Source organism: Gavia stellata, chromosome 13 (genome assembly GCF_030936135.1).
Source record: "Gavia stellata isolate bGavSte3 chromosome 13, bGavSte3.hap2, whole genome shotgun sequence".
NCBI lineage: Eukaryota > Metazoa > Chordata > Aves > Gaviiformes > Gaviidae > Gavia > Gavia stellata.
Genome location: NC_082606.1, coordinates 9,750,758 through 9,882,512, shown reverse-complemented (window position 1 = coordinate 9,882,512; position 131,755 = coordinate 9,750,758). Strand labels below are relative to the sequence as shown.

General features: G+C 40.3%; 2 protein-coding genes across 2 annotated transcripts; both read right to left on the bottom strand.

The window, feature by feature from the left end:
• Window positions 1-8,703: 8,703 nt before the first annotated feature.
• Window positions 8,704-16,704, bottom strand: PYGO1 (pygopus family PHD finger 1). Its single transcript, XM_059823903.1, has 3 exons — window positions 16,650-16,704; window positions 12,099-12,184; window positions 8,704-10,351 (listed from the first exon to the last, which is right to left on the bottom strand). The coding sequence occupies exons 1-3, from the start codon at window positions 16,696-16,698 to the stop codon at window positions 9,230-9,232; spliced, it is 1,257 nt and encodes a 418-aa protein (XP_059679886.1). The 5' UTR covers window positions 16,699-16,704; the 3' UTR covers window positions 8,704-9,229.
• Window positions 16,705-35,265: 18,561 nt separating this feature from the next.
• On the bottom strand, window positions 35,266-122,500 carry PRTG (protogenin). The gene is given in 20 exon segments (XM_059824156.1): window positions 35,266-35,655; window positions 36,766-36,870; window positions 37,791-37,956; window positions 38,881-39,001; window positions 40,201-40,383; window positions 44,006-44,176; window positions 44,942-45,069; window positions 46,797-46,983; window positions 47,533-47,628; window positions 74,708-74,896; window positions 76,100-76,405; window positions 77,439-77,603; window positions 81,531-81,778; window positions 82,413-82,572; window positions 83,179-83,337; window positions 84,503-84,640; window positions 84,960-85,093; window positions 86,083-86,227; window positions 121,106-121,408; window positions 122,413-122,500. Coding segments are annotated over 20 exon segments (3,582 nt in total).
• Window positions 122,501-131,755: the final 9,255 nt, after the last annotated feature.

Here is a 131,755-nt window from a genome sequence, read left to right as displayed (position 1 = left end):
GCCCAGCGCGCAGCCAGGGCTCCCCAGCCCGCCGCGCCGCCCGAGATGGGCGAGAAGGGCGGGGTGCGGGCCCCCTGCGAACGGCGGAGCGGGGCAGGCCACCCAAGCCAGCGAGTGACGTGCTCTTCCTGCGAGCCCTCTGCACAGTTTAAACCAACAAAACCTGTCCCCGGGGCTCAAAGTAACAGTGCGGGAAGTTGGGTGAACGTATAGGACTTTTGACTTCCTAACGCTTAGCGAGATCAGCTGATGGAAAGGCTACTGTGGGTGCTGGCCCGCTGACTTACCGAGAGAGAGCAACCGCAAGGCAATGTTCTGGTTTTCATCACTCACACCTCAGCAGAGCAGGAAGGAATGCAGCTCCTATTATCCAAATACATTTCCATAAAGAGACAAACTGCTGTTAGCTTGAGAATTTCTGGTAAAAAATATTAAAAGCTGAGAACTGATTTAGCAATACACTGAAACTTCCAGATGTCCTCTAAAAATAATTTGGTCATACTGGCAGCTCCATGCTATTGCCTCGCAATATTGTCTGTTTTGCTGTCTTTGCCAAAAACTCAGGAGGTTTGCACATTGTTGCTCAACTTTCTTCAAACAAACAGTAACACCGTATCTGCCAAAATAAAGTCTAGTATATAGAAAGCAACTGCTCTTTGGGGAATATGGGTTGAACAGCAAGCCAAACACATTTGGATAAACATTCAGATATGTTTAACTTCCTCAAAAGTGTACAATTACTTAGAACTATTTGGAGAAAATCCAGAACCAAAGTCTAGTTTTACCCCTTTTCTTTCTTTCAAAATATGACCAAGAAAAATGTAGTTTAACATTGCACACATTAGCTAAGATTTCTGATGTGTATCACTGGAGATTGAATTTTTATGTTCTATTATCTATATTCCAGAGCAATGTTCAAATCATAGTGGTTACTATTAAGTAATGTGTCTATGTGTGTGTGTGTGTATATATATATGTGTATATATATATAAAAAAACAGGTATCACAGAGGTTTAAAACTTTTTCAGAACAAGAAATCCATTGTAATTGATATGATATCTCCACCCTCACTCACCCACATCACTATCATCTGGATGAATGCTTGCATGGACTGGAATCTGAGAACTGAATTAAATTCCTCAATCCAAGAGCATTCAAAAGTACAAGAGGAAAGAGATTTAACTGAAAGTCAAAATGCTTTAGGTATTTTTGGCACATGACTTTTTTTTTTTTTTTTTTAAACCTTGCACGATACGTGTTTCCAGACTTACGGTAGGATCTGCAGCATAGTGTAAGAGCCTTGCTGTCAGCTGCAGCAGCAAAAGATGACACTTCTGTGGTTTATAGTTCTGAACCTAGACTTAAACCATGATGTCTCCATAAACAGACTGTTATCAGTCTAAGGAACTGTAAGAGAAAAATAAATAAGTAAATAAAAGCTGAGAAAAGATTTTCCCTGGGAGAACAAAACTCATCCTGTTTATTTTAAACCTGGTCTTGTGTTACCTTTATTTAATATCTCTTAGTTGTCTGTACTGCAAGACAAACATCAGGCAAGTGCAGACAAGGATGAAACAAGGAAGTTCTAAACATCCCTTCTGTGCCATTCAGTTTTTTATAGACCTTTCTCCACCCTAAGAGATGTTCTTTTTTCCTAGAAAGACTCTTAGCTTACTTACATTTCTTTTACATAGCTTTATCTTCCTTTCCAACCTCCAAAGCTTTGCCAGTTCTACTATACTGAAAATGGAGAGGCCAAAACTGCACACAGTAGTCAAAATCCCACTTGCCTGCTTCCTAGATGAAGTAATGGAAGAGTTGGGGGTTGGAGGGATTAGTGTTTTGTTTTGTTTTAAATCAGGGTGTTCCAATAGCAGCATTGGCTAGAACGATTATAATTTAACAGTAACTCAAAATCTCCTACCACTCCAGAATGCAGCTGTAGCCATCCAGAATGCATCCTTCCGTTTTAGAGAGTTCATTCACGGACAATAAAAGTCTTAGATTTGTTGAGTGCCGGTCTTCTGCCTTGGTCATCCAAGTGTCATTTTTAGTTTAATCACAAAGAACATACTGAAATGATGCAGCTTATTATTTATTCCTGCCAGAAAGAACACACTATGTATACACACTTTACAAGACAGGACATAGTTATGGTTACCTCTATGTCGTGTTCTCAAGTTACACAAAATAGCTCCAATACATTAACAAAAAAGTCTATTTACTTAAAAGCTAGATGTCCAATGCAAAGCTATGTATTTGACTCAAAAACACAGTAAATGTCACCAATGCATTTTTAAGTCAAAGTAGCAGATGTAGCTGCTAAAAGACACAAAGGGGCTGAGCAAGGTCTTGGATCAACCTTAAGTCTTGTATTGTTGTGAATCTGCAGAAATACCACCTATGTCATGAACATTCCACATTGCTAGCTTACTTGGACAAATGACTGAGCTCTTGCTACGACACTTTTGCTAAGCAAACCTAAAGAGAGGTCCATCCAGGATCTTTCTTCTGTTGGCGCTAACTTATCAGTCAGAAGTGCAAGAAATTTTGTAATGAAAGGAGTTAAAATTTTCCCTGGAAAACTTTACTTTTAAATTTCCGCCTCCTGTGCTACGAAAGATGGCGATTTATATTGCAGTCAAATCTTAATAATATTACTAATACTCTGGACCTTCCAGTTGCCAATACATACATACATCTCTTATTTCACTTCTAATAGCTTCAAAGGCTTTAATATGGGGGGGGGGGTGTGTTTACATTTTATCTTTAATTTCTTAAATAACCCTTTTTTCCTCCCATCCTTTCAAAATTCTCTCTTATTTCTCTCATCCCTCCATATTTTTGTAAGAACAGGAACATTTTATGAGATGCTATTTATTCCAATGAACTGTTTTGCTTGTGTGGCTTGGGATCACCCATACCAGTTGCTTTTGAAAATTATTGGTAAGGTACTGATTTAGTATGTGTTAGTTCTGGCATTTCAACAATCAGGAATAGCTTAGTAATAATTTTATAAATTAGAATAAATAATTCTTTGCATAATCTCTTCCCAAGTACAGAAAGCTCTAAAAAAATAAAATAAAATAAAAATCTATTTAGCCAAATGATGCCTGAGCCTTCCCTCCCATCCTGTAAGAAAGAAATGGGGCTTGCAATGCAAGACCTCTTCTGATTTGCTTTGAAGTTACTTCAGATTAATGCCTTTACAGAACAGCAGACCTCTCTCCAAGAGAGGCAGGAGCTGTCTTTTCTGATCAATACGACCTCATAATGTTTCTTGCAGGATTATGCTTGATCTAAATGCATTCTCACAGGCAAAATGTTAGAAGAGTTAATCTAGGCATTACATCATCTTCATAAAAATCAACAGGCAACTTCCCCGCAAAAATTATCTTTATTTTAAAAGAAACTGAAACCAGAAAACAGAAAGCAACAAAGTTACATACAGTGCTGGACAAAATTTATCATATACATTTTCCAAGAACGCTTGAATCAGATTCTGATATATGTTCTTCTAAAAGGTAAAATACCACATAATTATTAACAAAAAAATTAAATGTCAGCAATCTTCATCAGCTTATATTTTGCACTGTTTGGATGGCAGTAGATTGGTAACTTGCCTTTTTGAACTTATCTTTAACACTGAAAGGAGAATGTGGACAAAAACTTTCCAAGTCTGAAGGCCCTAAAAACCAGTATCTTCTCTAAAGACCATATACAAAAGCTTGAAGGAGAGACTGTCTTTTAAAGTAAAAATCCCTCAACAACTCTGTATTATTTCACATTTCAGAAAAAAAAAAAAAAAAAAATCAAGAAAGGCAAAAAAAAAAAGATTAAATATATTAAAAGTTTGCCCTCCTTAAGTTCAGATTTAGAACATCCTTTAGAAGATGAGATGAGTGTCTAGGAATAGACACAACATCTCTCATGACTCCAATCCCAAACTGTCTCCAATACAGCAATTCCTGAATTACAGTGCACAAGCCTCCGAGTAAAAAGGTGGGGTTGGATCAAAAATTATTTTGAGACAGTCAGTTTGTTTGAACATGAAAAGGAAAATTAATCATGTGTGGCAAACAATACAAAAATAGGTATTCCCTATGATGTTGGGATAAGCCATTTCTGAACGCAGACACTAAGGGCAACATCGAATACTTTAAGCGATAGGCAGCACCTCTAAGGGGCTGAACACCATTCAGAATTAATTACCTCAGAACTGATGACACACAACACTAGGGCACTAAAGGGACCCTTTATTTCCATATAAACCGCAAGCCAACAAGAGATCAGAGGAGTTCCATACAAAGAAGTGAATGTGCATAACTCAAGATGTAGTGTAGGATAGTTATATTGCCTTAAGAGTTCTGCTAAGTACACTTAATTTTCCAATTTTAAGGAAGAGTCTACTCTAATATAAAAAGCTTCAGACAAAACTTGGTAATTGCAGAATAACTTTAAAATACATCCAGTTCTACATCCTCCTGCATGTATCTAATCACATCCAATAAATAGAAAAATTACATGTTTTGTAAACCAACTAAAGAGTGTTAGAATAGAATTTTCACACCCATGAGCTTATTACCAAATGTTCACCCATTTGTCAGCGGATAACATTAAGAAATTCATCCTAACAGTTATGGCAACAAGATGACAATGCACATAAGTGCTGGGTGTTCTGAAAGGTAGGCAGTTTTAATTACCATGAACTGCTACCATCTATCATACCTCATTCTATGCAAGATACCATGCCGGCTACCAATCCATAAACAATAATGTTTCACATACTTCATAGAGTAGCTTAAAACACATCGTGATATGAAGTAATTTGTATTACATAGTAATTTAATCCCTGGCCACAGGGTTAATGTTGGACAAAGTCTGGAAACTTTCTTCCAATTTGAATTACATACATAAACTTTGCCACACACCACAGCACTAATGCATGTATTAATTCAGACATGCTCTAATTTAAAATCGAAACAAAACAGTTGTTGCAAAAATACATGTCACCAATGTGGAACACATTCAAGATTGTATAAAAAGTACTGAACTGATATCCCAAAACAGGTATATTTAAGCAGTACATAAGGAAAGATTAGTTTTAATATGAAACAGTCATTTAAGTCACATACAACATGATAAGAAGCATGACTTCCTTTTTTAAAAATGTTACACCGATACTTTTACTGCCAGGCAATGTTTATTTATAAAATGAAAGGGATATATTTAATGCAGATGTGTTATCTTATTAAGTTGGAATAAAGACAAATGTTAAAAAGGTGCTACATTTGAACACCATTGATTTTGTAAAAATCTCAAACCATAAAAAGCATTTCACTTGCAAATATGATAGGCCCCGAACTGCAAACACTTAGAAACGTTCTTGACTGTGTGCATGCAGTTCCACTGACTTTGTTAATTCTCACGAGCTTGAAGTTAAGCCTGAAAAATGCGATTACAAAACTGGTTCTTAGATGAAAAACTTCAGAGGTCATGAAATATTCTTCTTTGAGCAGCCCCCAAAATTATATTTTTGTTTTAAATAGAGCAAACTTTATTACTTTTCTCTAGTCTCTTTCATCTGAAGATCTCAAATAATAACTAGGCCTCTGAACACCCTCAGGAAGTGTTAGTCTGATCTTCTGAAAGAAGAGGTTGAGGCACAAACAGTTAACCTGCTTGTCTCAAGTTGTAGAAGGGATCAGTGAAACAGCCAGAAACAGGATTTTTGATACCTACCCTCTAGCCTACATGCAGCAGTGTCACCTACCCTGACACCAATAAAACAAGTATTTTAAAGAACAAATTACATATTTTCTCATTTACAACTGGTCTCTGGCAAAAACCTTAAGTATTAAGGACGGTTCAATCTAGTTTATACCTACTTATTGCAGCCTAGGGGAAAAAAAAAAGAAAAGAAAAAAAAAAGAGAACATTTTGGGCAATACAGGCTGCACTTCTGACCATGACAAGGAGCTATTTAAAAAGGACACAGGCATTTCCCACAAAAATGTTAAGGTTTGTAAGATTTACAAAATCTTTGCAATATTTTTGGTGTGCAGCACCAGTACAGTCTGAATCACTAGTAATGAAAGAAGCACATGATAGTTCAATACAAATTGTTTCATGTAGAGTATTACAAAAAACCTCACCTATTCTAATCAACCCTCCCTCCCACCCACCCTTCTATAACTAATTTCTAATTCTAACCAGCTGACATTTTCCTAGTACCTTACTAACAAAACATGACCGTTGTTTTTCCTGTGCATACTTGAACTACTACTAGTCAATACATGCAGAGAAAAACAAAGTATAACCTCTCTCTCTAGATACAGAGTCCACGTATGCCAAGAGCCTATCAGTAGGGCAAGCATATTGGCTGGATGACTTTTGGAGATCCTAATCAGCCATATCTCTATGATCAGTGTGATAACAAGTTTGGTTTTGTTGTTCTTCTGGTTTTGTTTGATATAATTGTCATTTGCTAATGCCTTGAACTTCTAGGTTAATAAATGCAGAAAATTTATTGGGTTACAAACCCAACACAGTACCAGTTTAGAAAAAACGGAAATAAATTGTTAGATCAAGTTTCACAAATACACAATTTAAGGCCTTATAAAATGATACTCCAGTTGATTTTAAGTTTGTAAGAACACTGTATTTAAATTCTTATGTCTTGCTAGCTAATACAGAAAACACTTGCCTAACTTCATGTAGGGTTGAGGAAGAGATTAAGAAATACATGGTTATTTTAAATACAGTATCTGCTCCAAAATGTTAAAACATTAAACGGACTTCTGAGAACAAATGCCCCAAACATCTTCTCACAAAAGCAATGGGTTGTAGGAGTTGGAAAGGTATTGTGAACGGCACACTTGGGTAACAATATCAACATTGGAGCTTTTGTTTAATTTTCACTAAGCAAAATTTTTTATTTCATTTACATTGCTGTAAGTCTGAACCAGCTCCACTACCTTCACAGTGCAAATTGTTGCAGAGATTAAACTAATTCCCAGAGGAACAAATCTATCTGACTAGATTTGGTTTAATTTCTATTTTAGATACCAAAAGCAAATTCTAACAGTCACTCAGTCATTAGGAAAACTACTGAAGAATAAATCTGTGTAACAGAGTTTGTTGCTTAGTTGGTTTTTTTGCTGTTTGCTTTTAAATATCACACCTCTAACAAAACAAGATTAAGTTTAGTCTCTGTACTAAATAAAGCAAATAATGATGAAAACAGAAGCCCTCGATCTGCCTTACACTTTCTTTACATCTCCATACAGGAAATGCTCAAGATATGAATTGTGTCATTTACACTTTAGACATTATTTCCTTTTTCCTGATGAGAGGCAAGACAGAAGAGGAGGGCAATACTGCACACTTCTCCGGTAAAAATCCGAGTATAAAAAAACTTTCCACTTTTAAAATAAAACCAGGACAATGATGTAGATCTGCACAGTATCTTCCAGGAAAATACCACAATAGAGCCCATTAAAAAAATCAAACACAATGGTCAACTAGCAAACAGGCCTTACTTTTCACTCATTAGCATAGCTTACCATAAAAACTACCTCTTTATATAGATAACTGTATTCTATATAGGCTCCTACATCACTCATCACCACAGACCTGAAAAATTTATCACATTAAGGAACATGACTAGTACCTGTAATGCTTGACATACGATTGTTTAAAAACTAACAGTTCCTAGTACAGTGGTGAGTATTACAGAGTCTTGTTATTACACTACCACCTTTTATTAAGTTAAAACAACACTTCTCTCTACAGAAACACTCATTTTCAGTTGCATATGCAACTTTATCACACTGCTAAGGCTGAAGTCTTCAAGGCAAGATGTTTCCCCATGTTAAAAAAAAAGGGGGTTATTTTTCAGATCAAGAATAAGATCAAATTACCCATATTAAAATAGAATTCTTAGCATCACACATGAAGCTGTAGTGCCTTTCATACTTGTCAGTAGGATAGCAAGTTTAGCAAAGAAGCTAAACTTCTAATTTCGCTAAACTCACCTGATGTGAAAGCTGTATTTTTCTTCACCCTAGATTTCCCACACCCTCACTGCAAGACTGACTGAGAGAGTGGTGGGAATTCAGTTTTAAGACTCTGCTGGCCAAATTATCTTGCAATTCAGAGCCTGTGCTGAGCACACTCCATTGCCTCGCACCCTCCTTCATGCCAAGTGGACTGTGTAAGCTCAGGATGACTGAGCAGGCTCCAGCTGAACGCCCTAGAAGATGGGGAGGACTTGCCTTGCACTAGTTCATTCACAATTCTCAGGCAGCACTGCAGCAGGAGACTAGAACCATCGATGAGAAAGGATGAGAGAGGTGTGCATGATTGCACAACCGTGACAGATGCAGAGACTGTATCCTAATGTACGTGCTTAAGATAAATGAATTAAGGTTACATATGCAACCCTAGTTTTGGTATTCTCTAGATTTAAAGCACTGGACTTCATAAACTTGATGTGTTCTTTTTCCAATTTAATCATACTTTGTAACTATTTCCAAATACTGCAAGCCCTGGCAAGAGTCTTCAGCAACTATTTGCTGAGGCATCAAAAGATATCATTACCTTTTCAAGGAAATATAAACGTGTAAGGGTTAGCAGGTTTCACTGCATTACTAAGCATGAAGTCATTGCTTTTTTGAATAGTGTGTTAATGCTTTACTTCAAAAATAGGAAAAAGCACATACGGAATTCTCTGTATTTACCCTAAAATAAAAACTATCAGTACTGCACATTCCTCCATGTCATCTCCACCATATTCAAAGGATAGCAAGAACATCAGTAATGGACACTCACCCCCCAAAAAAATAATTTAATGAGTACTTGCAAATACAGTACCATTAAAACCAAGCACTAAATGCTGGTGTCAGTTAACACATTAACACTAGCAAATTAGTGGCTATTCATACAGGCACATATTTGCCTTCAGTAAAATTGCCAATGCACATCCTACTTCTGATCAGTTGTCAGTTATGTTTTACAGTTAATCAGAAACAAAAAATATTCCATCCTGTAAAACATTTGCACACATAAAACTAAGAGTACAAAAACTGAGATGGAAGTTTATGAATTAAAAGAGATTAGGGAAAAAAAGATGACAGCAATGAAACGCAACTGATTGTCTGCAGAACATGAAGTACCCAATTTGTAACCAAATCTGCATCACAAGTATTTCAACCACTACCACACATTGTTAGCCATCCGTATTCAATGCAGGTGGTCCTGCAGTCTCTCTTGTACGCATTAACTGGACATCCTTGTCAGCCATGCAAGTATCACAACCCCATACTGCTGACGCTTCTGCTGTAAGAAGGCCATAAGCTGACTCAGTCATGCCTGTACAGATCCGATGAAACCATTTTTGACAAGAAGCTTCACACAGGATGGCATCCTGGTCATCGTTAACTTCATGTGTACAAATTCCACATGGATAGACGGGTTCAGAGGACGAGTGACCATGACGACTGGGATGAAGGGGTGTTTTGCTGCTCTTTTCAGAGTTGCATCCTTCAGTAGTACCTCGAGGCTGGCGGGACTTACTCTGAGTCCCATTTGAATGACCAGCATTAGTGTTATCAGCACTATTAGAATGGCTATTTTCCTGATTTACCACATTGTTTCGAGTAACACTTTTTAGGTCGCTGTTACCTTGACTTACAATGTCCTCTGACCTGTGATGATGCTGATGAGCAGCAGTGTTCTGGCTGGATGCTTTGCTTGCACCTTGACTAAAGTCTTGCTTTTGTGCAGATGATTTTGTCTGGTTGTACGTGTTTGGTGGAGGAACAAAAGAATGGTTTGACTCTAGCTGAGAATTTGGGAAACTTGGATTGTTTCCAGGACCAAAGTTAGATGGCACATCAGGGTGAGGTATCTGACCAGAATGGCCAAAGTTCTCACCAGGATTTGGTCTGAAATGCTGACCAGGCATATTGACGTTTTGATTTATATGACCACTACTATAAGGTGGTTGATTCCCAAAACTTGGGTTATCATGCGGACCAAAGCTGAAAGAGTGGGGTCGGCTAAAACCCATTCCCACAGGGTTTTGAGGAAGGGGATGTGGCTGGTTTCTGAGGGAGTAAGAACCACCATAGGGCGAGGACACTCTGGGCAGCATGTGAGGTGGCATTCTGAAAGTGTTATAGCCTCCAAAGCCAGGATAACCAGGATTACTAAAATATGGATTTCCTGAAGGAAGTGGTTTATAAGACACAGTATTATAGTTGTCATCAAATGGATTTGCAGCTACAAGGTGGTCAGAGCTTGGATTCGGCGGTGGAGCATATTCAGATGGAGGAGGAAATGATGATCCCTAAAAATATTTTAAATACAACATTTAAATTAGTTTTAGTATTTCCCTGCAAGACAGGCCAACCACAAAGGTCCTGGATTAGCAGCGCTACTGTGTAAAGCTCACCTACTGTACCCTGCTAGGCTGTCTGAAATTTCAGTACAAAGGCAAGAGAGGAGTTTGGGCTCCAAATAACATGGTGATTTATATAGTTATCTCAGTGTTTTAAAAATTGTGCAGTTGCATAACCATGCTTCTGAAAAACACTACTTGATGCTTGACTTCTATTTCTTAATCTTTTACATAAGAAAAGCAACAATACAGAAAGCCACGTGTCACATAAACACATGCACAAAATGTTTCCAAATGTTGAAGGGCAGTTTTGAAGCATTTCCTTAGTTTCATTGTGGGTTCATTTTACTGAATATACATCTCTTAAGACACCCCGCTTCTACGAGGATATACAAACTTAATGTTACTATAACCCTAAAAAAAGATATCTAGAATATAGGAGTCTGCATATAGGAATTTTCTATATTCTGCGTACCAAACAGAGGTGCCCCTTATGAGCATTCAGTGATTGCGGACAGTCTGCAAAGCATAGTCAGTAGGTATAAAATACAAGGATTTCTGGTTACAGAGCATAATCAAGTGTTTAATGGAGCCCAGAGGCTGTTTAAATGTCAGAGTGGCTATACAATTGAATTTCATTCTAGACTAGCCTGTGGGGAACATCTAGCTGGTTCACCCTCATGCTAACTGTGCTCACAGAAAACATTTCCTCTTAAATACTAATAAACTAAGACTGAACATTATTTTTTTCCCAGAAAGATTTCTGCTGTGCTGCGAATTTTGAAGCTGGTAAAAGAAGAGAGGATACTAATCTGCATGTCCTCTACAGTTACAACCATTCCAGAACACAAGAAAAGCTCCACCCAAGAAAGAGGTCTGAAACCCTTAAATTAACTAAGTATTTCTCAGAGCAGGTTTCACCATGACTACTTTAAAACAAAACAAAAATTAAGAAAACAGATCCACATCTCAATGGAATCTGGATAGGCCTAACAGAAAGTGATTGTTTGACCTACAGAAATAAAATTACTCTCACTGGGCAATACCAAATTAACAGATACTCTCACTCAAAGCTGAATGAACACACAAATGAAAATTCTGCACTAGAGAAATCTAATTGCTTTAAATGTTTTGTATTCAGGCTTCCTTTTCTGGAAACAGAAACCGTATAGAAATGCCAAATTGCAGGGATTCACTGGAAAGGAGCCGAACCTGCCTCACAGCTTTTGCTTGAAAATCACTTGGGGAATATGCCAAGAGTTTGGTCAAAGCATTAACAAACGGTACTGATCCATTAGCCCACAAACCTACACAGAGAGGAATAAAACTAAGAAGAAAAGTGGTCTCATGGCAGCTACTCATGCTGTACAGATTTCTACCAATGGCTACAAAGTCATTAAAAGAAAGTCTGTCTCAGAATCAAATCCATATGGTAAAATACAAGTTGTTGCAGTCCCACTACGCTCCTCTCTTTATAGGTCTTTGGCAACCTACAGAGATTAAAATAACTTCAGTGAGAATAACTAGTATTATGAAGATTTCAGCTTCACAGTACAACTGAAATATTTTGTATGTAACCACTATTTGTGAGAATAGACTGATATTCTGGACTGGTATTTGCAAGACAGTCGTACCAGCAAACAACATCTGAGTGCACTATTTATGAAAAAAATCAAAAGAACCAAAGGGAATTTACCTGCGTATTTGCTTTGCGCTTTTTCTTATCAGGGCTTCCAAGCTGTACTCCTGGTCCTCCTAACCCATCCAATCCACTGTCACCACCTACAAAATTTCAATCAGTGCAATACTGAATTAGTTTTCTTACAGACTGTATTTTAAGTTTGACTCTGTCATAGCAACAGATCTCTCTTACAAATACTGAACTTGCATTAATTCTGGTGCCTTAAATTGCAAGTCCTTAAGGAGCAAACATCTGGAGGCAAAAGTTAGCATACCTCGTATACAGCTATCTTACTCTATTACCACTTTAATGTCCAATTCATGCTCATTACAGTTGGAATAAACATTTCCATTTATTTTATGTTTATCTGTCCCTTGGTTCTTAACATCTTCACCAGTTAGACGTATTTCTTGTTTGCATAATGCATAAAACTTTCAAAAGTCCTGCTTAAAACCATGACTAAGATTCACCTCCTATTTAACTTACACAGACATAGCATTCATCAAGCTCACTGTACCAATACACAACCGTACGTTAAAATATGCCATGAAGGAAAAAGCAAACAGTAGTAGATCCATGAATGAAAACCAATAAAAACCTGCCGTGTTGTTTAGACAGATCTCCAGTTTATCAGATCTAAATCTTGCTAAATGCAAGACTTGATCAAACAAAAAGACACCTGCCAAAAATGAGAGGGGCTCTAAGCGAACCTGCCCTACTCTGCAGAAACCTCATAGAGTAATTGAGCATGGCTGCTCTGGCACAAAAAGAAGTAAAGAATGTTCATTTTATTGCTCACTCAATCAGACTTGACTCTGAGCAATACAAAGAGATATCTGTACTTCACCTGGGATTCTTCACCTTTCGTAACAGCGGGACAAGCTCTCAGTTGTATAAATCGCGGCTTTCATTTTTAAAACTCTAGTTAGACCATAGACCAAAAAAAAAAAAAAAAATTCTAGCACATTCCTTATCATGCCATTTGGTCTGCCCTCATGGGGCTCAAGTGGATTTGCTATCATATGGGAATGCGAAGAAAACCCTGAGCTGAAGTATGAAAAAAATCACTTTCAGGTGATAGGAGAGCAACATATGTTAATATACTGACATCATTACATTAAGAAACTGTATGTTAATTCATTTTTTCCCAAGCCCATTAAGATAATAGCTTATTTGCTCTTTAAAAAAAAACCCCAACAGTATAGAACAGTAAGAAGTGGGCAATCCAACCTAAAAATTTTACTGTGATTTGTTTAAAACTCATATTCAGAATACAAGTCAAACTTTATCAAGATGCAAGCATACAGCTGAACATATGGGTTTGTCTTTATTACCAAAGGCAACTTGAAGAGAACTGTGAATTATCATAGTATTACACAAAGAAGCATAAAGTATGACATTACTCTGCTCTACGTTAGACAAGTATTCCCAGCAGACACCTAAAGCAGCTTTAGAACTATTCAGTAAAGTAACACAGAATCTCTTCTCACAGGGAAGAAGTAGACCTACTGTATACAAGCTAAAATATCCAACAGTTACTTCAAATACTCCTGATCAAAGGAGGCCTGACAAATTTTCACTCCTAGCACTTCCTTCCTCCCCTTTTTGAAGTTTCAGGGAATTTACCAGTCCTACCTCAAATAAGAATCCAGTTCTGCCTCTGCTTTGAAATGGCTTTGGCCGTCACTGTTGAAATTTAATTTCATTTTTCATTATACATAAGGAAGATACATGGACAACCCAAATAATCACCTATCAAATTTTAAGTCTGAATTTCAAGGACTAGGGCATGAAGTCACGACCATGTTATCAAAATAAACTCGTGCTTGAGCATAACATAGCCCAGTATAACCTACCATCAGAGTAACTAGGGAGTACTCTTTAAAAAACAGTCCTTTTTGCCTTGATTTAGAATATAAAATCCTGCATATACTTAGCGTGCTATGAAGTATCTACAGTTAATGCAGCGGAGTGCTAAGTAATCATTGCATAAAGTTTTACATAAAGAATGATGACAAATCTCCCTTAAATTCCAACTCTGTAAATAATCTTCTTGATAAACTATTTGCTCAAAACTGTCCCTGCAATTTCCATTAGCTTCTTCTCCAGCATTCCTATATGTTTTTCATAAATTCAGTGGGAGATTGTACTGTGAACACCGTTCCTGACAACTGCATAAAATACACTCCTGTTCATGGTCCTGTACTCTTAACACATAAACAACGTTAACCACTGATAGCACAATATTACAAATATTCAGATTTCTTTTAATAAATTCCAACAACCAGCAGCACAGACATTAGTAAATCTATGATCAAGTAGAATACTGAGGATCATATGCAAATGCTGTTTTACAGTAGCATAAGTCAAAACTTTTATAAAATTACGTATAAATTCCCTCTCTGGGATCACAGTCTTCAAAAATATAAGCATATGACTATTACAATTCCAGTGATGAGTTCCACTGATTTCTACATGAATTACTTCCACGGGTGAAGCCATTCATATGCCTAGGTTTGCAAGACAGAGTCCTGCGTCTGGAAAGGTATAAAGCTTTTGTATTTTCAGTTCTCGCTGTGTGAGGCCAATGATTTGATTTAGCCCTACGAATTTATATTTTCCCTGTGGATTTTATAATGATTTAATTTATACATGAAAGGAAACAGAATGTTAGTCCTAGCATACCTCCAAAAAAGAGTGAATAAGGGTCATTTTCATGCAGCCAAAACAAACTTTCCAGAAAGTCACTTTTGGTACCTACCACACAGACTTTCATTAAAAGGTGTACCGAGCATTTTGGAACGTTGCATTAAGGATGCAAAAAATTATTTCATCGTCTGAGACTAATTTTCCAGGACAAAATACAATCCTTTTGACTGGGACATCATATATGTAATGGATCTAGAGATATACATATCTGATAACTATTCCCTTATTAAAAAAACAGAGAAAATGTATTTCAGCCATTTACAATTGGGAAAAGGAGAAGAGGGAAGTCCCGTATTCTTTTTTTACTTCATACATACACAAGATAGACATTTTCAGTGTTAGTCAGGAGAACTACAACTTGTAGCTTTGTTTACACATTAAGAGATTCTGACTTTGCATGTCATTTATGCCATACTCAACATACTGCAAATACACTATGAAGTCTTTTCATACTCCCTGACAAATCTCTGTCTAGGTTTTTACAGAATGGATGCCGGAGTCTTTTTAAACAGCGCTTTATCTCAGTAAGAACGTTTTCTCAAGAAACATAAATGGCCGAATAAACTTTTCATTATAGACAGAAAACTAAAAAGAGTCTAATTTCAACCAGATTTGGTGAGCCTATTCTGTGGCCCCGATCCTGTAAACAGTTTTGGTATTACATGGTAATTGCATGTAACTCGGTGGGTAACTCAGGCATGTGAAACTGTATGTGCTCAAATATCTGCAGAATCAGGGCTTGAGAGTGAAGGAGTCTAATGAATCCCAGTCTCCTTTGTAACACTGCTGCATATTTTCATTCCCTCATTCTCAAGGTTGCAATCCAGCTGTTACTAGAACAGTTTTAGAAAAGCAAACTATAAATCAATGACAACATGCATAGCAGAATCCACACCTTTCCCCACTTACCCAACTATAAAAAAAGCTTAAAACATCAAGAACAATAGAATTCCAGGGGCAAAAGAGAAGGAGAGGAAAAGAGAAGCAATAAATTGCAGATCTCACAATTTTGCCATCATTTTCACCCAATTCAGTCACCCTACTGGCTTTCATTATTTCATTCAGAAATGTATTTCTGTTTTTAAGGACTGTAAGGACACAACAAACGCTACATTGATGTGCTACTGCCGTTAAAGTCAGCTGCACAGCCGAAGTCGGAAGGGATACCGTATTTCTACCCTTCTCCTTACGCGTTTCAAAGAAACGCATACTTCAAACCTCACTAGAGCCATGCTATATGCTATTAATAAAGAATAGTATTTCGGTAAATTTTTCGTTCCCCGACAAGAGAAAACCAACCCCCCAACTAGAATCAAGTGCAAGAGCGAGACCAGGGGGAGAAGAGCGAACACTCAAGTGTAATTTATGGGCTCTGCATCAACACTAACTCGGACATGTGGCACTGCCGACGTATTCCCTTGCACCAACAGTATGCACGCTGCATACTAATGGGCAGCACGTCCAGAAAAACACAAGAGACATAACCACGCACCCGCACGCCTCCACTCGCGGGTCACATCCGCGCGCAGAGCGAGCCCCGAGTTTCGCATTTCAAGGCCCGCAAGCTGCGGGAGCCCACGGGGCCCGGCCGGGCCCCGCCGTGCAAACTTAGCGCGGCTCCCGCGCCGCCCGGCCCCGCCGCCGCCACCAGCCGCAGGGAGGGACCGCGGCGGGGGGCGGGGGGGGGGGGGGGCGCGGGCGGCCCGGCCCGGGCTGCGCGGCGGCCGGCCCGGAGCCCGGCGGGCAGCGGCGGTGGGGTCCGGCCGCTGCGCGCACCCCGCGGCACCAGCGGCTCTCCTCGCGGGAGTTAGGCCCCAGCAGCGGCCACCCCCCAGCCCGGCCCAGCTCCCCCCGTACCTCGGGATCTCTTCAGCGCGATGGGGTCCTTCTCCTGTTCCGCTGACATTACAGACAGCAGCGCATGGCTCCCAGGGCGGCAGGAATCGGGGCTCTTTGATGCTGCTGCCGCCGCCGCCGCCGCCGCCGGCCCGCACCCCGCCCCCTCCGCCCCCGCCTCCTCCGCCGCCGCCCCCGCCCGCTGCTGCCGTAGCCGCCGCCGCCGCCGCCCCAGTAGCGGAGCTGCCAGACTTTGCAAAGTTTGGGCGCGGGAGGGCTCTACGGCGGCCCGCGGCGGGGGCCGGGCGAGGCGGGCGCCGGCGAGCGGAGAGCCGCTGCCCGGGAGCTGCGCGGGGGTCCACGGAGCGCCGAGTCGCGCCGGGCAGGGCCCCCGCGGGCTGCGGGCGCCCGCCTCGCTCGGCGCCCGCCGCCGGGGCTGCCAGGCCCCGCGGCCCCGCACAGCGCCCCCGCCGGCCACCAGCGCCGCTCACCGCGCCGTGCCCCGGCCGCCGTTGCCAGCCGGCTCCCGGGCCCCCTGCGGCGGCGGCGGCGGCGGCAGGGCGCTCCGCCGGGCTCCCCGCGCTCCCGCCATGCGCGCGGCGGGACGCGGCCCTTCCCGCGGGGCTGCCGGCCCCGGCCGCGCCCCCGGCCCGCGCCCCCGCTCGGAACAAAGACGCCGCGCTGGGGCGGGCTCCGCTGGCGCCGCCACCCGCCGCTCGGCCGCCGCGGGCCTGCGGCCGCCGGGACGCGCGGGGCGAGGCGCCGGCCGCGGGGACAGCCCCGGGGCGGGCTCGAGCCGGCCGTGCGCGGTGGCTGAGGGGCGGCGAGGCCCGCGCCCGGCGCGCGGCCGTTAGGACCGTTAGCGCGCGTGAGGGCGGGGGCCGGGGCACGAGCAGGCTGTACCCTGAGCGGAGGCGGCAGGGGCAGGCGGCGCGAGGGCCGGGGCCAAGGCGCGGGCTCCTGCTGGCGACTTCTTGGCCACAGGCATCCACGTCAGGCGCCGCAGCGGGAACCGCTTCTCAGACGCCGGTCGGGGCTGCGCTCCCCGGGTCGCGAGTGGCTTCACCGCGTACCTCGCAGGCGACACGTGCTTAGCGCGTTCTTCTCCCCCCCGGGCTGCAGCTCCAGTGCCTCCCAGCCCACGCGGGCGTTTATCTGAAGCGCTGAAGCACCGTGCGCCGGCGGCTGGCTGGCGGGGAGGTCCACGGCGGCGGGAGGACCCTCTCCGAGGAGGGGCTCCCTCCGTCCAGGTATCGCCCTCCAGTCTGGTCTCTGGCCTGAGGGTAGTACAGAGGAGGCACAACCCACGGGGCCCAACCGGTGGCCCTCATAGTGTCGGTAAACCCTTAAGAAAGGCAGGATGAGCGGTAAAGCACTGCCGGTGTCACTGTAATTTTGTGGGAACATACATTCCGCCCGTTCCCTGTCTTCTGCAATGGCTGCATTTCAGAGGTGTTACGGTGGAGTCCTCTTACTTCATCAAAACTGTTAATCAACTGTATCAAAAACAATTATCTTTTTAATAAGGATTTGTCCTCCCTTAACTGGGATGAAGCTGTCCAGCCGTAAAGTAAGGGGTTTGCTCACAGACCTTGTTTCACAATACCTAGCAGTGCTATTTCTTTACGTACCTTCTTGTTAGATGGGTAGTTGGTACTTTTCTATATTTGGAACACTTTTTCCCCCCTCAGAAGTTATGCTTCTGTAAAGGTTAAGGGATTGGTATTACTATGTTTTTGCTTTTACATTTTGCATGTCTAACTAAATAAAATGGAGAAAGTAATTCAGTTTTTTTAATGTCGATTTCTGTCCTTCCCTCGACATCATTTTTAATTGTCCACAGTCTCTTCCTTTGCAGAAATCCCAGAATGGATGTACCTCAAAGTATAGCATATTGCCAATATTCTTGTGGGATCTGCTGGTTAATTTTGTGTAATCTTGCTGAGGAGAAGGGTATTAGCAAGGTGGGTGTGAGCTATTCTATACTTGGAGGAAGATGTGTCTTATCTGTGAAGAGATTTGCATTTCCTGTGGTGGAGCTCGCTGTAGGCCTAGATGATTCTCCCAGGACTGCATGAGCTTTTTGTGCGAGGCTGCCTTGTAATACCGTGTAGACTGTAATTATGGATGCGCAGACTGATGTCACTGAGTCTGTAAAGGTTCCTAGGGGGAGACTGACTGCATCAGAAATGTGAGCAGGGAATTCAGATTTAACCCAGTGCTCCAGTGGCAAAAAATGACGTCTGTTTTGCTGTTCATCCAAATTCAGCTTGAACTTGTACTCAGGTCGTTAGTGAGCAGTCCGTGAGAATCCTGTTGGACCAACTTTACACTTCTAAAGCTACATTGGAAATAGCTGACGCAGCGTCTGAAGGGAAGTAACTTGCTCAGGTGCCTACACCAGCATCTCAAATATTCCCAAAAAGTCTATGAATATTCTCGTTATCAAACACTGTTCACCACCTGATAGCCTTGCTGCTCACTGGTTGTCCTTAAAATTACTCGAACATTTCTTCCCCTCAAAAGTTGGCATTAATTAAGAAAGCTTAGGGGTACCTAATAGCAACCTTCCAACGCCTAAGTGGAGGTTACCAAGAAGAGAGAGGCTCTTTACTGAAGTGCATAACAGGAAAGCGAGACTCAGTGGTCATAATTTGAAATGAGGTCCCAACTGGCTGGGGGGGGGGGGGGGGGGGGGGCGCGTGCGTATGGGGGGATTGTTTTGAGGCTAAGCAAACGGTGGGACAAAAAACTAAAATTGTAGAATCTCCATCCTGGGAGGTTTTCAAGACCCAACTGGGCAAAGCCCAGAACAGCCTGGCCCAAGGTCAGCATTATCCTTGCTTTGTGCAAGGTTGACTCAAAGTCAAGACCTCCCAAGCTCCCTTCAAACTGTAATGATTCTGTGATTCTGAAATAATTTTCTTTTTAACAATAACCAACCACACAGGAAGCTCTTGCTCCCTGCCAGAGTACTCAGTTGTGAACAAATACTATTTAAGTTTAATACTTCATAACTCACACTGACTGTTGAAAAGGGTAGCTTTGTTGAGGTAACAGTAACTTCAATCACATCTGACATATCAGGCCTAAAAATGTTATTAAGTATAGAAGAGCTGGTTTTGGTCATTTCTAGGTTCCTTTCCTTCTGAATTCAGGTTAAAAAGAAGGCTACTAAAAGAGCCTTTCTGGACAAACCACCAGTAGGTAAAGGAAGTTCTCTTACTAATTGTTGTCATAGTGTCTGAACATTCAACGCTACATTGCATTATCAGGAGAGAAATACCCATGAGACATGGATCCACAATGCAGTATTAACATTTAAAGGGGGTTTACTGCATCTTTTCACGTGCATCTACTGCACATCTCAGGGGCAGAGAGTAGCATAGAAGTCCATTTTGACGATGTGTGAAGGTATGCAAATGGGCTAATGGAAAAAATACAAACACCTCAGAGAAATTTACTGACATTTAAGGGATTCAAAAAAGGAAAAAGTGAAAGATTTGTCCTGTTTGATTTTATGGTGGCCAAGATTTCATCCCAGAGGAATGAAATTAGGAAAGAAAGAAGGCGGCATGACATCAGAAGGAAAAAAGCTGGAAGCTGGCTGAACTGTGCAACTGCCACTTCCAGTACCAGGGGAAGTTTTCCTCTCATGTAAGCTATGTATGTTCTGAAATAAAGCACACATGGCTTTAACCTGTCAAGATACTGTGATTTATCAGCTCATCACAGAAGATTTCTTACACAGCGAGACAGAAATGGACCCCTGTGCAATGGACGTGGACCTGGGAGTCCAGCAGGCTCATGCAGAAGAGCAGCACGTCCAGCCTGCGTGGGCAGTGTCAAGGTATGCACATGCACGGCAAGATCTGGCAGCACCTGCGCAGGTTTCTGGCGTGTGGACACAGAAGCCAAGCAGCCAGTAGTCTCTCTCCTACCTGGCCAGGAAGTGTTGAGCTAGAGAAAAGGGACACATTTAAGGAAATATGGATTGTGATAGCTTCAGCTCATAACAGTCTTCCAGCATCAGTAGATTTGATTCCCCCACCTGCTATGCAGGAAAAAATAAAATCACTAATTCATTTTTCTGAAAGGCCCTTTTCCATGTTATACCAATTAAAGTGCTAGTTCTACAAACTTGTACATGTTTCACAATACTACAGTGATAAATAGGGCTATTTATCAAGGCTGGAGGGAGTTTCTGTCAGGCCTGAGACAACACTAAAAATCTGTTTTTGTTGTTACGCTAGAGCTACACCTCTTCCTCCAGACTCATTTGTTCTCCTCCTCCGCATCTCCCTTTTTCAGGGGAGTAAAACTAAACACGTGCTAAGTTACACAGAGATGTGCTTTTTATGCCTTTTTAGTCTAGCTGGTTATGTAGCTGGTATTGCTTGGGAAAAATGTGTTAACCAGGTCCCTTCCAGGTCTATCAGATGTAGAGCAACTCTCTGCCAATTTCAGGGATTGTAACTGTAACTGAAGCAGTTTGAGCACAAGTCATGGAAGGCATTTTAGTGCAAATTGCTCACCTACTGGTGAACGCTACATCTGTTACGGTGATTTAAACCAGGTCTCACAAGCCCATGCCTGTTTCGTTTCTGCTTTTAATCAAAAATTAAGACTGTCTAAACTTCTGCATTAACGAGTCATCCACATAATGTAAAGTACAACCCAAAATCTAATTAATTGTCTGTTCATGTTTCAACTTTAATCTGAAACGAATACGAAACTGTTTGTAGGAAAAAAATGCAGAACAGATTGCTTTACAAGTTAGTCCATGAAAGAATGTAAGATTTTTTCTGTAGTCCATTGCGTTAGTTTTCTTCCATATGAGGCATGGTATACCTTGAAATCAATTAAAAAGCCTGAGAATGATCATGCCTTTGTCTAATCACATAGTACATCATTGGCTGATGAAACACATTTTTCTAAGCTTTGTAAGACAAGTTATTAGTGGACTGATGAAAAAATGTCTCAGAAATGTGTACAAAGGGCACTCTAGTGTCATATATATAGGAACAAAATTTTTCAAGTTCAAAGCAAGCTCTTAGACAGTTCTGAAACTCAGCGAGACTAATTGATTTCTTTTTTTGAGTGCACACTTACCTTTTCAACTTACAGTTAAAATATAGCCATGCTCAAGTATTTCAGAAAAAAAAAAACAACTTCAATGCAGTCAGATACTTTTGCCAACAACACATATGACTTACAAGGTTAAAACCTACAATTTACCAAGTTTTAAACTATAAAATTTTATAGCCAATATATAAAAATACGTATAGTACCTAGACATTTAAAATATGAAGACAGACATTGATTATCTAGGAACTTAAGTTTCATTATTGTATTTATTTATATACCAAAGTTTTGACAAGAAATCCAGTGTGTGTGTGTGTATATATATGCATTTATAAACCCTCATTTGATCTTCAAGTTACCAAGGAACATAAACTTTCTTTCCCCTTTACCTCTAGGATAAGTAAAAGGGAGCTTTCAGTTTGCCATGTTATCACGTATTATCAATATAATAAATTTTAAAAAGGGACAAATACATGTTTAACAGACCTTTGTGGGCTCCTCTGCAAAATGGACTACTAGCTACTCAAAGAAGTGGTTGCCTGTTGAGCAATGAATAGTGAAATGGGGACACTCGGTGGGGAAATGAAAGAAATGCAAGTTCTTGCGCTTTCTGGATTATCATCTTTAATCCTTTACGTTTTCCTGTTTATCAGGATTTGATGAAAAGAGAGGCAAGCATTTAATTCCTGCACTGACTCAGTTTTCTGAAGAGCCCTTTCTAGTTTCTGCAAAGGCCACGCTGATCTTTGCAATAATTGGTTATGAATCTGCTCTTGGATCCAGACTCTGTTGATGACTTTGCTGAGAGTCAAAGTTATAAAGTCTGTGTGCTGTAAAAACCCGAGGAAGCCTTGTCCCAGGCTGTGCTGTGCATCAGTGCATTTGTAAGTAAGTAATTAAATTTAGGCAAAGAGTCTTCCGGGATTTGCATTGCAGAATTGCCAAAGTGAAATCTTTGCCATAAAGCTAAAGGAGTGGTAACACTAACTCCGGAGACAGCAGAGCCTCTTGCAGAAAAAGCTCTCCCGACTTAGCATAGTTGTGTGGGTATTCTGTTATCTCAGCCCTCTGCCTCAGCAAGAGCCCTGGACAAGCACAGACCTTCCTGATCCGTGTGTACCTGTCTGCTTGCACTAGAGGGAATCTTCCTGCATACACTGCCTCTTTTCTCTTACACACCACCACCAACTTCTTTACAAAGTTTTGCAAGTCATAGTCATTTGACAAGATCGATACATTACAGAAACTTCCACAAAAATGCATTTGTTTTGTTTTATGGTCTGCTTTTTATGGTTTTGGAGAGTGCAGGTCACAGGACACTGCCTCTGGGATGGATCAAACCCATTGAACATTGCTGACTGAAGTACTTGAATTTCAAGCACTAGGAATGCTTGTCCAGTCAGAGTTAAGTACATGTGGAAACTGCAGCTCAGAGAATCAGGCAGAGTCACTGAGAGAATAGCAGAGCCTCCCTCAGTCTGCAGACTTCTGGATTATGTGATACCGCTATATGCAACTTCTAGCCACACCACAGTTGCTCTAACCCTAGTTACAGATAGGTAAACAACAGCTTTCTGCACTAAGGAAGAGAATCAGTACCTCATTGCTATAGTCAAAGAGCACACGAAGGGATAGATTTAATCCATGCATTTGTAATTCACTGTCTTCAGTTAAAACCAACATGTAGTAGTAGGGAGATAAAATATCGATGCTCAACTCATGGTTACAAAACTCCAAGTCAGATTTAGAGGCCAGCTGGTTTTGATGTTACTGTACTAGTTTCTCTTTGGAGGATTCTGTATTGGGGTTTATGGGGTACATTTGACTATGCATATCCTTTCTAGAGAGATCAGGAATGGGAACAGATTTTAGCAAGAACATGTCTGTCAAGAGGAACAATTAATTTTACAGCCACCTCAGCCAAATTATATCACTTGCCCTTCCCTCCATCCAGATCAGTAGTTGAGTTTCTCTGAAATTAAAAGCAGAATGCTCAGAAGCCAGCTCTATATTAAACAGCAAACAGGACCAAAATCTTAGTACAAAAATATCATTGTTTGTATTGGGTGTAGGTGGCATGGTTTTCGTAGCAGGGGGGCTGCAGGGGTGGCCTTTGGGAGTACAGACCAGGAACAATAAATTAATCTTCCCCAAGTCAAGTCCATTTTGCCTGGGATGGTAATTGGTAAGTGATCTCCCTGTCTTCATCTTGACCCATGAGCTTTTTCATTTTATTTTCTCTTCATTCCGCTGAGGAGTGGGAGTGAGAGAGCAGGTTGGTGGGCATCTGGCAGCCAACCAAGGTTAACCCACCATAATGTTACAGGTCTTCTTACAGTGAGACCTCATGTATTTGCAGTAATCACCAAGCGTTTCCACAATTAGCAAGTAACAAGGGAATGTAGTTAGTAGACAATCAGGGGGACTGCTACATGACAGTATGTGCTGTGTCTGGGGTTTTGGGGGTTTTTTTTGGCAACTATAGCTTAAGTCTTAATTTTTAAGGAAAATATTTACTGGAATGCAGTAACAAAACCTCTGTTTTGAATAAGAAGCTATGTCTGAGTAATAGGAGATCTGCTGTGAAGCAGGAATCAACTAGTGTCTGGATGTGGGGGTTTGTAGACTATGAAAGGAAAATGCAGCTAAAGAAGCAGCAAAAAAAGAATCAAAATGAAAGAAAAGCTATCACAAACATACCATTGTTAGAAAATGCAGTAAAAAAACACTACTACGAAATCTCAGAATTCTGCCATCCTTTAAGAGGAGGTAGCGAATCAAACTTAGTTACCTCTTTTGTTTATTGTGCAACCAAAGTAGAGAAGAACACAAGAATAGATAAGTAAATATGCCTAAGTACAATGTGACCTAGTTACATAGGTGCTGCACTCATCCATTACATCTGAGAGCAGCTTCCCTAATCCCCAGGCTAAAATGCACATGAAATCCAGGATTTCAAGAAAAGAATGTGGAACTAATTATTTAAAATATATGCAGTATCTGTCCGCAAACACCAAACTAGATTGAATTGCTTGACATGTATTATGCCTAGTGGGTACGATTCAAAATCTGAAATTTACAGACAGACGTTTTAGGGTGCTATACATCTGTTCCTACGGGAATCCTGTCATTTAGTTATCTGCAACTGCAGGGCTGGGCTGTAAGTTTTGGCCCAGCTGAGCTACAGAAGAGAAACATCATCACAAACTCTTAATACCTGGTTGAACGCTAAACCAAGTTGTGGAGTGCTCCTATTAAAAGGCTGTTTCCAGTCAACCCAACTACAAATGGCAACCTCGTCACTCAGGCTGAGACTTCTAAATTGTAGGATATGATGCAAGCCAGCACACTCTGCTGGGTGCCAGGGTGCTTATCCCATCTCTAGCCAGTGCTCAAAAGCTAAGCATGGAGGTAGTCCAGGCTCACGTAAATCTCTGAGCCTTTACAGTGGCAGAAGTGGACTCTTGGGTATTGACTCTGATTCTAGGCTGTGCTACAGTGACTTCTAATATGCAGACCTTCTTCACTGATTTTATCTTGCCATATGTACCTCACAAAGCTAGAGATGCAGTATATGAAAAATAAGAGGGTGTTTTTCTCTTTAATATAGTAATTTTTCTGTGAAGTGTTGTAAAAGTCAGTATTAGAATTCTTTCCTATTATGAACTAGAGGTTGTCTTGCTTTTGATTTTGCAGAAGAATGTTAACTGAAATACTTAGAACTCAAGCTTGGAGTTAACTTACCCTTTGAAGTTGGAGATCTTGATCTCAAGGGATTCATTCTGCCTTGACTGTGGGTTTTGTGTAAAGAAAAGCCAGATTGTTTTATCTGGTAGACACTGAGCAAGCTGTTACTGACTTTTAAATATTCAGGATCTATTATTGTTGCTAACATGAATGATGTAATTTCTAATGGAAATTAATTTTTTTAAAATTTTACAGTCTGTGCTGTAAACTATCTTACTTCCAACTTCAGTTGCATGACCTAATGTAGGGAAGGCTATGAGCAAGTAGTTCACTGGGATTCTTTTAAGCTAATATGACTGTAAACTGCAAAAAGTGAGGAGGCAGCATATATTAAGCTCTGCCACTCATCGCCTGGTGATAGCTTTCAGCAAACCAGAGGGGTTAATTTCCTAGACCAGCACACCAAAATGCAAATTGTTAAAGGCTGTGTGAGCTGTAGTGTGAGCAACACTTTTCCTGCTTTCATGTGGTGCAACCGCCTGGCAGCCTAGCCAGAAATCTGGTGCTTTACTCATGAAAATCTTTTTTTTCTCTAGTGTATTGCCACGCAGATAAAAAGAAATTCAAAACCATTCTATTAACATGACCTCTGGGGAGTCCCCAGTTGATTTCCAGCTAAAGCAGAATCCAGTGTTTTGGGCACTGATTTAAAACTTCCCATGGACCAGTGTAATAGGAAACATACCTTCAGTCACCCACAGAAATTCACTGTCATTCTTCAAAACTGTGGATGATTACAGTATCCAGCATCCCCTGGACCCACCTGGAATTTTGGTCAACTTCCAGTGACGCTTGAGCCATCTCTCCAGAGAAACTTTGAGGAACCCGGACCACTTCGCAGCACTGCCAGAAAACCATCTCAGCTGGTTCTTGCAGGCCAAACAGGGATTCATGCCTGACAGTAAGGGCAGAGGTCCCTCACAGAGCAGCTAGCACCCAAACGTTTGCCAGCCCCCAGGCCTCTATTGCCAGCCAAGGGAGATCCTACGGACTAGGGATAGCCATGCCTGGTACCTCTTTCAGTGAGGCACAGCTAGATTCTGAATTACTTGCATTTTCTGTATGTCTTAATGGTGCATTCCTGTGTAAAGAGGATTTAAATTATGGGATTTAGATAAAGCTTACACTCCACTTCCAGGTAGAAACAATATGGTAACTCTTTGTCAAATCTGAGCTTGTTTACCTGGGGCTTTACATGCAGGTATGTGCAGCGAGGAGGGTTCCAATCCCATCCTCTTCACTGCATAGAGAGGAAAAGGTGAAGCCAAGTCTTAATACATTACTTACAGAAAGAGTAGGACACTGCAACATGGGACAGCAACAGCATTAGCACCTACAGCTTCTCTCTTACTGACAGAGGATACGCCCTACTGTCCAGTACCAATCCTGAGACCATAATTGCAGATCAAGGAAAAAGGGGAAACAGACTGGGCTGCACAGTGCTAACATGTATTAGAAATAAGATACGGCATAGGTTAGACCTACCACTAACAAATGCTTATGCATCCCCAAACAGAAAACCCAACTGGATTTACTTGTAAATATTCAGAGAAATAACTTAAGGAAGAAATTAAAGGGAAGCAGATGTCTTTTTTCATATACAAAAAAAATGCAAAATCTGGCTTTAGGTGCAAAGGAGATTCCAAATCTGCAGTCACCAGAGCTCCAGATTCGGTGGAGAACTGCGCTGGTTTTCAAGATGTATGTACCCAGTTTAAACCTTGGGGCAGCCAGTTCCATTAACGCGTGGTGCTCTGCACAGCATTAGCAGCCAAATACAGGTACAGACTCTGCTTCGTAACAGAGATGCCAATTTTACCAGATGAGTGAAAGGATGAGGACAGAGAGAGGAATTAACCCATAAAGAACTGCTGCTCACCTGTTGTAGTGCAAGGGATGTTTCACATACTGCAATCCTGATGTGTTGCCACAACTGGAGGTAGAGTCCTTTCCCTCCCTACTCCCTGCTTTCCTGCTTGCTGGGGGCTGAGCGACCTGCAAAGCATGGCAGAAAGCTGACCTTCGTATTCCGAGGTATTGGTCCTTTTATCCAAAAAACAGATAAGCAAAGGCTGTCGATTGATGTCACTGAAACTAAACAAAGAAACAACAATGCTGTCATTTCAATCAATGTGGCTGTTCAATGTCAGTGGCCCACAGAGCTCACCTGTCTGAAGCTCAGCCATTCAGGTTGGTGGCAGACTGCTGGCAGGTAGCACAGCATGAGGTCACAAACCAGGGCTGTTTTAAAGTTTTCTTTTGCAATAACAACTCCTTGAAAGATGGGGCTTCACTATTTCTTTATTGCTATTGAGAATGAGGATTCTGGACTGTAAAATGCACCTGTACTAACCAGCAGTAACATAATCGGGAACTGCAGTTAGTTCCTGTTCTCGCCTAGAGAAAGAACAGCATCTCTGGTGGACTACACTGGTAGAGCTTTTGTATCACTGGACAGTCCAAGACTGACTGCTCCTTAGATATCTGAAAATCTTTGTTATCTTTTTAAATTTAATTTACTTACTATATTTAAGATTTATTCATTTTTTACAAATACTCTGTTAAATTACCGTATTATTTTTTCAGCATTGGTCTAATTTTCTCAATTACCTCTGAATAACAATATTGCAGTGTTCCTACATTTGAACATAAGGAATAAAGGATTTTGGATTAGAGCTTGTTTTATAGTCACCACAGCTGGTGCTCTAATACTCCCAGGGATAAATGTCATATAAGCTACCCAACTACGCACAACTGTTCTATAAGCAGACTGCAGGTAAGAACAGCTGTGATTCATAAAGAAGCATGATGCGGCTTTTCGAATTTCCTTTGTCTTTTGAGAATTCAAAAGGAAAGAAAGACACACTGAAGAATCCAGGCAGTCCAACTCATCAGCACGAGATGCTGCCAAGAGCAGTAAGGCTCTGTCTCCTAGGGGCGCACACAGCACGCACTCTCTCGTAGGGGCGCCCATAAGTGACAGGGCGCATGCCTCTTGGAGATGGTCAAAATAAGAAGTAAAAATAAATGTGTTCAGAAGCAGTCATTTCCTGGACATAGAAGAAAGTTAGTGAACATTTATTTCAAATCTTCAATTCCCGATACTGTGATTTCAAAGCTTTGAAATACCTGTGAAATATCTTTTCTTTCCCATTAAGTCTATTCAGTGCCAGTGAAGAGTTCCAGTCTTTTAGGGTACAATATAGATGAAAAAACAAAGTCAAACCTACCTAAGTATTGCAAGAGTTCAGATACCATTGCTGCTTTGTTTTTATTCTCCCTAGAGACCCTGTAAACAACAGCAGTAATTACTGTGGTTTCATTTCCAGTCGTGTAAGATTTGCACGGGCACCACTACTCTAAATCCAACTGTACCTAACTCTCTAAACCACCTGGCCAAATTTTCAGTTGCTTTCAAGTGGCAATCAGTAATCAGCCTGCTAGCAATAGAAACCTTTTAATCCCTTTAGAACATAATTTCCTCACTAATTTAACTTGACTGACTTTCATCTAGAATGTAGTGCTTTGTAAAAATAGTCATTTACCTTTTGACCAACAGCAACTGCATTTGCATAGTCTTGTCATATGTTGAAATGCCAGGTTAACAGTTAGCAGGTGTGAAAATGCTGGGAAAAACTCAGTAATGCAGCTTTGTCACCAGCTTTCCAGACTTCTGAGAAAAACTGTGCTGAGAACCCCATCTTCCACAGCCAATGAAAATAAACCAAAACAGAGATCTTGCACGGGTGTGTGACAGTAGTGGGACACAGAGGGAATTTTTAGGTGGGAAATCATTCCAGGTACATAAATTATATATGAGTACATGTTTGGGAAAGTTCTCTGAATTTTGATGATAAGGCACGTGCAATTTACGGTCTACCTCTTTTTATGACTTTAAGTGTTAACATCTCCCTAGCTGCTCAGCCGAAAATGAGGCACTGTATTTCTATCTTCCTTCTTTTGAGCCACTCGTCAGAGACACTGAAAATAAAATATTTATCAAGTAGCACTTTTACTAAGGAAAACTTTTATTTCAACTGTGCAATCAATCAGTATTTAGACAGCAGTTTCATAAACATTTGGCATTTAAACTTCTATTACTTTTTGGCATGACCTTGGGGTAGTATATAAACAACCCTGGAGGGGAAAAATGAACCAACACACTAGGTAACATTTACTAGAATGCTAGAAAAACAAATCCACATTATCAAACAAAATAGTTTTTAAAAGACATTAAAAAGTTACATTCAAATCAGGGCAAACATTAGCTTCCCTCATGCAATGGAATTCACAGAGCTGATCCCCTGAGACAAATGGAAAATTAATACAATTCAGCTCCATCCTCCATTAGCCAGTCAGCCATTGCTGCCCTTAGAAGAAAATGGCACACGGAGTGAAAGGATCCAGAACACCACAATATGAGATACATACCTGGCTCCCACACTAGCAATTCATTCACAACTTTAAAAAAACCCAAAAGCCAAACAATCAAAAAGCAACATTTGTATAAGTCAGTTTTTCATATACAGTCAGTCTTTACTGAAAACACCCCAGGCAGATGCAATGTGGGTATAGGCAACCATGAATAGCTGAAAACTTCCAGGAGCACAGCTCACAATGGAACCAGAGGGCCCAACACAGCCAAATGGTAAGCATGTGTTTACATCCTTTTTGAGTCAATTAGGACCAGTCTCAGTGTAAATCTAGAGGAATTCCAAAGAAATAAACTTGCTCGCGTTTGAGCCAAATTGAATTTGTGTTCTTTCCATATGGGCCTCTATTAACAGAAAGCGATTTGGTTTTGGACTTATATTGAAGAATAGTATTTTTTGAAACACATGTTCCAAATTATACAGTTACATAAATAATATATTATAAACTTACGTTATTATAGAAAGGCGCTCAATATTTCCTGCAGACAGTCAAATTCCTCTGCTTTAGAAACTGCTTGCTATTAGCAGAGCTGCAGTTGCAGCAACTAGTAAGTGTGTAACAATTGTTCAAGTTGAGGACTACCTCTTTAGCAATTACTAGGTGTAATTCTGCTTTCAATTTTACCAGAATAACTTCAGTAAATTGATTTCTGTGAAATACCACCAGAGCTACACCTGTGCAGCTCTCATTTCAGTTGGTGTGAATGAGATTTTCGGCTAAACATGGAGTGCCCTACAAAATCTACCAACATTCCCCATGTTAGGAGATGGACTTTTCCCTGCATGAACTTCATTCTGTAATGAATAAAATGAGCAAGAGCTCCCGGTCTTAAGGCTTACAAGTTTGCTCAGAGTAACATGTTACTGAGACCCAGCAGTCCATGGTAACTACGCTTGTATACACTCAGGTTGCAGCAAATGGTAAGTCATTCAAGTTGACTTAGTTTGCAATGAAAACGAGGTGAACCAACTTGAAATACTCAGTATTTACTACAGGCTAAGACTGCATGCATGGAGAGTTACAGCAGACCTCTGATGCATGGTAACTTGTTATCTTACAAAAATCCATTTGCCAATGAGAGTTTCAACCACGTAAGAATTCTGTCCTTTAAAAATACTGTGAAGATTTAAAAAAACAAACAAAAAGCTGATTTTGTCTGTCCAGACCATGCAAACTGAAATAAAAATTAATTCTCCCATTGACTTAAAAAGAAACAGAATGAGGACCCTGACTTGAATAAGGCTAACAAGATTTAGCTCATAGTCTAAAGCAAGGGAATAAAACCAAAGAGGGAATGAACTATGAATAATAATTAAAAACAGGTAAAGAAATCTCTCAATACTCTTTTCTGTTAAAATCTCATAAGTTGTACAGAAAATGCACAGTTATTATAGGATATTATTAAAAGTGATATGGAAATTTTTCAAGTTTCTCTTACAAAAGCAGAGCTCTTAAAAAAAAAAATTCAACTGATAGGCCCTGTTCTACACAGCATACACATTCCCAATTCTCCTATATAACTCCTGAAAGATAAGAATACTTTTTATTTGTTAAATATGAAGAAAGTACACAAGTGTAACTGTGGGCAGACTGAGTGTTTGGTTTTGGATCCAGGTCCTGCAGAAGAGGCAATTGAAGGGCAGAGTCCTCCCTTGGAAACACAGTTAGCATGGTAAGCCAGTTTCAAGATTTCCTCTATAAGTTATGATGCTTTTCAAGTCACATCAACTGTAACATTTTTGCTTTCTTTTTAAAGTACAAGGGTTGCATATACACTCATTACACCAGCCATGGCTCCTTAGTTCTTAATACACTTAAACAAAATCAATTCACATAGTGTAACACTAAATTCCACATTTATGTTCATCTTCCAGAACATATTTAGTAAAATTAATAATTAAAAAATGGTATTTTTTTTCCTCCAGAACCCAGTTTCTACAGACATAACCAAGAATAAAATACTGGGAAACCAGAAACCATTCTGCCTGCTGTGTTCTGCCAGCTCTTTCTAGGCAAATAGAATAAACAAAGTTTACATATGAAAAACTGATTTCCTCAGACAGCCACAAGTATAAAGAAAATTAGTATCTGTAGTATCATATCTATAATTACATGTGTTTGCTTCAAGCATATGAAGCATTTAAACTTTGAGCCCAATTTTGCACTGTTACAATCACAAAGGATTAATTCTGCTGCTGAGTTCAATAGAGAAAGTATCCATTTCTACACAATTTTTCTGGAGATACCTTTGCTTACACTGGTGGAGTTTTCAATCATAAGACAAATTTTCTCTCGCAAAATCTTGTGATATATTAGTAATAGGCCATGAATTTTGAGGAGAACGTATTTTTTGTTCTGTCATAATCATGACTATGTGACAAAGTAAAGGGAAGCACATGAATGTAGACTGGGTTCTGGAGAAACATGTTATATTTGGTTAACATAAAAATAAAGAAAAAGACAGAATAATTAATGTCTAACTAAGCTTGCCTATATGCTGAGGTAACCTTAAATATCTTTGGTTTTCTTTATTTGCTGATAAAAAGTACCTTAATAAAACATTAAGCGATGAATAGAGTTCTGGATGCACTGCTCTCACACGCTGAATATTTCCAATTCTTTGGCTATTGAAGTTAGAGCATCTATATTAGATTGGCAAATTTTATATGAAGTCTGTTTCTCTCAAATTACCCATGGGTTAAACTACAGAGTGGGCCTCTGCAAGAAAAAAGTTTAGGATTTGAAGTATTTACCTGTAATGAAGGTCATCAAATTACATCCGATTATCAGTACTTACAGCAAACAAGTCTTTGGAGAAGCAGTTACCATTTGCATATCAGCTCTTTCTGAATGAAACTAATAAAAGAAGCTACTCTGAAAGATGAAGTGTGAAACTTCATGCTACAGTTACACATTCTTAATCTAGTTTTGATTAACTCACACTTTACCTAACTAGAAACAGTACTCTGCTGTACACTAAACATTCTGCCTGATGAGACCAAAAATAAATCTTTGGTGAAAAGGTTTTCTTTTTCTTCAGCAAGTAGATAAAAAACTATTCAAAAATATTTTTTTTAATACTGTATTGTTGATCAACTACATGCTGGAGAAAAAAATTACACTTGGAAGTCTTTGGAGATATCTGCTGGTATTATTATAACTTTCTTTAAAGGCTCTTGTAACAACAAGGTAGTTAAAATTGAAGGAGTATACAACTCATCTATGCCATCAACTACTACAATCAAGAAGCCCTATTGTTTTTTGTTAGTAACTACTTATACAATAAAATGTATTCAACTCTTCAAACCTATAGCTTTTAACTAGTTCAATTATTTTTGGACAATATGTGGCTTCCTTCTCTTCTACAGAAAAGTCTTTGGTACAAGATTATCTTTAAAGCGTTTGAATCAACAGTGTTATGAAAAGGTGAATGTGTACTGTCTGGTTCAGAACTAGCAAACAGTTACAAGGTCAAGAACTACAGTAACTAGAGGCCGATTTATCAACACAAAACAGACAGAACAGTAGGGCTTATTGACGACTTCTGACCACCTTTTGATACATGAGGAATAATACAAAAGTCAGCCTGGCCTACCTTAAGGGTGACATCTTGGCCCCAGTAAGGTCAATGGGAGTTCTGACAGACTTAAATAAAGCCAGGAGTTCCTATGGTTGCTTTCTCACAATGTTACATTTTAAACTTTTTTTTTTTTTAAAGTAAAAACATATGCCTAATGTTTTTTTCTTTTCTTTCTTTCTTTTTTTCTTCTTTAAAGTAAAACAGGGAAAGAGGAGGAGCAGAGAAGAGGGCTGGATATAGACACAGGCAAGTTTATAACATTGAATGATTCCAACCTCCTCCCTCTCTCTCCCTCTCTCTTATTAAAAAAAACACGATACCCTGTCAGTTTGCTCCACGTTTCCGTGAGGCAGCTCAAAAATAACAAACTGTTCCCTGAGTACAGGAAGAAACAACAACAACAACAAAAAAAACCCCAAAAAACCACTAGAATAACTTTTAAAGGAGGTAGTATAAGACAGGAATTGCATGGGTTCAAGGCAGTAGCAGTACTCACCTCTTTCAACAGACTCTTCAACAAAAGCTCTGGCTTTTTTGTATCTCATGGTAGCCTAATCAGAGTTTTAGATTGGCATGTGGGTAAAGTCACTCCCTGAGCTAAAATTCCTGGACAACAGCACACTAGGTGAAGGCAAGGAGCAAGGTTGCATCCTAACAAAAGCTCTGAGACATACTATAATTCTAGCAGTGCTTATCAGCACTTAAATCTGGGTAAAAACTATAACTCATGATACAGTTTACTTAAAACATCTAAGAAGTATTTAAGGCATCTTTCTGTACTCCAGAGCAACTTTATGAATACTAAAAAGACATAAGGCAAATCAGTCATTTCATAATATATAATGCAAGGCACCATTGCTAAGAAGTACTGCGATACTGGAATACTCAGCATTATTGTCCATTCCATGACTCTCAGGCAGAGCCAAACTGTTTGGAAATGCTGAATACTTCTTCATTTTGCCATGCTTTTTAGCATTAACTGTCAATAAAGGGGCAACATTTGTCACTGTGGGGAACCCAACATGTCCCAGAGCCCTAAGAATATAGCATACATCCTGTTAGCAGTTGCTGGCACAAGTTTCTGGGGGAAAGGCACTGTCCTAGGCTTACTGGGGTTATGAGAAATCAAGAGGTGCAGAAGATTTCATGTGGCTGTGTATGTGGAAGCACCAACTCCAGTCTTCCCAGTTTTTAACATCCTCTATGTCAACCACATTAAATCATTACATTTTATACTCTGAGGCTTCCTTCTTTTTAAAGACAGAGCTTCAGCTAAACAATCTTGTTCACGTACCTATACAACTCCCTGATCACTGAGGGCGCACACATGCGCGCACACACACACACACATATTCTACACACAACTGAAAACAAAGAAAAAAAAAAAGAAACCCAAAATAAAACAACACTACTAGGAAGTATCATCAGTTCCATAGCTGAGACCAACTAGAACACAAATGAGGTAAAGCAGTCATCATTCAGAGTTCACCTCTCGGCAAACTGAGGTAGATAGTTAGCAAAAGGGCCAACAGCCTTCCCTTTGCTCCAGTGACATATTTTTAACTTTAGTCAGAAATCTTCACTGTCCTTTCACATTTGTTGACCACTGAACATTCAAAATGAGTGAGTTTGAAAAACCAAACAAAACAAAAAATAAAAAACAACATTCAACAGAAATATGCGATCACCTGCTAGGTTAGTCAGGCTTTCCACAATAAAACTTTGGCTCCCTGTTCATTGTCCTTCGAACAGACATACACTGCAAGAATGTCTTGTGTGGCCCTAATGATGTCAGTTTTGCACCACAGAGTGTGTCTGATGAGGTGAGGTAGGAGTCTGGTCAGTAGTGAATGGCAGAGGAGACTCTGTGCAGTTACTTATGGCAGAGCTCATCATGTTCGTGCCCAAGTCACTGCTTACAAAGGGACTGGTAGTGGGAGGGGTGGCACTTGTCACAGAGGAGAGGTGCATGTCATCACTGGACTCATGAGAAAATCTTCCGGAGTCGCCAGTCTCGTGACTTCCTTCACTGTTGGCCGAATGCTCTGTATCGGTAACAATACTGAACGGCACCTGGAAATTAGACTGCTGGCCGGGAGAGCTGGGGGAGTCATCCTCACCGATCAGCACAGTGGTGCCTGGCTGATACAGACACACCGCCTGGACAAATCTTCTCTGAGGCTACATAAAAAGCAGAGAGAAAAAGGTTGTTCAGCCTCTGAAAAGCTGAGCCATAATTTGAATTTTTACTGCATTTCCTATCTCCTATTTCACCAGAGTGCCTCTAACAGCATTGGCTCGGAACAATCTGGGCTTTCCTACAGGAGGTTAAAAAGAATCAAACTCAAGTCTTGCTCATACTTTTCTCTTCGATAATAGATGAAATAATCCCATCTAGCTAAGCATGGCTACTCAAGAATGATTTCACTGGAGAGACCTGAATGGTATTTTAAAAACACACTTGGTAGAGCTCTCTCCCATCCCTTCATGCATATTCTTTAAGCATTACTCCTTGGCTGGTAGCAAATATTTTGCTTATAGGGGCATCAGAAATATGCAGCTGCTTCTGGAAGTACGTTAGAATATGAATTTGCAACATGGATATCGAGAATTTCTATTCCTTAAACATACAAGAGCACAATACAAGTTACAATTCAATAAACATTAGTTAGATGCCTCATAGATGTGAATTTGCATGATAATGTTCAGGATTTGGTTTAACACTTCAGTTTTAAACTGTTATTTTTCTCATCCAAATTGCAAATGTGTCCAGAGCAACAATTTCAGAAGCCAGACAGTTCTACTCAGACTCTCAATTTCTTCAGTACATTGGGTAAATCATTTAATTCCCCTCTTTTGGTTTCTCTTCAGCAAACAAAGTTTTAGCTGTCAGGGTAGGAGAGGATTCTTTATATTGTTATATTATTTATAAATACATATTTAATTTGTATTTATATTTGTACAAAGTCTCTGCAGATGTAGTACTGTAGATGCTATGCATAGACCCAGTACACAGAAACCCTTTTGCTCACAGATAAAAGGGCACAGGCAAGAAAGTAATCAGCTAACTGTAAAGAGTTACAATATCTGACAACTTGGGACAGAAAATGAAACTTCCATAAGACTGCAATACGAGGTAGAACACCATCAACCTTAACACAACTGAAACTATCCAATTAAAACTTAGACCACTAATTATGCTTTTCCATAAATAGAAAACTACGTATCTTCCTTTGCAAACACAGGGTATTACAGAAAAGATTGTGCATCTCTACCCATTAGACCAATTACCTCCTCAGTCTTCACCTTCCTAGTATCTTGGAAGAACAGCCACCTTTTCTTGCAGTTAGCCTTTGTGACAGGCCCATAGCTGTTAATAATCAGATCAGATCCCCCCTACAATAGAGGGAGACACACAGACATTTATTTTAACAAACTAAATTTCTAAGATATTTGAAAATATTTTTCTATTCCTACCTATTGGCTCCATACTGAAAAGGAAGACAAATGAAATGCTCAGTCACGTTTTCGTGGTCTGGTATTCACCTACTGCTTGAGACAAGTCAAGACCAGATCCATTAAATCTGGCAAGCCCACAGACCAGACCCAACAGCTATAATACTGCAAACACACAGCAAAATATTCCAGCCACTGCTCTTGCTCTACTACTTTGAACGTGAGCATTCACAGGCATAGTGTCTGTGCCTGTACTGGGGTCCATTTCCATTTCCCAGCTCTTGCATATATCCTCAGGGAGCAGCTCCATTCAAGTTTGCAGTGTGTACAGTGTAAGCCTTCAATCAGTATGCCTGCACTGATACATCCTGCCATCTAGACTAATTTATAATTTGACCAAATATGAGTTTATAAAATGTAACATTGTCTTACCAGTAAATATACAGAAAAATAATATTTAATACCTGCTTAGTGTCATACTTCACTAGATCATGCATCAGCACTTACTGAACTAGGCGCTGACAAGGACTCTCTCACCTATCTCCTTGGACTAGCAGAGGCCACCTAGCAGCCCTAAGTCTATGAAGCTTTTACCCTTCGATGCTGTGCCAGAGCCAAGCTCAGCAATCTGCAAGGTACAGTGTAAGACAAGTTTATTGAATCAGATCTCTAGCTGAACTTTAGGATAAGTCTTGAAAATTTGACTCTGGATTGCCAAACTTGTGTTCGTCCCATTAAAAAAAAAAAAACTCCTGTGGATTTGTAGTGTACCTATTTTACTTTTGATAAGGACTCCGATGTTATAGCAATGAATTCTAAAGAAAGATTTCTGTTTTGGGAGAGAGTAAAGCTCACAGTACCTTAGCATCGATGAAGCTGTTTCCCACTATCATTGGCAATAAGGATTCTTCATTCTCTGCAATTCCTTCAATACTCTTCTCTACCTCATTAGCGCTGGCTAATGAGATGCTGGTATGTGACAGCTGGTCAGTGCTTTGCTGCACAGGTTTAGGAGCAGATGTTTTCCTACACAATGGTAAGCAGAAATAAAACTGACCCACAGGAAGAAAATATAAAAAAATCAAGAATAAACTTCAAAGCTATTATTCATCAAGTAATATTGGTATATTCTTGACATTTACATTTTGTTATATGATACTCCTAACTCTCATGGACTTTAAATGTTATTGCTTGTGATAAAAATAACATCTGCTTCCAGTTAATCATACACCATAGGCTACAAGCTTCTGTGCAGACAGGAATTGTCATGATTAGTAATATTACTTGGAGAAAGTAACCACTAATGATATTAAGACCTTTCTACCACGCTACACAGAGATTGTCTCCCAATACATATTTTTTCCTGCATGTATGCTAAAAAGCCCTTGTTACTAAAATATACTTTCAGACAGTTTTTTAATTTATTTCAAGTAACTTATATTTGTTCTGATCCCAAAGTTATGGGCAGAGTCACTGAGCCAGTTTATGCCCCATAGCAGCTGATGACAAGACAGACAGATGGTGGCTTGCCTCACTGCAAAGAAACTGCATCATGGAACTGCTTTACATCAGAGTTCCTCTTGTCCAGCAACACCAGAGGGTTAAAGCCTTGCAAACCAGGTCTGGGCAGGCTGGAGGGTTAAGCAGGAGGAGCAGACGATGTAAAGCAGCATGCCTCTCTGACTCAAAAGGATTTTTTTATTTGGAAACATGCCTCATAACTTAGTTGTCAAAGCACCACTGACTCACTCTGTGGGTTCTTCCTTCTTTTCATTGGAGAAGGGGCCCAGGTAGAGTAAGAAGAGCCAACAAAGTGCTGTGTTTCCACTGCTGGTAGGAATAGGTGAAGAGACAGAGTACTTCAGAGAACTTAGCACCCTTGGAGAAGAAGGCACGTCCCAACAATCAGTGCATTGAGAAAAAGCTCAATCTTGACGAACGAAAGCATACCTGGCTTTACTGCGATAAATTAAGATCAGGATGCAGATAAGGATGCAGGTCAAGGCTATGCAAACCCCCACAACAATGCCAGTCATTGATTTCTGGTCCAGATGGTAATAGTCAGAATAAGCTATAGCAAAAAAGAACACAGAAAGGCTCAGTAAATAAGAAGAGTTACCCCCTGCTCCCTGTCAGGAAATTAATAGGGTTACAGTCACAACCACAGAGACAAATGCTTCCTTTTAATGAGATTTCCAGACCTTCTCTGTCATACACTTTGACACTTTTGAAAATAAAACTTGTAGACCAAACAGAGGAGTGTATGCAGTCCTGGTGTGGGAGGGGAAGAAGGGACTGCCCCACACCACAGCCTCTTCAGTGACCTACAACATGGAGCAGAAGAGCTCTCTCCAACCCCTTCCTTACAGGGTGCTACTAGACAACAAAGGAAAAAGGCTTGGAGAGTTACAGCCATTGTCACCTAGGAGGGTTCACTTTGGTTTATGCTTTGACATCATATGTCTATTAACCTAATCCTGAGGGCATGACTATTTGCTTATTCAAGCCTAAAATATAACTGAATTCCAGGAAGGGAGAAAACCTGAGCAAGAAAAATCCCTGTTTTAACCACAATTCAATGTGCAGCAACAAGGAAAGGTTAGAAGGTTCATGTACCTGAGTAATTACTAGCTCTTGTCTCCCTAAATAGCTTTAAAATCTGTAACAAGTCACCAAGATGAATCCCGTTCTATGTCGCACAAAGACAATGTGTTCTTCCATTCCTATATGGAGAAACCCCTGCTGTTACCTTAATTTCCACAAGGTAACACATAGTTTTCCCCAAAGAGCTGCAGGTGGGGCTCACTTCTTTGGTGAAAATATATGCTGGTATACCACTGACTGGCAGGTTGATTTGGGTTGCTGGAATACCAGGAACCAGCAAATTTCAACAGATTTATCTGTCAGCTCTGCTGGGCTGTCTGGTTCTAACTGACCCAGTGCTACTGGTATCTCAAGCCAAATAAAAGACTTAAAGGAAGTGCCTTAGAAGAGTGGCTGCAAAGTTGATATTGATGTAAAATTCAAAACAGTTATGTATTCTCATTTGAAAGGCAAACTTCCAACTTCTGAGCAAAAGAATTAAACCATTTCTAACTTGAACTGCAATAAAAATTCAAAAATGGTTTCGTTTAGAAGAAAATGCTACACTATTAGGACTGCCTCACATAAAACAGAATGGTTTACCCAGAAAGCAGTTAAAAGCTAAAACAAACAGGGATCTTTTTTCCTGGTACTTGTGACAGCAGTAATCAAAACATTGCTACTGACTTGTGGAATCTACCGAATCCAAGCGTTTAGGTCTCTGATTAGACTCTGATGTCTCCTTTGGCAGGACAGCAAGTTCTACCGCATTTGAGAAGGGTCCTTCTCCCACTTCATTGGAGGCTGCTATTTTGACCAAGTAGACATTTCCTGCTACAAGGTTTTCCAGCAAAGCCATGGTCATTGCTCCTATGAAAAGATTTGATAAACAGTTCCAGTTAGACAAAATCCATGGGAACAGACTGAGATTTAGACACTGGGGCCTACACGTTCTTTCCAATACCACCTCCAAATCTTGTTTGAGGACTGTGATCACTTTTGTATGTTCTAACCTGCATATACAGGGTGCAGAATGAACACTGGCGTTGCCTGCTTGTCCCTTCTGTCCTTTCTCTCTGTAGTGCTTAAACACAGCACACGCTGTGAAGTACCAGTATAGTTCAAAACCAAGAGTCAAGTTTTGGCTATGATAGACAGCATACTAATCCTAAATCTTGCACTAGCTGCATTTCAGTGTGACAGCGTTTATGTCGTGATTGTATCTGTGAGGAGATGCTCCAAGCATTAACCAGACTTTCAGGCAGAGAAAGCAGAGTATTAGACCTCTCTCATATAGTAATCTATGTGCCTCTCCTAGATCCACTGTACCATGAATGTGAATGAAAATTGTCATAACAAAATAATTCAGGTTCAGTTTATCAAATTTCAGGTCTAGTTGGTAAAATGAACAGGACAGATTTGGAAGAATACATTATACCATGCTTCTAAAATAAAATTAAATCCTATTTACACCTGTGTAGGCTTCCTTGATTACTGTGCATCTAAGCTGCTCAACTAAAAATATTACAGAAAATGTCTCTCTCACATGCTAAGGATTCATCTCCTAAAGTCCCTGAAGGCAGGAAAAACAGATTAAGAACATAAATAGGATTCACTTGCATTGTCCTTAGACAGGCAAAACTCATATCAAAGTCAATGAGAGCTTTGCCTGTCCAGGGACTGCAGACTGCTGCTTAAAATTCCAATTCCTTTCTAAAATGCCTGTGTTTCTTCCTACCACAGAAATATATTGCTTTTCTTTCCCTAAATAGTGGCAGTTACAGGACCAAATCTATTCCTTGTTCTCTTTCACATATTCCATTCACTTTCTCAGACTTAAGCCTAATTTTCAACCTTTCAAATCAGTTTTAGAAGTCAGAATTTATAGTATCATGGGAGCGTATAAAATATAAGGTTTTGTTGACAGAAACTATTATACATTTGGCAAAAGGGAAGCTACTTCAAAAGCTATTTCAGCTCTTCCATAAAAAACATCCGTTAACTGAAAGCATTTGAAGTAAAATGTGAGGTATCTGTAACCAAAGGAGCTGTAATATTTAGCACCAGCAAGGGCGAAAGGTCACGTTTCAATATTACAGGCTCTTTCCCACCAGCTCCTTTCAAATCTGTTGCATTGCTAAAGCAAGCAAGCACTTTGTACTGATTTACTGCACACCAAGTGTGTAAAGGCTGTAACTTCTGATGCACTTGAAGAGAAGTAGGGAAAAGGGGGGAGGTGGCTGGAAGATAACTCACATCACGAATGAGCAACTGCAGTTATATTTTCTAATTCTGCCATGCCTAACACAAGCTCAGTCAAATTAGAGGGTTTTGTTTTTTAAGTTGGTGGATTGGTAGCAATTTTCATGCGTAAACTAAAGCCCATACTAGGACTTTTATAGGTGATAGGGTTGGTTTGCGGTTTTTTGTTTTGGTTTGGTGGGTTTTTAAATTTTTTTATTGGGGGGATGTCTTTGGAGGAACAGGAAAGGAATGGGGTTAAGATTTCACAAATCTTCTGCAGAACAAGTTTAGTGTCAAGACAAAACAATGCTTTTATTGCATAGAGTTAGCTAATCTTATCATAATAAATCAAATAACTCTTAGCATAATAAATAAAAAAACCCAAACCCTGCTTCTACCTCAAATTATCTATGAAAGGACTGTCACAGGACTATCACAGTATTTGCCCAATTTTACCTCTACATACTGATTTTCTTCCACAGACTTTTTCATCTGTACTGTAACTAAGAGTGTTACAGATTGTCCTAATGTGTCAAGATACCCGAATTCCATGCCATGCCTCAAACCCTAATATATCTGTCAAAACACAAAATCGGTGACTCTAACATTGATGGACACAGTAATACATGGAGATTTACAGCTCTCCATTTGCTCATTCCCTCCAACACTTTCAGTATGGAAACACATGAAAATGTTTACTGTTATTGCCATCCCCTCATCCAAAATATCAATAGTAAAATACTATTTGAGATGCTGTTCAGTTTCACACCCATGACTGAGCTGAAGTATATACCTGAAAGCAAGTCAGCCACTTTGCTGCATACAACAAATGCAGTGTATCATCGCCAGAATGACAAGATTTATTCTTCAAATATAAGCTCTCTGTGAATTTAAATCTGCTGGGTTTTTTAGTGAGTAAAAATTAATATTAAATTGGTCCTTTAATATGACAACTTTACATCCCTGTTTCTTTCAACAATTTAATGGGACAACTTTCTATCACTGTTTCTTTGAACAATTTTAATAGTGAAAAACCATGGGCTCAATCTTGCCCCTATAGTTAGACCTCATTGATATTTCAGAGACTAATTATTTTTCACAAATTTTGCTTAAGATTAATAGTCATTTTACTGGTATTCTTCACAGCTGACCATTCTATTTGAGGCCAGCCCAACAAATACCACTATGCTCCAGCAAAGACAAAGCGGCACTGCCACATTTCAAAATGGCTGTTGGTCCTTCGTCCCCTCTTCAGGAGCAGCACCAAGAACAACCACCGTCTTTGAACTAAAACAGGAGTTTAGTTAGAAATGCATTGTCCTCTGTGAGTGCATACTCATGAAGTTTTATGGATTTTCTCCGCAGAAAATTTAAAGCCTCACTCTCTGCTGACAACTAAGCCTTCAGCCATAAAACAACACAGAACAACAAAATAGTAACTCTTCCTGGGCAATCCTCCTAAATAAGCACATGACTTTACTCGGTTACACTGAGCTCCCCTCTCTGGTTTAATACATTATTAGAACATTATCTATTCCGAATGGCCTCTGTCTATTTTGAATACCAACCGAACAGTAAATGCCTTTTTCTTTTTTTCTGGCTATAGTAGAAATCTGTTCTTGATGCAGCTCTTCAAATCGCAGTATTATTCTGGAAAGTGCCTATAAATATTTAGGTTGTATCTACATCTAATCACAAAGATGTGACTGTAGTTCATATCACCATACCTGAGTTACTGTTAGATTAGCTAGCTGGGCCTCAGCAGTAGGATAGAGTCATAGAGTTAAAGAGAATTTGCAGAGCAATTTACTGGGATTAGGGGAAAGTTCATTAAGCAAACTGAGCTAACTGGATTGGCAGTGATCGGAAGAACCCACGCAGCCACATTTATAGATTTATTTCTGGAGAGTGAGGCATCTCAGAGACTTCAGATTTGAAAGAGTGTAGTTACAAAATGAAGCCATCACAATCATGGTTACAACAGAACTAAGATGGATGTAATTGGATTTATGGGACATTTTGGTTCACATGCACACACTGAACTCCAAAGCAGCACAGACAGCCCCTCTCCCCTCACCTTCCAAGTATTAATTGATTTTTAATACATTTTCTAAACTAATTCTAACTTTTATGTGAACGTTTATATGAATGTCTGTCTTACTGTAGTCCAAGGGAGCTGAAAGTAACAAAGCATCTTATAAGTAGCATCATTGTTTGTCCAGTTCATAGGTGTATGATTTTAGTTTACCTTCTCTGTGCAACACTTGCCATTCCCCAGCAATCCAAGACTTCCTGGATGCATAGAGGATAGTGTATCGTGTAACAACTGTTTCAGGACCATCAGGTGGCTTCCAGGAAACCAAAGCAGTATCATCCTCTATCAAAGTCACCTTCACTCCTACTGGAGGGCCAGATGGTGCTGTAAGAACAGTAACACAATGCTATTAGGCTAACCTAATTTACATGCAATTAAATTGCTCAGAAAGAAACTGATGTGCAGACCTAATGGCTACTGCTACATCCCAGATAAACAACATATAAACAAACACATACTGCTCCTCAGGAGAAGCTCTCCTGTTAACTCTGATCTGGTCAATAGCTTAGGATTTTGTAAAAGCAAATTTCGTATTTTTCCTTCAACTCCAGAAGGAAACTGTTACTGACAAAAAACCCACATTATTACCCTGTGAACAGGTAAATCCCAAACATTGCAATGCTGAGAACGTGAAACTGAGGTTTTTGATTTTCGCTGACCAAGCTGACAGAAAAGCAAACGAACAGCTAGGGCAGTAGATATGTAATATTCTTGCAGTTTCTAAAACCTCTGGTTTTTAAAATATGTTTTGGTAATGCCTATGAATCAGCCGTGCCTCCTCAATACATACTTAAAATTTTTATTCAAGTTTTTTCCAGTCAGTGGTTGCTAATGTTGTAAGTATATCACATTTTATATAAAAATCCTTGCTGATTTTAGGCAGATTTTGAAAAAGAATTTTGCAGTTCCAAAACAAGTGTCTTCCGGACAGCATTTTTCTATCTCTCACCGTGAAGAGCAATATCTGTATCTCAAAGGAAAGTATTTCTCTCTCCTACAGACAGCTTAAAATTAATAAGCACTTTTTCAGGCCATTTGGTTTACAGAGCTTTCTTTTTAGTACCATGTGGTCCTCTCCTAGTGCCTTACCTTCTGGGAGGGTAGTATGGTAGACTACTGGACTCCAGGGACTGGAGAGCTGGTCCACATGCAGCCGAACTGCAAATTCGTACATGGTTTTTGGCTCAAGACCTTGAACTAACATGTGAGTCTCTGACCTATACAGATGAAGGAATAAAATAAATTTAACAGCAGCAGTTGACTTGAAGATCCCAAAATCAAATGGTATCTCTTAGTCACTGTGAGTAGATTCTCACTGTCAGTTCAACACAAGACAAATCGGTTCAAGTCCAGACACGAGGTCCATCTGCGCTGTCTACCTGAAAATGTAATTGTACTAACCCTGGAGCTCTCTGGAGGATATTATGTCTGCTGTCAGTTGACTTGAGCTCAAGTTTTTATAAAGGTTGTTTGGGCAGCTGATGCACAAGCAAGTCCAAGAATATTATCACCCAGATCACCAGTAGGTATCCCAAACTCAGCTCTTTCCACATCTGTCCATAGGACAGTATGCTTCAAGCTGGAGTAACACTTAAACTACAACCAGCACCACAGCTGAAAAGGCACATGCTGTTGGCTTCATCAGCTATTCCTGGATCTGCTTCTCAGTTCACAGAACAGACATAGGTTATGTGTGCAACTTCCCCTTCCACTTACGGCCTCTATCAGCTCAAGTTTAGGGGATCTCTGTAGAATATGAATGTTCCCTATTCATCTTGTAGTCGTATTTGGTAATTTATTACTTGTAAAATTGATTGTATTAATTGTAATATTGCAGTTTACTATTTGATCACAAAATCAGTTGTAAACATTCTGCTTTATTCTGATTCTAGGGGCAGGGGGAAATCTTTCATATACACCAGGGTTAATTCCTGATGATAATACCCAAGTCGAGATTAAATCTCAATTTAAAATTATGTCACTCTACACATACTGCTTTATTAAATTTCATTTATTATTTTCATCTTCCATACTGCAAAGGCAGTCACCACTATTTGCAATAGTCTCATCCTATCACAAAAAGCAGCATTCATTGCTATGCTCCATATTGCACACTAAGAATTTTACATGGTGATTATACTGTGTCTAATCATTAAGTCAGGAATTATACAGCAGGGAATGTGTTCTTTGAAGAGAAAACCATCAATATTAGGATGGAAACTCTCTTTTAAGACAGCATTTTCCTTACTTAGAAGGCTTGAGTAAACCGAAGTATGGAGGGAGCTACACACATATGGATTCCCTCAACAGGACCACGGCTCCCAGCATAGGCTGTCACAATGGAGAAAAATCTTCTGCTCCCATACCACCTGGGCAGAGAGTTGAACACCAAGCATAGGCAAAGTTTCTTCCCTGTTCTGCCATTCTGTGGCTCATGCATTGCTTCTCTGAAAAAGCAAGCTGTAGTTCCTACTCAGCTTTCTCCTGGCAGGGTGCCACACACTCAGGAATATGGTATTCCCACAATAACATGCTCAATTCCTCAAAACTCAAAAATTCTTGTTTCCAGTCTTAAAACCAGACACTGGACTAAGTCCCATTGTGCCCAGACAAGCTACCTATAAATTAGGTATTCTCTTTTGTTTGGTTGAAGAGGAGCTTAAAATTAAATTCAACTTAGACAGCTAAAACGCTATTAAAAATTCAGGAGCTCATCCAGGGATCCAACACAAGGATCACTGGTAGAGAATTAAGCTGTTCTAAGAACACATCTTAAATAACCCAAGAAACAGAACTAGCAGCCACTGGGCAAAACACACAGTCCTCTAAGGGAGATAAAAGTTGTTACAGTAAAAGGCAATTAAGAGGGGGCAGGAAGAGTAGAAACTGAGTGGGAAGGATCTCGAAATGGGGAACCAAGACTCATTAGTAGCACTGCACTTACGTTTGAAGGTAGAGAACCAAAGAAGCATTCTGCAGCCCCACTGGGTTGCAGCGGATTGTGTAGTTAATGACTTGTGCAGATGTAAAGGCAGGCTTTCCCCAGTGAAGGTAGATAGAAGATGAAGTGTTAGCTTTGGCATAGAGGTGGTGAGGAGGTGGTGGCGGTGGCACCATGCGATCACGGACAGCTGTTGAAAACAAAAAAGGAGCATGAATTATTTAATGGACTGCATACAGTTACTGGTAAAATTAAAAGACAGGTCTGAGCCCACAGAGTTTGATTCCAATCAGCCCTTCCCCAGCACTACCTGGTATTCAGACCCAGGAATCTGGTTGAAGCTATTAAAGATCCCTCCTAACCCAATACACGTCACATATTACTTCTGTAGTCCCACTTGTTTAGTCAAAAACAAAGTCAAAACTATAAACAGAGACGGGGGAGAGAGATAAATCTCTCATAAGATACATGATACATCACTGGTTAAATGATGCAGACAATCCAATAGGGGAGGAAAATGTGCTTGGTAGCTATCTTGTTTCCTCAGCTGCAGTTCATGAACACAGCAGACTGTCTCAGTTGCAGGATGACTAGGATAGTATTTGTCACAGAGATGATCTTTCTGGTTCTCTGTTTTACACTGAATTAATTGATTATTTATAGGTTAAAAACACAGGGCTGCTGGGACCTCGAAACAGGTCAGCTCTTAATAAATTCTTCATGCACCTACAACACTTACAGACACATCCTGGAGTGCTGACTGTTTGGTCTGCCTGATAACCTTCTTCCATACTGTTATATGCCAGCAGCCTTACATGATACTTTCTTCTAGGATCTGCACAAAGAGAAAAGGAACAATTAGACTCAAGTAAAAAAATAAGGATTTTCAGACTTCTACAGATAGTGAGATCACTTGATTCTCCTGCAAGTTTGGTTCAAAACTTGTCCGCTACGATCAACGGACTGATGAATGGGCTGGATGCCTGGAAGCCTGTCTTTTCTCCAGCCCTGCGAATTTCCCTGAATCTTTGTCCAGAATCAGTCACATACCTCCCAGTCTTGCTTCCAATAACCTGAAACAAGTTTGTAACAGAAATCAGTGGGAGTAGGATAAATATCACATTTCTATCTGTAACAAAATCACACCTTCCCAGCTACAGAGCTAGATTTAATAGTATGATTCAGCATATTTAAAGTGCTTTCAGTCTATAATAAAGATTTGTTAAAACAAACAGCATGAGGTCCAGAGTAAGCAGGCTGTAATGAAGCATGGCAATAATGAAGCATGGCAATCAAAGCAAAGGCAGGAAGACAGGACCCAGCAAAGAAATGGGAAATGTTTTGGTTCCAGGTTCGACAGGAGATACACCATGAAAACAACAGTGATTGTTAATAAATGCCTTTGACTCACAACTTCCACTTCCATATGTTTTCTTGAAAGTTCTGGCATTCTTAGGGGGTCACTGTTCCTAGCTTGAAGGGTCTCCCTACTTCCCTTTCTCTGCCCATGTCTTTGGGTACCCATATTACTGTTTGCTGCTTCTCTCAGTTCTGTTAATGATACACTAGCCTTGATCCAAGTGAAAAATTGCTACAGAGAAGTGAGTTAGCAAGGGGCCTTGAGCTTTCTGTAAGTGGCGATGGCGTGGGGTAGCCACAGGTGGTTAGGAGTGCCAGCCACCAGGATGGCTGCACTACTTCTCTGCAGCCTACTCCCTTGTGATGGTCTTTGCAACAAATCCCTTCCATACAGTGATGACTGGCAAGGTGGTAGCGTTTGCTACTAGTACATACAAGCTCTTCTGGATTCAGCTAAACTTCACCCTAGTACTAGGACATTCTCCTATTGTCATGAACCTATTTTCTTTCTATTAAGATTTTCAGAAGGTTCAGATGTTATATAACTGTGCTAGTCTTGCTTATTTCTTTTTTCCTTGCCCCGAAATACCATAATATCATCCCTTCTCAAAATAAGCTCTCTTCTTTCTCACTTTAACTGAGACTTGACATGGCCTCTCTCATGAAATAAACAAGAACACAAATCCCTGACATTTCTTCACCACAAACAGGACTGTTGTTTACATCAGATCGTTGGCTCCCTCTGCAGTCTCTGCACCAGCAATACAATCTTAACAACTCTTGATTTGATGTTTCCATAAAGACATCATAGTCATTTCATAATAATGCATTTTGAAAAATCTTTTCATATTTATTTTGAAACAGACAATCTTTTTGTGCTATAGTTACCAACATCAGCTTTAAATGAGATATCGCTAGGTAGAGTTTATGTCTTTACATATGTTTATTTTTAAAAGACTATTTTACCAAAATCTAAATGTAGGTGTAAAAGAAAAGGGGCTCTTAAATCTGGATTAAAGTATTTCTTTGATGTGTTTAATACTAATGGTAGAATAGGCAAAAGGAGCCCATCCCCATTTTTCAAACAGACCTTAACATCGTAAGTAGACAATATAAATAACAAAATGTCAAAAAATGAGGGGTTTTTTTTTAAACTACAGTAAAATTCTCATTTGCTTTGAAGGTTTTTTTCACTTTACAATATCACTTCAACAACAGATGACATCAGTTGTTCCTAGCCAACAAATTACAATCAGAGAAAAGGAGCAGATGGACACAAGCACACAGAATAACCTTAAGCATGTGATAAAAGAAAGCATTGAATTTTAATATTGAAAATTTAGAAAGATAGTAAGATAGTATCTGTAAGTCACTGCAATCTCCCAAAAATTTGTAAAAAACCAAAAGACCTGTGAAGGGAAGGTGCATTTAAAAACACTGAGCCCAACCAAAAACATAACTGCACTTCAAAAGTACCAAGTGATTTGAATACACCAAAATCAAGTTATGGTAACTTATTGAGGCAAATTACAGCATGCATCTCAGAAAAGCAGAAATATATACCTCCCCAGGCTTCTTAACTTGTGGTAGGAATACATATATTTAGCACATAACTGAAATATTCAAAAACAAATCCAAAATTTAAAAAAGAGGCCAGCAAGACATCTTTAAGATCTCATTAGGATTATGCTTTGGAGGTTGTTATAATAATCAATTCTCCCATCCATTCTTAGAAAAAACTTGGAATTCGGGTACTATTTAGCAGAGCCTTGAACAGATTCCACATAAACAGGCGGCATCCAGACGGCCAAGTGTCACAGTCCATCTTTTTCTTTACAAGTTCCTGCAGAAGAGACCCCTGCTGCATTTCCGCAAGACACAGGATGACAGACACGACAATTTATCATCCTGCCGAGCACCTTCAAAAACTCTGTGCCCTTTGAAAGTGGTCACCCAGAACTGATCATCTTCACTGTGAAATGAAGAATAGCTAAGGTCTAGTGCCCTGCTGAGCTTGAATGAGGAGCCTGTGAGGTCTGTTTATCCTCATTGCCTTTTTTTTTTTTTTTAAAACCTGAATTCCTCATTAACACTTGATTGGGGAGGAGAGGAAGAATAATGGGATGTGGAAGAAAGGCAAAAATGTAACTCCCACAAAAAAAAAATTCAAATGTCTTTGAGAAAAACACATATTTTTTTAACCTTATTTTTAAGTGTCTTTAACACTCTACGTTTAGAAAAAGCACAATGTTGAATACCATTCATCTTACTCTTGTATAATGCAAGAAGTTTAAAAAAATTATCTTTATATAGAAGAACCTGTTTAAACTTAAAGTCTCTCAACTAGTCTCTACCATCTAAAAAAACAGGATATTTCCACTTCAGGACATCATGGTTCAACTGGTAGCAAGACTAGTTTTAATCCAAAAGCGATGTCAGAATTTTTAAGCTGTCACACATTACTGCTTCTATGGCTGAAAAACCATCTGCTGGTATCTGTAATTGAAACAGCAACTGGGGAGGGCTGCATTATGTGCTGGCCTAGAAAAGCCTAAATGTTATACTAATTTAAAAAGGAGAATATAAAAGAATTTTAAAGCCAGTGTACTGGCAGCTAAAGAAATTGATGTGAAACTTGCTTCACAGATTACCAAAGCGAATTAACGAAGATCAATTCTAAGTACCTGCCGAGATGCTGTTCCATGTTGATCATAACTTCACCATATGCAAAACAAGATAACCAATAGCCAAAGATCTGCCTCCAGTTCCAACAGATACTCACACACTATTTGTTTTATGAACTGGTGGAAAATATTGTTTTGTCTGAAGTAGCCTTTGTTTAGAATATTTTTAACAATTGTTAGTTTCGTTTACAGGCTTATGATATGATTTACCCCTCAATGGCAATCCCAGTACAAACTTGGCATAAAGACCTTCATCTAGCAGTTCACCAGCTGGAACAAACATTCAGAGCCAGACATATCCTTAGAGAGAAAACAAACTTCAGGAGTTTCTTATCTTTAACCAGCATAGGTATCCTGAATAGTTTACACATAAATCATTGATAAAAGATTGGGGATAGCATGGCCACCTGGGGGACTGACAGTCTCAAATTCAGTGTATGCCATCCATGCACATTATACAGCAACAGGAGGCTTGAGAGGCTCAGAAAACAGGGAAGCGAGTATTGAGGCCATCAGTCATGCACATAACACACCCAGGAGTAACACATCGTTCCACAGAAGATCACTGCTATTCAGAAACAAATTACGTGCAGTGATTTACTCAACCCATTCAACACATAAATTCAGTTTACCTAAAAAACCCTCACATCAGGATGTCACCTCTGCATTTTCAAGATTTCTCTGAACAGCTGGTAACACTGAGACATTTCAGTTAATTCTCTTGCAATTGCAATTGCCAGCATTTGTGTAATGGCTGAAGGGCTGTTGATTTATTACTTAAATCAGTTGGTAGAAAGGATGCAAAAACTACAGTTTGTACAAATCAAAAGGGCAGCACTGATGTTGATATAAACATGCTAGAGCTAATTCATAAATTTTATTACAAGAGTGCCTCTGGAGTACAGACAGACCGTCTTAAAATACATTATAGGCTGGAAGTGATAAACTGGCATAGCTTCACACAGTTCAATGGATCTGCCTCACACACCCTTTTTATGTAAACAAAACCTGTCAGTATTAAAAACACATGAATAATAGTTCAACCAGAGGCACAAATTTCACCTCTGGTAATAATACTCCTATAAAATAAGAGTACCTTATATTGATTAATTTCAAATTATCAGAATACTGTCCCAAAAATCACTGTTTTACAATTTATGCAGGATCAGCCTCATTTTCCTATGCCACTTTTTGTAGGTAGGTCACTGCTCCCTGCTGATACTCCTCTGGAATTCCATATCCTGTCATTCATGCTCCCATAAAAATCTGCAGTAAGCCCTGCAGATTCAACCCTGATAGGTCTTGAGGCAGCAAGACACATGGGGGAGCCTTCTCTTTCCTTTGCGAATCTGTGAATAGGTTCTATGCCTTATAGTAAAACTACAGCAAAGCTAAATACTGCAAGTATGAGCAAAAAAATTAAGTTGAACTATCATTTAAAACCTGGATTATAGCTTGGGAAAAACATTAAACATTACAGTAGCTGAAGCTTGGTAAGAGTTCAGATGACAATGATTTACTTGTGTATTTTACTGTCTTACTACATCCCTGAGACACAGTCTTAGAGATTATAGAATCATAGAATGGTTTGGATTGGAAGGGACTTCAAAGATCATCTAGTTCCAAACCCCCTGCCAGACGCCTTCCACTAGACCAGGTTGCTAAAAGCCCTGTCCAACCTGGCCTCGAACACTTCCAGGGTTGGGGCATGGGGCATCCGCAACTTCTCTGGGCAACCTGTTCCAGTGCCTCACCACCCTCATGGTGAAGACTTTCTTCCTAGTATCTAATCTAAATCTACCCTCTTCCAGTTTAAAGCCATTACCCCTGGTTCTGTCACTACATGCCCTTCTAAAAAGTCCCTCTCCAGCTTTCTTGTAGGCCCCCTTCAGGTACTGGAAGGCTGCTCTAAGGTCTCCCTGGAGCCTTCTCTTCTCCAGGCTGAACAACCCCACCTCTCTCAGCCTGTCCTCATAGGAGAGGTGCTCCAGCCCCCTGATCATCTTCGTGGCCCTCCTCTGGACTCGCTCCAACAGGGCCATGTCCTTCTTATGTTGGGGGCCCCAGAGCTGAACGCAGTACTCCAGGTGGGGTCTCACGAGAGCAGAGTGGAGGGGGAGAATCACCTCCCTCGACCTGCTTCTTTTGATGCGGCCCAGGATACGGTTGGCTTTCTAGGCTGCAAGCACACATTGCCGGGTCATGTTGAGCTTCTCATCTACCGACACCCCCAAGTCCTTCTCCTCAGGGCTGCTCCCAATCCATTCTCCGCCCAGCCTATATTTGTGTTTGGGATTGCCCCGACCCATGTGCATGACCTTGCAGTTGGCCTTGTTGAACTTCATGAGGTTCTCACGGGCCCACCTCTCGAGCCTGTGAAGGTCCCTCTGGATGGCATCCCTCCCCTCCAGCGTGTCAACTGCACCACACAGCTTGGTGTTACTAGCAAACTTGCTGAGGGTGCACTCAATCCCACTGTCCATGTGGATAACAAAGATGTTAAAACAGTGCCAGTCCCAATGCCAACCCCTGAGGAACGCCACTCGTCACTGGTCTCCACTTGGACGTTGAGCCATTGACCGCAACTCTTTGAGTGTGGCCATCCAGCCAAATCCTTATCGACCAAGTGATCCATCTGTCAAATCTGTCTCTCCAGTTTAGAGACAAGGATGTCATGCGGGATGGTGTCAAATGCTTTGCATAAGTCCAGGTAGACGACGTCAGTTGCTCTTCCCTTATCCACCAACGCTGTAACCCTGTCATAGAAAGCCACCAAATTTGTCAGGCACGATTTGCTCTTAGTGAAGCCATGTTGGCTGTCACCAATCACCTCCTTATTTTCCATGTGCCTTACCACAGTTTCCAGGAGGATCTGCTCCATGATCTTGCTAGGCACAGAGGTGAGCCTGACCGGCCTGTAGTTCCGCAGGTCTTCCTTTTTTCTCTTTTAAAAAATGGGGGTTATGTTTCCCCTTTTCCAGTCAGTGGGAACTTCACCGGACTGCTGTGACTTCTCAAATGATGGATAGAGACTCAGCAACTTCACCTGCCCGTTCCCTCAGGACCCGCGGATGCATCTCATCAGGTCCCATGGAGTTGTGCACCTTCCGGTTCCTTAGATGGTCTCGATCTTCTCCTACAGTGGGTGGTTCTTCATTCTCCTCCCAGTTCCTGCCTTTGCCTTCTGAGACTTGGGTGGTGTGGCTTGAGCACTTGCCAGTGAAGACTGAGGCAAAAAAGTCATTGTGTACCTCAGTCTTCTCCATATCCCGGGTAACCAGGTCTTCCGTTTCCTTCCAGAGAGTGCCCACATTTTCCCTAGTCTTCCTTTTATCACCGACATACCTACAGAAGCTTTTCGTGTTGCCCTTGACGTCCCTGGCCAGATTTAATTCTATCAGGGCTTTAGCTTTCCTAACCTGATCACTGGCTGCTTGGACAATTTCTCTGTATTCCTCCCAGGCTACTTATCCTTGCTTCCAGCCTCTGTAGGCTTCCTCTTTGTGTTTGAACACAAAACTTCTCAGCTTCTCAGAAAGCCGATGAGAAGGTCATAGCAGTTACTGGTGTTAATGCTGTAAAAACAGATTCTTCAAGAAAAATACTACAGTGCACTCAGATGTTCCAACCCTGTTTTTATGACAAGTCATTTTATTTCCCAACATGGAGGGAGAACCACAGCTGCTTATCTGTCTGGATGCAAGAAACAGAGAAACTGCAAAAGTATCATGAAGAATTGAGACTTGATTTATTAGCAGCTCTATTGCTCTACAGTTCATTGGAACATCCACGTTTTATTGCACCAGCTCAAAGTTATTAAGTATTTTTTACTACTGCCATCAGCCTTGCTTCTACACAAATCTTCCATTTCTCTTTCTGTAAGGGGAGAAGTTGCTACTACAAAGCAGCTGTCAGTCAGAAATACTCGTATTTAGATTTTCCCATTTTCTTTTCCAAAATTTAAGATTTTAATATGTTCAAATTATATATATTTATTAAACATGGATTAAATATACAGAGCCCAGTTTTCAAAGCTTAAGAAAATATAGATGGTCTAGTAAATACATACACAGTGGTAGGCAAAAGCAACTACAGAGTTGATATCTTCTCATGCCAAAACTAGTTTTAGCGTATGTTGGTGTATTCCACGGAATTCCATTGAGTTACTGTCTCAAACTTAGTTCTTCAGTTCTTCTAAAACATTGGGACAAATACACAAAAACGTATAAAACAATCTGGCGTTGTTCCACTATAGAATAAATAGTGTTTCTGTTGAACCTTACTGGCCTCTAAAATATATCCACTGAAAACCTAGGCTTTGTTGGGATGACTGCTGTAGCAGCTACCATTATTTGGAGGAAGGGGAAGAAAGGAAGAAAAAAAAAAAAGGTCCTCTGTTTTGAAGACATTTCCCTAGTGATAAAGGTGACATGGGGAGAGGAAGGAACATCTCTCCAACCAACGTGGGTTAGTTCCATCTGGTAGAGTTATACCTCATTACTGCCAGATGGTGTCCTCATGCACTTCCAAGGAACACAGCTGGAAAAACTAGAGGCATCAAAGATTAAATGCCTGTATTAGCAGTTAAACAACTAAAACAAAAAATGTGCTTCTAATCACTTTGCAGCTGGTGAAGTACTTTTTAATGCAACTACCTCATTCTTAAATTACCAAGATTGCACAGACTCAACTTTTAGGAAAAGTTACTACGAACAGTAATGTCACTTCCATATTCACAATGGAACAAAAATTCCATTTTCAATACATTATATTACATAATTAAAACCCTCTAAGCTTAAAGCAGCATGACACTAACAACACAACCAATGAAAAAATCCTAATCCGTACATAATTCCAGCCTCCCTTCTCAGAAGCATACATGGAAATGCAAATGTCCTGATTGCATTTTAACAGTATCTTCAAATCCGTTTTCTGCAAAAGACTGAACTGCATTTATCCCATTCAGATTTTGATAATTTGACTCGTCTTCATACGAGTCTCCTATTCCAGGTAAATTTATAGCATTAAAGATAAGTATAAAACCTGTAACAGCATGTTCCACGACCACATTGTACACACAAGACACACTCTGGGTAACTGTTCATTCAGCTGAAGCTTATGTTGAATACAAAATGAAGAGTCCTAAATCAAGAGTGTTACAGAGCTGTGTTTGCGGACATCCACACAGCCAAAATTTTGGCTTTCTGGCAAATGCTTCATAGAAAGCATCTGTTTACAGGCTACTTAGCCAAGGTTACAAAAGAGTGTAATATTGCAGCCCCTAAACGCCCTGTCATTGTTTCCTTCAGCTGCTGCATGTTTGGAAAGCTCCGAAGGCCTTGAAAGGAGCCAGAGCAGAGCCAACAGGTCAGGGCTAGATAAAATTAAGAAAGAATCCGAGGTCAGACCATGAAAGAACTTTTTTTTTTCTCTACCCCTCCAGAACAGTGAGTCCACCTCCAGCAGCCTTTCATTCAGTCCTGATAAGAAGAGACAGCACTCCACAATCTGGATTTCAGACTTCTTAAGTTCTCTTTGGGGAGAGGAAAAGATAAGGAAGCCCAAAGAAAATGGATGTTTTACTATCATTTACTGTTGAGTCATTAAGTCTGGATACTGAACATACTTTCATACCTGTTTTGAATATCCCTGTTCTCAGCACTTTAAAAGGAAAATATTGATAGAAATAAAAGTTGGGGGGGTGGGGGGGTGGTGTTTCTTGTTTCTAAAAGAATTAGGATTGCACAGAATTTCTAGAGAAAAAAACCAAAAAAATTCAGTGGCTTGATGTTCTGAGTCGAGTTCCACAACTAGAAACCTAGAAATAACTTCTTAAGCTACATCCAATATAGCGATTCTAACAGTCAGGGAAGGAGATAAGAAAAATATTTCAGTTTTATTCTAGCTTACATACAAAATTTTAAAAAACCACTTTTTTCCTTTCCATTAAAGATATCAAAACGACACTACACTCAGAAGGGTGAAAAAATGGTTGTTCTAAGGACAAAACTTCTGTGGCCAAATGTCCATTTTTAATTTAATCTTTTGTGCTGCTGGATTTTTTTGTGTAACCTACAGGTCCATTGTTGGGTAGTGGTCCGGCCGGATAGCTCATTGGTCTGGTTTGCCAGGATGACTGCGCTGCCCCCAAGCCCGTCCCTTCAACACAATAAACTCCAGATAATTATTCAAAGAAGAGGCCAGCAGCATGGGCTGCTTTGACATCGGGTCATGGCCTTTGACATCGAATCTGGGGCTAGCCAAAGTCTGCTCCAAGCAACAGAGGTCCAGGGGAATTATTAAGGGGGAAGGGTGGGAAAGGAAGAGCACTGAGAAATACTATCCTTAAAAATGTACTTTTGAAGCAAAGTAATGTAAATACAGCAGAAACTTATTAGGAAAATAAGCAAATACATTTCAAATATACTAGACAAAATGGACAGAGAGAAGCGCATCAAGCCAAACACTAACACAAAGATGGGAAGCAGAAGGATAATAAAGATTCAGGTCTGTTTCTCGCAAAAGCAGGTATTCCCTCTCAGATTTTCAGTACTGGATTTTATTTCTCTTTTCCAAAACATGCCCTTTTATCTTGCTCGAGTTCATATGATTAAGAAAATAAACAGTTTAGCAACCCTGTTATATTATGTTTTTTAAAATCTTGTCAAGGCTCTGGGTATGTAATTTCTAAGCATTATTACTAGCTTCAGATAATATTTAATTACTTCTATTTCTAAAGGAGTTGGATTTTCAATTGATTGTGCATTTTAAATAACAACTTTTTAATATCAGATTAAAATACTTAGAGAGTTTACAAATCCCCGCCATTTTACGTCTCATGGTTTCTTTTTCAATTTAAAGGTAACCTTAAACAGTTAGATGGAACAAAGACTGTCTGTGATACTCATGTTTTCCTTTGCAAACCAAATAACTGAAGCAGAAACTAAGCAATTTGTTCTTTGTACAACATTGTTAAAGTTTATTTTGGTAGAAACTAGAACATATGACATATGTGAATTGATCCAGCTAAACAGTCTGGCTTTCCACGGCTTTGGATGGCTCTCGCTTATTTGTCTAAATCTGAAAAGGGTCTGTATCCCTTTTGCAGCTTTGCACTATTCCCTTAGAGGGCCCCAGGACAAACAACACCTCACACCCCCTTGCAGTAAAAACATCACCTCTCCTACTGCCCACCATCAGCAATAGCAGCTTTATACAAAAAAAAAAGCGTGGGGGGAGGGCTAGCGGGGCAGGATGAATTCCCAGCATACAGCATTTTGGCCTTTCGGAGACTACGGAAACAAGAGAACTATCTAAAGGTCTCTAATCTTTTTGAAAGAAGTGAAGCAAATCTCAAGGATTTTAAGTTTGCTCCATTTCCTTATGGGCGTAGAACATAACCACTACGCCTGCAACGTTTTCAGTCAGTCCCTATGTTTCTCTTGCACTTTGGAGAACTGTTAAATTGCACAAGCGAAAAGCTCTCTTACAATATTATTCTAACAACACACTCTACAGCTAGCAGACGCCCTTATGTTAACTAGCCTGGCTCACCGTTTTCAAAGTGAGCCCTCAAAAGCTAACTTGAAAGCAATACCAGAGGCCTGGACAAACACCTAATTTTGATCTTTTGTGCTCGTCTTTTCTTCTGAGAGACCTTTTCTTTTGTTGCTGCCCAGTGGAAAGCACATAGCTCATTGGTCCTGCTTTGAAAGATGAGAGCACTGCCCCTCAGTCCACCCCTCAGAGCACAATCACTTTAATGGAATTATGTAGAGAGGCCATCTCTGGAAGAAGAAAGGGAGGGGAAGGGGGGAGGGAAAGAGTGTCCGAAGGAGCCAGCAGAGCCTTAATTACCCCCAGTTACTAACACAGATATGTCCACCGAGAATTCACACAGTGGTCCAAATAGGATGTGCCACCCCATGCAACAGGTTCCCTTACAGCAACTGACCCATGCACAAGTGACAGAAAACAGTTAGGGAATCAAACATTACAGTAGAGGGTCGGGAAAAAAAAAAAAAGGGAAAAAACCCCACACAAATGCTGCTACGAGCATGCCTCGAAACAGGAGTGTGCTATAAAAGGTTCTTTTCCATGGAAGAGACTGAAAAGATCATCTCCCCAGTGAAGACCAACATTTCTGGGTTGCAGATAGGAAGGAAGTTTAGACAACTTGCCTGACCTTCATGCTAAGAGGAAACTGCTTCCAGAAAATGCATCTAAACACAACACAATAAGCACTCTACCAAGTTTGGGTTAACATCTGTTTAGGTACCAAGCTCCATCATACATATGCACTGACTGCCTGACATCCAGCATCACCTTACAAACAACACATTTTTACACAATGACAAAGGCAATCTGTTCACAGCACCCAAACTTTCCCCTGAAGCTATGAAATAAATTTTCTTTCAGAACCAACATTTTCTGCTGGTCTGTCATGGACTCCCCATGCCATTTTGACCCTTTTGTGCAGCAAAATGAAAACACTATCTATCATTACTTGCACCGCAGCGACTTTCTAGGAGGTGCACAGTTTCATTGCAAAAACAGCTGTGGTCTGGTGACTCTTCTCAGAGCTCAAGCTTTAGGTGTTACGCTGTTGCAAGCATGACTGCAAGATGCAAAAATTTCAGGTAGGGCAACTATCAATCAGTCTGTCTCTCTCCTCCTTGAGAGGGCAGCAAGGAACTGCATAAAACACATTCAAATTACTAGAGGTAAAACAAGTCAGTCATGACAGGAAAGCAAACAAAATACATCCAAGTAGAAACCATCACTATAGTTTTTCTTAAGGCAAATACTGGCTGCATAGCCTATATCCAGCTGCATCTATAATTAGGGCCCCAACTTCAGTGGGACCTTCTGTTATTGCAGGTGTCAAGGGCCATGTCTGCTCCCGCTCACACAGCACGCCCTTTTATTTGTCAGACACCAGGTTTGGTGGTGCACCTACCAGACAGAGAGATACCTAATCTATATTCTGTGTCCATGGGCTTGCTGGCATGCACAGCTGTGTGAGCACAGAACTATTATTATACAGACACTTTGCAGATGTAAATAAAGCAACTGCTTAATGAAGCTGAAAATTTGGCACTCATTTCTTGAATACAGGGTGGAGGGGTAACTTACCCTAGAAGGCTGGCAAGTTTTATAGTGAATTTGTTAAGTGATACATTTGTCAGTCTGCTAGTTAGTCTGATACACATTTACCGCTTCTAACTCGACAACTCTCATACTTCATTTGCTGAAGTTAAATCCAGATGCATTAAAAAGACTTAAAATAAAAGGCTGTCATCAAGCTTCCTTTGTACACCGCTTTTAATGCAAAGTATTAATTGAAAACTCAGCATATAATGCTAAACATTTTCCAATTACACAGGTTAATAAACCAGGAAGCAGGGAAGGCAGCTAATAGCACTTGTAAAGAGTTCAACTCAAATGCCTTATCTCAGCAGGTAATTTCACCTGAAGTGTGGTGGCACAAGGACACAGGTCTCTGTTTCCTCAGCCATGAAATGCATTGCAGTATCTCTCACCACACATGAACATGTCTGTTACTTTTCCCTCACTATCTTCTTAGATGCGTCATTCTCTACCGCCTCTCTGACTGGTTGCGTATCTTTGACATTTAGCAAGGGTATTCCTTTTAATTACATTTAGATTATGCTGAACAATCTCCCTAGTGGTTTGGCACAGCAGTGTTATTTTTAGCCTTTACATTTTCATACAGCACATCCCAGACTTCTAAAACACGCCCTGAAGAAAATTTCCACTTGTAATTGTAATAAAAGTATCCAGGACCCTACAACGTCCTTGGCTCTAATATGCACCGCTGTTATATTCAGTGGCACACTGGCATGAGCAATAGCTCATAGTTTTGTGGTAGGAATTTGCCCAGAAAAGTTTATTAAAAGAACACAGTAAGTGACAGCTTGTCACCAGGTGATGAAGCCTGATATACTACATGCTTATATTCCTTCTTGAATGCTTTCAGTAAGCTTAAATTTGGTATAAATACCCATCTAGAAGGCCAAGAGAATTTACTTCTCTGTAGAAGTTATAACAACTTTTCACCTCCACACTGATTCCACCTAAAACCATATTTCAATGGCATCTTGTGTTCAGCTCTTTCCAGGCCACGACTCTGCTCTTCTAAGATAATTCACCAGAAGGATTACGCAGTCTGTATTAGTGGCAGCAGCTGTACAAGTTAATGTTGTTGTTGCTTTTAGTTAAATAGATGTTAATGGTTTATTTGAAGACTATTTAATTAAGACCAAATTTCTGGAACAGTTTTCTTTAAAGCACTGTAGACAGATCTTGCAGGTGGTGTAAAAGGGTCAACATACACAATCTGAATTTGGAATCAATATTCTCAGGAGCTCAAATCCTTTACTCAAATTCTCTGAACTGTGGTCTGAGTACTAATACCCTTCTACAAAAATATTGTTTAATGTCCATACAAAGAAGCATCTAAACAAGAAGAGTAGCGTGAAAGATTTCAAGGCTTCCTGAAACTTCTGAAAATCTTTTGCTCTGCTGGCCGACAACACAGGACCTACTATTTCTTTTACACTTTGTGGTGTTTTGTAAAGACAAAAGTGTATTTTTCCCCCACTTGGAAATGGATTACAACATGTTTTTAATGTAAATACTACTTACTACAGGTAAACACTACTGTAACTTTAAAGGATGCTCAGAATAGCACAGAATAGCAGTAACAACATGGAAAAGTAAATTACAACTTTGCAGAATCTGGAATAGAACTTCACAGATTGTGTCCCTTTTTCCAAGAATGCTTTTTAGGCGTGTAAAGTATTTTCCATAATTGTATGCACGGGAATTTGGTGTGGCTTAATTTTTTTCCTTCAAAATGTTTTTCTTTAACTTCATTTTTTATAAACAAATCACTTCTCATGGGAAGCAATGCTGTTGCCATCAAAATGTTTGACCACAGACCAGCTGTAATTTAAAACTTTTGCCATACCTGCTGTATTTTTTTAATTAGTTAGTTTTGTGAAGAACAAGCACTGCATACATGTCAAACGTATTAACAAACTGAAAGGTACAGAATAAAAGGCTAGGAGACTACTCATAATCAAGGTTATTTTTGTTATCTTTCCTAATGCATTCAAGACTTAAATCCAAGCTATATTACTATCTTGATTGAAAAAGGGAGAACAAAATTATCTTGATGTAATTCCTCTGCATATGAAGTTTATACAACACTTGGAAAATGGAAAGCAGTCTGACTGATTGATTACTTAAGTAAAATAAACACACAGCTACTTAACTCTTAGCTAGCTATCTTCCTTTGTACAATTAAAAGGGTTTCCCATCATTAATTCAGTTTCACAAATGCTAAGTTGAGCCTGTAGTTTGACGAGCATTTTAAACCAGCATTAGCCAACACTGCTGCTGAAAGAAGCCAGACTGCTTCCCCTCACCCTTCAGCCACTCATTGCTGCCACAATCTTCATTTGTTGAGTTATTTTTCATTCAGGCCAACTTCCCACCCTGTTCCTGTGCAACCACACAAGTGTTAATGCAAGCACAAAGAGGAGCAGCACAAATTAGCACAGACAGGTACACAAGGAACATGGGGTGTTTTTTTCCAAAAGTGCCAGCTTTTGCTACTTTATTGTGCTCCAAGTTGCACTTCGATGAACTCTGAGAACTAAGCGGCATCCCAAGGCAACAGAGCGAGCCACTGGCAGAACCACCTTGCTATTCCCAGCTGTGGCCAGCTGGCTAGGACACAACACAGCCACAATGAGCCTGTTTCGTCTTACGTAGCCTGGTGAAATTGTGAATCTCAAACCTACCCACAAAAAAACTCCTATGATAGAATAGCCATGTTATGAATTTATTAATAAAAGACGTTTCCCTCAAGGGGGAGCTGTTTTCTAATAAACTGAATGCAAAGCTAGAAATCTGGAAATTTACAGCTTAGTACTGTCACTGATTTTGGGGATATCATATCACACTCAGTTTAAACCATCAGCACACAAGCAACTCCATGAAAACCGCCCTTCTCTTCCTTGTGTTTCAGATACCCAGTTTGTAAGATGCAGCAGTGAACACTCATCCACCTGTGAAACTCATTGGAATGGTTACAAAGTGCTGGAAGAACACAGCATGTGTTATTAGCAGAAATAACAAAGAAAAGTGAAAATATGCATAACTACCTAAAGTGGATTTTTGTCATGTCACTCCAGGCAGCATGCTTGCACGGGGGCACAAGGGACAACACAGGCTCTGGACTCCCACAGGTGAGACTCCTCCTGGCTTCAACAAGGGGGAAGATGACCCTTCAGAAGCAGGTTTCCAACAGGGAAGCTCAAGCAAAGAAGGGAGGTGTAGGCACTGCTGGGCCAGCCAGAGTACCCTGGACTTGGGCCCCCACTCTGAATCATGCTAAGCAATTCACTTTTCTGTCCTACAACTTGACTGTTCTTTAGTGCTTTTCTTCGGGTATTTTATTGGGATGATGGGAAGCATGATCTGGCTGTCATTTCTGAAGGAGAGGGGTGATTATCACTGCATATATGACAGGGCTCTTCCAATCGCAGCCCGTGCATACCTGTCTACTCTGCTTGGATAACATACAAAGACTTCACACATCCAAGCTGCCCCTGAGCAAAGTTTTCCAGCACAAATAACTGGTAGGGAGTGCTGCAGATACGGGTTTTCTAAGGTAAGTGGTTGTCACCGAGGCAAAAAGGACTGATGGGAAACTAAGAGAAATTAGATAAAGGCAGATGAGAAGCAGTAAGAAGGAGGCCGAAAGACATGAATAGAGAAAAAAGGCTAGGTTAGGCCAACATTAACAATTATCATGAAAATAAAAATTAATACAAAGGACCAATATAGTTAAGAGGTATGCTTCGGATGGAGAAGTGCTGGACTAGACTAAGACAAAGAGGATCAGGAAGCCAGAAGATACCCTATTTTTCTCCCAACAGTTTCTATATACACATGCAAACATAGACACACAGATACAGAGCTAGGCAACAGGCTGTGAGCACATCCCTCCCTGCGTCTTAAATATACAAAGGAGAAAGTGGGGAATTGATGGGTAAATGGACACAAGGCACAGTAGTGCAACACCTACCCATCTGCCTCTCTTCCCCCTATACACCATCCTACCCTACTGCTTCTAAACATCTCCAGTTCAACTGCCTTAAAAAAAGCCCTGAGATCTGATATGCAGATCACATTTTCAAGCTGTATTTGCACACAATATTTTATGTCTTCTCCTTTGTCTGAATATACAAATGTTATCAGTTGTACAAAGAGCCACAGCATGCACAACTGGATGCACACAAGAGGCAGAAAACTCAACTCTTTAACTGATCTACCAAACAGGATCAAGAATGTATTTCCCTGTCCCAGCTTCTACAAACATGTGCAGTAACAAGTATTTTTGTTTTGTAATGACAACCAGCTTGAGTCAGGGTACAATATTCAGCTATGATAATGGTAAAAACACTGTGTGAGTATAAATGCTGAAATACACTTTTTATGCAAAACTTATTTCTACTAAACTTTTTTCCTAGATGAAAAAAAAAAAATCACAGGTTTGGAAGAGAAGTTTCACAGCAAGAGCTGTTTCTTCCAACACAAGATTGTTTTTTTTCCCCAGTTCCCGCATACCCTCCCTTCATTTGCCACAAAAGTGTGACTCCAGGCAGCCTGAAAAAAAACCACAAACATTGGCTTTTCCACAGTTGCATCTTTTCCCAAAACAGAAAAATGCTTCTGTTAGCAATAATGCCTTCATGGCAAATATATAACCAAGGTGTTACTCAAGGCAGGAAAGCTGCCAGAAAACGTATTAGCTTAGCTTTACAAGTGCATTTACTTATTACTAAAACAGAATTTGCAAAGAGCCCCTACTACTACCTTTCCCATACAACTATCACAAGTGGTAACATGACCCCAAAAAAGTTAATGGAAAAAAACCTCAGGATAAATTAAGTTAACATTTGATCACAACATCTGGATTGTTGTTAAACAAAGGAAGAAAATAATAAAAAAAAAGGGGGGGAAAAATTAAGAAATGCAACTAGCCCTGTACAGCAAATGTTTTCTTCTGTCCACTCTGAAGTCTCTTTCATGTGCTAATGGTGGCATTTTTTTAAACTCTTCCCCTTTGACTTACTCAGACCTTTAAGGACCTCACACATCTAATGGTTCCTCACATTCACCAAGAACAATCAAGAGAGGTCTGGGGGTTGACATGCAGTATGATTAATGGACAATGTTGATTTAATTTCCTATAACAGGAGTTTTCTCTAAGCTTTCTCCAAGGAGCAGTTCCTTTGCAATCCAGGACTTAAGTATTTTACTAATGAAGTCCAATAAATAGCAAATTAAATAATGCTGTCTCCCAGAGACAAATCCTCCCATTTCAGGGGAAAAAAAAAAAAAAAACAACAAAAAAACCCACAAAACACCAAAACCCACACCACCATATTTAAAGTTCTATTTAAATCTAAAAAAGGTTGCATAGCAGGAATGTACATAGTTGTTGGGGATTTTTTTGTTTGGTTTGGTTTATTTTGTTGTTTTGTTTAGGAAACTTGAGCAATTATCTGGTCATTCCTGCCATTGTTAACTGTTTGCTCTTTTTTCTCTTTAAACAGGGGTACACGTTTAACTTAATTTCCACTTCCAAGAAACCAGTCTTTATTTATTGGTCACTTTTACATTATAGCTATTAAAACGTATATTATTACATATTCATTGTAATACGTACAAACATTTCAAAAGCAACTTTGAGGGGTTTTATTTAAAATAATTTACAACTTTCTTGATGTAAAGAGTGATCAACATGCCCTTTTCATGAAGCAAATTTCAACCTTCAGCTCCAGCAAACAAACAATGAAACACTATTTGCATACATCCTAACTGTTACTCAATCAACATGACACAATTTCCCAACTGAATTCCCACATAGGTTTAACTTTAAATGGTGGAATTTCTACCCCAAGAACGCAGAGCAGCAGACAGCATTTCCTGCAAGATTCTAATCGCGTTCCCACCACTGAAAATTTTACCTTTAAATACTTTGAAGATGACATATTTCGCTTTATTATAGGCTGGCGAGTTATCTTGCCAGAGCGCAAAAAACCTCCCCCTCCTATTTCCAAGGCTTTGCAGCACCCTTGATTCCAGTTCTCTGAGTTGTGACACGATTAGTCTGAAGTCCTGAGAGAAACAACTGCATCCGACTCAGTTATGGGGACAGTTGATAAAGAGACAGAAAGTCTCCCGAAAACAGGCAACAACCCTCCATGCTACTGGAGTGGACCCGTGGAACATAATCTCTCCTGTGGCCTTAGTAAAGCCTGTATCTTTACATTGTTACCTTTAAAATTGCTACAAGGCATTGTCCCATGAAATAATGAAACTGCCCTCATCCTGACAGCTCCCACTATCTCTTTAGAGAGCCAGGCTTAACTTGTCTTAGCACTCTATTTTGTTTTTTGAAGTACAGTACATTCAATTTTTATTCTGCACCTGGGTATCTCCTCCCTCAAAATGTCCTTCTCCTTTAAAGAGCCACTAGCTTGGGAAGTTAGAATGAATTACTGCAAAAGTCAAGGTATGTTTAAATGAGGATGTCAGGACTATTTTCCCAGATAAATGGGTTCAAACTGGAACAATTCAGAGAGTATGTTCAAGAAGGTTACATTAAAATATATTAGGCAATCCTTCCAACACACAATCTACCTGCTTCTGAAAGATCTTAACTGTCTAGTTAAGACAGAGAACTTTCTGACCCAAGATTAAGTGCTTAGCATGTAGACAAATTAATAATTTTCCATGAGTTTTAGAGCCATTTCATGACTGCAGTTAATTCAAAGAAAGCCTAGAGATTCCTCTTAGTGTCTGTCATATGTAACATTTTAATCAACATCAAAATCAGTTATGCTGCTAATGCAGATATTACAGATTTCAGTATTCCAGTGCCTACTGAAATTGATTACTGGCTAAATCAGTAACCTATTGAGAGGCTTGATGGTGTCATTTAAAATTGACAAATACAATAAACATTAATTAAAGCTTTCTATTACAAATTAACTGTATGAAAAGAACATTTACTTTCAAAAAAACAAAAACATGGGCAGAAGTAACTGTGATGTGATTTTAAAAAAAGAATTGATAAATCAAATTTCTTTAATAGAGGCAAACTTCAATGCTGTCAGAAAGAATACACGACAAAGTAATTTTTTTAAGAACAAAAATTAAAGTGAAAATATGTAATTACAATACAAATCTGCAATAGCGCACAGTGCAAGAGAAATAATTGCAGAACTACAGAGGAAGGAAGGCACTACATTTTTACAGATGTGGCACTTGAACTGCATAATAAGTATGCAGCATTAGCAGCTGATAGTTAACTGGCCTCTCCTGAGCAAATCTGCTTAGAACAAGCTGATATTTATCTAGGATTCCCACTCAGTCGTGTCTAAGAGTGCTTAAATAAAGCTGAACCAAAGACACAGTTGTTGTAATGGATGCCATGCCAATAAGCTCCAACAAAGGGCCACATAGTTAAACACGAGCTTCAGTTTTGCTCAGTAAGAATTCAATTTACAACCTCAGTGAATCAATTTTTCATCTGACCAGAGCAGTTTAGTATTTTTCTTCCATAAGAGAGGCATGAACCAAGTGGGCGAGTCTGCAAATCAGTTTGTCTGGTCACCTCATCTCAGCATATTTGCACTGTACAACATCCTGATACTCCCTGCTCGCTTTTCCTGGCACACCTCAAGCTACACATGGACCAAAAAGTACATAATCAGAAACATTGCACAAGACATCCTTCCCTGCCTCTGCTACCCAACCTAGTTCTTGAATCTAAAAGGAACTCTCTGCTACAAACATATCTAGAGAAATTACTAGCACTGACATACATTTGAAACAAAACATGATGCAACAGTTTGTAAATTCCAACAACAAAACAGAACAAAAAAAAAGTTTGGTCTCTATTTATACTTACAGTCTATAAAATACAGTATGGTTCCTTATATAAAAGAGGTAAAAGCTTAGCAAAGCAGCATTTGCTTTGGTATTTTGCAGGTAAAAAAAAAAAAATCACAGGGTAATAAAGCCCCCTCCCTTCTCTCTTTTAATCTGTAAGGGTTTCTCCCCCTCCCCTTTTAAACTCTGAAAGAAAAAAAAACAAGGAAAAAAATTATATGCAGATATGCCACGTCTGCATTTGGAAGACAGGCTCATTTAGAGTGGTGACAGGTCTGCCTTTCATGATTATGAAGTAAGGAATGTGTGTCTCTTGTTTATTGAAGTGTAGTAGAAGCACACTATCATACCAGGACTAGGCAAGAGCTCGGGTTTGTTAAGTACAAATACACATAAACTGTCATGTCTGCAGAAGAGAAAGAGGTCACAGTTAGCTGAGGAAGAGGTTGCTTTTAAACATGCCCAGTCTACTTCTAGGTTTTATTACTGTGCAATACAACCAATTCCTCCTCCCCTTTCTCAGCAAATCCCTTATGTTTTAGCTGATAAGTAGTAGTAGCAAGCCTGTTACACATAATCAGGAGAATTGACAGATAAGAGGTTTAGTTTAAGGATGTAATCAGCATGAGTAAACACTAGACTGACCCAGCTGTAAACAGTGGAAATAAATGATAGTATTTGTCCTGGTCACCTACTGAGCTATTAGACACTTTTCACTATGTAACAATGTAAATATAATGGCTACAGTATACACAGCATACAGTCCTATCATCTGGTTTTCCAAGCAAGAAAACTGAGCTTTTAGTTGATCTTTATTAAGAACGAAAGTAATTTCTGATTTTTTTTTAAACAGAGCTGTAGTTTGTTCAAATCAACATTTCATTAACTGTGAATGTCTGATCTGATATAAAATACCTCAAGCAGACATAAAGTATATCTGTAATACCAGATTATATTTTATTGAACAGCATTTGAGAACAGTTAACTATGAAATAAAAAATAAATTGAGTGTTGAGGGAGAAAAGCTGTGTTTCTTTCACATCATTGCAGGAAACTGTAGGAATGCCTGGCTCCTTGAATTTCTATGGCAATCCCAAGCTAAATTTCAATAGTAACTTATAACCAAAAAGCAGTATCAACTCCCACATACACAATGTAGGATATCCCAGAATTTTCAGATACAAGTATGTAAGACTACATTTTGACATCAACAAAACCTGGGATAAAACTGAAATAATAGCCCTAGCTATCAGAAATTAGCACATGTAATGCTCTTACAGTATTCCTTCTCAATATTACAGTGTTTGCGGTTCTTAATGAGAAAGATGCCACCAAAGATGTCAAAGATGTCGGTTTTAAAATTTACATTTTTCTAGCACATCCACTTGCAATATAGTGCAAACAAAACCACTATGTCATATCAGACCGTCGTATCAACTGCTTTACGAAACTTCATAAGCACTTTTACAGAATTATTACAAGAGACACTTGGGTGACATGCATCAGGCAGTTTAATTGGAGAAATTCTTTGCATTAACTCTTCTTACACACCTTTACTCAATTTCTATAGACTGTAGATTCACCTTGCCATTTTTGCTGCCCTGGACTAAAGCTTAGCTATAATCATGGTTGTAACGCAATATAAATAGATTCAGGGGAAATTAAACAACTGAAGGCCAAGCCTCTGGGGGAATGCTAAGTGTAGTAGGTAGTTGGCTAATTCTTAAGCACAAGCCCCCTTTTCAGAGGAGAGTGCCATGCAGGGTCACAAAATGTGTCTTTGTGTCATTTAGACTATGCCAAATTCTTCACTTGGAAATTTTGTCCAAGCTGGGGGGGAGGGGGGGGGGGGGAGGGGGGCGGGGGGCAGGGCAGCAAAATGCACTTTCCTTATTTCTCCTCTCTGCAACTGGAAAGAAGTAGGACATAGAAGAGCTTTCAGGCAGGGAAGTTTTTCTGATAAAGACCAAACTTTTTGGAGTAAACTGCACAAATGAGTCTGACAGAATCTAATTATTTTTCCAAAAGAACTAGATTGGGGCAGGGGAAAATGCCACCGGGTAAGTAAAACTGGAGTACCAAGAGAAGCAGCAAGGGGTTGTGATGCCCCCCACATTAAACAGCTTAGATAAGCCCAGTCAGCATAGAAGCAGCTTTCCCAGAGAGAGCGCCTGCAGCCTCTCCAAGCCTCAGAGGAATCACCAACCAATTTTTTTTTTTTTTTTAAAGCAGATAGACTCCATTTCATGGCCATCAAATCACTTGGCAGTTTCTGCCCAGTGCCCTGCAGCCTGCAAGTGCCCCAAGCCCTGGGGAGTCAGCAGTGCCCCTGGGGGCTGCAGCTCCCAGTGCAGGACACTCCACTCCGCAGGCTCTCCTGGGCAGGGGCCTTCACCAGGGAAAGGCCAAGGCATGTGGGCTCCCACCCTCAAGGCGTTTTCACCAAAGCTAACAGACCAGTTTTTCCATCCCCTAAGGTGTCTACCTGGAAACGGTTATTTACTGCGATATCATCTTGTATGCAACAGAAACAAAAGAGCACCTAAGGTGCACACATCTCTGCCACAACCTGCTTGCCTCAGGGTTTCGTGTGCATTTAGTGAGACCCTACGTTAGCCTTGTCACCCAAGTGCAACTTTCTGAAATCCTCACTGTAACTACCATCACTCAAGGTGTACCGCTCCCAGACAGCGACTACAAAGGATGAATTAGCAGAGCGAATACTTGCTTTCCTCCCTCCCTTCAAGCATACAAGGCATTAACGGCACAAGAACATGTTACATTCCCCCATCACCAGTGGCATTCATTTAATTAATTACTAGCATGGTAAGAACTGAAAAATAAAAAAAGCTCAGAGAGGAAGACTTTCAGGCAGCTTGAAGAACAGCGTTCTTGTGTTACAACATCAGAATTAATCATGCTTTCTTGAGTTTGTTAACCAAGAAGCTGAATTTGATTTTATTCTCCCTAGATGTAGGTTCCAGGATAAGATTCCTATCAGCATTACAACCCAGTTATGAAGAGTTCCTGGCTCAAATAAAGCAGATAAGCTTAAAATGGGTTCTTCTGAGTCGCTGCCCTTCTTGTACAGGTTCTACCTTCCCATCAGTCGTATAGCTGCAAACACAGTGAGCTGTGACAGGCAAACAGTCCACCTAGAACAGTAGTGAGTACGAACAACATTGAGGCAGAGATGCTTATGCACATGCTTAAAATACTCTTTGAAAAAAAATAATTTTAAGACATTTAAAGGGGGAGATGAACTTCTCTGGACACTCCCTTTGTTTTAACTTCCAAGCTTTGCCAATCCCTCTCCTGTTGCACAGCAAGAAGGTTCCCAAACAAACTCTTCCACCCACAAAACTCACTTCAACTTCTGAACACATGTAGTCTGAAACATTACAGAAACAGAACCTGTACCAGCAGACTCATCAAGTCTCGCAATGAAAGACTTTCTGTTAGGGAAAGCTTTCTAGAGCAGGAGGAAGCAAAGGAAGAATTAAAAATAGAGGCAAAAATGCATGGTATGCACCCAAGGGTCTGCTCCTGTGGCAAATTCAAGTGATAATGGAATTTTACACTGAACTAGGAAACAGTCTGCTATTGAAAAATAAATGCCAAGACCTTTAACACAAACAAATGTCTATGTGTAACTGTGGATATTTATTTTGAGAATGGCAGCCCTGACTCTGATCAGATCATTTAATCCTATTTACATGGTGACTATCGTGCTAAATAATCCAGTTTAAAAATACACAGAAGTAACTGGGTACTCCTACACTGAAGTAAGAGAGGTCAGTTCTCAAAAAACAAGGTAGGAACCAACAAGAGATTAAAACATACAACATAATATTCATATTACTATATTTCATGTTCAATCACTGTAACCTATTTTACACTAGCATTGCTGATTCTGCTTTACCTATCACACTTATCTCTCCATCAAGAGTCCTGTAGACATTTGCAAATCATTTACAGTAGTTGTATCAATGCAATCAACAGTGCTTATAATATCAATGCTAATGTTCCTTTGATTAGAGAATATTATGAATTCTGATTTTGTGAGGCACTTCAATTGCCACAGAGTAAGTGAACCGTCTTCTTCAAATACACAGATTTTGCACAATTGGCAGTTGCACCAATATCTGCAGAAAGTTCCATGGAGAGACATATTGACATGCTCCAAATGTCACTAGAAGTCTATCTGCAGTTTATTAACTACGCAAGAGAACAGCGAATGGTAGAGCAGCCTTAGGTCACGACAAACTAAGACATGAAGAGGGAGTGTTTGGAAGCCACCTATCTTCAGTGGCGACAGATAATGCATGAGAAACTACTCCATCTTTGCCACTAGGAAGCACCTAAAACTACTAGCATATTCTTCCAAATTAGGAATAACTTTTTCTTTTGACCATGTTATCCAACATATATGAAACCAAGAACCTTAAAATACACTTTTCCCCTTCGGTTTTCATACTTGCAGTATTCTACTAATTCCTGTAGCTCATAATGAAGACATTTATTTTAAAGAGGCTGTCAATAAATCAGTAGTTTAGCGTCCTCAGGAGAGGCAAATGGATGACAGAACATTATTCCTCAAAGCCTCTGTACAGTTCATGAAGATTCAGTTTACCATAGTCACAAAACCTACAGTGTTGGCTTGCCTTGTTTTATCTCAAATTCTACCAGGTAGGACCACTTCCTAATAAGTAGTATTTTAAATTTGAAATGCATAAATAAAATAACCTGGTCCAAATGATTTAGATTATTCACAAGAAATAAAAAGAAAAGCAAATCAGTCCCTTCTTAATGCGTAGATGTTGCTACAGTCTTTGTGGGTTTATATATTGCATACAATTTTACCTGCTATATTCACATATGCAGCTGCCACAGGCAGAAGGTTGGCCGAGTACTGTTTTCTAAGAAATAATTTAGCGTGCACAAGTATTTCAAAAAGGCAGCTTCTCAATGGGCAAATACAGTAGTCAGACAGGCACTATCACTATGAGAAGTCTATGTGAACTTTCCAGGCTTCAACCTATGTAATCATCTCAGCAGTGGAAAATCATGACGTAATGAAATTTCCTGTGCCAAGTGAGTCATTTGTAGCTGTAGCAACGAATACCTTTTTCTGTAAATGCTACAAAGCAAACAAAAATAAGAAACCGGCAAAGAGACATGCACAGGAAAACTCCACGTATTTGATATACACTTCAAATAACTCAATACATCCCATTAAAAATAAAAAAAACCCCCGATTACTTCTACTGAAATTATTTGAAAAAAATACTCTTCAGTGGCTCTAACCTATGGCAGCATAAACTACACCTATGTGAAAAATATACATGATGCCAATCAGATTATACGGAATGTATCATGGTCACCATATTTAGATACTTAGAATTATGATAAGGAATAAACACTCAGCATATCACGTGCAACATGACCAAATGGTTAACTCCAGCACATGAATTTTTCCATGCCCACACTTCTTGTAATTCAGTTAACAATGTGATCATGTGAAAGTTGTAGTTTCCCAAACTCACTTTGCTTGTTTTCTCCTCTGTCTACATGCTTACTGGAAAGAAAAACCAATAAAAGCACAAAGATAATATACATTCTAACATAATTCTGTAAAGTAATATTTTAATCTGAAGAGGATTAGTGTACTGAGAAAATCCATATGATGTAGATCACAGAGTTAGGAAGTTTGCATGTGTCTGAAATTACTGTTTGTAACTGCATAATGAGAAGACAAAAAAATGCATTTATGTCCTAGGATACACAGACACATCCTTTCAACCCACTGCTCTTTTGTTTCACAGCTCTGTTAAACAGTCAGCTGCTGCCAGATGCTCTGGGTAATAATGGTCACAGATGGTCAGTTGTCCAGTTAACAGACTAGAATGCTCTCTTCACATCTCCCCTAAAATAGTATCTCAACTGTATGCAGCAGATGAGAATATCTGAGCATGGTCAAGAGGCCATGTGACCTAGTTAAGACTGCAGGTCATTTTTGATAATTTAGTGAAGATAAATTCTCCTCACTACTCCCCAAGTAAACTATCTCAACACACTTCAAAAACTAAGTGTCAAGTCCTATATTACTTTTGCTGATTACATTATAGAACACATCTTTTTATGAAAGAAATTCTCAGTCACATATGTAAACAGAAGCACCTTCTACCTAGGGATAATACTAACACATCTGTACTAATATACATCGCAAGAGCTACAGGAGGAAACAGAAAGTCAGATGATCAATGGCAATGGAAAGACTCCAGTGGGACTCAGCAAGCTCTATGCCCTAATCTTCATGCTCAGTCCTGCAAATATTTACCAGTACTCCTAAAAAATATTAACAGCGTAACAACATGCACAAGGGCTGCTTGCTACTACAGTGAGCAAGCAGTGCTTGTTCTGCAGTATAGCTGTGACAAAGGAGACAAATAACAGAAATAGGCTAGAAATACCAGAGAAGAATCTTTAGTATTTTGTATTAATCTTTCACTGTTACTAGATCAGGTGTAAATACACAAAAGCTGAACAAACCAAATGTTGAACTAAATATTAAAAAGACATGTCATTTACTAGCAGTATTTACTAACTATAAGTTCTGTATCTTGTGATGAGTAGTGGGGTGTCCTTCTTCCAACTTACAGAAGATTTACAAGATCTGGTTATCCAAGTATTATGGAGCACATATTTTGGGAGAGGATTATTCCATCAGCAGCATAACTCAAGCCTGCAAAGCTTATTGCTTATTGCTGGGAAAATAGGTGGCCAAACCTAACATTGTTGCCTTACAAGTCTCAAGACTTAAGCTCTCTAAGCTGTCTTCCAGAACAGTTAAGAAATATTTTATATACTCACCTAAACCACTGACAGTATACTCAAGATCACTGGCATCCAACAGAATTGGTCCATTCTCCTGTTGGCCTTCTTCCTTGTAATACAGCTTGTACCCTTGAATAGTTGCAGTGTCCTCAGAGTCCTGCTGCCACTGTACTGTAATGGTTGTGCAGTTCATTGGCTCCAAACGCAACTCAGGAGACTTTGGCGCTAGTTTTAGAGAAATATATATAATATTCTTATATTCTAGAAACAACTAATTTTCACACAAAAATCTGGATGCCCATCAGTCCAAAGTTCACTCAAGACTTTGATTCTAGCTCATCTGCGTAGTCACATAATTATTTCTTTACTATGATGTCTGACTCCCTATAAGCTAATCTAACAATTTAGGATAAATCAGAATAAAAACGTTTCTTAATAATGCATCTCAATAAATAAATTAACTAAATTTCTAAGCTAGTTATTTTCAAAGCAAAATGAAAACACTCCAAAGATAGTTACAAAATTACCTCCTGTTTTAAAGTGAGACAGAGCAAATGTGATTAACAATAACCTCACAGTTCATCAAGTGCTAATAATTTTCCACAGTCGTCAAAACTCAATGAAATCCAAAGTGGATGGATGTGGATTACAGCTAAGAAATAAAGTTACAATTCAAATCTACATCTTTTTCAAGCCATTCATGCAAAGTTGAATGTTCTTCTGCATGACATTACTAAATAATAATGTAATCCAAAGCTCAATTACAACAACTTAATTAGACTTCAAATATCAAGTTGATTTGCATATTCAAAACGTATGTGCATTCTGTTTGTCATACAGACATACATGCATCAGCTCAGATCTTTTAAGTACCTGTACACACTGCTAATGTGTAACACCCCAATTTGCATAAAGGTATTTTACACTGAACAGCAATGGGCTTTGGGGTTGTTGGATATTTTAATTCAAATTGTACAGAACAGAAGAGAACTGTGTTATCATTGGAAACGAGTCTACAAGCTAAAACATTTGAGCAGCTCACAAACATGAATTAAAGATTCCCGCCACCATGTCAAATATGTGAACATCAACATGTGGAAACCATCAAAGATTGACACCAAAATAATGTATCACCTTTTCCTTCTCCTGTCACATGTAAGGCCTTTCATAAGACAGATGAGCTCCTTTTCAACTTTTGATCCTGAAACTATGTATTAACTGCATTTATTTTATTAAAGCAATTGGAAGTTTTTGCAGATTATGCACAGAATCTTGGTTAGAACACTATGTTCTAGATCACCAGAACAAGAACATGTAATAGGAAAACCTGTTTCACACCCTTACACTACCTGTCAGAAAAATTTGCAGCCTTCATGTGAAGCCAGCAATTGACCCCATCTCTAGGCTGCTGGTAACGTGAAGAATTACCTTTCACACTTGTAGCTTTGGGAGTCCGGTGGGAAGTCCACAAAGATGCCTCTCCCCAGCCAATCCTTGTTGCAGCAGTGATACGAACCAAGTAGACACTGTCAGGCCTCAGGCCCTCAAGGAGATACTCATCTGAAGTGCCTGGAAGCTCCAAGACTTGGATTTTGGTCTCTGTGCTGAGGCGGAAAGACAGACGGTACAGGACCACCTGACCTCTCCTGTATTTTGCAGGAATTGGCAGCCAAGAGATGAGAATATCCGTAGGACTCCTGCTTGTCAAACTAATTTCAGGAGCTCTCAAGGGAACTAAAAAGAAAAAGACAGAGCTTTTGAGCTCAGGGAAAAGGGAGATGGAAAACTCTCATCTGACACCTTAGCCTATGATGAGGTGCCAGCAATGTAAGAGTAAATAATCCAAGAAGTTTTGTAGATTCTTGTTTCTTTTAAGGATAACTTAACACTGCTCATACTTCTCACCTTCTGCATACAGTATAGACGTAGCAAGCTCTCTCTGTAAGGCCCTCAACATTTTCTTCTCTTATTGCTGCCAGCAGTAATCAAAGGCAATCAGCACCTTACTATTCTGACAAACTGACTGTCAAGGTTAGATGCAGCAGCTTAAACTGAGAGTCTAGACAACAACCTGTACTGCTGAAGACTCGGTGCATGTCCGCTTCCGCCAACCATGTAATGAGGGTAGTAACTCCTGGCAGAGGCAGGCAGACAACTGGAACTGGCAATGTTCCATGCTGCCGAAGGTTAACCCTGTCAGAATTTATTAATCAGTTCTAATGAACTGTACTAAACAGTTTGTTGTTGCCATGATGTTCAGATTAGTTAAATCACTGCACAGAAATAAGTCAGGAGGGTCTTTTATGAAATTCTGATTATACTAACAAGCACATAAACAAAAAAGTTTGGGTTTTATAGCAAATTTTTATTCCAATTTTTCCTTCAAAATTTGCAAAAGCTGCAGTGGGTGTGCAGTTTGATTCACGTTTCAGATGCCCAAGAGAGTCATAGAGACTAAATCCTAGGCTATCATCAAATTCTCAACATTGAGGGAGTTCTTTAAGATCTGAAATAGTTATTTACATGATTTAATGAAATGTCTTTCAACATAGAAAAAGACACCGTGTAACATACAATGTTGCCCTGTCAGAATGTTATTTTATTCTCATTCCTTTCCTTAGCTGGCTCAGTCTTACACTGCACATATCCAGAAGTTTCACTGACATCAAGAGAAAGTTGGGATCCTCAAGAGCTGTTAACACTGGATTGCACGTTTTTATTCAGTGCAAATAAAAATGTTCACCTAAATCAGTGGTATTTGTCTTACCATCTTCAAGGGTGTGCTGAGTCACATGATCTGACATCTGACTGGCTCCCAGGGGCATATAAGCTACAATATAGAAGGTGTAGTTGCTGGCTGGTTCCAAATCATCAATAATGTAATGGGTTGTATCATTTCCAATGACCACTTGATACTCTTCATTATTTAAACCTGGCATAAAACAAGGGTTAGACAAACAAAAACTCCTGACAATCCCTAAACATCACAGTATCTCGGCTTTAAGATCTTACAAAGTTATTTCATGTTCTTCCCCAGCCTACCTCTATTTTTTCAACCCTACTTAGTAAAAGCTCTTTTGTGCGCAGGAGTAACTGTGTCTTGCTGTGGTGTAGATTATGGTGTTTCAGGATTTTCCTGAATAAGGGATGCTGAATGCGATTCTAAACCCTATTTAGAATTAGTCATAACAAACTGTGCCCAATGTACAGTAACACAACAGACAAGCTCTAATAGCCTTATAATTCATACCAAGCTTCTAAATCTATTTGTTTAGAGTCAGGGACGTTTTTTTCAAAACCTATTTACAGAGCCTTTCTATAAGCAGACTGCAAGGAATGCGAGGACTCCACTCCATCAGAAACAAAACAAACACCACCCCCACCCCCCAAAAAAAAGAAACAAACAGAAAGAATTTATTCAGCAAAAGGATCTCATTTTAGCCCTGCGAATTCTATTACATTTGATTGACATGGTTTTTTCTTTAATTTGGAGAAAGGCCAATAAGAACAGACCAGAATGAGCTTCAAAAATGTTTGGCTCCTTAGTGAGTTGTTAAAAAAAAAAAAAGAAAAAATTTCTCAGCAATTCACATTAAAATATGCATAGCAAGGCATGCAGCAGTCCTTGTCTTTGTTGGGCTTTATTCCTATAGAGGAAGGCTATAAAGTGGAAGAAGTGTGGTGAAAGCTGCTGTGTTAATGAACAATTCACACCAAGTGCATGTCAACTTAATCAAAACTCTCTAAGAGCCAGCTCCTCCTCTTCACAACTGAATTTATAAACAAAACGAAAGGCAAATTCCACCATTAAGTTTTCCCACATTTATGAATTAACTTGATAGCATTTTAATTAGACAAGATTACGAGCATCTCACAACAGACTAGTTAATGGCTTGTTAATTAGGAATTGCAAGGCACGATTTCTGACCTGCTAAACAAGATCCTTGAGCTCAAATTAAAAGGACTTGTTCTCTCATTGAATGGATTGCTAGGCCTCATGCAGAGGCCCTAATGAAACAGCCATAATAGAGAACAAGGCTCGCCTTCCACCACAATCAGTGTTCCCTTTGTGCCTTTTCTAAATCACTAACAAGGAATTAACACACTCCAACATGCACGCTCATCAGACCCTTATTCTTCTTGCTACTATGACCCCGATTTGAATGTAAAACATTCTGCTTAAAGAAACAAAAAACAAAAACACAAAAAAACACCTGTTAGTTTCTTCAACTAACTTCATTAAAACACTAACTTTTTTTTTTTAAATAAGGAAGAGGACCTGAACCTGTTTTTACAGTGAAACATCAGAATACTCGAGTTGTGAAATTACATGATGAGTGATGGTATCTTTTCTATTCAAAGCACCTACCACGTTGCAAAGTCTACAGAAAAAAACTCTACAGAACTGAATATGATTAGTGTATTACCCAGTTTTACTTTCTGTTTAAAGTTTATGGAATCATAAGCATCAGCACAACTTAGGAGACTCAGCGAGCACTGTTTTTCTTTTGCAGTAAGATGTTCTTTACTCACACTGACAAATGTGGTTCCTAAGTAAAACAAGTGAGCAATATATGAACATAAATGTATAAAGTAAAAATTTACATGAGAAGCTTTACGCAAGAAAGATATACTCTAGTTAAGTCACATACATCTAAGATAATTTTAAATCATCGGGGTCTGAAACAGGGTGTGAGGGCAGACTGGGGAAAGACAGGCTGAAAGGAATAAGGAAAGCAATATATTCATACAAACCATTTACATTAATAAATAATTATCCACAATTCTTACATAGTAAATAAGGTGTTGATAATGTCAACAGTCTATGTTAGCACCTCTATGGCTTGGTATGGTGTGAATGTCATAAAGGATTTTCCTTAACATTTAATTTGCATTCCTTTTAATATAGTTGCTTCTAAATTTACATTAGAGAGATGGCTGATGTGATACTTTCTCACAAAGGCATTTTCTAGGTTTTTAATAATGCCTCTGATATATGGGCAACATCCTCAGAAAGGTTTACAGACCATTATTTAGAAAGCAATTATTTTTAGAGAAGTACAGTCCACTAGCCCTAGAAGCTCAACGTTTTTTCTATGAAATGAGACAAAAGTGGTTTTATGTCCTGATGCAGATCTTCTGGTACTACCCAATCTTGTTACCAAAGAAAAAAGATGCATGCAGATCACCTACATTTTGATTCCCACCAATGTAATTACCCCTCTTAACACAGCCCTCCCCACTCTCCCTGTGTGGGTTTCTTTACTAATGTGAAAGGATGCACAACAGCATTATATTAAATAAAGTAAATATCACAAGACAGACTGGTAAGATGAAAAAATGGGTATTTGAGAAAGCAAGTTCAAATAAATCAGAGGGTTTTGGTTGCTTGCTTGCTTTTGTTTGGTGTTTACTTTGTTTTTTAAACCAAGACAAGCTACAATCTCATTTCACAAAATACAACCTTTGGATAAGCAAGTAAATGAAGCAGGGATTGCAAAATGATTTTGTAGAAAACACATTTCAGAAGATACATCTTTTCACTACTGTGCAAAAGTATTTCCTGCACAAATACACACTTCTCTAAGGCCAGTTTTCCTTGAAGTTACCCAGTCTCTGCTCTCCACACTGGCACCAGCCATACAATTACTGAGATAACTTATCTAGTGTGACTTTATTCATACTAGCTTTAAGAAGGGGTTGTGAGCACAATACCTCAGTGACTGAAAGTGTAGGGGGTAATTTCACGCACCTCTTGTCCTCATTATCTTTTAAAACTCTTTCCTCCCTTCCTTCAGACAAAATTCTCTTGTGTCCTGAAATACCACACTTGCAAAAGCAAAGGCAGCTATTCCTGCATCAGTATTAGAGTAATTAAGCTGTCCTTCCTGTCCTCTGCTTAGCAGATGGCAGACTGGTATTCCACACAGAGCTGAGCATCTGCAGTCCTGTCCTTGAATAAATCGCTTACTGAACAGAAATGGAAAGGGAAATCACTCCTAGAAAACAGAGCTACATTGCAGCTTAGTTTAAGCCATGCACCTAACAAATTTTCAAGTCATTTGGCAATCGCTTCTCCTGCTTATGAAAAATGCCTGTTTTCTATCACCTTAAAGATTGCCTTAACCTAAAGCAATTACATAATACTAAGTGGTTTTAAAATGTCTAGTTACTAATTTTTATTCTAACACTCCATTCCCTTTTATATAGGAATTTATATATCATTTCAGAGACTAGGATAAACTGTTCATGGCTATTTCAGCATATTTTAGAGTTTGAGTATACTTTTCTCATTATAGGAGACCATGGGGTCAAAGGAAAGTGGATTTTACCATTCAGCCAATATTCGTTCTAAGAGAAGACAGTTAAGCCAATACAGTATCAATTATTCTACTCCAAAATATATGAAACCCAGTAAAGTCACTAGAATTTGGGGATCTAGATAGAAGAGCTGTCTCTGGCAAAAAGTTCAAATCTACAAGGCTCCAGGATTCTATTGTATGCTTCCCTGCCAAGCACACACTCGAAAGAGTAGACAGAAGCTTCTGCTGAGGACAGAGGGAAGCCCACACAGTAGTATGGAGTCCCCAGGTTTTAAAGCCTGTTCCTAACTTCCAAATCTGTTCACTGGAGCAATCGGACAAGGGTGAGTTGGAAGAACGCTGAGTCCCACTAATGAGATGATGTGGCAAAAGCATTTTTCCCCAAGCATGCCTGTTGATTACAATATGCAGTTATATGCTGGTATGCTTTGATGCAGCCCTGGTTATGAACCAATCAAATTTGACAGTCTTTGCAAGAACATTCAATTTCTTACCACATACAAGTAGTTGAATAGTATTTAAATCAAACTGCTTACCTTCTGCTTTCATGTAATGCACGGAGTATGCAATCACTTTGTCTGAATTATACAGTGGCCTCTCCCATGCTAGCAGGATCGCTGAGCTTGACATCGTTTCAGCATGCACATTGTAAGGTGCACTGGGTCTGTCTTCTGACATAACTACAGTAAGCCTGGCCCTGGAGAGAATAGATCCCTGGCTATTCTCAGCCATGCACTGATAAATGGCATCATCTTCAGGAATGATCTGGTTAATCACCAATTTACTGAATTCAAAGGGAAGAAAAAGGGGGAAAAAAGCTCACATCGTGGATAAACTTAGCTCTACGTAATGCAATAATAGTTATGTTTGCCTCTCTTCATGAGTTTAGTATAATTGACTTATGCGCCACAAACCCTTCTATTAGGATATGCAGCTGTGAAATTTAGCAACTTGAAATGTTCCTCAAAACCTGCCATGTTTATGTTTATGCCTGCAAACCAGGCATAGTGAAAACAAACCTGTAAATCTATTCCTCACCTGCAAAAAGCACAACCTTAGGTTTGACATTTCTTAACCAACTCTTTAATACAAGCAGCTCACTATAGAGAAGTCGTGAAATGGAGCCTCAAACAACTAGCAAGATCCTGGTCTCTGCTACACTACTGTAAATCTAGAGCAACTCTGTCGTGAAATCACTTCCGTTTCCCCACCAGGTGAGGCAGCGATCACAAAAGCTTTGCTGAGGATTTTAGGTATTGACTAACCTGCATTCCTTCTGCCAAGGAAATGTTCATAACTACATGTCCAATTTCATGTTTACTTGAGTTATATCTTGCTTGGTTGTATTTAGCTACTGGAATTTCATCCTTTGGTAGCACATTACTAGCACAGCTCTCATACAGCAATTGTAATCTTACCTGTTGTACATTTTTATTCTACCATTGGAGTGTATTCGCCTTCCATTTTTTAACCATGAAATTTTGGGGGCAGGATTTCCTTCTGCCTGACAAGCAAAACGAGCAGTACCAGCTCTAGGTCTTGTTAAACTTTCCGGCCATTCCACAAATGAAGGTGGAGCTACAGATAAGTAACAAGGGGGGGGAGAAAAAAAAAAGCAAATCAAGCCCCCACAAATGCAAGGACAGTCAGAATAATAATTTATTTTCCACACACAAACCTCTCTCCTCAGGCCACTCAAATACACATATTCCCATGCAGAAAGCATGTTCCATGTAAACAAAGCACATTTGATTAAAGATACCTACTATCTGCACAGATAGCAACACTTCTACACATTTTCGTTCATGCATTTATGAATACAAACAAACCAAACTCCAGCCTACGACATACTGTTCACAAAGCATACATATATATTATGTATTTCTACTTTGTTACTGGATACTTTTCTGTGTTGAAAGCCTGTCTTTCCAGAGCAAACATTGCACCTGGGTTATCTACAAGTGCAAATGAACTGCTAGTTTATAACTCAAACGCTGAATATCTGACACTTCTCATTTAAGTCAACAGACAGAAGAAGGCAGCCACAGTTCTGCAATTTGTTTCATCTCTGCAGTCTCCCTACAGCCCTTGGTGCGCTACGTTTGAGATAAAAATTCGTACATAGCACAGCTCAAGACAGACACAAGTTGTTAAAACACACTGTGGAAGTCAAAGCAGGCTCACCCAGCACAGTAAGAGTTGCCATTGCTACCGTGAAGTTTCGTGTGCCTGGAATAGTGGCTCGACAGACATACACGCCTGCATGCTGCACCTTTACATCAGAGATCATGAGGTTCCCATTTCCAAGGACACGGGTATTGAAGACGTCAATGGACTTATGGTCTATTTGAGAGAGTGGGAGAAGTGTGGTTAGAAGGCTGTTCAATGTATCTAAATAACTTCTCTAAAAAGGTTTGCCTAGGCAGTAATGGCATAGATTAGAGTTTAAAAATTGAAAGATGCAAAGGGAAATCACAGATGAGCTTTCACAGGTTTCCATTTTGCATTTGCTTTGCTCTTCACTCTAGTCATCTGACCATTCAGATGGCTGGGTCTCACCACTTGGTAGGTGGTTTATACCTGAAATTCACCATCACAGCTAAAAAACTAACGCCATTTTCCCAATTATCCTCCCCAATTGCCTTGCACTATGATTCAGTTCATCACTACCAACATCCACATCATCTTGACAAACAGGCATCATCTATCTCCTTCTGAATTATGCTGGGGATAAAATGAGTATATTTGATTACCATGTATTTTCTTCTATTTTCACATCAAATGCTCTATGATTGTTAGGTAACATTCTTCTTACTTGTTTATCTGTAAGAGCCACTGAATTAACCAGTAAACATGTTTATTTCTCCCACTTTTAGAAATAAAAATGTAGGAAAACTTTTCATGCTTCTACAGGTACAGTTCTGACTTTTACATTTAGGTACATGTCAGAATAAAAACAGAGGTAGTTTTCATGGAAAAATGTGACGCGCTGATGAATATTATTACTACCATTGCATTCCCTCTCTTCTCCCCTTCCAGGCAGACTACTCAGGGTTTGACTATACCTATCCATAGTCCAAATGGCCCATTAACACAAGGTCCAAATCACATTCACATACTACTTCTAAGAAGAAGGGGAGAAACATTTACAGGATTGTTTCATAGGATGCAACCACTCCAACCTGCCCTAACTCACCATTGATTCTACTCCGAGACACAGATCCCTGGAGGTCACCACCCTACCCAGCACTTTGCCCACACTGCACTGGGGACAGTGTGGAACTGAAAGCAAAAGTAGGGAGTCCAAAGCCTCAGAAAACCTCAGGGCTTCTTAACAGCAGCATGGAAGTACTCAACCAGAAGTGTTTCACTTACCCTACCCTAACCTACTAATCGTTACCTACTACATGAAGCCTCAGAACAGTAACCTAATTGCTGAAATCCTTTCTTTCCAGTTTCACTTCCTCTCCACAGGCTGAAGGTCATATGCTGTAATTTTAAGACCTACCTAACCGGCTCCATGAGATGATTGGCTTTGGATTCCCTGTGGCTACACACTCCAGTATGACAGTTTGATGAAGAGATGCCGTAATGTTTTGCGGACCAGCTATTATAGATGGCTTGTGAAAAGGCTTCAAGTCTGAGGCTTTGGAGAGGAGAAGGGGGGCGGGGGGGAAATCAAAGGAAGTGAGAACAATTAAACAAAAACTCAATTAAATATGAAATAAAACATTACTTTTTTTTTTTAAGAATGCTTAAAATTAAATTTACACCAAAGCCTTATTTCAGTAATTGTGGAAACTTAAGCTGAACAATATTTTAGCCACAAGATACAAGCAAGCAAAATTATTATTTGGGCAACTGGTTCAGAGGACAGTTACAGCTCTTCCAGTGCATGTAAGTGTTTTTGCTATAATGTAAAAAAGAATATAATGCCACTGAAAAAAATCTCACGTGCCGACTACCTGGAATAACACTCAGCACTGCCTCAGTGCTTTTACGTCTATTGGCTATCGTTGTGGCAACACATCGGTAATTCCCAGCATCCTTCTGTTCAACACCATAGATCTGAAGAACTCCTGTAGGTAGAGTGGTTATCCTGTCACAGAAACAAAAAAAGAAATGTAGATAAACGTTCAGACAGTGAACACCACCATGGAATTAACTACTTGATTTACAAACAGCCATTGCTACACTGACCTGGGAAGAGCAGGCTGGAGACTCAAAAACATTCTCTACACATGACTCACCTCCCCCCATTTCTGAGCTACAGGCAAGATTCCCCCCAGCACCATGATGAGAGCAGAGGAATTTAGTTTCAACAAGCAGATCTTTCTCACCCTCAGAAGCAACCATCCCAACGAAAGGTTGGGATGTTGGCTGATTTTCGGCAGCAATTTCTGATATACTGGCGTAACTGGTATACGGTTCCCAGAAACCCACCCATGCTTTCCATTTTCATGTTTCTCTTTTTACCTTCCTTTACATTCTAGGTATCTTAGACATGTTCAACACAAGTTACATGTAAAGAAGCATGGGAATAGGTTCAACGAATACAATCTGGACATGGAGAGAACCTAGCAGGGAGCAGGCTGTATGCTTCAAGTTAATCAAGTCAAGAGAAGTCCCCCTGTACAGAATTTCCCTAGCATAAAGTGTTTTAACTCAATTTTCTATACATACAATTCTTTATTGGCCCTCTAAAGAAAAACACGTTCAGCATCAATTCTTCTGTGAAAGCAATCCCACTAGTTCAAACCACCCACACAGCGCCAAAGCCTACCTATTCTGTATCCCACACCAATTCCCATTCCTGAGGGTGACTTGCATGCAAAATTCACCAATAACAATTCATAGGTCAATGATTACTGTGTAGACAATAGCGGGTGATTCTGGTCTGCACTCATAACACCTACTTAAAATTCATTAACAACATAACTATTACTAGCTATTTTAATAGTTGACATACTATACACATGGAACCTTTTTTATGTAACGTCATTGCAAGTATTCAGGTTTTCTTCTTCTAGCAGGCTCAAAATTATCACAGAAAATAAATTACATTCTAAAATGTGTAACTCTACATACCTGTCCGTGACTAAAGGTAAAGTTGTTCGATTCACTTCCCAAGTCACAGTGGCAGGAGGGTTTGCTGTTATTTTACAGGCAAATCGAGCTACTCCACCTTCTTGGACCTCAGTTGAAAGTGGCTGGACTTCAAATGCAGAAATGGCTAAAAATAAGAGAACATCAAATTTAAAGGACTAAAGCGAGGAAAAATTCCTGGCTAAAGCAAACTCCATATCATAGATCAACTTGCAAAAATACCCACAAATACTTCAAATAATCCTCTTTTCTACATGCAAAGAAAGATAGGTTTAATTACCTTGTCAACTTTGCTTGATAGCATGGTTTCATTGGTTGGAGGTTTACTTAAAATAACTTTGCTTTAACCTAAGTCAGTAATAAAATGTGTCAATGAAAATTAAAATTACACTCTCAAATAGAATTAAGCATACAAATTGACTGGCATGCAGCTGGAAAGCATATCAATTATTAAACTAATGAAGTTCATGTCATGTCAATCCAACTAGTTTGGGACTGGCCCCACTATACTTCAAAAAAAATTTTACCAGAATAGAAAATTTCTAAAACATTTGGTTCCTGACAGTCATATTTTAGTCCTTTAATAATACTCACTTTAGTAAAAGCATTTGCAGAGTTTTACAAGTTCATGTTTGATAAGAAAAATAAATCAAAACCAAAAAAGAACTCAAAGTAAGTTTAATCATGTAAGAACACTTTTCATCCCAACAGTCCGAGCAGTCACCAAGCGGATGCCTGATGCACAGAGCATCAAGATAATTTTGAGCATTTACAGCTTAAGGAGTTCACAAAATTGAGCCAACTGAAGTGGCAGATCAATAAATACCTTCCAGCTAACAGACACTTAAGAAATTTATCAGTAGTTGGATTTCTTTGCTCGAAAAAATAAAAGTCAAAGGGAAAGGAATACAAAACCCTCTAATTAATTGCTTATTTACTGCTACTTACAACATAATTAACAGAAAGAACAACTCTTCAGAGGCAACTCCTTTTGGATAACTTGCAACACAAATAATTCCACACACATTTCCATCCCCTGTAACTGCCTCAATGGTACTGATTTGTCTTTAAAAAAAAAATTAGATTTCAAATAAATTTCTACTCTTGTATAAATTATACAGAAACATTATTTCAATAGATGAGAGATGGGTAACATACTAATATTGGTTTAACATCCAAGTTTTGTGTTGAAAGAATTCCTCTCTTTTACTTGTTTATTAACTGAAATGTTTTTTCATCCTATTTACTCTAACATGTTCTCAATAATGCCCTTCTGCATAGAGCACATACGCAGTACTGATGCACACCAAGCATTCTAACGAATGCTCCTCCTCCCATACTTTTAATACTACTGCATAGCATCAATAGATTAATATTGTAGTGGGATGGAAATGTGACATCACCTGGTTGCTTTCCCCTCCATGCACAAATTGACTCCTAACATGGGCCTAACTACATAACTTAGATTCCTATTACTACTATACCTATTTCACTTCCCTGGTCAGAATAAATTCTTTTTGTTGCACTGCATTCCTGTAGTTTCACCAGCACTGCAGAAATGAGCGTTCCTTATCATACCAGCAGAATTAAAACATTGCAGTTTTGTGAACAGACCTCCCAAAGACTGTGATTAACAAGACAAGCCAACCACCTCATACAGCAAAATCACCTGAAAGCAGCTGCAGCCACATGATGCAAACACCGAACACCGTGGCCGCTGGAAACTAGGTCTGGAACCTCAAATGTGATTCAGACTCCCAGGACGCAAGCAGAGAAGCTCCAGTATCCATTTTTACGACCAGTCCCATGCTTTTGGCAGGGGATTCCCGCAGCCCCAGCACACTCTCCCGCAGCCCCAGCACACCCTACCCACCTTCACCGCAGACAGAACTAGCCTCTCTCACTGGCAGAATTTAACCCTGTTCCCTATGTTCCACTTTTTGTTCTTTCTTTCACCTTTGAGCAGTACCAGGTTCAAGAACAAACAAACAAAAACACCCCACGACTTGCATAAAGACGTCACAACGGAAGTCTTACATTTAAAGCCTGTTGGGGGAGACACGAAAACAGTTCTCTCCTTAAATAGATTTTCTTTTGGTTGCTAAGGAATCATCAGAAGAAAAAAAAGACTTAATAGTTCTTTGCCTACCTACAGAAGTTCAACTTCACAGAACAGAAAGACTCAGTGCAATTCAAATAACCTGCACATACACCAGGTTGTTCCTGTAACTCTAAACTTTCTGGATTTGCTTTCTGCTGAATTTGATGCAGTCTAACCTCCTGTAGTTTTCCACCACAGAACAGAGAGGGGGAAAGAAAAGAAAAATAAAAAAAATCCAGGCTTGTCTTACTTCCTCCCTTCCCTCCTTCTCTGTTCTAATTCCTCCCTCCACAGACAACGTGTGTTCACCTGGAGTCAGGATAATATTTCCCTAGTGCTGTTCTTAACAAATTTTTCTAACAGAAAATGTAGTGCTTTGCATTCTTCATTCATTTTCTGAAAGTATGATGTAGGAAACTAGGCAAGTCCACCCTGCTTTCAAAATAAAATCCGTAGGAATGTAATAAAGGCATAGATAATAAGAACAACACAAATCAACATAACATGAGTTTCAGAACCATCATGTAGCACAGCTGCACTGCACAGCCAGTAGCATAAGGACGGACCATTTTAACAAGGCAGAAAGGTAATTATACAGTCTTATCGAAGCAAAGCTCTTACACACCTTTAAAAGTTTAATCTCCATAGGAACTATAAAAATCACACCCAGAATTTTCTTATATTGGTACGATTATTTAAAGGGACCGAGTGAGACAAAAGAAACACAATATTTGGTTCTCATTTATGTATATAAAAAGAATGATTTATTTCCATGCATCCAGTGCATTACAGCTGAAGATTAAAGACAGAAGTGAGACTCTCAAGAACTACAAAAGCAACTGAGGAAAATTGGTATTTCACAGAACACAAAATGTCATCATGATAGCAAGCAAGAACAGAGTCAGCTATACTATTTAGAAAATCCAATGCAAGTTGTTAATTGAAGCTGATACTAAAAAAACATTTTTCCACCTGAGCAGGAACAATGTATTTTCTCAGAAAATTAATCTTGAAAGATAGCAAAAGTCAGAATTACAGAGAACTGCACAAAATCTTCAGAAAAACTCATTAATGTCACTAAATATGGGTTTAGAAACAAAAAATCCCCACTTATCTTTCATCTAAATTTATATATTATCAGTTTAGCTCAATACTTGCTCCTTCTGTATCTTGTTTCTTTACACAAATCTCTGGTTTCTTCTTAATTCTGACTTTATTTGTTCCAGTAAAATCTGTTTTTACAAGTCTATTGCTGTCTCGTGAAACCTGACCTCTTTGTAACAGGCTTGTTTTCATGGCAAGTGCTGATACCAACTCAGAACCCCAAGAACAAGTCATTAAAGCGGTGCTGTTAAGAGGCCAGAGCTCTATAAAATGGATAAGAAACAAAGTCTCAAGAGACATACCTTGTTCCTGAAAACAACCCTGCAAAACGCAATAAATGTAAGTGCCTTTTTATTTGAGTTTTCCCCCTCTTCTCCAGTCTATTTAATCATTTTGTTCCCAGATTTATAGCCAAAAGAAAACAATTAATGTTACTCCGAGAAGCTGATGCTCCCACCCTTTTTAACTTGCAAGATACCAAACACTGCTTACAGAAGAACAACAGCTAGAAACTATATTTACTTTTATAAATTCCTGCAATTTATGTGATGGGAACACGTGATTATATAGTTACTTTTGAGTATTAATATCTTTGATGGCATAAAACACACAGTTCTGACCAATAAAGTTATCCATGCAGAGAGAAATCAGAGTTCAGTTCTGGTATGGCTTCCCTCATTTACCATCGAAGCAAATATCCACAGGCTCAAAAGCCAAACTATTACTTGTTGTCACACACTGCTTTAATATTAAAGAAACACTGCTGGTGCCTCCTGCACCATACGCAGATTGAATAGTATTCTTCAAGCATGAAAAAAAAATTTTGTGTACCTAAACAGGTTTACATGGATTTAACTCTTAAGTTTTACTTTTTCGTACCTTAAGAAGCTCATACCTCACACCTTTGTTTGTTTGTTTAAATACAGCAGCAGTCCTTCACTCGCTTGAATTAAAAAAAAAGAGAAACAAACAAAACGAAACACACACCCACTTCATTCATTCCTGAAATGAAGTCCTGAAGCTCGTTCAAACACAAGTCCAGGTGACTTGTTCCCTTACATGCTGCACTTTCTACTCACATACTCTGTGTCATTAAGTGGTTTTCTGAATGAGCTTTCTTAAGAGGCAAAAGAAATTCCAACAACCTACGTGTTTATTATTGTTAAAGCTTGCTGGTTTCCTCACAGCTGACCTAAGCCCAAGACTGGACTGCAACTGTATAATAAAGAAACTCAAAGAACGGAAGAAATTACTCCCTGAACTGAAACATTAGCACAGAACTGGGTTTCATCTAACCAGAATGCAGCAAATATTGAGAAACTCTCCAGCACATGATACCAACCACTGAAGTATTTCTCAAGAGATAATGGCCACTAGATAGATGAACTGCTCAGGTGGAAAGAACAAAAGTGCATAATCCCATTCATAGAACTTAGATGTTAACGCTATTGAGAATTACACAATAGCCCTAACCCTTCAAATGAAACCAAGAATCTTTTCCTTTTTTTAATTCTCAGGTGAAGAGGTTTCACTTGAGAAAAATGAACTTGCATGTTAAAGAAAAGCTATGGCTTCTTCCAAAGAAATGGATTTCAGAACAACACATGTTAAATTTAATACTGAGTTTTCTCCTCTTGATCTAGTTTTCATGATGCTCTCTCTCTGAAACAGTATTTAAAAAGGCAACTAATATACATGTGTACTAGATTTTAGTACCAAAGCCAACTTGCACCTATTTTTCTTGAGCTTAGTGCGATTTCTCAGTACTTGCAGGAGCGAGGCTTAAAACTGATTATGAAAGGAGTTCTGCCATGCCTTTTGGCTATATGGACACATATTTCCAAATGATTTGCTACTCAAATGGCGCACACTGGTCTGGATCTGGATTGGGAATAACCTTTACATGAGTGCCGACAGATCCAGACACGTGACAAGACTACAGACACATAGCTATTCTCCCCATTTCTGATTAAGCAGTTGGAGTACACAGAGCTGGAGCTGTCGTCAAGTGATCTAATGGGTGGATCTTTGCTGAGTTTCCCAGGAGATGCTAGTAAAAATTAAATAAAGTATTTCAGAGCTCAAGCTCTGCTTAGTAGATACAGTTCAGAGGTGAATGTCACATAAATGGAGCAATATGAGTAAAGTTTTTCATTACTGTGAAAAGGTGTTCTCTATGTGCTACCACAAGCACAGTTATTTCTCATATTAATCCTTAAAATTTTAATCAAGTTTTGTTTGACCTACAGTTATTATTTTTAAAATGTGAGGAATAAAAATGAGAGATTTCAGGAGAAAACAGAACCTGACCCGTAAGGAAAGACTGTAAGAGCTGGGACCTGATTAGGCCTGGGAAAGGAAACTGAAGAGAGAAATTACAGTCTTACAAATATACAAAGGAGGTATTAGAGAGGACAGGGAGTGATGACCCTCATCAATCAGTAAGAACAGAAAAAGCAAGAAGATGCTTTAGCTCTAGCAGGGGAAGTTCAGGTGAGGTTGCTAAAGGGAAATGTATTAGCAAGGAGCAGGCAGGTAAGGGAAGGCGATACAACTGCTAGCAAAAGGGGTGCCTGGGCTGTTACCCACCGGCCCGAGGGCAGTGACACTACTCCTGCCACTTTCCTCACACCAAATGCCACAGTAAAGATCCTTCACAAAGAAAATAATTTTGTCCTTCAGAAACATCCAGAATCTATTAGTGTTTTGGGTTTTTTTTTTCCCCCAGGCAAAAAGACAATTCAGAGTAGATTTGTATGAAGAGGTTCTTCAGTTTTCCAGCCCTCGCCTCCCCTCTGCCTTCTCTTTCATTCTTCGGTCTTCAGAACTTTATCAGTGTAGTACATTTTACATTGATAGGCCCTAAAATCTGTGAAGATAAGATAACGAAGCTAGTACATAAACAAAAGGATATCTAAGAAAGAGTCAGTGCCAGAAGCACCCTTCAGTAGAACAGGAGTGTCAGTCTGCAAACGATTCCCTAAGGCATATTAGACAGCTGAGGTGTGCCACCACTCAACCTCACCTGGAACCACTACTGCTGGGCAACAGTTTGTACACTTGCTATTCAACAGCTGATGCATTTGAATAGCTTTATCAATATCCTTACACATCTCCATTCTTTTCAAGCCAAGTGAGTCAACAAACTTATTTCAGAGAAAAAAGTGACAAGCTGATCAACAGGTACAAGAGGCAGCCTCTGATGCCTCAACAGCTGTTCAACTACATTGGAAAGAGAATGATACCCCAGCGATTTTTAAAAACAAAACATCAACCTACTTATTTAAAATTATACATTCAGGATTTGAAAACAAGTTGAATTGGAGATAAGTTATACAACAACACAAACCTAAACTGTTCAGTCCAAAAAAACACTGACTATCTTTAATCAGTATAGGCTGCAGTCTACAAATGAGCGATGCTTTTTTAGAAAGACATCTGTGCAAAGAGAACAAACACAAAGTGCATGGAGAAATCCAAATCTTTCAAAGTAAAATATTATTGGCTTTCTTTTTTTTAATTACGAAGCAGGTTATAACCTGTTGTGTTTCAATTTAAAATTATTAGTTTTAATTTAAAAAAAATCCTAAAGCCAACTTTGGCATACAACATACAATGATCATAGTTCCATACTAAAGTATGGAACCCTATACATACAAGGAAAATCTCTCCAGATAACTGTAAAGTCTCATAAACCAGGATTTCTAGGATGCAGGTAGATGACAGCTCTTGAGGCATTTAAAAAGCCAGGTTTTTAGTAAGCTGCTAAGGAAGCAGCTTATACATCATTTCATGCAGAAGCACATAGTCTGTAAACGTCATCTAAGAGGATGTGTATTTTGCTCAAAGGGTTGGGAACATGTTGCTCCTAGTTCACTAAGAAATGTGGCTACAGGTCTGATTTAAATTATAACTTACATTCTAGATATGAGACAAACATCTTCCTTGCATTATTATTTAAAGGCAGTATAATATCCTCCCAATTAAGTCACCAAAGCACCAAGAATCTCCCAATTCTGAACACCTTCAGTTACCACTAAATATGAATATAAAATAGTGAAAGTGCTCTTATAAAGTATGAACATCAGAGAACTCTAAATTCTAGCACGGACTGCTTTAAGGTTCTTCATCTGACCTGTCCTTAGAATTCACTGTGTCATGATGCACTCAGAAAAATTTCAGTAACCGTTAGGTTGCTAGACCAAGACCAAACACATGGACCAGGATAATTTCCTTGTAGTCTCCTCTCTGAACCTCTTTAATCTTAAATCCATTAACATGGAAGCTGGATTTGTCCTTCCCTCAGGTTCTCCTCCTTTTCTTTTTTTTTTTTTTTTTTAAAGTATCCTTTTCAAGTGTCTCTTCATTAACGCATCTATTATTCAGCAGGACTACCACACTGACCGTAGGTGCTACAGTTGATGAAAGGGATTATAACGCTCAGCTTTTCCTTGTAGATTCCTGTTGACTTTTTTGGTCCAAATTGTATCTGCTTTCAGCAAAACACCAGGGACAATTCAGATAACTCCACATCACTGGCACTGTATGCTCTGCAAAAACTCAGAACCTGCAGTGTTGTGGGTCAGTGGGGAAGTAAGTAGGACCAAGATTGTAAGACAAAATTTGCTAAGTGTCAGCCTGACTTCACCCAATGAATAAATTTCCTTTGTTTAAAGAAAATAAAATTTTAAAAAATAGAAAAGGAGAAAGAGGAAAATAAATTGAAAGAAGCATTAGAACTATGTTGAAGTCCCTGTTTGGATTACTGTACTTAATTGGACCACTTACACAGAAGAAGTACTTACACTTTGCAAGTAAGTGCAAGTAGATCCAAAATTGTTAAGTCATTCTGGAAAGCAACCAGACAACAATCTACTGTTGTCACAGCAGAGGCATTGCCACAGCTGCAGGAGCAGGAGACAAGATCAAGAAGAAACTGAATTTTACTGATGTACTGTAATCAGATGAAGACAGCAGCACCATACTAAAGAACATGTCTTCATATAATTATGAGCTAAACATTTGAGGAACAAACCATCTGACATCCTCTTCATTGAGCTGGATAAAATCCAGCGTAATTGGAAGAAAACCAAAGACAAAGTATTAAAAAAAACAAACGCCCTCAACACACAATGGAGGAGGAGACTACTTGTTGGCTTTTGCTTCTTGTAAAGTATTCTCCTTTAATTCGTCCTTCTCTAACTCCAAGGATCAGACTTGATTTTATCTTATCTTGCTTTTCTTTGAAATGCAACAGTATATGTTAGCTTGGGACCAAAACATTAGTCCTCCAGTCTTCTTCACCACTCCAGGCATCAAAAAGATTTGCTTCTGAACTATGGACCTCTGGTAGTTTAGCTCATAAATGCAAGCATCTGCAAAGACTTTCTCTTCCTTCAGCCTCACTCATTGTCTGCACAGATATTCTCCTCCTCTTAATGGCTATTATTTAAGGCAAACAACTGAGTATGAGACGGAACTGAGTTCCATCTGTAAGAGGAAGTGATATCATCCAGAACACATTTGGCCCTTCCAGGCACAAAGGAAAAGTGTCAGTTCATTCTGTTATAAAAGAGTAAGGAGGAAAAGACTGTAATTCCAACAACATACTGGTAATGGCATTCTAGTAAATTACCAGAGATTTAACTCTTCTGATAAATTGGAAGTGTGGCTTTTTCCCTAAAGCCATGTTATTTTTCATTTCTGCCAGAGTGGCTGGAAAAATAAGCTTAACTAAAACACACTTTTTCTATATCCTTGCATTTTAAAGAAATATTCTCAAATTGCATAGTTTTGCACTACTATTGCTTAAAACTTTAGTTTAATATACTTATTTTTAATTAATAACCAAAGATGTATAACATGCTGAAAGCCTGATACTTAAACTCAGTTGGAACAAAATGAGCCTTTTTTTTCCCCAAAAAAATCAGAAGCATCACAAAATAAATAAATAAAATAAATCATACAGGCTGCTGACATCACTGCCAAGATAATAAGAACTCACTGAAAATTTTGGATAACACTGTATCAGGTTCTTAAATTTTTACACTAGAATTTTACAATTGTATTTTTTTTCTCTGTATTAATCCCTGGCAGTAAATGCTATCACACATTGACATATTAATGAGCTGAGATACCATAACAAAAAGCACTGATAGCAATAAAACAATCAACCAATCATCCTCTCCTTCTCCCCAAAGTCTAAAAACAGGGAGGGGACTGTAGTGTCCATAAGCTCATCCTATGCCTCTCCTCAAATTCATTAATTCATAAATTAGGGCTCTCAAGGTGGTTGTTATTCTCACTTGCATGCTTAGAAACACCTGTCGTACAAAAGGGAGGAGAATAATGACCAGTCCTGTTCCAACTACTCATACACACTGCACGTCTTGCATACACGCCTGCATACTTGCAGGAGAGAAGAGCAGAGTATTGCACATTATCCCTATCTAACACACAAGGTAGTCTTGATTACAGGTTGAATCTCTAACACCAGTATCCACAGATTTTAACATCATTGAACTAACCTGAGCCCAACCACACATTCAGTCCCAGAAAGGCAGGATGGACCTGTAACTCCAACTGCCTTTCTTAACATTTCAAACAAGCTTTTCCAGACAATTTCACTTCCAAAGATAACGCACATTATAAAGGATTATTGAACCAGTTCATCACAATTTTAAAATCCATACCGGGGGGGGGGGAGTGTGTGTGTGTGTATATAGTACAACTGGGACAGTTAGAGAAACCACAGTCTTTAAGCCATCACACTTTACCTTGTTGATACCTTGGGAATAGCTTTGCTAGAATGGCACCTTCTACCCTCTAATCCCAAATTAAACTAAATCCTTTTAATGTGCAACAATATTGCTGCTATTAATCCCTGGATTTTAATAAGGTACTAACACTAAACTGTTAGACATGACTTTAAAATGAGTATTTGCTTGAATTGTCTGGAAATGTGGTCATCCCTGTTAAAGGGCATTCATTTTACCTTTCTGTTTTGTTCTCCAGCTTCGTATTTTACATTTAATTTCTGCCTCTCCTTTGTTCTATCAGGCTGGTTACTAAGAACTCACTTTTAGAAAGAAGACAGGACACAGACCAAAGATTACATGACAGAAACATGCTAGTTTGCTATTAGTGAGTATGACATTGGATTTCCCAATATAAAAAATGTAATAATTTTCCTGGAAAACCTAGACGCTGCACATCAAAAATGTAAGAAAAAAAACCCCCACAACAAAAAACCCCACCCAAACTAATTCAGATATTACATAACAGAAAATAAATATTTTAAGGAAGAAAGAAAAAAAACAAGATAGAGATGGAATCGAACAAACAGTAGTGTTACATAAATAAAAGGACTCCTCAAACGACAGTATCCTGTCAGTTTAAAAGCCCTTATAGCCAGGTGCACAGTTTTTACTACTAACATTGCTACAAAACAAGGCTTGGTTGGCACCTAAGTTAGTGTTTCTACGTACAGAAATATTTCAGTACTTTTCAGATTCTTTGGTAATATCTTTCTCTAGGAACATCTGAACGTGCAGGTCAATAGCCAGCAGAGAGGCTTTTCACAAGACAAAAAGCCCATGTATCTACAGAAGAACTACTGTGCTGGCAGAATGAAAATTCTACAGAAAAATCTAACTGCACGTTTAGCCCTAAATCTATACTGCCAATACCTCAGAAAAATCAAGAGGTTTTCTTCAAGAATAGTTTTGAAAAATGCCTCTATAATCACTCCAAGTGGCAGTGAAACTTCCTTAAAATAAATGTTTATACTTTGACTCGCTGAAATTAAATCTGAGGAAGAAAAGCCTTCCCTTTAGTAACTAAGCAAAAGGTTTAAATTTAAATCCATCAAAACTTTTTTCCATGAAAAATACTAGTTTGAGACAAAAATGTAAATCTGGGTATGGTAATGTCATGTCATGTTTCCTTTAGCCTACACTGAAATGAAAAGTAGTCACAGAAGTGCAAATAATGCTCCCTTTTTTAATAAACTCTCTTTGTGTTGTTCAGGAACATACAGAACAAAAACTCCACAGCCTGCTGTGTATACCGGAAATATCAGCAAGCAGGATAACATTTAGCCTATCACCATGCTATTTGTGAAACAGATTACACTGTGTATTTTCACAGATATTTCTTGAGTTAAACATATTTCCAGGATAAACTTAGTACACCAATTTTCTCTTCCTAAAATGAAAACAAAAGGACAAAGAAATGTTCCTCTATGACTTTACCAATATGAAGAAATTGTTAGATTGTGATAGTATGAACACCATAGCAGCAGTTTTAAAGATGATAGTTCAAAATTGTATTCAAAAAGGAGTCCAGTCTCAGGCTATTACCTTAAAGCTTTACAATTAAATAATAGGGAGGTTAAATGAGACTGTAACTGCTGCATTGATTTGACACTATCAATAATTGATCTGGGACACCTATTAATCTGCCTATCCCAAAGATTTTTATTAACCATTTGCCATTTAGATTCTTCTAGCAGTCATTTTAGCATTTTAAAGAAAGTGGATTGGAATTACAGCTTGTACAGAATGCAATCATTTTCAACAGTGATATTTATTATTCTGATGCTTTGGAAAACCCTGCAGAGTGGGAAATTACAGAGCTGCATTTTTTAGGAGCCACTAGCTTAGCACTACAACGTGGGTTCCTCTTCCCTTCCTACCATTTTTTTTCCTAAGCCAAAGGATAGATTTTTATCAAATGGGATGACATTTTGGGAGCTACTGGCACAGCTTATTGGCATCCATGCACTTTATGTTCACATATCCAGAGAGTTTGAGAGCCAGTCGTTTAAGGCTGCTGACACATATTTCTTCATTTTTTCCAACCTGTTGACACCTGTTGACCAGTAGGAGTCCTATCCTTGATTTCAATAGGCTTTGAGTCGGGGCTTACCTTACAGAGGTAAGGGGCCCTTTATTGAGAAAACACTGTGTCTCCTCAATTCTCTAGATGATGTGTGTATTACTCTGGCATATATTGCTTTGTTGGGATGAGAAGGAGGGAAGAAGGAAGACTGGTTTGTTTTACTAATCTTTACAATTTTTTTTTTATATGAGTGCAAAATATGCCAATACTTCACCTGAGAACACAGACCTAAACAATTAAAAAAAAAATGTAAAAAGGTCCAAATGTTGCAAAACACTAACAAGATTAAAACCCCATTTTTACAGTGTGAAAGATACGCAACCACACAGAATGAGCCAGGTTTCGCCATAAAATTTGACATTCCCTATAGACAAAACTGATCCTTCACACCACATGCTCCTCACGTTTCAGTTCACAGAACAGTATTGGCAGGTTGTAGGCTAGGAGCAAATCTTTCTGAGGCATTAGTCTGCGAGACCCTCTCAAAATCACATTTTGAGTTTTGGAGGGACCAGAAAGTGCTCTACACATAGGGCCAATTACAGAAAGCTTTCACTGATAACTACCAAGGAGACCCCACATGAGGTAATGAGTGAGGATTTGGGCCATCTGCCCTTTCTGCTATTCTTCGTTCATTACCTCTGCTCTGGACAAATTTTCTCCAGGGCCCTGATTGCTAAAGGGTGAGCTCGTTTGCAGAGCTTACTGCAGTTTCGCCTCCAACAAACTGCCAGTCAATTACAGCTGGGAAACAGTCTGATCTGCTAAAACTTATGGTCACCTTATTGCAAAAACATTTACTTCTAGCCTACCACATACTTTGTTCCACCACTAAAACTAAACACAGAGAGGGAGGTACAATAGAGAAAGGAATGGAAAAAGAAAGAAACAACAGTATGTTTTAATTTTTCCTTTCCTCTCTCTTATTCCTGCCAAACTGCTGACAGATATCCAAGAAGTGTAATTTTCAGACAATGATTTCCAAACTAAGATGCAGATCACTAGGAATTACTCTCCAATCTCTGATAAGAAGGGAGAAAAGGAAATAAATAATTAACTTCATATATAAACCCCACACTTTTAAAATACAATGCAAAACTGCTTCTTTGTGCGTTAAAATCTTTGCACAGCAATGTCCGTGGTTTCCTCCCCCACTCAAAAAAAAAAAAAAAAAAAAAGGTAGCATTTGCCCAGTCACAAACTAGCCACTACCTTTCTGGTACTGAAGAATGCTATAATCTAAAGGCAATGAAATGGAGAAGCAAAGAGGTCAACAGCCTGAGCACCCTTGAACAAAAGTTCCCTTGGAGATGCCAGCTGCAATCTCGTTTGTTTCCTCTAACACTTTCAGGTCCCCCTGCCCCTTTCTTTAAAGCTCCTCATTCAGTGGCTGACAAGTGATCACTTTAAAAATCTCTCTACAGGAATAACCGGGTCTGAATACGTCCACTGAAGATCACTAAGGTCTCCACCATTTGGGTTAGGACTAGATTCTGTAAAAGTGTTTCTGGCCACACACAGAGACACAGTTTTCACCACCAGCTTCTCAAAGTTAAGACCAGTCTGAAGTTTCATATGTAGTATTTTCTCTTCCTGAAAACTTGGAAGTCAAGTAGACTATTCTGGACTAGGTTTTTAGGGAAGTTACTCATTCTTTCTTTCCTACAGTATCCTCCTATTCCTTCTTTCTTACAGTATCCTCAGAAAGGAGGAAAGTATATTGTCTTCTCCACACACAGAATGGAAACTATGGTGAGCAAGTTTCTGATATATCCCAGTGCAGAAAGTCAAGAGAAGAGGAGGACTCAAATGGATGCATGTTGAAGACATTTGACAGGAGAGGAGAAGAAACTTGACAAGATAAGGAAAAATTCTCCCCTCCCCCCCCCCCCGCCCCGAAGAACTGAGACTAGCCTTTTCCTTGTACATCCTGACTTTCCCAAGTTTCTTTGTTTTCATTAAAAACAAAACAAAACTTTCTTCCCCTCTTGCAAGAGCTTTTTACAAGTGCAAGGTCTGGAGACAGGGTATCAAGGACAGAGTATCATCTTTGACTGCTCCAGAGAAAAAACAGCAGGAAAAAAGAACAAATGAGGCATGTTGTTTTGGAACAGCCTCCCTTTGGTGAGGCAGTTTTGGAAATGCAACCCCTTCCTATACACATGGACATCACTGAAGGCAGAAGCACACCCTACCACTGCTATTTAACTATTGTCTCAGAAGCTTTCAGTCCTGTAAATGTTTGTTTTCTGGGCACAGGACACATCAAATGCCACACCAGACTCTCAACATTTCAACGTGTGGTTGGCTGTCTAAGCTTTCCTTCTTGGGCAAAACTGTGAATTCAAAATTATTATAATAAGCATCACAATACACCAGGAGTCTCTATGATACTGATCCATTTTTTTCAAGGATAAAAGCAATCATTTCATCTCAGGATATATTGTACTTTATGAAAGATGCTCTCTCCTTTTGCTAAATAGGCAGCATATGTTCAGCATAAATTTTGGAAAGCATTAACCTTGGCAACAGAAAGAGTTCATAATTAGCGTGTCTGCTGCATGTTAAGAAAAAACATCAAAACAGTTAAAGGAAATTCACATAACCACACGTACTGCCTTACTACACCGCAATCATTTAGTAAGTGGTAAAAAATATACCACTACCACCCCTCCCAATGAAACCAGGCATACATATCTCCTCAGGAGTTATCACTAGCACTGTTTTAAAGGAAATAAAAGATTGAGGCTTAGAAATATGTGGTTCTATATATTCAACAGTTTATTGATGGTGTAACTGACATACCCTACTGAATCATGTAAACAAGCATGAGAGATTTGGTCTTTTCACTTTTGAAGGCATCCCAGCTGGGGTTTTCCCTTCTCAGTCTATCTATCATCCAGGCAACAGTGTGTGGCCACAGAAGTGCACAATAAATGCTAATGCACTTACCAAGGAATTCCCCTCTGCTCTTCTGCAGACAAGAAATGTAGGAAATAGTACTGAAAAGGCACACAGTAAGCCACATTAACCAGCTTCAAAGCTGTTCTACTTGCGTGGCTGCATGCATTCAGGAGAAAGAACACACCACTTTCTCCCTTGCAAGGACTGCTTTCCTTCAGCAGTTTGCCTAGTGATTGCCTTCTAGTATCTATGCTTAATCCTACAGATGCCTTTCTTTGGAGTTGTTGTCATTCTGTAAAGAATTAGTTCTGCTTAATAGCCCAACTGTTGCATGGGGAACATCCAGGACAGTTTTGCACTTTACAACATGAAAAGAAGGATCAGAATTGTGCAACAAAAGACGTATCACTTCACAAAATATTTGGCATTCAAAAAGAAAAAAAGAAAAATACAAAATTAAAGATTGACTGCTACGATTCTAAGGTTCCTCAAAGAACAACCCCCAAAAGAACAATGAAAATGTAATAATCACTCAGTGCAACACAGAAAAGACAATTTCAGCACTGTGCAACAAGAGCCTCCAGCATTGCAAGCGCTAAAGCTGCCCCATTCTGATCAATGAATTTCACTGCAGATGCCAGCTAAAGGGTAAGACCTCTATTTATCAGTCATGTACCTTTAAAAATAAATAAATGCTATTCCTGGCTAAAATAAAACAAGACCCTAAGTAGAACACAATACCCACTCTTCACCTCAACCTGCCCAGCTCATCAATCAGAGGAAGCATGGCAGTGCGCATCCCAGGACAGGAGTGGGGCCCCACACATTCCACTGCTGCACCGCCCACCACTGCGCCTTCCCTCACATCTGGGGGGAGGTGGAGGAAGAGGTTTCATTTCATACAGTGGCAAACTGACACCATCAACATATGAATGAGCGTAAGCTGATATGGTGGTGCTGTAAGTCTTCAGACAGTCAGAAACGCTATCCCTGAGACACACAAACACTCTCCATTTTTTGCTTACAGTGTTTCAGAATCAGCATCCTAGGATGAAATACACAATTTCACTGCAAAACACTGAGGAGAGGCGCTGGGAATTCAAGCCCTTCAGCCCCCTCTCCAAATGTCAACATTGCAGCGTTCCCATGGGGAAAGGAAAGAAGAGATGCTTCCCCTCTCAAGGGCCAAACGCCTGCAGCTCATTTCCCTGTCACCAAATGCCCCCCTACTGCATTACACAGCCCAGAGATCTCTCCCCAATACAGCCTTTCTACACAGTGTAGTAACTAACAGCAAAATTCTGACTGTCTTAAAGTTTGAGAGCAGCAGGGAGAAAAACAGAAAGAAACTTCACACAAAAAAAACATGTAACAAAAGGCATTGTCAGTACTGCTTATTTATTGAAGTTACTTAAATCTTCTAATTAGATGTTTGTCTGAAAATTTCTGGAGGTAGGGGAGAGGGAAGAGTTTACAACTCTTGCAATTTTCACATAAAACAAATCAGAAGTGTGGCTTCCAGATAAAAATCTTATTGCCTTCAATGTCATTGAAATCGCTGTATTTTTCCCTAAGTATATTTCTCTCACTCCCTTACGTGTCTGGAAAATATCCTGCAAATCTATTGTGTCTGGAAAATATCCTGCAAATCTATTCTGAATGCACTGTAAAAGCCCTCATACCAAAGGCAAACAGAAGAAATCAAAAAATTTTGTCTTTAGAGGAAGTCACCTTGCTATGGCTGTTGACTGCTTGGGTGGGAGGCAATAGCTGGATTTCCAGTTTGCCCAGTCATAGTGGAAGCAAATAACCATGTTCTACTAAGTAGGTAATACCTCTGGTTATTAGATTACTTATATTCTGTAATACACAATGACAACCCATTTTCCTTTCCCATGATTTTCAAAAGCTCATTAATCATCTCCAACTCAATGCCATGAATCAAAGCCAGCAGGAAGGTGCCAAGGAAAGTGTTACCTGGAGCACAGGGAAGCCGGTACCCCCATCTCAGACATCATACTCCAGCCTGAAACAAGCAAGCTCTGAGAAAGGGGACTGATCCCCAGGAAATGCAACTGCAGACATGAAAAGAATACCACCAGGCCTCCATGAAAGAAGGAGGCCTATTCAACAGGTGTTGTACTTATCCCAGATTTCTGACACATATATAGAGGTGCATAAGAGAAGAGTTAAGCACAGTTAGATTATCTTAGACTTCCTTCCTCTCTTGTGCTCTTAAGATAGTTAAGCCACTCATTTATCTCAACAAATACAAAATTCTCCCTTTTCCCTCAAAAAGAATACAACAGACCAACCCTCACTGTATTTTCTTCTAACTTTTGCACTTTTACTTCCATCAGCAGAAGTGTAACACCTTGGCCTGAAGCCAATTAGAAATCCCTCATAATGCGTTCAATAAGCCAAATCAAAACAATACATAACTTATGAGAGCGGGGTAAAGAAACTTGAAGGTCATATTTCATTTGCTGCAGCTCATCATGTTCATTCAAACAGAGGCAGAAGGTTAACTGTTGGGATCTGCTCTTTAATGCCTGTTATTTCCAGTGGAAGGAGCTAAGCAACAACGTTCTTTTCTCAGTACTTCATGAAGAGGATCAGCAAAAAAATCATAATGCTAAGGGAAGGGAAGATGGACAGAAGAGCCTGGCAACACGATGAAGAGGAAACACACCTCCCTACTGCAACTCAAAGTTGGTTTTTGGACACATGAATTATAAAATTGAAAACATGATTCAAGTTTCATAAAGCATACAAACACCTTTTTCTTGTTTTTAAAAAAAGAGATTCTAACCCAGCAGACAAATGGACAGATAGCACTCTTGCGCATTTGGAAGATGCTGGGTTTGTACAACAAACTTGGGTTCATCAGATGAAAATGGGGACTGGATAGAAAATACTAGGTTCTACCCTCAGCTTTAAAGCTGCCTGTGTTGTCTGTAGGAAAGTGATTTATTAGTTTGATCCCATGGAATTTATTCTCTTCTCAGTTTTCTCCACATCTAAAACCGAGGTAACACACTAATATTTCACTTACTCTAGGCTCTTCTGGAATGCTTAACACCATTTATGAGAAGTAGTAGGAGCATTAATATTCATGTATCATACACATTAAAACTAAGAGTGAGATTAATAGAAATTAATATTTTTAACCCTCTGTCATATCAACTAATCACAAAAAACTATGGATTTATTGGCAAAAAAATGGGGAGGAGGGGGCAAATAATAAAAAGGAGCGGGGGAAACAACAAAAAACCAACAGAACGAAACAACCCTATTGCACTGATGGAATTGAAATGATCTGTCCCTCTTCATGAGCACCACACTGCGCTTGATAAACTAAATCTCTCTTTGACTGAAGGCCGAATTAAAACGGAGCAATGCAGGAACTCTTCTGACCCAAAAGTAATCCACTCAATCATATAATGCATCCCTTTCCTTTTAGTAAAATGAATAGCCTTCCATAGAACCTTTTTCTTCCTTGACAAGTCCTTGACAGAAGAATGTGAATCTGGACAGTTAAATGAATCAATCACCAGCTGCTAGTCTAGGGCCAAGATGGTGAGTCGAGGGGCCTGCCAGAGTTCACTGACCACTGGTCAAAGCAGGACAAAGGCTTCGCCTCTATGAATAGCCTGCTTCTGGGATCCAAAGGTCACTTAGCTGCCTTGGAAACGGTCCCCTTTGGTTATTTAAAGTTCTCAGGCTATTCTGCCGCAGATATTATTGTTTCAGGTGGTCACCATCTTTCCTCTTCACAAGTTCGTGAAAGGCCAGGGAACCATTATTTAGGTAAATGCAAGACAATGGCGAACACAGCAGCAACTAAGTAGTGAGGAAAGAACAACTAAAATAAGTACAAATAATGCTTTACGTTTCCTCATAATTCCAGCTTCTGAACATGCCTGTGAAAAACATCCTCAGAGAAAGAAGGTCCCGGCACACAAAGGCCCAAATCCCCAACAGGATCCAGGTGCATACCTTGCACTGAAGGCGTGAGGTGTTGAATACTTCACTGTCTTTGAGATTCTTTACATGAACATGTCAGGAAAAATAACAAAAAACAAACAAAAAAAAAAAAGAGTATCACAGCTTTTGTCTAGTCATGACTGCTGGGCTGTATTTCCAGAAAGCTCTCCTATTGCTCATGCTAAGACCTGGACCCTAACAAGTAGGTGGTGCTCTAGGTTATGTGCTGGAGTAAATACTCGAGAAAAAAGACAGACTAGGTGAAGGAGGAGGTGAAACCCACAGGTGCTAACTCCTCTGCAGCACTGGAGCCCATAGTCCTCCCTGGCACCTACCTAATAACATGCACCACAAAAAAACTCTTCTCCCATACACCAGCAATAAACCCAGTTCCCTCTCAAGACAGGTCGCAGAGTAAGGGCTGCACTGACAAACACCAGAGAGTGTACAGGTGAGCACTCACCTAAGCCCCGTTCACACACAAGCTTAAAGTATAAATTAAACGTGGGTTTTGTTAGTACTGTGCTAAAATGGTTTCCTAAGTCAGATTACATTCTGATAAACAATACTACCAACAGTAGTTGGTAGTAGTAGTAAATGTTGCTGCAGACCTCTACAGTATCTTCACTGGTCAGTAAACCTTTATATATAAAATAAAAATTATCTGAGGATTATTATTATCAAGTTAAAGCTATTGCTAAATACATGCTTAGACACTAGCTCATGTTTTGGTTGACAAACTTACTTGTCTTAGAAGTTCTCACAGTGCCCCCTATTACAAGTCTTATTTTCCTGACACCCTGCCTGTATAAAAGTCTAATACTTTCAAGCATATTTATTTTATTTTTTGCTGCATTACATACATCACTAGATAAATGAAGCTAACCCCTAAACTTTCCCATTAACACAGCATTCAGTTATCTGCCTCTTACATGTGTGTATACACACATGAGATGAAAATTTCCAAACCCAAATGCTCAGAAGTTAGGAAACTAAAGAAATGAAGCTGCTTATGTAACTGATTTGCTCTGTTTATATACATGCTTTAGGAAACAATCCAACTGCACAATCACACTTCCCCCACTATTCACAGCACCAAATGAATGGTGCTCACATAATGAGCATCTATTCAATATTTTGTTTTCTCTTCTCTGTTCAGTGTGTGGCCTCATTCCTTATTTATTACACTCTATTGAGCACTGCCCTGAAGACAGAGTTATTAACTTCCCTATGGCCTTTTCTGCAGGGCTCTGCACTATAGTTCTTCACAAACATTAATGCATCTACTCTCACAACACCTCGAGATGACATTCTATTATTATTTTAATCTTACTGTTGGGTATGGACAAACAGTTGGATGGTGGCCCAAAATATTCACTAAATTTAGGTGTCCAAGACATTCATCCTTCACAGCACTCCATGTGTTGCAACCACAGCTCCCCCAACTTGTTTCAGCTCCAATTGGTCAGACCTCAGAACCTTGTATCAAACACCGAGACCATAAGAAACATGTAATCACAGACTTCCCACGAAAAGTAGGGACAAGCTGACTTGTATCACATATTGTAGAAGCTTCTGGCTGAAGCAGTGATGCCATTTAAATCCTCCAAAGCTCCCCTGACTGGGAGGTTCTTCTTTGTCCTTCTGAAGTTCCCAAGGGAAGTCCAGGACTCCTGGCTCCACATTCCATGTCCTAAAAGATGAGCTGCTCCAATGGGCACACTCTCTTGAGTCAGTCTTTGCCAGCCCCTCGGTCCTCTCCCATTCCCAACTTGTACCCACGGCAATCTCCAAACCGAGCCAAGCCTAGGCCTCACTCCACAAGTTTTTCCGTAGTCCTAGCCACTTCCCACCAATAGGTTTCTCTTCCCCTTCCTGACCTCTAGACACATGAGACCACTCACACCTTCACCTCACCCACTTCCCCTCCCAAACTTCCTCTCCAAGCAATTAGACCATTGTTTTCACTTACTTGAGCTTTCAATGCCAGCTGGTTTCTCCAGGCAGTGTTAGATCACACTTTAGCTCCTCATTAATTCAGAACAGGAAAAAAAGGCAAGTCCACAGCTGCCTAGGACTGCTTAGAGGCAAAGCCCAGCTCAGCGTTCACAAGCAACATGCTCAGCACAAACAGCATCTTCTGTGTCTCTAGCTAGTCAAGCTGAGTAAGTCTGTGCTGAACATGTGCAAAAAAAAAAAAAAAAATTTGAGATTTTTCCTCAAAACTTACAGGACAACCTAACTTGCAAATACATTCATAGCAACAGCAAAAGCTTCTTCCAGACACAAAGACCACTTCCCCAACAAAGCCCATGTCACTGTTCCCTAAGTAGACATTCCCGTGCTATCCGAGTGAAAAAAACAAAAATACAGAAAAAGCAGTTTTATCTTAGATTTATTCTAGGGAACAGGATAAACAGTCCTGCAGAAGTATACTGTATTAAAAAAATAAAAATTAAAAGCAAAGAGATGGATACTGACATGACAAATTTCTATCCAAAAAGTTAACGTGTCAGAAACTTAGCAACTACAGTCCTGCAATATAAATATTTGGGAAATTTAACAGTGCCACCTGCCCCGTTAGAATAAGACCATCGTTTGCACAAAATAACAGAGCAGAAGAAAAGTCTACCGCTGGTATTTTTTTGCAAGAGTCATGATTAAAAGCGTCAACAGGCTTCATCCCTACTATGTAAAAATAAAGTCTGGCAGCCAATTCTCTTTCTTGGGGTGGGTGACGGGAAGACTTTTTCCATCTTCTCAGAAAATCATGAGGGTTTTTCCCATTGCTATAACTCTAGGCTCTGTTACTCCTTCAGAAATAGTCCTGCTAGGAGGACTATAGCCCGGCCCCACTAACAATTCAAACATATTTCACCTTAACTAGCACAAATATTTTGATGATTTTGAATCAAAATAACACCTGAGAGAAGTTACCTTCACACTGCTGTTTCTTGAGATGGTCTGAGCTAATCTACCAGTTAGTAGCTGTTAAAAAGCGAAGACAAACTCTTCCCCGATAGTCCCAAATCCCCACTACTCTTGCCTACTGACCTCCAGCCAGCACTAGCACTTGTCAGATAACACAGAAAGCCAGTTCAAATCACCACAGCTAACTGCATTAGTTAGGTAACTATCTAGCTTTAAAAAAAAAAAAAAAAGAAAAAAAAAAGAAAGGTATATTTTCTGCCAGGTTATCAATCAGATGAGCACCACAGACTGTACAAGGGATATGGCATTAACTGCATCCTATTCTACATTTCCAAAATTTCAGAACTAGTGTCAGCCACTTTATGTTGAAAGCATGATTTATTGCTCTCTTTTTGCAAACTAGTGGAGTGATTAAACTTCTTTATATTCCATTGCAGTTTCTTTTTTAATAGCTTCATGTTTATGTCATCAATGGACTCTCATATCTAGTACAAACCAAAAATCCCACAGGCTACTACTAATGAAGGGCATTAAAGAAAATGTCAATGTTATAAACGTTCATCTAAACACAAAGCACAGGTTTTGAAAGTGCTTCATTCTCTCAGTAGGATCTGCTTCCACCTCTGGTGCACAAAGTGTAATATGCCTTTGACACAGCTCTAAAAGGAAAGAAATACTGTTTCTAAACTGAAATGTAATAAAATTCTTCATGAGAAATGTTTATTATATTCTTAAAATTGACCATTTTCAGTAAAATCTCTGATAATAAAACAGCCTAATATACTACCATGTATCTCATAATGGTGCCTATTAGCAGATTAGATATGTCACCCTTTGTGCAAAGAAATAGTTTCCTGCAGTTATTTTATGATAGGTAAGTATAGGGGGTATTCTAGCATGCATATTTTTTATTATTATTGTTTATTTGTCTTAAAGTCATACAAAAACAGTAATTATTTCGGGGGGGGGGGGGGGGGATAAAGCACTGTGTGGATTTCAGGGATTCACCATCTGAAAGCTTTTATTCTTCCACAGTGAAGGAAAGTTATGACCTTTGACATGTGGCCACGGTGCCAAAGAAACTGCTCATAAATGTGTGTCAGTAAAGAAGCAGAAATCAATAAATTCATTTAATCCAGTGAACTATTATGTAGTGAGACACAATATATTTTAAAGAGCCAACTGCTCTACTCTTTCTCTCAAAAGACAAAAATTTTATGTAATGGATTTTTGGATATTCAATTTTTGGGAGGTTTTACAATCTGAACATTATCTTTGAGCCATTAATAAATATATTAGTCAGTTACGCCACAATTTGTTAGTACATTCATTCCTGTTTGAAAGATCCCCGATACAGTTGGATTCAGGTAGCACAACAGGAACACTAGCAGGTGGGAGATACCCTATTAACAAACCTCTACTATTATTAGAGATAGCTATCTACAGGAATCAAACACAGGCAGGTGTTAGAAGTGCATATTTTTTTCCACGCTGAGTGCTCAAGAGCAGAATGAATGAGATATTGTTCATTATTCCAAACAGTAATTTTAAAAGACCAAATGAAGCACTGCTCTACAACGTATATTATAAACGCTTTCAACAAAGCATTTGGTCATCTACCATGTATTTTATGTATCAGTAATAAGCACCATCAGGTAAAGGTGATGACCATTAAAAACAAGTACTAAATGCCATATGTTGGGAATGTCACAAAACTCCCATCAATGCTACCAAGAATTCCAGTTAATTTCTTGTACACTGTATCAATGCTTACCTCTTCTAGTGTTTAGTATATCCAAGAATTCCAAACATTAGAAAACATAATTATTGCTAAAAATAAAGTTCACACCCGTAAAAGGAAAAAAAAAAAAGAAGAAAAGAAAATTTATTAACTGGAATAAACGAAAAAAATTCTACTAATGAGAAAAAAAAACAAAAAATCCCCATACCCAATTATGTCTCCACTTAAACAAGTGAAATACTAATTTTTGAGAGCATAGGCTAATGCATCCAAATACAAACTCGCAGGTACTGGTTCCATGAGCCACTGTGCACAGAGCACTGTGGATTTGTATTATGATCACTTTTTACAATAGTTTGGTCATCTGATAAAATTGAGCTGCCTTCCTGGCACGGACTGGCTGAACAAATAAAAGCGGTATCCACTTTCAACCTCTACTGAAGATCAATGATAAATCTGCTTGCAAACTGTGGGCCACAGGGTTGTTTGCATAAATAAGCATCAAAAGCAAGATGAGAAAAGAGCTGGTCATATGCTCACTTACACTTTTGGGGAGGGGATGGGGAAGGAAGTTTCACCCTTGTAATTTGGGACACACTTCGTACAAAGTTTCTCTCTCCTCAGGCAAAATGACAGAGTTGTGCCAGAACTCCCAGAGAATATTTCCAGTTAACATCAATTTACCGGATGTCACAGACAAGTTTAATGAACAAAATGATAAATGTATGTCAATGGCTTCATAAAGTCAATGAATTCTCGTTACAAAGAACATACATAATGCACAGCTCTGCCTGAGGCACATGCTACAATTATTAGAGGTTTACTAGAGATCTCTATGTGGACAGCGAAATGGTAATTTAACAATTTACACCAGTTAATTTGCTGATAAGTTACCTAAACAATTATTAGTATGTTGAAGACTGTACAAGCAGGAGTAAGCAAAAAAAAAATTTAAAACTCTTCTGCATGTTCAAAGACCTTAAGATTAATTTTAAAGTTTCTTTGATAAGATAATGGCTTATTTGATAATTTCCAGTTGTAACAAGTTGTAAACCAAAAAACAATAGTGTGTAACAATGAGCTGTTTTTATTGTACATTGTAATGGCTATCAAAACAGCTTTTTCTTAATCATAATTATTATCTGATTTTGAAGGGGCAGCCAGACCACTTGAGACAAGATATTATACTTCTGTGAAATCATTTTTACCTCATCTAAATTTGGGGTCAAAACTGACCTCAAAGTATCTTATGACACTTCCCTCCTCTGCCACAGCTGTGAAAATAAGCTCCACTGGAAAACAGTACCTCCTTCCAGTCATCGGACAGGAATAAGAAATGGGGGGGTCACCAGAAGCAGTTTTGCAAATCCAAAACAATGATAGAGCATATATGTGACAATTTATCAAGAGAAAAAGGAAAAAAAAAAAACTGACTACATGCAGCAAAACCATCCTGCACCTGAGAATGACAAAAGAGTGGGAACATGGGAGAGGACACAAATGATGAGAATTTTGAATATTAGAACAGATCAGCAAGTAAGTGAAAAACTTCTCTATTTGATACTTTTCCCCCTCCATTTTTTGGGAGCGTAGGCTAATGCATCTGAATACAAACTCAAATGTACCTGTTCCATGAGCCACTATGCACAGAGCACTGTGGATTTGTATTATGATCACTTTTTACAATAGTTCGGTCAGGAAGTGAGTGTCTCTCAATACAGCTTAAAAGAACTGACAATCCCACTGTGTAAACAGGCTGATAGATGACTTTGATGACTTTAGTGGGAGAAGAGAAGGCTGACTATTACTACTTCGCATGAGAAACTCATGCTGCAAAGGTTGAGGAGATATAGAAGAGGAAGTAATTTTTCTAATCCTATTTTATCTTGTTCTGTCTTTAATCTGAAACGGCTCAAAGGAGAGAAAAAAAAAATCAAAACTCAAAACCCTCTTGACTGGAAGATTCAGAAAGATCTTTGGTGTAATGCAAGATTTTAAAAGTGAGTCGTGTATTTATCAGGGTGTCCAAAGATGAGCTAGTACACGTGTGGTAAAAGTTACACTGATCAATTAAAAATCCAACATTTTTTCTGCTTTTATAATTCTATCAATTTGGCAGTTATACCATTAAGACCTGAGGGTTTTGCATGAGAAATTCTGATCTACTGAAATGAGAACAAACAATGTAATCAATCGGTGTGAACAGGATTATTATCTGAAGATGCTAAAAATCAAATCTGAAGATACAGAGTTGCTTCTGTTCACAGAATCCCCTCCAGTCTCCAACATTCATGGATCACTATACACAAGAGATACATCACAAGCTGTAAAGACTTAGTTTAACTGCCCCCTAGCTATGTATTAAAAGAACACCAGATGACATGTTTAACGCTTGTAATAACTTTTACGTACCCCTTACCCTGGTCAGTCAGGTGATTATTTCTTTCAAAACTGTCTCTCATATGCAAATAATTTCAAAATGGAACTACTGCACCTCAGAGCTAAAAAGCAAATATCCATTACACATACTTCTAAGACAAGGCAAGTTGTTGATATTATGAAACTCATCATCATAATTTTAGCATGTTCTGAGGCTAGAGGACTAGGACGAGGTAAGTTTTGCCGCTTTGCCATCAATGTACCACTTAGTGTAGCCTGTAGCTAGAGACAAACTCTTTTCTCCTTTCTAAAATATTGTATTCATGCCACCTAAAGCTGTGATTCAGAAAAGCCTGCCAATTTTGGACAGAACTGTAAATTTGCACAGAATGGAATCTGTTGCCCATTTCAACATCTACTTAAACATGGGCTTGGCAAAGATGTTCCACATCTGAAGACAGATTTAATGAATTGCAATGTTTTGAGACAAACCCCATCCTACCACCAGTCCCTTTATATCAGCCAGTACATAGGAAGTTTTCTTCCTAAGATTCTATAGATGGGAAAGGCTATCAAAAGACCCTGTCTGCAGTTAGATTTGTGCTTTTCATAACAGATTTCTGTCGTAATTCAGAAACAACAATCTTACTCCTTGCTGTCCAGGAGAATTTTACCAGGGCTCTTATGGCAGGCACTGCTTTCAAACACAGTTCTTGTCAAAGGCTGGAGATGCAATTTGCTCTGTAGTATTCTAACATTGAAAAAAATCGGTAAAATAGAAGTCAATGTTTAACTGTAAGGTCTCGAGAGGAAAAGTGTTGATCATTATTGTCTATGGAAGGGACTGCTGAGATTTTGACTTTTTTTTAAAACACTGACTTAACTGAGCAGATGGCTCAGCTGTATTTTCTCATGTAGCAATGCCCCTTCAAAATGGCTGTTGAGAGAATAGTTTAGTGTCTACTGAAGTATCCAAAGGCAGGATTTCCACACTTGCAGATTATTAAACATTTTTGCAGATTTGTGTAAAAGAGAAGACCTCCTTTTTGGATTTTCAGTTTTCCAAGGGTTTTTGACTTTCCTTGGTTTATGTTATACAAGGTAAAATTGCACGACCTGGCTGTTTTCTGTACACTCATTAGTTTAAACCAATGCCCAGATTTAGTGACAGGAGGAAATATCCCAGGTGAAAACATTAAAGTTGCACTTCTTTTCTACTTTCATTTCTGAAGATCACCTGAGATATTTTGATCGAACAAATCTGCTACAGCCACAGAGATGTAGGATATTGGTGGCACTCTTGTGCCCTCATGCACTTTTCCTGTATTAACAATCCTAGACAGTAAGGACAAGTTTCTAGAAGGAGCTGGGACAGAGTGCATCACATGTTCTGTGAGCCTCGCAAGCCTCCGCACCCATGACTGCAGGAAACTCTACTTAATGAGGTTTCTACCTGTTTTCTAACAAAAGTTGGCTGTTCTCAATTTTGCTAGAACTTTGCAATCAGCGCATTTCCATTTATTTCATATTCCAGAAATCATTCCTTTCCTCAAAACTTTGCCTACATGCAGCAACACCTTCATAAGATCATTTTCAAATAATTTATGGGAATAAGTGTGTATTCTTACTACTTTAGTCAGAAGAGGAAATCAGTTTATACAGATATAAACCCAAGAACCATGATGACAGAAGATTAAATAACTGCACTCCTTGCTGACTTTTTCCCTTCCCAGTAGGTTAAGTCCCCAGTAACCTTTCCAGAGATGGTGAAGTAGTATCTTAGTACATTGCAACTTTTGCCTCAAATTAATGATTAAATTCTGACAACAGCTTTGGATATAAAGTTTGTTGTCAGCATTCCTATGTCTTTTATAACATGTTCATTTTCAGTATTTCATTTCTTACATTGCATTCTACTGATCTGACATGCAGTACATGAGAAGGTACTCACTGAATACTATCACAATTGCTCCATTGAAGTGTTCAGGCTAGAAGCAAACATAACTTCCTCAAGCTTAATTACTGAAAAATTTACAGAGTTTTCCCATCAGCCAAACTCAGGCAATGCTCTGACCACAGCAGGAGTTTTAAAAGCTGTTTAGTGTAACAGTGTCACAGAAAGACTCGGTAACCCCGAAATCCTTACCCCATAAAATACAAAGATTGCACATGCTGTCATTTTTTGGGTTATGATAATAAGCATCTAAGTGAACTTCGTGAGCACACAGCAGACCTATGTGCATCTGGGGGGAACGGTACCTAGATCCTACTTCCCTAAGCTGCAGATGCACTGATGTGTCAGAAACCTCCTACTAGAAGCCCAACAGAGATGGGCAATTGAGAAACAAGCACTTTGGAACAGGGCCTCAAGATGAAAATGGTATTATCCAGATGCCACTTAGTTTATTTTGCCTTTGTGAGTGTTCATGTTGTTAAAACAAAAAAAAACTCCCACTTACCTAAGGAGATCAAATTAGATTTCATTGGGGAAAAAAAAAAACTAACCAGAATTACTGTTGAGAGTTATGAAACAAAGTAAAAGCAGTAAAGAAAATCTGTCTCGAACTGCTTATTTACATTTTCCTCTAATATATTAGGAAGGCCATCTCCCTCCAAAATTTTACATACTGAAAAAAACAACACAGAAGAGGAGGTTACAATAATTTCATAAAGTAAGTTACAGACAAACCCTCCACGCTGGTGGTTTCACAACCGTCTCCTTCCTATGTCTGCTGTTTATCTCCATCTATTAAAAAAATAACAATTTCATCCATGCAAACAAAAAATGCTTCCCCTGTAGATGTAGGTTTTGGAAGGCTGCCAGATGGATTCCTAACTCCCAACACAGGTCATCTAGTGTGATTTTTTTTTTCTCCTCTAACTCAGTTGCTGAGACAATCAACTTTAAAACATAGACGCTGCTTAAAATGCTGCTGCTTAAAAGCTACATAGAGGTTGACCCTAGTTACTAATGTTGACCATACAACGCACACTTACTCAACAAAATGTGGAGACTTGACATTGTTGATTACTTTTTCACTTAGGTGGTGATTACCAGTTATAAAGACTGGAAGTAATCAATCCCAATTTAACAGCTGGGCCTATTGATGAAACAAAAAAAAAAACTATGCAAAACTAAACAAAATATTAGGTCCACAATTTCGGACATAACGTGGAAAAATAAGAAATCCTGAAGAAAACACAAAAAACCTAAGCACAAATTTGTCCAACAATGGAAATGACTGTATTTCTGTAGGAAAATGCTTAGTAACTTTTAAATTCTTCCTCCAAGATTCTCTTTTGTCATTGTCTTGAATTGTTCTGCACACCATCAATAGCCACAGCTGTTAAATTGTGAAGACGTGACAACAAGTCTCTAGGCAAACAACTGCTCAGAGTGAGATCCTTTTCTTTAGGATAATCAGAGCTGGCTGACAAAAGGGGGCCTTACTGAATGCGCTTTCAGCAATTTCTACACCAAGAAATGCAGAGAGAGAGGGAGGGGGAAGAAAGGGAGCAGTGGGGGGGGAGCACCACACTGCAAGAACAGAACAGCAACCTTTGCTGCCATATATTGCTTTGCAAGTTGAAAAGAAATCTCACTAATTTAGCACACACATCACATGTAGAACTTGCACCAGGTAAGAATTGAGTGCCTGTAGTCACAGCTCTGAACAACTTCTAGCCTGGTACCATGTTTTCCTTCAACATTTCTCACGTAGGTGAAGGTTTTATTAGCTACAGAGTACACTGCCCATAAGACTGAGCATTCCTTTTAAAAAGAAGCTGGTAAAAACTTTATACATTATAAAGTTACAGTGATAAAAACCAGTAAAAACCATAACAGCTTTGCCCTTACTAGCTAGGAAGGAAAGCAAGGGCATGAAATGCCTCAGTTTGGCATTATGGTTGACACAAATTTGAAACCGAGGTGTTGAGGAAACCCATAAAAAGCTCACTTCTCTAGTGACGTGGTAGTGGAAACAAACACTGTTCATGTGCACCAAGTAATGTTTCATACATTTTTTTGTCCTGGCAACAATATAAAAGCCCATCCCTTAATCTGTGGAACAATTCTTACAAGTGCAGACCAGTCATTGCTGGAAGAATAGGGAATGCCCTTGTGCCAAAAAAAACATATAAAAAAGTAACCAGTGGTTATGTGTTAAAAGGATCTTGACAGTTTCCTCTGTAAAGGTGTTGTAGGAGTTCAGGTCAAAAGATGTCTGGGGGAGTTGCAGAGGAAAATCCTACAAGAAAAAGAGTTAAGAAGGAAAGCATGTTCCAGTTTTCTTATTTCTTCAGTGTATCTCAGTTAAAGAACAAAAATCTTACTGCTCTTCTTCACCGTTATCGACTGACATTGCCAACTGAGACATTAAACGTCCTCCTCTTGCCTTAAATACTGGAATTTAAATGCACTAAGGATCAGCCGTGTGCACTCTCAGCTTAGAAACAGATCCTCCTCTCAGGACATTCAAATCAACTATTCAAAGCAATAGCAATAAGGCAGCACTTGTAAAAACCTAAAACAGGAGCTTCCTCAAACTGTCAATAATCACATCAGTCCTACAGTGTTAAGACTTTGCTATCTCTTTTAATACAAGACCATTGTCTACAACAGCCATTTGCCATTTCGCTTCCACCTCAGTCAAAACCCACTTCTGCCCCCTAACCCCACCCTTCCATCTCAGAATTTGTTCCTCTCTCCATTACTATTTAAAATAATTAAACATTCCTTTGAGCTCTATATGCATTTGGAAGATACCTGAAATGAGAGATTCCATACAAAATGAAAACTGTATTGTTAGACCACAGCTATTAATACCTTCATTTAAGGCAAGATACTAAAATAAATTAAAAAAAATTAGCAGCAGAAGGGCAAAATTTTTGCCCCCACACATGTTCTGTAAAGGCTGTCGTTTGATGACCACTTGGTTTTGCAACTGTAAGTTTCAGTAGCCTTCCTCTGTCCGCACTAAGCCTTCCCACCTCCACATCATTCCTCTCAGTTACACCAGTGCAATCACTGCGAGTGCCTCTGTAACAAACCGCATCAGGGAACTCATTTGGGTTAAACACCATCTTTTGTTTTAATTCTATTATTTTAACCAAGATCAGTTCCCTGTTCAGTTAGCCACACATGCAGCTGTGCCCACACAAGAAAGGGCACAATGCAAAAGTGGGCACAAACAGCTGGAACTGCTAAGAAAACATGATTGTCCCAGTACAGAATAAGGCTCAGCTGGATGCACTCTTAAGTGCAAATATTTAAAAGCAGAGCAAAAGATGTTATTAGGATATCAAAACATAAATATTGCCAATTATTGGCACTACAGTGGGACCAAAAGTCACATCACTGCCACAGCAGGGAAGCAAAATCACAAACTCTCCACGAAGTACAGCCTGCTACATGTAAAAGGCCCAGCGTTTCACAACTGCAGCGCAGCGTGCGCACACAGTTTCCCTCCAGGAGCACGTTCCCAGAAACCTTCTGCTTGCATAACCTCTCACTCTTCGGAAATGTAGAAACCTGTACATGAAGAATTGGGCTTACATTTCCTGTAATTCACAAACATTAAAATCAATTCAGCCAAGTTTCAAGAGGAGAAAGGGTTATCTAGGAATGCCCCTACCCAGCTGTATCCCATCCAACCATCTTAAGACTTCAATTTCCACTTTTTGTGAAAAGGAAATAAACAACGAGCAACCTGTCCAGTCACTGCCCAAAGCCCATGTTACTAGCTTCAGAACATGATCCACCTTCTCCATTTTTTCTTAATACTATCTTATTGGAAGTCTAGCTTTATTTTTTAGACAGAATCTTAGTTAACTGTGGTTAAACAGTCATAATTTAAAAATGCAGGAATACAAAAAACTCAGCTTGTTTATTTTTGGCTGATGGAAAGTTGTACCAAAAGTGCTTAGACTTTCTCCACAGTCTACATTCCTTTTATATTACGTTAAAAGAGACCTCTCTTAGTAGCAGTGGCAGCAGTAAGTTGAATTTTGAGTAAGTCATACTCTTCACTATTAGCATTTTACCTCCACGTTGCCTCACAAAGAACCACACAGGAACCTCCTCCTCTCCCCCACACGTCAATTAGCCTGCTCTGGAAGGAACTACAAGCATGTACTGAAACTAATATTTATTTTTACCTAAGCAATATCTCAGCCCCGCAGTTTCCTTTAAAAAAGTAGGGGGATCTCACCGAAAAAAAGCCCCAAATTAGTCAAATTCTTTTGTGCATGGATGAACAACAGGAAAGCAAAGCCTTGGGGCCTCTGGGGAGGAACCCTGTCCCTGCAGACCTACTCTGATGTGCTCAGGAGATAAGGCTCCATAGTGACACTTAAGGAAAGGCCTGCTCACATTTGAATTTCTGCATTCCTCAAGAACAATTCATGGCAATCACTAACTTTGCAGAGGAGCTACATGAAAGCTTTGGCCAATGAATGAGGGTCATCTGCTCTTTATCACAAGGGTAAACCTCATCCTGGCCAGTTTCTAACCTTTTAACCCTGTGAATTCTTAATTTGCACATGAATAATGGAATTCTTGCCAAGAGTGCAACCTTCAGCTTCCAGTTCCTAACTTTAGAAGCCAAGACCTGATCTCCTTGTGTGTTCAAATCTTAAACTCTTGGACAGATTAAAGTTTTTGATTTCCAAATGCAACACTAAACATTACAATTCTGAAGCAAAAGATAAGCTTACTGGCAAAAGCTCTGCCCAGGCAAAGTAAAAGAACATCCTCGCACCCTGCTGCTACCAGAGACTGAAGAGAGCATTTGCTTTTTTCCTCCAGAGAAAGAATGCCCTTTTAATGCCTATTCTCCACCTGTTTAATATGTATAGTTCCTTCTGCACCCTGACCACAAGGTAATTTGCCTTCGCAGCAACCAACAACTGCTTCTAAACAAAATTATAAGCCTACAAAATCCCCCCCAAGACTTTCATTTATTTCACTTAAAATGTCTGCAAAGTTCAATCAACTCATGGTAGCAGGCAGAAACACTGTAAAAATGAGATATAAAACTAATTTTGCACCTGTTTTATGGGCTTCAAAATATGACACAATACAAATTACTGCCTTATTTCACAGCTTTACAGTAAAGATGACATTCTGAAACTGGTCAGATTGGAATATGACTAAAAAGAAGAGACTACAACATAGGGTAACTTCATGTTTGGCCACTAGTTAACCACTTAATCGCTAAGTCAACAACACCTACTGTGATCATTATGGATCTACTATCTCTTCCAGTTTTCTCCAACAGCCATAGGAAACCTTTCAAGTATTCCAAGAAGAAAAAACCTTTTGTCACAGCCTTACGTGGGAGGGGAGGGGAAAAAAAAAAAATGGAAAGGGAAAAAAAAAACCACAAAAGGGCTGCAAAACAAGTGTCTGCTGACACTCTGAAACCTGATTATGTTAATTTAAATGTCAACAATATTAATACTTCATTTTTCATTATTTTATCAAAAGTATCCAAGAACTGCTTCGTCATAAACCTGTATGTGAGTAAGATGCCATGATACAAAGTAGCAGGTAGCTAGGTTTTTTGAATCGAGACTTCACAGATGAGCCTCTTACAGCATGTGAAAAACTCATTACTTACTTGGAGCCACCTGCTTCCAGGCTGGTTTTCAACTGCTCAATGCTCTAGCTCACTGAACAAGGTATTTCACACCTCCCTAGAGTATCTTACAGACAATTTTTATAATCAGTTCAGAAGCACACAGAAAAAACCTAACAAATGTTAACATTCAGACTTTTTTTAATGTAAGCTAGTGTACCAATTGTATTAACTAGTTTCAGATTGAATTTGGGAAAACTTGCAATTTGCAGCTAATGTCAAGTTTCAATAGAGGTATCAGTACCACAGTTTTGTGCAACTTGCTACTAAGGACAGGGTTGAAGAGGTCAAAGGAAGCCTCTTCCTATTAGATTAAGTTCATCAGTTAAGTCCTATTACAGAGGGAACACGAGAAGACTACATAAACTGTGTACTTTCTGTATTACACTTTCTTTGAAATGACTCCATGTACATTTGGAAAGCAAAAAAGATAGCATTGTAAAAGCAGCCTACTGGCAAAGCTCTACACCGGTATGGAAAAAGGCATGGCATTAAGTTCGTAACATACGTCTCTTTCTCAATACATTTAAAGATACTAGGAAAACGGAGGGCAACACACACTCAGGGTCAGACTGTTAAAGCCATAAAGGCACTTACACACAACTATTTCCTTCACCATTCACCCAGTAGTAGGAAGTCACCCTAGAAACGCGTCTCTCGCTTCCTAGGGCAACCACGTAACAGGCCCTTACAATTGATTCCAGAGGACCCTGAAGCAGTTCCAAAAGGGACAGCACGCACATCTGCTTGGCTCAACACACGTGTCAGAAAAACAAGGGCTTAGTAATTTAACCATCACGGTTGCCCAGAAAACCTTTCCCCTCCCAAAGACAGCCGTCTCTATTATTGGACTACCCTGCCCCAAGATGGCACGACACAACATCAAGCTATTGAACAAGGAAGAATATTTTTTTTTAATCAGATTTGTAGACAGCCCTTGTGAGGCTGCCTGAACAGCACTTGAGAAACAAGACCCAGGACTTCTGTAGCAGGTTGCCAGCATGGCTCTGCATCACCACCTGCTCTGGAGACCAGTGACCCACATGAGCCACCCACACAAGGCACCACTGCCCGAGAGGTCTCACAGGTGGCTGTGGGGCTCCTGCCACATCAGGGAGTCGAAAAGGGGCCACCACAAGTTTTGCTCGTAATCTTTACGCATTTAAAAAGAAACAAAGGTTCTGCAGAATTGACTTGCTCTTTGCTTTTGTAATTTGTCTTTTCAGGTTCAATCAAAACGATAGGTTGTTGCGTGCTGTTCAGGCAATTGCTGGCAGAAAGTCTGGAGCAGGTTAATAAACAAGAGCTAGAACTTACTTGCTAGTGTGAGGTGGCTTTTTTGACTGAGAATGGCCCCATATTTGTTCAGAGCTAAGCACTGGTAAAATCCTTCATCAGACAGCTCTCCTTTCTTTCCTTCCACCTCACTGATATATAATGAGCCATTGGATAGAGTGTAGATCCGTTCATTTTCAGATACTTTGCCTCCGTTTTTCAGCCACGTAATAGTTACAGGAGCTTCACCACGGGCCTGGCAGTCTAAAACCACCGGATCCTTCCTTGAGACAGTAACATCCTGAGGCTCTTTCACAAAAAACAGTTCACTAAAGCACCACAGTCCTAAGAGAGAGAAAAAAAGATTTTGCCTGTGAGTACAGACGTGCGAGTTACGGAGGGCACTTGCGAGCTGCGAGTCATCGTGCTGAAGCCACAGCACGAGGTAAAACTATTGTTACTACAGGCTCCGAGGCCTCTCGAGCCCTCCAAACCCAGAAGACTCCGGGAAAACGGCAGTACTGACTTCAAGTGGAGTAAAGCCATCAGGCCGTGAAACACCCAGGTGTTTGCCTCCCAGTTTTCGAAGGCGTTGTGTCAAGGAGCCGGAGACCCAGAGCCTTGGACACCCGCGCATCCACAACCGCGGCGCAGCACGGAGGCGCTGGGTGTCGAGGGGAGCCCCGGTGACCCCCGCGGGGCCGGCCGGGCAGCGGGCACGGGGAGCCGCCCCGGGGCCGCCGCCAACGCCGCAGCGGCGGGGGCTGCCACACAGGTGCGACCGCTACTGCCGCCGGGGCAGCGCCGCCCAGGGAGCCGGGGCGCCCGAGCCGCTCGCTAATTTTACAAGCCTGCCGAAGGAGCCGGAGCGGGGCGAGTCGTAAAAGGCTAATTTTACAAGAAATCGTTAGCGAAAGCGCCTCGCCGGCGAGCGGAGGGGCGGCAAACCGCCCGGCGCCCCTCAGGGCCCCAGGCGCCCCTCAGAGCCCGCCCCGGGGGAGCCCCCTGTCCCCGCCAGCCGGCCCCGCAGAGCCCCCCCACCCCACCTCGCGAGGGCGCGCGCGCGCCTGCCTAATTAACGGTCGCTCATCGCCCAACGTGGCGGTGGGCAGCTGCCCGCCGCGCGCGCCCCGAAGCGAGGCTCCGCGGCCCGCGCACGCCCCCTGCCGGCGGGGCGGCGCCTCCGGGAGCCCCTCCGCGCCTCCCGCCCCGTCGCGGCGCGAACAAAGCGCGGGGCCGGGGCCGGTTCCCGCTCCCGCTCCGGCCGATGTCGGATAAATAAAACCACGTGCGGCGGAGCGGGGCCGGGGCGCGGGCGGACAATGGGCCTTTGGGGCGCGCGGACTCACCTGGCAGCGGGAGCAGCAGCGCCCGCAGCAGCGCCCGCAGCAGCGCCCGGCGGCGGAGCGGCGCCATTCAGCGGGAGGCGGCTGGCATGCCCCGCCGGCCGCCGCGAGAGAGACCGGTCAGCGGGCGAGGGGAGGAGACAGGGGACGGACGGAGCGGTCCCGGCGCGCCCGTCCCGGCCCTACTCTCCGCATCTCGTCTCCATTGGCCTTTGGGGAGGAGAGGGGCGAGGGGCAGGGCCGGGCGCGGGGTGGAGGGAGGGACGCTGCTGGACGGGGCGGGCCGCGGGGCGGGGGGCCGCGGCGGACAATACCGCGGGCGGGGGGCGGCAGGACCCGCCGGCCCCGCGCGCGAGGGGCGTCGGGCTGCGGCGCCATCTGGGCCAGGCACGGCCCGGGGGGGGAGCTGGGCCCGACCTCCGCCCGGGTGAGCGCCGGCGCTGCCCCGGGGTACGCGGCCTCTCCCGGACGGCGGCGCCCCGCCAGCGCCGGCACCCGACGGCAGCTCCCCGCCGGCCCACCGGGACAGCCCCGAGCCGGCCCGGCTCTGCCAGCTCCCGTGTCTCTTGGGCAGCGGCTGCGCCCCTCCGGCCGGGGCAGGAGCTGCCGGCCGTGCCTTCCCCTCCCCCGGGCGCAGGGTGCCCGTGGCCGCCACCAAGCGCAGCGCTCTCCTCACCGGCACGGCGGAGCATCAGCAACACGTGCACTTCGCCAGACTCGGCTTTACCAAAGGCCTGCGCCAAAACTAGGGAGGCCCACCCGGGGCATCCAGCCGGTGGAGGTGGTCAGCCCGAGCCCCCTGCAGTGCCCAGCGCAGGTGCAGTGATGTCCAGGTTTGGCAGAGCACCCCACGCCCGGGTGAAACGGGCTTTCCCGCACCTGCAGGCCCACCTTGGAATGCAAGGATGGGAACTGATCAGACAGGGAGTACCCCTGGGTCAGTGGTTCTCTGACCCCTTTGCACAGCACCGATAAAACCACTTGCAGGTAGCTGTGCAGGGCAGTGCTCTGCTGCCAAGGATGGACCACCCTTCACTCATCTCCACCAGAAAGCAGCCCTAAGTTTACATCTGCCTCAAAGCCAAAATGCAGCTTGCCAAAATGCAACTTACACTGCAAACGCATGGCTTGAGAATTACGCTATCAACACCCTATGGACGATTTGTAGAGAAGATATCATCAAATCAAATGCTGCCACTATCATTTAAGCTTTCAGCTTCACCCATGATTTTACTCCATGCTTGCAGCCAGTGATTCCTAAGCTCTTTTTTGTCTGTTCAGAGTTCTAGTGTCTACAGTTACCATGTAGGAAGGCATCTTCTTACTCAGCAGATTTGCCCCCTGTTTGCGTTCATTGTGAGAGCTGCTGACTTCAGTGACAGGCAAGTTTTTACTGCTTTTTGTTCCTGCCAGCACTGCAAAGCTCACAGAGATGGGAGCTGACAGCCAAACTTGGTCCCTTCTGCTGCATCATCACGAGGACTGGCTACAGCCTCAGCCAGTGACTCCTCCGCAAGCCTTCGGGAGAAAATCAGAGCCATCTAAACACAACGTAAGCCATAGTTGGACCTATATCACCTTTCTTACTTGTCAAAAATACATGAGCAAAAGAATTGAGCTTGCTCTGATCTGAGCACAAATTTTCAGGAAAGGTAATGAGGAAAAATTTGCTTTACATGTTACCCAAAAGGCATCCAGGCAGTTTCACAGTCATTGTGCCGAGCAGAACTGCATGTGCATGCCTTGGTGTTCCAAATAGCAGTAAATACAGCAACAGGATCCACTTGACCCAGTATTTTTGAATTTTCCTCAGTGTTTTACTTTATCCAGTCACAAAAGTGTGAACTATGAAAAAAAGTATCACTTACCAGCAATTTTGTTTATACTGTTTTTAAGTATTAATGATTAAACGTTCATTCTTTCTTGTGGCAAACTCACAACTTCCATCTGCAGCTCATGCTGTACTCTCTTCCGCTAAATTCTGGGTGATCAGAGTGACCTGAATTTGAGATTTCCTAGATGACCTCGGCATGTCTAGAAGACAAACCCACCAACAGGGAATGCATTACCTCGTAGCATTTCTACACCATGTGCTTTGGTCAGTTGGTGAAGAGGCTGAAACTGTCCCTGGTTAGATGTAGTGTTATTTCCCTGCAGCCCTTTGCTCTGCGCAGCAGAGCGCTGCTTCTGCAGGCACGAGCGGGTGGCTGTGCCAGCTGTACTGCCCAGCGCTGGGCACTACCCTACCTGTCCCAGGAGGGGCACCTCCTAGCCCAATTAACCAGCCCTTCTTGAAGCAGGAGTTGGTCCTGGTGGACCAGGGGGAAAAAAAGAGCCAACAGAGAGAGAGCAAGTTGTATTTCTAATTGTGGGCTGGTTTCCATTAACTGTGTCGTCTGTGCTCACTGCTGTATTCTGCTGTGGCGGGGAAACCGCTTTACTGTCTCCCTGGACTACATTGTGCCAGCAGGAGGTTTTGACTTGTGAGATCAAATGCAATATTTGCCTTAAATGGCTTAACAAAGAAAAGTGCTTCCCACTGGAGCACTCCCACTGGAGCACTCCTTGTGCCTGGGTCTGGGCAGCTGCAAACACCAGTATTTCCATTTTCACATTTCTGTTGAGCAAAACAAGTAACAGATTCCTTACTAGAATTAAGCAGTCCTATAACTAGATGAGCATAAACTCTCCCTCCTTAATTTGTGAGAAGTCATTATTTTAACACATTTTCCAGTAATTAATTGGATTAGAGATAGTGCGGTCTTGCGATAACGTATCTAAATTCATACTTCACTGCAAGCTGATAAACCCATTGAGCCACAGTTTAAAGGCACTGCCAGCCGTAAATTTGTCAAATACATCATGTTAGTAAATATGGAGCCAATAAACACAATTATCTACTTGGCTAACCATCTTACAGAAGCATAATCTTGAGAAAGCCAGAATGGCAGTCCAGGATGATTACAAGATATTGCCAGCCAGCATAAACAAAGCTATGCCTAACTTTGCTGCAGGGCAGCAGTTTTTCTTCTGTCACCAACAGACTTTTTTGCTTGACTCAATCTGTATTTTTGGTGTATGTGGGAAACTACACAAACTTCCCCAGTTTTTTGTGGTTCTTTTCAGACCCATATAAGCCTTTTTCTAGGCTTTCTATTAGATTTTGGGGTCTGCAAACAAGCTGGACACATCTTTGAAAGAAATAATAACTTGTAATACTTCAGCAGTCAGCTTCTCAATGCCTTAAAACCCAGATCAGTAGTAAGAACTCTTTGAAGTGCTACCAACAGCTGGAATAACAGCATGCTGTCCAGGTTGCTGTCTGTAAATAACCTGATGTACCTTATGCTGCGTTTCAGACTCAGCCTCAGCCATGGCAAACCCAGTTTATAGGTCTCTTGAAAAGAAAGGTTTTAAAAATCAGATTGACATGAACAGACCTAGCTCAGGGCTTTGCTCTACTGCTCTTCTGCATGTGTGTGTGAGGGCAGCTGTCAATCCATGCGGGACTGCTAAACTGGGCTGGGGCCATAAAATCCAGAATTTTGGTCCCATTATGAACCAGCAAGGAGACACAGGGACTTTCCAAAGGTGAATGAAGTCTCATGACCATGGTGTTTATACACGTTGTCCGAAGTGTTACCAACATGTCTAGAAAAGGAACTAAGAGGCAGGACTCTTCCCTGTGATGGAATGTAGCAACCTTGGGAAAAGGAAAGAAGCTGAAAATTCACCTGTAACTGGAGCTTCCCAAGGTGAACTCCATATGTATGAGATCTCTGCAGCCACAAGCCCAGGGCAGAGAATGCGGTTTCTTTCCAAGTTAGAATAAGATTTTGCTGGTGTTAGACCATTTACGTTTCTTTCAGCTTAAACCAGAAATGGTTCGCTTTGGTCTGTGGTCAGTTTTGCACTGAGCATTTCAGCTCTACCTGAGAAAAAGAATAGCATCATGTTAGCTCTCTCATTCCTGTGGTCTGGGAAAAGCTGTCACAGCAGCACGGATGGTGTTTGGCGTAGCCACAAACTGCCCAAGCTGGGTGCCCCACGTGCTGCCACATCCCACCTGACCTAACAAACTCAGAGATGGGAAGGTGGCTTTGCTCACATGATCCATTCCCCTGGTTCGGCTTCGCATGGCTCTGCTCTAACACCGTAACATCACGGGACAGAAAAGGATAGGGATGAGCACCCATGGGTGGGAAACAGGAGAGGTGGAGAGAGCTGCTCACAGCAGTTTAAGTGTCCCCATTGCCACATGTGCAATCACAACACTATCCTCAATTAGCTGCAGCCTCTAAGAGGAGGTAGTAGGGTCCTGGAGCCCCAAACTATTTTCAAACCAACATATAATCATCATCCCGGTCCCCCCACTGCTCCCAGCCCCACAGGCTCAACCCTGCCCTGCTATCAGTGCCAGGTCCCCGCTCATCCTCCAACTTGGCCGGCATGTCACCGCAGGAGCTGCCGCGTGTCACTGCTGGTGTGAGGAAGGCTGGAGCTACAGCCACCCAGGGTGGAGGAGAGAGTACAATCACCACGGGCAGCTTAGCACGGCTGTGGTGGTTTTGGAGCTGCGGTCATTTTTCAGGGCAGGCTGAGAGCAGTGGTAATTGCTGGAGCCCTATTAACTACAGGGAAATTACGGCAATTTGCACTGGCTCAGCTCTGCCTTCAGCCGGTGGAGTCCTCAAAACCCAGCTAACGGGCTGCAACATCGCTGCACCCCCGGCAGGGTGTCATTAACCCTTCTTCTCAGGGAAGCCCCTTTTTTCTTTACAGTTCTTGCTCTGAGTGTTTTTGATCTGGTGTCACTGTAGGCATGTTTAGACACTTCCTTGTTTCTCATGCCAAACTCCTGACCCAATTACAACTGTATTCACAGATTTACAATACGTTAAGCTAACTCTATAAAGACCCACGATACAAATGTTTACTTTTGGCACATTTGGTCACTTAGTGGACTCTTGCTTCATTTTGAACCTGTGTACAGTTACCATCTCTGTTGCCTTCTCAAAGGAGATTCACTCCTTCCATGAGCAGATGGGCAAACACACCTTGGGCTGAGCCCTTGGGACGCTAATGAACTTTCTCTCCAGGGAGCCTTCCTGTACAGGAAAAGCACACCTCCTTGACAAAGAGATTTTAACACAGATCTCATCTGGTTATAAACCAACAAACACCGAAGTGGAAGGGGTACAATTATTTGCCACACTGGCATTTTTTTTTTTTTCCTTCCACCGACCTTCCACAATAGTGCTCCACTGACCCAAATCAGTCGGTGTGCCTCGGCCAGGTTGTTTCACAGTGCCCCGGAGGCAGCATCCAGACATTTACCCCCACCCCGAAGGCTTGTCACACCCGAATGAAGAGGACCCCTGCCATGAATTTCAGCAGGAGGAAGAGGACATCCCAACATCCTCCCCTGCCACTGGAGGTAACCACAGGCAGTTTGGAGGAGTAACCTCACAGGAATCTGGCAAAGGGCATTTCCTTGCTCTCCTATGCCCGTTCACTGCTGTTGGAAGGTGTGAAAAATATCCAAGTATTTTTGGTCAGTCACTCTGCTGTTTCCTAGATGCAAGCCATCAAGCCTTCTTGGTACTTTTAACAAACCACACAGCTACAGCGACTACACACCTGAGGGCATACCTGATCCCAGATGCACTCTTCCCTTTACAGCGTAGAGCTCTTATGGTGTGGAGTTTGGGTTTAGCGCAGCTCCATGCTCCTCTGCCTACAATGAGCTCCTCCAGACACCTAACCTGCCAGAAAACTCTTCCTTCTTTTCCAGTAGAGCTTGTTTTCTCCTGGTTTATATCCCAAACCTGGCTCTTTGTAGCATAAAATGAATGGTGGAACACCAAGAGTTGCAACATGCAGCTGAAGGTATGGCAATAGCATGGGACAGCAGCTGTCCTGGCTCAGATCAGCCTAACCACCACGAATGTTTCCCAGGCCAGGGCAGCCTGCACAGCTCTGCCTTGCCACCTTGGGCTCTCACAGAAGATGCTGAGCACCATGTGCTTCCTCTGACCTCAGGGATGCTCAGCACTCCTAGGAGGTAAGCCCTCGGTGCTCGGCTGGCTTGGGACCAAAGTGGCAGCAGACGGGCAGCTGCAGCTGGAATCTGTGCACTGAAACACGTGGAATAACTTCATTAAGGTTTACGCATATGTGGAAATCGCAGCAAGGAATAGGAACGGCCAGCAGGTGGAGAAGAGCTGCCCCATAAACTGCATTTGCAATGTCTATATTTTTTAATTGGCTCAGTACAGTCCTCTCTCTCCCCTTTCCCCAGTAACAAAACAAAATGCTGGAAATGCTGCAGTACTGTACTCTGATGTTATCTTCCATAATCAAAGTGTTAATACACTGGGTCGATACAATAAGTATCAGACCAAGAGTAACTGAACAAAAAGAAAGTATCTCCTAGGTTACCACTTTCTGTGTTTGAATCTACAAAGGAATCTCTCGAACCTTCCAGACAGAGGCAGCTTTTTGTTAGTGTCTTTCTTGCTTGTCATGGCGACCCACTGTTCTGCAGCTATTTGTTTAGCAACAGGCATGAAATAGGGTCGCCTTTCATCCCTGTATAAGTTACCTTCATTCTGCTGTTACAACAGGAAATACGCAAATCATTTCTGCCTCTTTTCCTCTATATGTGTGCAATCAAGAAACAATTACTGGAAATAAAATAAATGAGCAAGTCAGAGGCTGACTAGCAGTTGGACATAGTGCTGAATATACCATGCTACAGATACCTATTTATTTTTGCTGTGAAAGATTGCAGCCCTTTCCTTTGTCTTTGCGTTCTCAGTTTGTTAACAATGTGGTCTCTCCTTTTATCTATAATTTATCCCAAGGAACTATTAAAAAGAAGGATTGGAAGAGGGTTCCTGCTGGTCTTGTCCCATTTCATCTCACAGAGACATAAGGAATTGCTGGTCAGGGAGAGGCCACTTGGCCAAAGCAGTCTGTGCCCCACAGGTTTATGTCCTCGCTGCCAGCGCACCTCCCTCCAGCACACTGCCCTGTCACAGGAGAGCGATCGCCTCTCAGGAGTGTGAAGATAAACAGATTTGAAGCCTTCAAGGCATGTTCCCAGCACCTCCTCCCCCTCACATGCACACAGGCTCGTCCTGCAAACGCCCCCGTGCACAACACGGCTTTGGTGATGGGTACCGAGATGTTTGAAGGGCCACACGAAGCTGTGACTTACACCAGAATGGCCTTACCAAGAATTCGGGCTGAACCGCTAAAGGCAACACCCCGGTGCAAGGAGTGAACCAAGGGGGGGCGAACCGAGTGAGGCCAAAAGCTGGGCAGGCCGGGGGTGATTTCTTTTGATGCCGAAATTACTGCCTTCATCAGCTGCAGTTGCTGGGATTTTACCTCAGCTGGGCTGCGGGAGTCATTTGGGAGCCCGCGGGGATCTCTCATTTTTTAGAGGCTCTGGAAGAGCTCTCTGCCCAGTGCTGGACAGGAGCTGAAGGCGGGAGGCACGGCTGGATCACAGTGGCCTGTGTGGCCCAGGGGACTGAAGGGAAACGGAGCAGCCCACCCCAATTCCTCTTTCCCCCGGGTGGTTACTAACCTGGCTCAGGTCTCTGTCTGGCCCCGGCCCAGGCGCAGCAGGGCAGGAGGAGATCAGAGGCTCTGCCGGAAGCACACCCACAGGCAACCTCAGTTTGTTTGATGCAATTCAGCGCTTTGTAACTTGCAGTGCCTATGTTGGATTGGCATAAAAGCTTGCATGGCCAAGCGAAGAATCACATCAGAGAACTGATCCTGATAGAAATAACTTGGGAGAAATACAGGTGGGTTTTTCTTCTGGAATCAAGTCCCTGGTTCAGTTTAGTATGTGGCATACACAGATGTGCCTGCATAGTACATCAGGAGAGCAACTGGCAGTTAAGGCTGCTGGTAGTATAACTTGGTTACAGCTGTGCTGCTATCCAGTATCTAATTGTTACCCTAGGATTATGTTTGCTAAACGCTAAATGATATTTTGCTGTCATTTATGTTCAGATACCTCTAGAAGGTCACAGTGGCCAAATGCTGGCACATGACAGCACTTGTATTGGGCAAATAATACACGTGTGGAATACACACCACATGCATGCCAGTATGTTCATCCTAAGTAACTAGGAAAAAAAGCATGTGTGGCAGGAGGGGAGTTTTATGACAAGGTAGTGAGTTAAATTGGCCTAATGTGCTCAGCTGAGGACCAGGCAGGCGCAAGTCACTAAGTGGAAACCCCATCTGGAGCAGCTGGGGCCACAGGGGCATCCTGTTCAGCATCAGCAGGCTGTTGCAGTATTGAAAGCATGATGCCTTAGCCTAACTAGAGAAAAGAAAACCTTCAACATGCAAAGAGCAGTCCAAATCATCCCCTGAGTATTAAAACTCTTACTGGCTCCAGGAGGGGCAGAGAGATGGACAAATGCCCTTTCCAAGATACCGTGAGCAAGCTGCAGCCCCCTCCCTGCTAACACCTCCAGTGCGGGATACCCCAAGTCACATCCTGCAGCTTGGCTCCCTGTCACATCCCGTCCCTCCTGCAGCTGCAGCCCAGTCTGCAGCCCCAGATCAACCAATGTAGCTGCTCAGTCTTCAAGTTAGATACAGCGTGATTAGGATTCATTTCTTTCTACAGTGAGAGATCAACTGATGCAGCCTGTTTGTACCTTAAGAGTCAATTAAATAGCTAGACTTTTTCCAGTACAAAAAAGCATTCACATGACTGAAATATTCGCTTTCCTAATTCAGGTTTATTTAAGTGCAAAAAATTTCAACTTCACCTCATTTTTATCTTTAAAAAATTGTAGACGTTTATATAAGTGAAAACTTGATCTTGGAATGGTTTACAGTCAGACTTTGAATTCTCAGTGTGGAGAATAGTAAAAATGAACTATTTTGAGAAAAGGCATAATTTTTAGCTACGTGTTAATAGAGCTCAACTATATTATTTTTGCCTTGGATGAAGCAGCACCTCTTATGTTTTGATAGCTAACTTTTAATTACATTCTGATAAAGCACAGAGAATTATTTTTTACTAACCCGTGAAGTAAATATTCTGTGAGTCTTCAACACAGGATATACACGATTGCTAATACTTTTTGCACAGGGCACCTATAATTATTGGACTGAGACCCAACACACGAATGAACAGCTTCTCAATCCCCTAGTTTTTGGTCCATTTCTGTAAGCCTACATAGAAAGGAAAGCATTTATTTAAAACTCTGCATTACAGCAAGCAATAGTGCATGAATGAGGAACTATTTAGGAATAAATCTATTAAGGATGGACAACTAATTGCTGGGCAACCATTCATAGAATGCAG

Bases quoted from the DNA above. Each gene is read 5' to 3' on its own strand.
- PYGO1 (XM_059823903.1), bottom strand. From the start codon at position 16,698: ATGTCAGCGGAACAGGAGAAGGACCCCATCGCGCTGAAGAGATCCCGA. The intron at 12,185-16,649 runs GTACGGGGGGAG...GAAATTTTGTAG, and splicing joins CGCGCTGAAGAGATCCCGAG to GTGGTGACAGTGGATTGGAT. The intron at 10,352-12,098 runs GTAAATTCCCTT...AAATATTTTTAG, and splicing joins AGCGCAAAGCAAATACGCAG to GGATCATCATTTCCTCCTCC.